This window comes from Mizuhopecten yessoensis, unplaced genomic scaffold, assembly GCF_002113885.1.
Source record: "Mizuhopecten yessoensis strain PY_sf001 unplaced genomic scaffold, ASM211388v2 scaffold3235, whole genome shotgun sequence".
Lineage (NCBI taxonomy): Eukaryota > Metazoa > Mollusca > Bivalvia > Pectinida > Pectinidae > Mizuhopecten > Mizuhopecten yessoensis.
The window spans coordinates 224,342-325,411 of NW_018404943.1; the positions used below are offsets into that span (position 1 = coordinate 224,342).

General features: G+C 35.5%; 1 protein-coding gene across 1 annotated transcript; it reads right to left on the reverse strand.

The window, feature by feature from the left end:
- Positions 1-28,047: 28,047 nt before the first annotated feature.
- On the reverse strand, positions 28,048-85,804 carry LOC110447236 (neuronal acetylcholine receptor subunit alpha-10-like). Its single transcript, XM_021492786.1, has 6 exons — positions 85,675-85,804; positions 62,401-62,648; positions 58,723-58,767; positions 53,088-53,197; positions 50,637-51,172; positions 28,048-32,019 (listed from the first exon to the last, which is right to left on the reverse strand). Exons 1-6 carry the CDS (start codon positions 85,742-85,744, stop codon positions 31,382-31,384), a joined length of 1,647 nt encoding a protein of 548 aa, XP_021348461.1. The 5' UTR covers positions 85,745-85,804; the 3' UTR covers positions 28,048-31,381.
- Between the last annotated feature and the right edge of the window lie 15,266 nt (positions 85,805-101,070).

Consider the following 101,070-nt stretch of genomic DNA (forward strand, 5'->3'; position numbering starts at 1 on the left):
AGACAGTACAGTTCTCAAAGTGTAACACGTGTACACAATTACTCGAGACTTTATACAAACTAAATCAACGACATACTAATTTGATAAACGTGTGAAAAGGGTATTGTATAAATGGGAAATTTACAATGCGAATTTTGTGAACACTTCGGGGAGCTTACGAGTAGTCAGGCGGTAATTAGCCACACTGCATTTCTTTTGCGACTTTGTCATCCAGTCTTTGGAACAGCAGGCTTTAATAGTTGACCATTTCTTGCTCCGAAAACAACTTCGTAATCCGAAATCCAGTTAAATTCGCCCAATATACTCTGTACTCTTCCTTTTCTCCATTTTGTTTTTATGTTTACCGACAACAACGTGGTTTCCCGCATTGAAGAGTTCCTATAAATACCGTAAATACGCAATTCGGCGTGCGTATGTGCTTGACAACGAATAATCTTTCTAATAGCGTAGCCTTTGTCACTGTATCTGATAATTGAGGTTCGTAATTCTGAAGATAAACGTGAGATATTCTGCAGTTCTATCATAATGAATTGATAAACTGCGTGCGCATCCTAACCCAAAAAGACGGAGTAAGTTAGACGATCGAACTAAACAGCCGGACGGAGTAGCCGAACTAAACGACCCAATGAAATAATTGGACGATAGGGACGGTCGAAATAACCGAACGGAACGATTTAGCTGATACGAACGAAACAGACGAAACATACGAACGGTGCTCGAAGGGTGAACGATCGCTTTCTAGACGCTAGACTACCGCTAACCGCACGCAAGCCGCACGCAGAACGAACTGAACCTAGGTGGATACTTGGGCGTAATTCTAACTGTATCAGTTTTGTAAATAAACAATGTATGCTGTGTTTGTGTGTTTGGATGACTAATTGCAAACAGATTAAGTTCTTTATGTGGAACCTGATAAATAAAAATTATAACAGTAATACAAACGGGGTTTCTAATGAAACATTTTTGGGAGACAAATTTGCATTTTGCAAAGATGAAACACACGTTAAAAAGCTAATTACCCATAGTTTGTCTGGTTCACCGATTCCTGGGGATAGACCATTTCTTGGTACGACCAACTTTGGGAGTATGCCTGAGTAATAGAAGGCAATCAACTTTGGGAGCATAATAGTTTTTCATAGTGAAGCGTCTCTAAAGATCCTCTCAACATGAAGCTGATTTGGATTTGTTCTCCGCACAACGAAATCAGTCCAAGGGTTTTTAGGATGTTCATTTCATTTTGTCATTGACATTGCTAATAAAACTTATGGTCCTTTTTCAGTCTCAAGCAGTTCAAATCAGAAGGTTTTTCCAAACAAAACGATTTCGTTTTAGTTGAAGCTTCCTGAAGTGTGAGCTGGTAGTTTTGTAAAAGGTTTTTCACCTCCAACAGTCCTTCAGACCCATCGGCACATGTCACTTTTCCATCTGTGCTTGCTGCTAGATGTTTATTTTCACTGTCTATCACTAGACACATAGGACTCACAAATACCCTAGTTGTATTTTTATTAGCCTGGTGTTGTATGTATTCTTTTAAGGTGGCAGATTCCTCTTTCAAACCATAAGATGTGAACTTGTTCCTTGAGAAACTGGAATACAACATTCTTTTAACAGACAGCTTAACAGGACGTGTGGTCGACTTCTTTATAATTTTTCCAAAATTTGATGATGTCAGTTTAATCCGCCTTTCCTCTTTCCATTTCTCAATCAAGCTTTGGTTTATTGTGTCTTCTTCACTCTTTTGGGTCTCGTTTGTGCACAACTCCACATGCTTGGTGTAAAACTCACTATATCTGGTCTGTAAGGGCAAAGGCGGGACATCTGGTACTGCATCCTCCACATCTTTCCCATATTCTTTTCTGGCACGTTTGGTGGTACCAGTTCTGCTGATTTGCATTTTCCCTTTCTTTGCGCGCCGTTTTACATCATCATTTTGCTGTCATCTCCGACCACACTGGTCCAAAGTTCTTCCTCAATGCACCCCCATAACACCGAGCATGCCATGATCCTCTGTTACAGCGGTTCACAACTGTTCCTCCATCAAATTTCATCCTTATGCCCATCCAACTCTCTGCCGGGTTTGATGTGAAATTTCCTATGAGTCTTCTGCTTTTATTTGCTAATCTGTCCAACAGTATACTAACATCTCGGGCTATGTCACGGTCTATTGTTGGATTGAGTGGGACTTGAAATCTTGATTTATCCAAGTCATTTTTCGAAGTGCCATCATGCCAAAAACTAACCTAGGCATCATAGAATGATGTGTCCCCTTCTTTATCAACTGCATACTTTCCATTCATGCTCTCCTGATTGGTGTTTGTTGAAGCTACATTACAAAAGTTGCTGCATCTGGACTGATTGCCACATTTATGGTAGATTGAATTGCGTATGTCATGATCCAGTTGTTTAATTGCTGCTTGTTTGTTAGTTTTAGCATCCTCCGATCTTATCTTAATTGCACATCTGGCAGCAGAAGCAAATCTTATCCGTACTAACTTGGTCAATTTTCCTTTACCTTTGTTATGTGGCTTATTAATCACCAATTTCTCCAAGTTGGACCGTAAGCATTTACATGCATGATTGCAACATTCCAGTTTAACAACATGTTTACCCCATATTGGTACATGTCTGAATCCTGGAAAAAACGTAGCTATCACCATCTATTTATGATACGCATATACCTCACTCCATGCTTTGATTCAGCTTCACAAAATCCTTCTAAAATTACATCAGCCTCCATTGCCTGACCACTTTCACTCCAATTTTTGAAACATTCTTGGACGGGTGGCTCTATCAGCTTAGTGTCAGCTTATGTGCATATGTAGCAATGTCAATTTCGTACTCCTTTGGGAAGTAGTTTGTTTGTTTCTGCTCCAAAAATGACTCCAACTCCACCCTGTGCATTATTTGTATGGCGATGGCTCCGTCTGGACCAGCCTCTGTCACAAACGAACGTTATGGCTGGCACTCACTGGTGAAAATCACCTTTATCCACTGCTTGTTGTCTTTTCTCATTACCAGCAGCAACTAAATCATCTTCCAGGCATTTGTTCCATATATGACCAATATGATTTTCAATTTTACTATAAACTCCTTGTGACATACCAGGTACACCCATAGTGGCAAATGATTGATTTAGTTTGGATAACCCACTGCCAGTCACCATGGATCCCCACACTGCCCTAACATTGACCACTTGAGAAGTTTTACCATCAGGCATAACAATATTGCCACTAGTTGGCAAGTTAAAATTTATGTCCACATGTGCAGCTTGAAACGACAACACTAGAAAATCCGTTTTTACTTGTCTCATGTTGTATCTTTACAGGTGGCGTGCCTGTTTCATTGTTTGCAATCAGCATATATTGTCAATAGCAGCCGCTTTGTTTAACTTGGCACGATAAACCGAATCTTCAACATCTTGACGTGATTTTGGTAAATTCAATACACTGCAGTCAATATCAAGTTTGGGTCCCAACAACTTATTAATGTCTTTTTTTCCCATCAGTAACGTCTGTCGTGTCAGAGCTTTGAGGGTTCTGGAAGGAGTCGTACCATACCTTTAGAGATTCACTAGAGATTTTCGTCATAGTCCCATTTTGCATCTCTCATTGTATTTGGTATGGTATTCAGTCTGTTTTATTTTGCATACCTAGCTGGCCTATCTTATTCCTGAAATCGTTAGGGGAATTATTACAAATGTCAAGCAGTTCGTCTTGTTTGATTTTTTGATATCGTCGTTTATCACGTCTCAGTATTTTGTTAAAAAGTGTACGGTTGTTTATGTATTGAGACCTTAGTGTTCGCTTTAAACTTACATGACCGTTAAACTTTAACCATAACCTTTCACTCTCATTACGCTTGTATACTAGATTCTGAAACTCATCATTCCAATACGGTTTACGTCGAAGTGTTGAATGTATACTCCCCGTAACAGTTCTAGCGTTTAATTGTGGTAGCTTAGCCTCCATTTCACTTTCGATTAACTTTGTAAAGCGACTGTATGCCTGTTTAACATCTGCGGAGACCTCTAAGTCATGTTCTATTTCGTCAAAAGTCGTTATTTTTTTTCTCATTGCTTCATCGTCTTTCTTAAAATTGTCTGGGACATTTTTTGGTATTGAATCGTTGAGGACCGTTACACATAGTCTCTGTGACGTCAATTTGAATTTCACCATTACATAATTGAATATTGAATTCTAGTAAGGAATGATCAGGAATACGGTCGATATGATTTAACGACAGATTTTCACTAATCTGCGACATGAGTTGAAAGTAAGATGAATGAACTGCTGTTTGGCTTCAGTTTGGTTTGCTTCCATACCAAATATTATCCCATCGACTGTTTTGATTTAGTCCTCAAATGATAGATATGTCCTTATTTCTTTAAGGTTCTTCAGATACGTATATGGCTTTAAACGTCTTTGATTTCACAGACATATTTCACTAATGAAAAAGTGCTTTGATTCTATATTGTGAGTTATGTTAATAATAATGTGAGACTATATGCATGTGGTATTGTATTTAAAACTGTTGTTTTACCACTTACACGTTAAATTTCCTAGCTGTTCAGCTTCAGATCATAAGTTCCTTTATTGCATGGGAGCACTGTCTTAATTTGATATAGAATGCACTCCGACCTTAACCGTCACTATGACGTAGTGGTCAAGTGTCTCTCGAAACACAAAAGGGAATGCTCGGTACAACAATTTACATTTCACCGTTTTCTGTGTACTCGAATGCTTAAACTTTTCCTCCCTGTGTGAGTAATATGAAGTAGAACAGGGCTCTAATTTATGTCTTTGAAAAATATACAAGGCACCGGCTGTAACGACCCTAAATACGGTCTGAACCGAAGAGGAAATACATCAATCTTCCGAAACGTATACTTCTGTGTACAGTTTGGAGATTGATCCGATAAATAATGTGAGTGTCATTTTCACCAAAGAAAAATGTGTCGATATATGGTCAGGAAAACCGTTGACTTTCTAAATGATTAATATCCGTCCTGAAGAATTTCCATTGAACCTTTGGGGGACGATACAAAGTGTAGTCTGGAAGCAATGCACGTGCCATTTGTTCTCTTTGAGATCCATTGACGAGGACGTCGATGTCGTCATCCCAAGTAATCTTAGTGTGGTGACGGTGAACTCCGACCAACGTCCCGCCGTACAACATAAACATCACGTTCGCCTTTTGAAGCGTGGGGGCAAAAGCTTCGAACATTTTTAGAATGGTATCAAATTCATGAGGAGTTATAATCGTTTTAAATATTTTTCTATAAGACCTACTCTCTCAGGCTTGATGTCAATGAGCCAGGACGTTTCATCCTTACGAAACAAACAAAAATCAAATTTTAAGCTGCATCTGTGACCTTTTCATTGGTCATCCGAGGTAATACATATCGTCGTTTTTGTGGTTGGGAATTTTATACTCGTTTCCGGTATCGCGTGACGTCATACTGTCTACTCAAATCGACTAATGAAGAGGCGATGGTCCATAGACATCTGGCCGTCAAAGAAAAATGAAACCACAACAATGCAACAATTTATCAGAGTTTGTAACCGACTTCGGTAAAACATTCTGTCGATGGGTTGTGCTTTAACATCAGTAATTCGTAAGCAACAGATTGTTTTCTGTTTTATATTCTATAATGTGTATTTGTTTCATACAAAATGTTTTTGTGATATGTGATTGTTAAATGCTTATTGTTTTTCACTGTGAAATATTTTGTAATATGTAATTTTTCATTTTTTTGTCTTTTTATTAACAAAAAAAAAGTCACATTTCTTTCCATTTGACAAGGAAACACTCACTGAAAATCATCCTTGCGGCAAGCTATTATAAGTATGTATTCTTCTTAAAAACAAAAGATACAGATGGGTCAGATACCGGGTTAGGAAGAGGACGAGGAATTTGAGGAAATCTTTGAAGAAAAATTGATCATCTTAAGACTTTGCAAAGCCTGAAAGGTATATGACGGTATATATGCTATACATTGCGATCAATAAAGCAGTTTGGGATGAGTTTGTGTTCATGTGGCTGTGTGATGTGATTTACGGTGAACTGATATGGAGTGTCTTATGTTCGGTAGATAATGTACATGTACTGATTGGCTGTTTTGTGTTAGATATATCATTTTGATAACTGTTTAATAAGACTTACTTATAATCTGTATTCTGTATATTACGCGTACTAGAATACCTTTCCTTGCCATTGCCATCTCCAAAAGTCACATTTTCATCTCTATAACTCTCTCCACAATTCATACAGTTACCACAGTTCGTAAACATTATGCGAGTTGCTTCCCTTTAACCCATTATAGCTACAGTCTTAGTGGCTTCCAACAGCAGCCCTTATTTTAATTACCATAAATGAAATGTGATAGAACCTAATTAAGGCTAACATGCTTAACATAACTCAAATGAACCAAACACACTGTTATCCGAGTTTATGTCCATTTTGGAACAATCTTTCTCATTGCCACCGACGTGATCTCATAAAATGTATTGCCTAAGGGGAATATTAAGTTTAATTCGGGCTGAAAAATCTATTTTGTAACTTGTATTTCATTCTAAATTAGATAAATAGAGGCGATAAAAGTAGGAGCAGGAACTGTATCCCTGTGCGTTTACACCGGGGTATATACTTTTTCTATTTACTTCCAGTACAGAGACATGATATGTTTTATTTTACCTAATACCAAAGTCTATTTAAATATCTTTTACATGGAACAGGACAACCGACGAATTCAATATTGTTTTTATACCACTTCCAAAATAATAATTACAATTAAAAAACATAGCTATTACTATCATTAGGTTAAAATAGTTTCTTTACATTCGTCAAGGTTTCAAGGACGCCATCTTAAAGTGCTGTGACGTCACATTTCAATGCAAACCATTAATAAAACACAACGTAAATGTCGTGTTTCTCCAGTTACAACACTGTGACTTTAAGTGTCGAGCAATGCAGGTTATTGAAGACTATGCTAGTTTTATTGCCGCCATCATGATTTCAAAAGGACATATTCCATCTCCTTGTGGACTATGATTATCGAGGTAATTGAACATGCTCATTTGTACCCTTTGTAGTGTCGTTGGCACCACACGATCTTGGTGCTATCTTTTTAGAATAATTATTACTCACATTCATTCTACTAGGCAGGTGACAATGAAGGAGAGACACTTACCATACTGGAACAGTTTGTCTTTTTCTTGAGTATTCATGTAAATACTTTTTATTCATATTTTGCCCTAGTTTCAATGATTGGGATTTCAAATTTACAGTTTTGCTTATACTCTTATGTTTTTTGTTTTGTTTTCTCTATATAAATAATTGATATAAAATGTATGCTGTTTTGTTATCAGCAATTGGTCTCAGTATTGCCATACATTGTTTTCACGTGCTTTTTATGTTAAGAGGCTATTGTTTAATCAAGGCTTGTTTTACGAAGAAGTACAATGCCAAATAAAAATAAATGTTACATTATTATATTGAGAAAATATAGAAAACTAAGTGTATATATATAGGTAATCATAGAATAACCCTTCTGTACGTAATCACATGTCTTAAAAGTCGACTTTTATCAGCATCACTTCCTTTCCATGTAATTTTTTAAACGAGCCGTTATCCCAAATGCGTTTTAGTTTTGACTGTAATTACATTAGGTGACCGCTAAATTATAGCACGCAAGTTAATACAATTCCCCCTTATTACCTGTAATAAAGGTATGTAATGCTTTCCTCATCAAATTAAGACTACCGAGGCATTTAAAGCATATCTAATAAACTGACAATGTGATATCCCTCGCGTTAGATGCGGGATTGTGATGCTGGTGTGTATAACTTCCTAAACACATATATCAACAGAATTACCTTCACCTTTTAAAATAACCTTTATGTGGTGAAGCGGCAGAGCGTTGATATGCACATTCAGGCTTTGGAAGTCAGTTTTACAGTCCCTACGCTGAACGGAAAAAGATTATAAATCCCTGTTCAACTTTGACTTTTCAAATAAGATTTAGAGAATGGAGGGTTTCTGATAATTTCAAATAAGATAAATGGAAAGGGAAGCCATGTTTACAGCTGCTGATAAGTGAATTGATTAATAAATTTCATGCGCAATACTGAATTAATTCTATATATACGGAACATTCGTCCGTGACCCGACTCTATCTTTATAATCCTTTTTCCACATCCGGACAGATTCTATCTATTATCAGACAGCCTCATACCTTCATGTTTAATTAAAACGTATATTTCCGGAGCCGATTTAAGTTTTCCAATTCACATGATTTTCCTCAAGCCTGCAGTATAAATATATATATATATATATATATATGTATCAGAGCTGTGATGGACTAGTCGGGAGATTTTTCCGAAGACCTTATAATAGAAAATGAAATTTGCAAGTAAGACTTGCGGCCCAATGCTTGTAGACAATAATTCCATCCCCTATGGTGAAATTGCTTTATAAAGTCACATAATACTTTTATCGAAATAAAATACTACAAGGCGAGATTTTATTACAGTAGGAATAAATATTTAAAAATATTTAATTTGATGTGCTAGATACTCGAGTTTTTTAACTTAATGAAATTAATACATTTCATTTAGGGAATAAACCAACATAATTTGATATCACTGATGACTTTAACCAACCAAGAATGGCTACTGTGCCCTCCGCGAAATAAAGACTGTTCAGTTTGAAAAGGAGCCAGACCAAATATTAAGGTTTTCATTTCTTTGACCTTATATTACGCGAAAAATACAACATTTTGAAAAAAAACTTTGTGGAGCTCAGCCGAGTATTAAAACTTCCAACGTTGCTGCAGCAAATTCCAAGAATTATGAATCTCACCACTTTGTGCAGGTACAGTATAAATATATTTATAAACTTAACAGAGTTTTAATTTGAAATTTACCTGTTTTCCGCTAAATTTTTATATACATAAATTAAGTGGTTTTACGCACATGCCCGTCTGTTTTAACAGTAGTTTAGAAAATTTAGATTTCCAACTGTTTGACCCCTGGCATCACGGAGTCCTAGAAGAACGAAACAACAGTATGATGGAGTGGGATTTATTTTTAACATACTGTATATGTTGTCTAATATTAAAGGTGCAATCAGTTGTGTGTGTTATTTATCTCTCCCCTAGGCATGGTTAAAGTGAGATACAAAACTATGACAGAAGTAAGAATGCTATTTTCAAGAGTGCTACCCTATCTCTTTCCTTTGCTTTTCAACAATCCATGCAAATCCAGGTCAAAAACAAGTACTTCTAGTTCCCCAGGAGTTTGGAAAGTGGCAAAAAACACACAAGGCATCATAACTAGCAAAACTAAAAGAAAGTCTAATTATACCGCCCAAGGAACTAATTTCCAGTTTAGAGAATGGATGCAACCATACAATTTGCCCATAATACGCATCAACCCCCACCTTCTCGAAGCCCTGGTATGCAAATGTCAGTTAGCATTTAACATCTGTAACGGGAATCGGTTTATGTATGGCTATTCCGTTGATATCGAATGAATGCCGATGTGAAAAACACCAGGAAATCGGGTGTACATGTAACTATCAAGAAAAGGAATGTTCACGAGTGATAAAATTTGAACTGTCACATTTATACAAACAGCTTAGTAATTGGCCGTTCCTTATGGTAATTTTCAATGTAAAGATCTACGCAAGTGTCTGATGTATCCGAACATGTAGTGGCCTTGATTTCAAGTTTATTAGTTAGGGTCCACATTTTTCTAACTAATCGGAGGCTACGTTTCATCTTTATTTATTTGACAGTTAAGTCGAGGAACTTGGCAAGGTTGTGTAGTGACAGTCTTGATAAGAAACATTCAGCCTCATATGGATACAAGTACGAGAAGGGACACAGTTGTTCCACGAATATGCCAGATCTGCTGTAAACCAATAATGATACTTTCAACAAGAAATCCAATCACTCTGACGAACACCTCCTCGTTATCATTTATCTTGGCCATTGCCGATGTCATAACATTTTATTTTCTCTCATTTCCCTGTGTGTAAGATTAATAGAATCTTACATGGGTCTGTTCCGTGGACAATAAAATGACGTCACGTTGACAATCCATTATTATGACTTCATAGCGCGTATCAACTGTCTTTCCCTACCTCGTGTAGGATTAATAGAATATTCCCCTACCTTGAGGGTGTGATAGACAAATCTCCTACCCGAGGGTGCTTATTTTGTTTGTCTAACCCTAGGCTCTGCCGAGGGTTAGACAACCAACAAAACTCCCCCCGAGGGTAGGAGATTTTTTTGTTACACCCTCAAGGTAGGGGATGATTATTTTTCTTCCAGCCTATCATTTCAGTTAATAATCTGCCGTTTTTGGTAAACAAAAACACATGTGGGGTATGAATATCGTTATTCACTTTTGATGACGTCACAATTACCGATGACGCATTTTAATGACGTCATGATTGAACACGTACCACTCGACACGAGGCTATCTCCCTCTAGATAGTGACAAGCTGATCTTTCCTGGCCAAAACAGGAGACAAACCTTTGAAGGGTGGGAGAAAGAGTTATCTTTTCCCTAGCAACAACGGGATCACCCTGTAAAGTATGTATGCAAGAGTTTTCTCTCATTTTCCTGTGTGTAAGATAGAGCTGTCCAGGGTAAGAAAGGTGTGTAGGAAATTTCTAACTTTCAAATTTGTTAAAACCTTCAAAGCCTCGGGTATTACCAAATTTGAAAACCCCTCGAGTGGAATTTCCTTATCCTATACCCCTGGGCATAAAAGAGTCTTATAATTCTAATATTGAAAAAGTGTAATTTTTGGTATTCTTATACAAAATACATTGATATTTAATAATAGTATTTTTCTATCAATAAATCAAATTCTTACCATAAAAGATAAAATATATGATAAGAAAATTCGTTTTTTTTTTACATGATTACTGATTTTTTTATTCATATCAAGAATCCGATTTCCTTATATACCGGATCGATAAAACTTGTTAAGCGGACCGATGAACGCTTTATTCACTTGTGGTATACATGATGATGCCTCGCGAATTGTATAAAGGAAATTATGTAGGTCACAGAACAAAGCGAGCAGGTCTTAAATTATGGTAGACCATGGAAGATAATGATGAACTAAAACCTCATGCCTTCTGTGCAAAATTCAAATCTAAGTAGTTTATTGGTCAGCAGGACGCATCAATACCAGGCTCATTTAAGAATATTTAGCTCTATCAATCAGATGGCGAGACATCTACCTAATACATAACAGAATCTACGTGTATAAACTACACAATGTATCAGAGGGTTGTCAGACGATAGGCTACAGCTCTAGTTTAAAAGATATTACACAACACACATGTGTTTTGTCATAATTTCCGCTTTGGGGTCTATATATTTCTGTTTAACATGCGGAAGGTTTGCGCATTAATGTAGCTTGGCTTCAAAATCGCGTGCGGTAATTACACACTGAGAATTTTCTATTATATTCATCTACCAGACAATGTTTCTGTCATGGGATTGTGATTTATTACACAATATCTTGTACATTGTAACCTTCCTCTAGACTGTAGGCCGGATTTTAAAAATGTATAGAGAAGAAACGTGATTGAATCTCTAGTTTACTTGTTTACTGTTGTACACTTCTTATTTGTGTATGTTCCAGAAGGACAAACAAGTGCTTTCATATCAGTTTTCATGCAGTACTTATAATTAGATATTCTTATGATGTGGTTACATGTTTGTTAAATAGACGGCGTTATAAAACGGAAATCCGTTCCCTTTCCGGTTATATATCCCATACGGGAGTCGAGTCTCATTGTTAATGGGGTGTCACTTCTAGTAATTAATGTACAATCACTTTTGTCTTTTGTTTCTCATTCTCATTGCTCTTCCGTCCCTATGTTATAACAAATGCTTCTTCCGTCTTATCTTATGATCTTAAATTCATAAGAATATAGATAAAGAGGTTTTTACCATACATGTACAATGCCCATGGTCGTTTCGAGTCTAGACAAGACTATGTTCACCGATGACATATCAGTAATAACAGTTTTATATATAAAACCTTACCCTGTTTAACATGATAGCATTTTATCATTTTGTTGTTGTTAAGAAATGTCACTATTTAAATATCCAATGTCCTCTAACGGAATGCAAGACTATTATTCACGACTTCTAACAATGTTATATGGCGGTAATACAAGTATTGCTAGGTGTTAGCCCAAACAACTGTCTCAGTCGGAGGCGTAATTGCCTTATAAAGCATTGATCAGGCGGTGAAGTAGTTCTCAAACAGTCTGCGACACATTCATTGCTGACAAGCATAGTGTGTAAATTGCTTTAATGGTGTGACAAGTACAACTGTCATATGGTAAAGAACAGGGTGACTTCCAAATCATAATGCCAATCCTAACATGCCTCTGGGTAATGAGTATCTCGTCCTTGTACTTGCCTTAGGATAATGAGGGCTTTATTGCATTACCATGAGGGTGGACGGGTGACGCAGTGGATAACGCACTCGTTTTACACCATGCCGATCGGGGTTCGATCGGCCGGGATTCGATCCCCGAGCGGACGAACAGTGGAAAAAAGTATGGGGTCGCGTTCCCGATTACGTTGGTTTTCTCCAGGTAATCCGGTTTCCCCCCACATAAAGTCCCCCAGCGCGCTAACATCTGGGTCAACCAGATTGTTTTATATAAGTAGAATAACTTGTGTAACAATTTTTGTCATTTTCTTGCATTTACTATACTAATGTACCTCAGAGTAATACGTGCTGCTTTCTTATACTTCCAAGTCTTATGTAACTAAGGTTAATGAAGGATGCTAAGTTTCATTTACAACCGTTATGTACGTCAGGATTATGAGTGCGACTTCAAATCAAATTGTACTTTATGATATTGATAAAAGCTTCATTGTATTTCCAATCTTAGCGTACTTAGGATAGTGATTAATGCTCCAATGTACTTCCGATCTTAGTGTACTTAGGATAGTGATTAATGCTTCATTGTACTTCCAATCAAAGAGTACTTAGGATAGTGATAAATGATTCATTGTACTTCCAATCCAAGTGAACTTAGGATAGTGATTAATGCTTCATCGTATTTCCAATCATAGTGTACTTAGGATAGTGAATAATGCTTGATTGTATTTCCAATCCAAGTGTACTTAGGATAGTGATTAAGGCTTCATCGTACTTCCAATCATAGTGTACTTAGGATATTGAGTAATGCTTCATTGTATTTCCAATCCAAGTGTACTTAGGATTGTGATTAATGCTTCAGTGTACTTCCAATCCAAGTGTACTTAGGATAGTGATTAATGCTTGATTGTATTTCCAATCCAAGTGTACTTAGGATAATGATTAATACTTCATTGTACTTCCATTCCAAGTGTACTTAGGATAGTGATTAATGCTTCATTGTACTTCCAATCCAAGTGTACTTAGGATAGTGATTAATGCTTCATTGTACTTCCAATCCAAGTGTACTTAGGATAGTGATTAATGTTTCATTGTACTTCCAATCAAAGAGTATTTAGGATAGTGATAAATGCTTCATTGTACTTCCAATCCAAGTGTACTTAGGATAGTGATTAATTCTTCTTCGTACTTCCAATCAAAGTGTACTTGGGATAGTGATTAATGCTTCATTGTACTTCCAATCAATGAGTACTTTTTGATATTGAATGATGCTTTTTAGGATATTGATTGATGCTTCATTGTATTTCCAATCAAAGAGCACTTTATGATATTGTGTGACGCTGCCTTGTATTTCCAATCAAAGAGTACTTCAAGATTTTGAGTGATGCTTCATTGTACTTCCAATCAAAGTGTACTATAGGATAGTGATAAATGCTTCATTGTATTTCCAATCAAAGAGTACTTTATAATTTTGAGTGATGTTTCATTGTATTTCCAATCAAAGTGTACTTTAAGATAGTGATTGATGCTTCATTGTACTTCCAATCAAAGAGTACTTTATGAAATTGAGTGATGCTGACTTGTATTTCCAATCAAAGTGTACTTTAGGATAGTGAACAATGCTTCATTGTATTTCTAATCAAAGAGTACTTTATGGTTTTGAGTGATGCTTCATTGTATTTTCAATCAAAGTGTACTTTAGGATAGTGACTGATGCTTCATTGTACTTCCAATCAAAGAGTACTTTATGATTTTGAGTGATGCTTCTTTGTCCTTCCAATCAAAGTGTACTTTAGGATAGTGGTTGATGCTTCATTGTACCTCCAATCAAAGTGTACTTTAGGATTGGGATTGAGGCTTCATTGTGCTTCCAATCAGAGTACTTTATGATATTGAGTGATGCTTCCTTGTACCTCCAATCAAAGTGTACTTTAGGATTGGGATTGATGCTTCCTTGTACCTCCAATCAAAGTGTACTTTAGGATTGGGATTGAGGCTTCATTGTGCTTCCAATCAAAGAGTACTTTAGGATAGTGAGTGATGCTGCATTGTACTTCCAATCCAAGAGTGAGTGATGCTTCATTGTACTTCCAATCAAAGAGTACTTTAGGATAGTGAGTGATGCTGCATTGTACTTCCAATCCAAGGGTTCTTTAGGATTGGGATTGATGCTTCATTGTACTTCCAATCAAAGTGTACTTTAGGATAGTGATTGATGCTTCATTGTACCTCTAATCAAAGAGTACTTTAGGATAGTGAGTGATGCTTCATTGTACTTCCAATCCAAGGGTACTTTAGGATAGTGATTGATGCTTCATTGTACCTCTAATCAAAGAGTACTTTAGGATAGTGAGGGATGCTGCATTGTACTTCCAATCCAAGGGGACTTTAGGATAGTGCTTGATGCTTCATTGTACCTCTAATAAAAGAGTACTTTAGGATAGCGAGTGATGCTGCATTGTACTTCCAATCCAAGGGTTCTTTAGGATTGGGATTGATGCTTCATTGTACTTCCAATCAAAGTGTACTTTAGGATAGTGATTGATGCTTCATTGTACCTCTAATCAAAGATTACTTTAGGATAGTGAGTGATGCTGCATTGTACTTCCAATCCAAGGGTACTTGTGGAATGTTGGTGATGCTTCCTTCTACGTGCAATCAGGGAAGCGTACGATTTTAAGGCACATTTTGTTCTGATATGATAATCATTGCAGTTTTCTTCATGAACTTTTACCTTTCGGATTATTTGATCTTTCAATCATTTAGTTTATTCAAGTCTCTACACCTGAAAGATGTATATACCTTGCACAGTAAAAGAGATTTACAATACTAAACTATGTCAGGACGCAAGATGTGTTTCCACTTTCATTGCAACTTCAATTAGAAAAAGCGTCTACATACCAGAAATTGATAGTAAATAAAATCGATAACAAATAAAAAAAATCACAGCCAGGAGATAACAAATCATGGCAAGAAATAATGAAACGCCACCAAATACATATGTAAAACTAGTCGCTCCAGAAGGCTAAGGGTAACACGAATAGCTTCTGCTCTCTCATATTAAAGGTTTAATGGTATTTAGTGATGGGTATATTGAGAAAGAGGTGATACCACAGAGCACAATCATAGTTCTTCTTTTGCCTCAACTTATGTACCTTGAAGTAGCAGTTTTAATTACGGCATGTGGGATGTGGCAACATTTCGTCGACAACAAACCCAAGATACATTGCATTAAAACAGTATCAACATAGCTGAATGAAACCTATCAGTAGGAAAACATGGTATACTCTTAATGACAGTATTTAGATGAGGTTAGAAGCGGAATATTACAAATAATATTTTATACTTATTTTGCTGCAATTACTGCTGTAAAAATCTAGTTGCCTTTTAGACATAAACGCCATTTCAATTGTAAGATATTGTCAAGTACAGTTTAGTATGAGAAGTTCTTTTTACACAAACAATAGAGTTGTTCTATGTGACGTTTCGATGACTTGTACGATATGTACACTGTCACCTTCATCAGACAAATGACCAGTGAAGCGTATGCACACAAAGGTGTAAAATGTGTACGAGTTGTCCACAAAAATCGATGTCGATTTCGGCTACGCTGGAAACGTATGTAAAATAGTTGTTATATATGTACCGAAATGACTCAATTCAGCTACGCTTTGTTAACAAAGTGTATATATCGTACTAGTCATCGCAACGTCACATAGAAAATTGTATTGGTTGTGTAAAAAGAACTTCTCATATTCCATACTTACCAACCTGAAGAAAATGCGTAGATGTACCAGTTTTTGGTTTTTATCTAGCTTTTGGGTGACGCTGATCGGTTACCGACAGCTAGCGCCCTCTGGTGGTGGGATGTACATGTCTACACAGGAAGACATGCTTTCAATGTAGACCTCTTAAATGCTCACAAATGTCACTGAGAAGCTTTAATATTAAAGCGTCCAAATAACCCTTGTTATTCATTTGTCTGGAGTTGGCCAGTTACGCCCAGACAAAACTACTTTCTTTTTATACAGAGATTAGTAAGAGCAATCTAAAGCATTTTATCGCAATACGGCTATCATAAGATAATTCCAAGTTATTGTGATTTAATACCCGTTGTCAGTAGATGCTTTCCCAGCCAATGTCCCCAGATAAGTAATATAAAGACACTGCGCTGGTGACATGTATAATCCTGTCAAACGAAACAAGCGGCTTCCGGGAAACCGAATTACCTTAACTGAGCATCATTTCGCCAACAAATGTGAAAATTATTCTAAAACTTTTATTATTTTTACTTGGACCAATTTCGTTTTATTATATGTTTAAGACTCTTAAGGTTTTCTCCAGTTTAAATGATGGGAAATAATATGTAACTGCTTTAAACTTTTAGAATTGTCCAGGAGTCAAGCTATTCCCCGAGGTCTTGGCAAGACCTGCCGGACTCCTCTGCTTATTAGTATATACTGTGATGGCGACGAACTGTGTTTACTTCAATTTATCTAAGCCTCAACTGGAAACAAAACAATGTGTTCATTACCAGATGTGATTTGTAGGGTTAAGCTGCCACTGACACGTTCGCCATGTAATCACAGGGAAACGAAAATGAATTGGTTCATCAACAAATATTTGCTACTGCAATATATTTTTATACTGGTTGATGGAAATAGTGTTCTTGCAGATCTAATTTAAATTCAATATTTAATGACCAATATCTGAATATCAGCAAAAGAATGTCTAGACGCAGTTATAGATTGTTATTTAGACCAATCAAAATGAACGTAAAAGTTTAATACGCAAATTATGTATCAAAATATATTTTTTGCAGATTCCTAAAGACGCATCAGTTCAGTGATGTTCCACACAGCCAAATTTAAAGGATGGTTAATAACTCGAAAAATGTATTTGCCAAGATGACATAAGAATTCATTTAGAAAAGGTGTAATAACCATCAGATGAAGATCTTTAAAAACACTGTCATGAATGCAGCAGAATTCGTTCTTGGTGGATTAAAGAGTGGTGACTCCACTTAAAATATGATAAACGGATATGTTAACGTCTTGAAATCACCCAAACTGAAAGTAGTACATGTATACCAAATATAAATAATTTGCGAAGTTAATAATAACTTGCTCGACCAAGCGTTATCTCGTTATTACTAACAAGCAGCGATGACCACAACTAAATACAGTCAGCTTCTCCAGTACGATGTCTGAGTTGCATGTACTTTAACTCTATACGTGAGGTGCATGGATCCGCTAACAGCAATGTTTTGAAGTCAATAATAAATAACATGACGTTTTAATATGCATTCACTTGTATTTTACGGGTTGTATCTTTTAACTGTTTTAATGAGCAATATTGACGAAAGAAAAATGTTATTTATAACAGAAACATATACAGTTGTTTATTACTGTCATCATGACGTATGTTTATATCTGTATATACAATACATATATTACATCCTACTAGCGAGATAAATAACTCTACCGATTTGATAAAAGTAATATATTTCAATTCATTATCTACAGTATCTATTTTGATCTGGTGTGTTAATTTTATGGTATTTTCCAATCTTATCTTCAATACTGTTAAAGAAAGGCGATGGTATAGTTAACATTGTAAATACTGTATCCAAGGTTTACTATCGGATAGTCTTCAATCTGCGATGACAGAATCTGATGATCGTTATCCTGACCCGATTTCAAACTAACATTTCAATTCGTTCTCTGTGAAGATATTTCTATGTGTATTTGGTTATTTATGACTGCTATACCTATCTTTGTTAGACAGAAAAGTTATGACAAGTTCAAGTGCCGGGGTAGCTTACACTTTTATTAAATTAATAATGTCTTGAACTTGTATTACTATCTCCTCGTTTCGTGTTGTCAAGCGTGGATATAATGGTATATACTTTCTATTGCGTTGATAGGCAACTGTGTTTCTGAGCATATCGTAAATATATGGACCTCTTGAAACATCTGATATCTTTAGAAACATAAGTTGTAAATTACCTATTAAAAATTAAGCCGGTGAATTAGTTTCATTTGAATTTAAATGGACAGGCACGCTCTTATGTTCGTACCCGATTCAGTCATTATTTTCCGTTACAAATCCGATGTAGCATTGGTAGCATGGATACTTTGTATAGTTAAGAAATAACACAATATAGGTCATACAGTCAATCGGTAAAGTGTACGTGGACAATTAGCAGAAGGAACTCTTATCTATGTTTTGTTTCAATAATGTTATTGTGATAATACATGTACAGAATATTAAACTAATACAATTTACAACAATATATTGTCATATCCGTCTTAATAAATCAATACTGCTGCGTTACCACAATGTCAACCTACGTGAAATATCGTCCTTCACCATTTTCATACACTTACACCATATCTCAGCATCAATACCGAAAGCATTCTTTCCTTTTACTCGAGTAATGTAACGATACTGCTAAGTAATTGCAAGTATCTGAAATCAATATGAATTATCATTGACACACAGCTCATGCAAGTGTAATACCTAATACTCGAGTAATTGTAAAACAATGCCCTGGTATCGTCCCGCCCGCTCACTGCTACAGGACCCTTGCACTCATGGGATAGCCTTGCTGTACTCGTAGGCACAATACGGAAACGGTTTACATCAGTTCTCACATACGAATCCCTTGTCATTAACAAATGGATTGTCAAAACGTGTTACAGGGGTTTAGTGACCTATTTGATATTTATAATCCAGTGGTGTATCGATATACTGCCGGATTACTTTACATACAATGCCAGTTTCCATCAGTCGCGCAACTTTCTTCTGGTCCTGTTTACAACATCTCTGAATGGGATTTGGTGTTACATTCGTGGTTAATTTAGACGCTTCATGAGTAAAAAAACAACAAAAAAACACTTGAAAGGTGATGAAATATATTGAGAATGAAATAATGAATGCGATTGAGTTCCTAGTTGACAATGCTTTCCCTATTTCGTGGTATATCTTTCCAGCAGAAGAAAACACATATAAGAACAAGCCTAGCCCCTCTTTAGACCGACGTGTTGTTGAAGAGCTAACAAAAACATTGTCAATTTCTTCCATTCCACTATCAGATATATTGACAATATTTTCTCGATAGTTAGATATTAATTGTCCTCCGCGGTCGTATGTTTACTAATGAATTTGAAATCAACGACATTACAATTTTTACTTTAAACATTACCATCTGAGACAGCTTAATACTTAACTGTACGATAAGCGGGATGATTGTAATTTTAAACAAATTTGTAACTTGAATTTTCCCTTTCGTGATACAGGTCGTAACACCGAATGTTATGTCGTCGATGAGTATGTAGAAGTTGGTCGGCTAATCAAGTGTTTGCTCTGAATATCGTCCCTGCAGGTATGACGTAAGAATTGTACCTGCTGCCCCCATTGCATAATCGTAAGAGGCGACTAAATTTGGGATAATATCTTTTCCCTTCTTTATAAACAATTTTCTTCTTCCTGATGTCTCCCTTGACAATGCCTCGCATTTGGCCTTTAATTGAGCGTTCGCCCCTGTGAGGAAGGCTTTGGGTTCTGTCCCCTGGCCGGGACATACCAGGGTCTGTAAAATAGGTAGTTTCTACTCCTGCTTAAGGCTCAGCAATTTAGGAGTGGGACGACTTGTTCGCCCGTTGTCAGTATAATGTGACCGGGTGGGGTGTCCTGATGGGTGTCTTCGGCAGTATGTTTCAGTGAGGTAGCACTATAAAGTCGGCATCAGCTCCGCGCTATCACAAGGAGACAAACACGAACATATCGCAGCCTCCCAAAACACACACGCATACACTACACGCATGCATCTTGCACACAGGGGAAGCCGTCCTTAAATTACCAAAGCTGTTGATAGGACGTTAAACAATACTAAACCAAACCAAACCTCTGAATATCACGATTTCCATGATAGATTGCAAGGACTGACGGACATAAGTACAACAATGTTTCGATAGATACAGTCCGATGAAGACTGGGCACTATCATGATCTCAATAAGGAATATACCTTTACCTTGTGTGATATAAAAGGCCACTATTTCCGTGTATGCTCATTACTGTGCCTTGTGGTGTCGTTCTCACTACCGCAGTTAACGCTATGAGGACATGACATTACGTGGGTTTGACCTTGATGTACAGCATGGGTGTTTCCGATCAAAGCAGAAGACGCTTTCCTTATGAAACACCTGGTCATTTGTCCTTGTTCTTTATAAAAGATGTCATGTTGATCTTTCTTTCGTTAATATTCTGCCTTAGTGTCAATGATTTGGAGTTTGAATAACAGTTTTGTTCACATTTTTGTTATCTTAGTATTTTTGTACTGCGTGTTGACTGGTATTATTTTGGTTGCAGTTGTGGGATCGCACAACGTTACACGATGTGCGGTGTGCGCACGATGTGTGCACGGTGAGCGAACAATGTGTGCACGATGTGCGAACGATATAAAGTTGGATGATCATTGCTTGCGCACATTTGTGCGCACGATGGACGAACGTTGTGCGATAACAATCGTTGTTGGTGTAAAATTGGAGGAAATAAAGGAAATAATAATAAACGTATCTTTCTGTTTATACTTTCTTAAATCTAGAAATTGTGTTTTCGGTGTTTATTTAATGACCTTAATCGACACACGTAAAATTACATCACAGTACCGTATACAGGTAAACATTGTACATGTACCTGGACCGTAGTTTTACCCCGCCCGGGGCAATTACGTAACTCGTCGGGTAGGTCTTGGGGTGTGAAAATCCAGGTGAAGGGGGAGCTATAGGCAAACCGAATGCAAATAACAAACGTCCAGTTGTGTTTTCATTACGGTCATACGGTATCGCATATCAGCTCTATGTGTCAGGCACATGCCAGGTAAAATCCGGTCCTTCAAATTGTTATTTACCTGTTCTGTTACCTTGGAGCCAAACCCATTCTTGACAGTCTTCCGGTCACTGCTGTGTAACACGCATTGTAAAATTACACAAAATCTCAATCATCATTTTGATGAGAAATTACAGTAATATATACAGTGTATAATATTGCATACGAGCTTTCCGTATTTTTTTCATTCCGTAATATTGATCTACAAATGGTACCAAATCGCACAGTTGTGCGGAGAGGAGCGTACAACGGGGCGAACGATTGTTAAATCGCACAGTTGTGCGCACCATGTGTGGACGATGTGCGGACGGTGTGTGAACGATGCATACACGGTGTGCGCACGCTATTTTTGGTGCGTTGTGCGGTCACACAACTGTTTATTGCATTAGCGTGATGTTTTTTAAAATTGAGAAACTATATTGTTCAAGAACATTTTTTTCTATCTGTTTCCGCATGTACATGAGGTGTGTAAATACAAATTTACGTTCCTGTCTATGTTCTATTATATTTTCTATTCTCTTTACCGTTTTGGTGCCTTCGCCTAGCCTTCTCATCTACAAACATTCTTGAGAAATTACAATGTAGCCTTATAACAAGCACAATGTCAATTCGTATATTAAACATTATATCTTTCTCTCTTTCTGTACATCTTTTTCCATTCCCCTTTATGCTGGTAGTACACAAACAGTATTTGTTATCTAAATATGTATCCTCATGCATGGGTGTGTCACTGCACTAGATTACATACGAACTTCATAACACGTTTACCAAGTGTTTTGTGGTATGAATTGCAACACGGTTTGTGTGTTTTCTATGTCATAAGTTTGATGATTGATTGTTTGATGAGATGCATTGCTATCTTTGTAAAGCATGTTAAAACTATTGTCTACTTTTGTATGTTTCGTAATATATAATACACAGAATAAAATGGTATTTTGCAAAATATTTTTACTTCATCCTACTCTTACAAAAAAACCACAAGGCTTCGGTGAATTTTATATGTGCCCCTTTCACTCTTAATATGTCATTGTTATCGATGAAGCATGAACATGGAATAAAAATGCAGATTGGATTTGAAATGCAGTACTTGCTGAATGTAAAACAATTGAGACTATGCAAAAGTAGAGATTGGTGATTTGTGAATTCCTTTTTTCTCTTGCACTGAACTTGTTTACCCTTTTCGGAGAGTAAAAACGATGTAACGGCATCAAAGTGAATTGCAAATGCAACGTCATAAAAAGTGAATTGCGAATGCAACCTCATAAAAAGTGAATTGCGAATGCAACTTCATAAAAAGTGAATGGCGAGATTCATGCGCCTGATTGGAAATTTCTTTGTCACACCCTCCAGGTAGGGGAAGGTTATAATAGTTATTCCGCAAAGGTACATGTTCTGTTTACATCTTTTCAGCTAATGATGTGAAATCAATACAGTCGGTAGAGTATCTAAAAGAACCCGAGGGATACTAAATCACAATGAAAGATGTTGTGAATTTACACATATATATTGTATCTAGCACTTTGGTAAACATTTTTGTGAACGGTAAACTCTTATATTTTTTTGTTCCGATGCAGATATAAAGATATCCATGTAAAAGGACCATGGAACCAAATCAGAAATAGATTGTGGGTTTTCCCCTTTTGGGCAGAAGATTTAATAGGAAGGTGAAAGCCTCGGGGCCTGCTGGTTGGATATCTAGTTGGTAGAAGTTTCAAAAGTTTTATGTGTGTTGAGCAATATATATAAATGTAATATGTATAAAAAATAATAATAATTCAGGTCTGCTTTTGTCTGAGGGAGTTTAAAACGTGTGTAATTTGTTGTAAATTGTGGTCAATGTTTGGTGCCGAATTCAATACAAAATGGCGGCCCCCATATAAAAAAAGTTCAAATAGGCAGAATTTTTAAAGATTTTATTTACAGTGGTGTGAGATGATATTCTTCAAAATGAGGGCAGTTAAACCAGTGTGGATAACCCCATTTAACTAGGACAGTGGTAAACGTTAACACTATCGTCTATGGAAAATCATTTGGTTCTGCGGTCCCTATATGATGAAGCATTCCCGAAAGAATACTACAATGTACGACTGCGAATGTTTGAATTTAATTTGATTCTTTTATCTATAAACATCTTGATATTTGATAGAAATCTTCAAAACTTGTAAAGAATGTTTGTAACAAATACAGGAAAATGCGATATCATCAGTAGTTTTCTAAATGCACTTGTTATGTCATTTCTGTGGGGTTTTGAGAAGGTATCGATTCAAAAGTATTTCTATAAAAGCTACCCACTTTCTTTCAAACAGATGGATGTTTGTAATTCTATTCGCTGGCTTTGACATATAATCATTGACGTTAAGTCGTAAATTCATTTCATTCGTAAGAAAATATGACCTTAAGATGGACTAAAATAGCTTCAAGGTGGCAGTTTTATATAGCAGTGTAGGTGATAAATGATAGCATTAGCCTCGCGTGCAGGCTGGCAGGTCGACTTACTAGTGGCATTCCCCTCGTTTATATGCAAACTATTCTCTAGAATCATTATTCAGTTCGATAAAGATGATTTTTGCCTACTTCGACCTAATTAATTACATCAGTTTAAATTACATTTTAAGTCTAAATGGGCTTTTCTATTTTTAGTTGTCATTTTTTTGCAGAACAACTTTGAACTTTAATCAATCGAATACTTAGGCCTATAATGATAGTTATTTTCAACTTGAAGTCTTTTAAAATTCCTGCAACGTGTAATCCATGGCTGAAGTGTAAAGAATAGAAGTTGAAATATGACCTAAAGTACGCTTTAATTGTACATAAGGTCAAGGTCGCGTTATCAAGGGCGAATCTGTAGCTTTTGGTGCTTCTGGGTCAGGTTTAAATGTAACAGTATTTGTACAATGTACAAAAACAGTCACCTAGCGCCTTGCTTTTTTCGCTTATGAAAACAGCTCACCTTTGGCTCGGTACATCATGTAACAGTCACTGTCATATACCCTCACAAGATCTTTATAGTTTTTTTGTGAGGTACATACAGTTTTCTTTTACTGTATCCGATCTGAAGCAGTTTTTTCTCCTGCCAATTATCAATTTGCAAATGTCAATATGTGTTTTTACGCTCATTTGAGTTATGTATCTAATTTTTGGAAGGTTTGGTTGTGGGTTGGGTTTTGGTTGGGTGTGGCGGTAGTGTGCCAGGTCATTAAGTAATTCTGCAGTGGCATTTCTTTTAAAAACATTGTTTTGATTTATTGAGCAACATTTCTTCACAACAAGACCCTAGGATCTGGGTTGAATTAAACGACAATTTGATGAATTACTTTCTGATTCATACCAAAAGATATAGATTTTGAAATATTATGTATTTGATATCTTTTTATCCACGGCAGTATCAATCACACTGCTGCATCAATCCCGGATTTGACCTAGAGATCAAGCTTTTATGCAATACAATCAATAACGTATTAGAAATGAGCTATCGCGCGATATGGTCATACAGTCATGTTGCTATCTAGAATACGGTTTCTCTTAAGGAAAAGGAAAAGTCCTTAAATTTCTTTTTGAACACATCAAGGTTTTATGTTGCGAAATCAATGTTTTATTTCGATGTATTGTAAAGCATTAGAAAGGTTTCATTGGGGATATTCAGATGGTGATTTTCTTAGTTTCAAAAAGTGAATGAATTAAAACATAATACATAATAAATTTTCAAAGATATTCTGATTTGCTTATTTTTTTCAGACGTTTTTCTCTAACAATTATACTTTAGGATTTTGTTTTTTTCTGAATATTTGGACAAGCTATCGTTAATCCTTTTATATGGGGTTTGCTTATGTATTGCACACTATCAAGCTACCAAACACCTTTATACAATTTATAAGTTTAAAACTTAACATATATACACCAGGAAATATCAAATTTATGCATGTTTTATTCCAGTAAATTCCAATTCCAAACATTTATTTCTCAAATTAAACTCGAAAATTGATTTTCCAGTTAAAGGACTATATTGACTAAAGGTTAAACCTTAATACTCAAGTAAAAAGAACCTCTCAAAAACTATAAAATAGATTTTAAATATTGATACTCCAGTTACCAATTTATTTTGAAACTGGTTAATATCAAACCTATAAACTCCAATAAACTTCTTTAATGTAGCATTGGAACTCACGGAAGTATCTAACCTGTGTTGCCCAATAACTGTCTTACCTGACTGACACCAGGAATTACCATTTTTTATATAGTGTTCAAGAAAATATTAAACCCATAGGACTCCTGGAAATGTCAAATCTCCGTTTACCAGGAAGTACTAAAGCTGTATAACTCCACTAAAAACCAACCATAAATAATCCAGTGTATACCAAGTGTAAAATATGTGCATTGATAAGGTTGCCTTACAAGCGTCAGCTGTAGGGAATTCCCCTTAATCTCAGCGGTACAGCAATGGGTTTGAGAGCCAATGGTCGCAGGTTGGAACCGCAGTGACGGCACTATCTTCATCACTATTCCTCGTCCTACTCCACCAAGTCCAAAGAAAAACAAAGTGCTTGATTAAACCCCTTAGAAAACCAACATTTAACAATAAAACAGTTGGGTTTGTCTGATTTTTTTTTAGTGAAACATATACAATATGCAACTGTGAAAGTGTTTGTTTAAGTTGCAGTCGCATTTTATTATCTACACTTTATTTATGCATATATATTCACTGCAAGACTTGTGTGATTGGCATTTATTTTTCCTCTTTTCCTTGTGCTGAACCGTGGAACATCGTCAGCTTGAATAGTGAGAAGAAGAACACGGTGTTTTTTACTTTGATATCTGAACGGTTGTGTCGTGTACAGGCAGTGCCGGATGACGTGTACTCTCCGTGATGACGGGCGTTCAGACGGGAAGAATCGACCAGGGGTAGTTAGACAGGACAGACCCGAACAACTGTCAACGGAACGTGATGTACATTATCTACAAATGGCTGCTCATCCGGGTTAAATGGAACTGTGACATCGAACCTGAATAATCCCAGTCATTCCAAGTCCACATAGTTTACGGTGAGCAGGCAGAATCGATGTAAAAACAAAGTCAGTGATTAGGCCAGCTTCTAATCCCGGAGGTATACATGGCGGTATAACCAGCCACTGGCATTCGATTATTGAGTTTTATTACATACTTACTAATCAGCTCCCGCCGTATCACATCCCAAAACCCGTATCAGCCCGCAAAACCCATATCACACCCATTTTGGAAACGCACGTGTAACATTTATATTTATCAACGACGAAACATTATTTTATTTTTTTAAATAGAATTTTGATATTCATCCGTTTCTACAAAACATATCACTATCATTCTCAGAATTCATTTGTATTCCCTTTTCTTTCTTTTGAAAAACAAGGATGATCTAGTTAATCAACACAATGTATGATTTACACTAGTTTGTTGATCCTGTACCAAGGTTTAGGATATGAACTACAATTGTACTGTAGATATCGTTACTGTATCTTGTCTATACAACTCATATCCGTGTTTGTTATTATTATCATATCTAGGGTACCGTGCTGTTGAAAATTGCGACATTACAACCTATAAGATGCCGCGGAGGTGCAAAATTCAAAGCCGCTAGTACGTGCATTTGTCGGCTAGTCGATTTGGTGCCGTATAATTCAAGGCATGACAGGACGCAATAAATAAAAATTTGCCTTCCTCGCAGTTTGTATTTAAATATTTTGCGTTCAAGACAATGTATCATGCACACTAGTGTATTTTGTTTCAACGGTTAAGGGCCAGAGCTATCTGTTATAGTTGTACTATATTCAATTAATGCATCCCTTCGGTTTTTAGGTTAAACTTTTGATATGTACTCAAAGGACTTTATTATAATATGTATAGCTAAGGGTCTGATCGTCAAGAGTACTACTTCCTTCTGCAGGTACAAATATACGCATTTCGTATAGTAAATTTGCTTTAACAGATCAACCCTTTTGCTGCGCGAGGAGTCCAGTTCCCTGTTTCAATTTTGCTATATTTTATATATATTTTACAATAATAATCGTTAACCTACTCTTTGATTTATATACATTTGAGATTTGCTGCTTGTAATCCGCCTTAATGTAAAATGCATATTTCCATTAACATTTCAAGGAAACATAGGATTTCACCTGCTACCGAACTTTTTCATCCTGGTTATTCAAAGTCTATACCTAAGAAGAGGTAGCCCTGCGGAATACTCTGCTCAGACCAAGTCACGCGCGTAATTCGTGATTTCCTATAACAGTGTACTTATGTCTCTTTACATTTGCACTTTTGGAGATCTTTACGGCGTAAATCTCTCACTAGACAATCCAATGGTAAATGTATGATGAAACGTTAGCGATAAATAACCTCCAAGATGGTTGATCTTTATAGATTTGTAAGATGATACGGGTAAACAAGGGACACATGCCGTCGTCGCATGATCATGTCACAGGTTGTTTTTCATCTTTACAAAAGTGAGTATGAATGTTGAGGACAGTTTTTGGTTTGGTTTGTTTGTGGTTTACGTCCTCTTAACAGCTATGATCATTTAAGAACGTGCCAGGTTTTGGTGGTGGAGGAAAGCCGGAGTTCCCGGAAACCCCCCACTAACCTACATGTACGGCAAATACCTGATTCTTTGCAATGAAAAAGTATACTGTATAATGTACGTATGAGTCGAAGTTCTTTCAATCAATTTGGCTGCATTCAGTAACGATAAAGCAACACACTTTCGCTATGACATTTATTCATGTGTACATATATAAAGGTATCGTACATTGTATTAATTGCGTTAGCCGCACGAAACAAGCTGCTGATGAGGGCCAACACGGTACTCCCAGTTACTAAAACACCAGGATCTCACTTAGCAGCGAATTTTTGTCACTTTTCAACACACGTCTGTCAATATGGCAACACAGATGTGATAATTATACCAAAGCTGTCAGTCAACATGCAATATAGTTTAGTCATCAAAGAAGATATAAGCACAAAACTTAATGTAGCTACAGTATGAAATTATTCATTTCAAATAAATGTTTTAGGTTTCAAATTAAACTAATACATATTTTATAAAGAGAGAGTAAGAATTATTTGAACAATGCATAAGCATATACTTTTCAGTCGTTGAAATGAGTGCTTCGCCTCCATTCATGTAACATTAATTGTAATATTTTGTTTTTCTTCGTGAGCAGTGGTTCACATCAACTGATACCAAGGTATAAATATCAATGCAAAAACACAGTTGGTATGTCGTCGAAGACACATATTTCATTCTAGAACTTAAACATTAAAACAAAACTTTCTACAAACTATGTTACAAATATTAATCCACAGAAGAAAAGCGTGTGACAGAAAGAGTTAAATCAAATGGTTATGAAAATAGTTGTATTTGAAGCTATAAAAAAGATCTTTAAAACACTGCTATACTGTTGATATTTCACATCCAGTATTGTATACTGTGATGTGGATTTTTACGAGTATTATAATTTGTTCACGTTAGGCGAAGACGTATTGATACTTGACATACACTGGACAAATCAGTACTTACATGATATAAGGGTCAAATCGAGAATATTGTATACTCTGTATCTGTTTCCTATCCGTCTCCTATCATCATTGGCACTGATCTAATTCTTATGTTCCTAAAGTATGTTCATTATGTAAATATTCATAGTTCATTATATTGCTATTGTTTGAGATGTACCTCCTGGGAGAGGGCTTGTAAAGGCTTTGCTTGTTGCCCAATTCCCATTAAATCTGATTGATTTAATAAAATATTTTGAAATGACAAATATTGTATACTCGCACACATCCACTTATGCAGAACATTTTTTTACCGGTATAATCAATTGACCAGCAAATACATTGTACATGAATCACAACTTAACACTGATTAAAAACCTTTAGTTGAGTGACAAACATCATTAAGCGAGTCTGTGCCTACATTTTTGCTTACTGGATCAATTAAACACAAACATTATAAAATGTTATGGAAAGTTAAACCAATTGTTGAGAAAGTAAAAAGAATTAAAAATATCTTGAAAATGCATTATGGACCCACATAAAAATCGGCAGGTACAACATATGCTCTGGGAAAAAAGCAATATGATACCTCCTGGTATGTACATATAGTAGTTCATAGTGAGAGATTATGTTATGATCACGAAGAAGCAACAATGAAGGGAAGTAGTCAGATTGTTTGGTAGCAAGGTAACCATTGTTTTCATACTGTAATGCCACTTTTGTTTGAAGCTAGAACTAATCTTTGGTATCTTGAGATGAACATTATTGTAGAAAATGATATGAATGTACCTTTTGATATTCTGTTTATCATGGAGAGTTTAAGGTATTTAGTAAGTATCTCATCTCCAAAATGATATGTCTGGTAATGAGTTTTAGATTAAAAAAAAAGTCTTACCATAATTAATACAAGCATAACGAGTGTCATAAAATACTAATATATTTTGGTCGTTTTATTCTCATTATTTTGGTTAAGAATGAAACGAATCGGTCGTAGTATATCTGTACTAATTGGAAAAAAACCCATAACTGGATAAAAACTTTCTTGCTGTTTGCTGAACTTCGTTCTAGAAAAAAGATATGTACTATAAACAATCGTTCTAGTGCAAATGTTCTTTGATTAAGGTATATTTGAGTTGGCTGATATGCAAATACAGAGTATAACACATTACAATATGTATAAGATTGATGGTTGTATGTCAAACAACGCTTCGACCAGCGCTACAACTGGTATGGTTAAGGTTATTTGTCATTGAGCGTATTTACCAATGGATTTCTGGTACGTGATAAAAACTTCCACGTTAGTACCCATTCCACATCTTTCTATGATGATACAATCATTTTGTGGTGTAGGACATGTATGTCATTACAAACTGCCCCATACAATAGCAAAACCACAAGACATACAACTCGTATGATTTATGTCTTTTATATCTTAAAAGCGTTATTGTTTTTCATTTCTCCATGAATTCATCAATACCAACAAAATATATAAAAACAACACATGATTTACAAAAGTACATTATTAGTTGTAAAGATACGTACGATATCTTTGTACCAACACATCATTAACTTCAAAATATTGACCTGCGTCTTCGCTGATAAGACATTTATTTACAAAAGCAAGTATAGTCAGTGCTATATATTCCCCATTACTTGTGTTATTTCTTGTCAGCATTTAGAAATATGCTGCTTGTACTTATTCAGCAAAATATATTTCGTACTAATTGATTTCGTTATTTGTTTGCTTTAGTTCAGCCTGTTAGACGATATGATATGTACGTAATAATTGGTTAGATATACCGTCAGCTGTAACAATCCAATATCATTATATGTTTCAAATGATTATCATTGCGTATGTATTAATGAAGAGAGTTTTTTGGCTATGCATGGTGTTTCATTTGTATCCAACAAGCTTTATATATATTGATAACAATAATACAAATGTGTTCAAATAAACTGAAAGTTTTAAGTGACTTTCATGTTCTGGGTTTCAAAATTATGACGAATAGATAAAAAAGGCAATATGTCAACATTTAAATTGTTTTACAGGAAAATAAAAATATCGCCTTAAACAAACAAAAGGTGAAGATATAATGAGAAATGGCATAACTGATTCCGACCGATTCCGATACAAAAACAGGGAGTAAGGTTGGGGGTATAGGCGGAGGGGTCGAGGGGGTAAGTTTCTTACATATTATACGAAAACGTATCTATAATATCACAAAGCGATCATTCTCACTTGAAACGATACTGATGATTACTTCAATTTTGACAATAATTTTCAAAGTAATAATAAAAAAAACATACTTCTCTTCAAGATTTTCTTAATATAGATTCTATTGATAGATATTTACCCAGTAAAATCTATGTTGTATGTGATTGTAACGTAAGTGGGTAACGTAGTCTAATCGACGAACCTTTTATATGTATGTCATGTCAGAATATAGCCAATGAAAATTATTTAAAAGCCGAAAAAAATAAAGAAAAATGCTTAACTTCACATTTTTGTTTTTGAACCTTTTGGCATGCACAAAGTTCGGTTCATTTTGAGGCAGGAGTAATAACAAGAATAATCAATGTTGATATAAAAGTTCCAAGGAAGAATATCCAGAACAGGATCCTGTCCACCACTTGAGCAACCCTCCGCCAATCCTGTACAATCTCATAATCTCGGTCCCCTTTCTCGTGCTTTTCGAGAATTCGTTTTAAAGCTTGTATTATTTCATCATGCGCTTTATTATTAGAATGTCCCCTTGTGAGGGGTGGGCGCATGTGGCGTCGTAACGAGTCGCTAGAACCCGCATTAAACCGTCCGTCACCATTAAAGCGCCCGTCACTTGTACGGTGATCGTGTATAGTGGTGCCCTCCCGTTCTGTAACAACAGTATCCGCCATGCCATTCTCCAACTGAATTTCGTTTTGAAGTTCTTGGGCAATGTTATCAAGTGTCACCTTTAGGGACATGGTTCGGATGAATTTAGACTCTCGTGGAGTAAGGTATGAGCTAAACGTTTTGTCGTCGTTTATACACAATAGGGACTGCATCCTTCCAAAACAAAGGGTGCGTATCCACGGTGGTACTTCAACTCTGTTAGGGCCCCGGTGGTGCAGATTCAGCACAAATACAGTCATCATGACGGATAGAGAGGTTAAAGTCATCACGATGGTCAGATATATACCTGAAAAGACAAGAAAACTATACAAATCATTTGTCTTCCTATCATAACTGTCAGATGTAATATAGACGATAACATACCTCGGGACTTAAATGAATTAAAATATTGACACACTCTATTCTATTTGAAAGAAATAATCTACAAGATTAAGCCGATACAAGATAATTACAAAATTGACGTCATTGTTAGACACGTGACCGAATGCATTGATACTTTATATATTTCATTGTTTTACATACTGACATAACTAACGTTTGCTACTTTGACTTCAAGAAATAATTTAACTTATTCCTTCTTCTTAAAGGTATGATGACAGTAGAAAATGTTAAAATAATTTCAGAGATGCAACAATGACCGTCTGCAAGCAAGGACAGAAAACAACCTGGTCAAATTAACCCACATCCTTCGGTTTTTGTTATTTGTGTTTCAGAACCAGATATAAAGCAAACATGGATAGTTATCCTGTTTTACCTGGAAAATCACACTTAGAAAACAGCATATACATGAACACATACATATACACTTACATATTTTGTCTCGGTTTGTTTTTAACACAAATAGAAAATGACAACTTATTTCGCTATTCATCCAATAAGGGGCGGACTGGGTAAACATGTCAACTGTCCCCCTTACTGCCTGCAGTATAAGAGTGCTTTTGGACGAAATGATTTGATTTGACAGCTGACTGAACTGATTCGGCAAACTGTTGCTTAGCTTAGTGAGTTGTTTTTAGCGGTTTAGAGTCGAGACACCGGTCATTTACACTCTTTGCTGGACAAAGGAAACAGGCGTGTTCAAAAGCTCGCAAAATAAGTTTTCTCTTTCCTGTTGGTGTTCAAAACAACCTTAGCCTTTATTATTCATACCAAACTGATGAATCTTATTCCGAATACATATATTGTCGTATTATTATAATTTGTAATGTCGTCGCTTCATTAAAACTGGCTCTAAGATGAGGTCCTTACAAGTACAAATACAAAAAAATCAATGTCGAGTTGTAATAAGCAGATGATGGATCCTGAAGGCATTGTGTAGACAAAATGGCGCTAGGGATTACATTGACTGCCTTAGGTATGTCTGGTCTGATCGACACGTCTTTTCAAACTGTACAAAATGTAATAACACATAAAAACATATCCACTTTATGATTACCAACGCCTCAATCATATATTTTAATGTTATATACCAAACAAAGGAAAGGATATTACATTCATCCATTTACTCCCTTGCAAATGAAGTTTCAAAATGGCAGAGCCGATCATGTATGGTTAAACGTATTTACGATAATTTTCTGAACATATTAAGAACAACCTCAATGTTGGTTAAATCAAGAGCGAAATGTAGGCTAACTTGTATGTATTGCACCGGCGATATATCTCAAGTTCAACTCATTTGTTTACTTCTTTGGCCTCTGTAGAAGCCGTCATGCTTTATCAAAATATATGATTATAAGACTATTTCATGCCCAGGGGTGTAGGATAGGGAAGTTCCACCCGAGGGTTTTTCAGATTTGGTAAAACCCGAGGCTTTGCCGAGGGTTTTGCCAAATTTGAAAACACCGAGGGTGGGATTTCTCTATCCTACACCCTTGGGCATGAAAGATTATTTTTTCTCTCATGTTCCTGTGTAATATAGAGCTGTCCAGGGTAAGAAAGGGGTGTAGGACATTTCTATATTACACCCCATTTCACGTGACGTGACGTCATAATGGCTCAACAATGACGTGACGTCACGAATTTGGATGACACAATGCAGAAAAGGCGACGTGATGAAATTAAAACCTTTTACGATATATTTACCGTACACGTTTGAAAGATGAGCTTCATTTTTATGCACACACTTGTTTGCAAATATTGGATATACTAAATCTGGCTGGCTAATTCGTTTTCGTCTAAAAAGTTTAGGAAGAAAAATGATATTTTCAAAATGGTGGCCAGTCCAAACGCATTTTCATGGTTTGTTAGCTTATTCTGGTGGTTGGAATGGGAGAATGATATATCCCATTAGTTACATTGACATATATAAAATAAAGAATTATAGTTGTGAAATACCCCAATCTGATTAAAATCATATGGTACATGGCTTCGTTAACTTCGTACTATGCCTGAACATCTGAGTGTGCCGCGGTCAGGGTCACGTTCAGGTGATCTTTATATTTATAAATTTTGACCAATCAGAGACCCTCTTTCAAAGGGGCGCTCGGAGTTGTAACAAATATGGCGGACATTGATGAGAATGATGCGAAAGTTCTGAAGTTATTTGAGATTGATCGTCTGAAACACGAACAGAAAAAGATATTCGAAGCTTTAAAGAAGAAAGACTGTATGGCGGTGTTGCCTACGCAATTATTACCCATTGGGTACGTTTTCCTTGGCGTCGTAGAAACGTCAGTTCCAGCGCCATATTTGTTTTGGAAAACTAATATGTTCGATACCCCTCGCTATATATCTATCAACCATGATATTCCGATTCGCTGGCAAACTTTTGCAAGCGCGCCTCTGATTGGTTTATCTAAAGGTCACTTGAACGTGACCCTGACCGCGGCACATTCAGATGTTCAGGCGGAGCCATGTAACAGATGATCAGATTGTAAATACCCATGCCCTTTACAATGTTGTATGCAGTATACTGCTTTGGGTGCTGATCACGAAAGTTTTAGTATGATATGCAAATTGGTAACAGCTCATTGATACGGTATAAACTTACATATCCACGCACATTCGATATTTTCTCAGTATACTTGTATCAGGATAACTAAATACGGTTATTTAACGCCAAATTATGTACCTATGATACATGCTTAATATATCATATTTTATTGAATACTTTAGCCTTAAACTTTATTGGTAGCACCTTGGTCATATGTTCGATCAAAATTGAAAAAAAAAGAAGTTAAATAACCCCTTTTTCATTGAAAGAAAAAGTATGACAATATCTGGTCAATATCTGTCCTATATTTTGTTCTTGTGATATCCTGTTCAATAACTTTTTTCTCAGAATTACCATATATATGGCCTTATAACTAGTATTTGGTCTCGGAAATATAGTTCATACACAAAATGTTTTATTGGGTCCAATTTAAATTCATCTTTTATTTTTGGAGGAAAAAGATCGGGACGAACTGGCAGACGGGCGGCCGTGAACAGAGTACAACGTATATGCCATAGCTTCAACACACCAATATAATATCTAACAATCGATACCGATATGAATAAACAACAACGAGAACTTTAGAGAGACAGTAATTCAACGGAACATCTTAAAAAGAAACAAAACCAGGGCATATTTTTAGCACCACATGTTGCACCCTTCAATATGTCTCTTGTCAAATGTTGAGAACATCAATCTTAATATACATTGAACAACTCTATAATCCTAGTAGGCGCTGCAACACCATAATAGAAATCAGGTCACTGTGATGATCGTAAAGAAAATCATAAACATTGATTAAAACATCTTAGGTTTGAAACCTTGGTTGATATTTTCATTGCTTTACACGACGCATCAAGACATTTTTGTTATAAAGATTATTCCATCTAGTAGCAAATCAATATCATCTGAACGCCCTTAACAAAAGAGACTATTGTATTATATGTTACTACTGGGGAAAGGTCATTCCTAGTATGAATTTAGCTTAATATAGATTTTACAGATCACGGAATAGCTGTGCACGTAAAGTGACTATTCGAATACCAATAGCTTTTTCAATATTTTGATAAAATATTTCAAAACTGGCATCATTCAAACTGAACAAAAAGCATGTGAACAATCAGATATTATCAATTTATTTATCAAGGGCCAGATCGTGGGGTGAAAACACTGAAATTCACATAAAAAGATTATTTGACAATAACATATTCATTGAGACAATTGTTTACAAACATTCTATAATCAACTTATCCGAGATAAAAACAATACTGACAGCAAAAACGTCTAGCATAAAATATTTACTTATAAATACGAAAATTCGTGGTGATTTATCGAAGAAGTATAAGATTTAGTTTTCTTGTCGGAAAATCAATACTTATTCACTGTTACAATCACTGAACATTGAGTTCTAGCATCCCAATCGAGTTTACTTCTTAAAAATAATATGTACTTAATATAAAAAGGTTTCATCTCCATATAGGACTAGATGACCTTTCACATGATTTACATGTATTAGTTGCTTAATGATAGGTAATAACAAAACGGATGAATTCAAACCAAACACATTTAACACTAGGTCATATCTTGAATATTAATTTTAGTTAAAAAGTATGATTTAGTTTGTTCCTTTCAATTTCGTTTGTAACAGAAATCGATGATTTCACGAACATTTTGAATAAAGAAACCGTCATTGTTGGAATATAAAGAACTAGACGGTCGCTTATATCAATAGCGGTTAAATGACTACCGGGCACGGTACCGCTGTCTTACTGGTGTACGAGAGCTCTGCTGTTCAGTTTATGTTCAGTCACGACTTAGAGAAATGAAACAAACTTTGCAATTTGTGGACCTAAAGGGTAAACAATCCCCATGAGACTACCAGCGTAAATTGGCCGGTGATGAAGGCGTTTCCGTGAGGCTCCTTCGGAGAACGAAAACAAATTTGAACGCGCTGGATTAAATGGGATAATAGGAAAAACTCTAATGGAAACATATTTGTTTAATGGAGATGTCAAAATAAGAGTAAAACTGAAAAAGGAGACTATCTTCTCCAAGGACAAGCTAAATCCTGTTTTATACAACTTTGGTAATGTAACGTAAATGAAAGATATAGTTAAAGTGAAATATTTTGAGAAATATTCCATTAGATAAAACCAAAAATAGATAAAAGGAGATCTTGATATACTCCTTTCATTCCTAGCATCCCCAGATTTTCCAAATTTAATACAGCACTAGGGGCTTTGAGGTATAATAACAATGCTTATTTCTAACTATATATTCTACGACGTGGCACGCCTAATGAATATCGAATAACTCATTTTAACATACTTGTTTTCTTCTTACTATATTTGTAATCCGGAAGTAATTGTTTCTGCTTATTTGTTAGTATGTTCAGGACTAAAACTATGTCCATTGAGACCCCCGTGAGTATCGGAACTCAGAATATGCCACTTGTCCCCTCAGTATTCGCCTCACAGAGGTACCTGCGCCCCGACGCTACTAACGTGCCAGATCTGGTAATTCATAACCACTGGAGACCTTGTTTGCGTATGTATAACATCTATTCAAAGAGGCAGTGCTATAATAGTATCTCAGCTGATTCACATATTTTTTTTAATTTTAGGAAAGGCTATATATTTTATTTTCCTCTATGCTTTTTGTTCTATTTGAAATTTATGATTGGGTTGGTGGGTTCTGAGTGCTCCATAATTTCAATGGTGTCATATGTGGATACCAACGACGTGACACAAAGGAGATCACTTATGGTTTATTAAGGTGTTGTTTAAATCTTACTGATTTTCAATTAAACATACTGCAAATAAATGTGCTTCTGTTTAAAAGTCTTATCATATGATGGACTATATCATCAATGATAACTGTTTTGTTTTGAATACTCAAGTTAATTATGTCATGAAGTTTAACATTTGCTTGCAGAGAAAAAAAGACTAGCATCGCTGCACGGTGTGGAGATATCGCTTACACAATCCATCATTTATTTAGAGCTATATGTTACATCGTTATTACATTACAAACTAATTCTCCTTTATAGACAAGATTCTGATTACATCAAAGACCGATCCCTTGTCTAGATGTCTGGATGACAGCAAGGGCAAATGTCATGTGTGTATTACTCACGAGGGACGCATAGGATATCTGGGTCAATGCCAAGTTATAATAAATATGTTGTGAAATGCTTTTACATTGGATGATATAATCGTTAATATCGTTATGGAAACCTTTTATCGCCTTTACATATGATATTACAGTCTTAAGTAAAAATAGAAATATTTATACAATACTAGCCGCCGTGACCTTGCTTGAATCTACTTAGTAGTGTAAAATAACTTAATATTCAGTCTTACGCTATCCTCAAGCAATCATTTTTCTTTCTTTGGATGTCTATAGATCCTTGTAATCATACCAAGCACAGATGGCATTGACAATGGGGATTCCAGTATTTGAAAATTTGGAATAAATGATATAGCATAACAAACGTGTACTGTCATGCTCTCCTTTACAATGTTTTCTTTGTTAACACATGCACAGTACAATACAACAACAAGAGCATCCCAAAGTGTGAAACGAGTCCATCTTTCCAAAGATAATGCGATGAAATTCAATAATACAACGTAACATCACTATTATACTTACATTTTTTGAATTGATATGTTTTGAGTGCAAGGCTTTTCTCAATGGCTAGTACATTTTCCTACTACTGAAAGGTTATATGCTTCTCCAATCTTTCGCTGGTTTATTCAGCAAGATATAACAGAATATATTAATATTCTCGACATATCAGTCCTCACGAAAGAATAATAATATTATATTGTTTTCTATAACCATGGCAGCTCTAGAACGTTCATAAGACGACTTATTATGAAATAAACAAATAATCACAATTAAGCTACATATACATATTATTCATATCAAAACTCTTTAAAGTTATCTTTGAAGGCAAAATAATTTATTGTTTAGAAAAAAATATAAGAAAAAATAAAAATACTCTTCAAAATTCTATCTGAAAGAATAATGGTTACATTTGAATTTAAGAATACGATTACACATATCGAAATACTCTTTAAAGTTCTCCAAAAAAAGGAAAATGAAGGTTATTATCATCTTCCAAGTTCTGTAAACATAATGACAATTTAAGAATAAGACAAACATGTCAAAATACTGTTTAAAGCCATCTGAAGGTTAACATAATGTACTGTGATAATACCCTACATGTTTCTATCTGAACGGGTAATTAATGTTGCATTTGAAGTCGTAAACTTAGTATTCTTTTGAGGACGAATGTTTGTTAAGCACGTATTGTGCTCTCACTGTGACATATTTTCACAGTTATATAATAAAATTTGCAGTAATAACATAAATAGAGGAATGTCAATGAAAAGAGTAAAAATAGGTTACGAATTCAACAGCACAGTAATATATTAAGGGGCTAAGAAAACTGTTATGTTTTTTTTCATGAAATGTTGGCATTTTACATTTTTGTTTCCAGCAAATTGTATGCTGAAATACTTCCATAGAAATATTCTATTTCTATCTTTAAGTATAAGTTTCTGTAATGTTTAACAGACTCGAAGAAATTTTGCTGTACATGTTACAAAAATGCTCTAGATTGTACGAAATAATTTTGAAGCAACTGAATACAAAAGCTTGGTAAACTTTTACCTTTAGACCCTGAAACTTTGGTATTCAAAACAAATCATAGTGCCCATTCGTCCCTGTGCCACTGTGAGAAACACATTTGATCTTAAATTGTAGCGAGTATTAAATGTATTTGGTAATGAGTTAGTTAGTTTTAATAAACATGTATGACATGAAGATTGCAGAAAATAATACACGATTAGTTTAAACGATCTTTAAATCTGAAGCACTTGAGCAAAAGTTTAGAGGAAAATACAACATTTTTTGAGATAACTATAATGATTTGAGCTTCACGAAATCCTTATCCAGACTGTGCTTGAAAACAAAGAGATCGAACAGGTTTTGTTGAAATCAGATCTTGGATTATGGACTGCGCTTGCATGATGTGTATGGCTCATGCGTCTTTAAATGAACAAAAAAACTGCAAACAGAAGTAATTGAAAATGTAATAGGAGGATTGTGGGAAGAATACACCATAAAATTGCCTGGTACCTAATATAATAAAAAAAATAACTTTTCCCATTAAAACGGATGACACATGCCATATATTTTACCCATGAGTTTTCAAGCTCTTTTCTGATTTTCACCGAACTTGTATCAGTTATTAGACCTGCGGCCCTTCTCCTCAGATGATTGATCTTACTGGCATCACCTTATGCTTTGTAGATCAAGTAATCTCAATCTGTAATTACTACCAATATCAGTCTTTAAATACCGGTCTACCTAATTTCCTACCTGACAATTTACCGTTATTAGAAACACCTTATTTGATAAAGATTTGTCCCGTCATGTTTTTGTATTGATCAGGTGGCTATATTTAGTTAATGATCATAAAGTCAGACATAATAACAACAGTCAATACATAACGCATCAAAGCAAAAACTATCAACTTTCCTCTAAGGAAAAAAATTGGAGGGCGAATCATGTAGTCTGGCAGCGGGAAGAACGTTCTGTACATCTAATGGAATAAATCCAGTAATCCAATCGAATTCAAGTAAATATGTAGGTCTCTACCGATTTCAGACAGAATGAAAGAGTCATTGTAGACAGCTATTTAAAACACCTAGTTGAAAATAATGTCGTGCTAGCAACAGCGTATTTCCACTGAGTATATAGACTCTTTTCAGATTGGAAACCCTGGTTGACTACTGTGCCGGTTAAGACGACGCATCTGTCATGATACATAACACAGGCTGTGTAATAGTGTTAATAGTGTTAAAATTTTAATTGCATGTATCTATATCGCATTTATCGGGTAATTTGACGTAATGCATTTTATGAATGGGATATTGCATACTATATTGTATTTTTAGCTTCTTCTTACATCTAGTGAAGAATACCCTGTCAGTCTAGGTCCAGCTGTTCAGGGGCTGGTTAGCTAAACGACTTATTTACGAAAACAGTTAAACTTCAATCTTTTGAGTAATATCTTAACTCATTCAAAATTGCCAAACCATAAATAGTTCTTTGTCATGAAAAGTTACCTCTATTTAGTGCAGTAAATAGATATATAGATATATTGCAGGAAAACAGGAGAAATACTGACAAACGGTTGCAAAAAAGGGAGTCAGACACTGTTATCGACATATGACGTCAATGGAATACATATTTCAGTTATCAATAAAGTATTAAATAGAAGACGGATAATTTTGTATTCTTATATTTTCACAGAAACCAACCAATACATATCCTCGTATGTTTATCATGCAGGTTTTACAATGAATATCGGTCAAAGACCTCACACAATTTACTATCTGTACAATATGTTATATCCATTTAAATATGAGGCAATAATATCAACAGAGTAGCAGTATGTGTAAAGTATATACTGATACTATCCCACAGCTATATCATTAGAGAGACAGTGACAATATGTGATAAATATACTGATACTATCATATAGCTATAACATTGGGGAGAGTAACACTATGTGATAAACCATACTGCCTTGGTTTACAAGCTTGGATATTGTCTTTAATTCCGTCAGGTCTGAAATTGCAGTAGTCATAAGGGATCAAAACTGAGCCGTTTCTATAAGGATTTAAATAATTTAAATATCCATCAATATGCCTTTAATGATACATAGCCTTCCCTGTCGTTCCCCTGGCGTGCTTAAAACCCATTTTGACTACGGAAATGGGCAGAGATGGTTTTCGATTTCTAGATAGTAATTACACACTTGCAATTCGTCTACTACATGTAGCATACAAAAGGATTGGATTAGAGAAATGGAATTTATATATTTCCTAGAAACAGGTGTCATATATAGCACTCGCATTGACGCCACCTGTCGGAAAGATTTTGGCAAATTGTATTGCCTTGTGTAAATGTTGCATTACTACCAATGCACTATGAATTTATGCATTTACCAATAAATGGCAAAACAATTTACAGTGGACATACCTGTATATGTATGTAAAAGCTTGATTTCCCATGCGTTGACCATACAGGATCTAAACATGATACTTTATATTGTATGACTACTGACATACTGGCCATACGTGTTTATGCTGTAACATAAAGTGTTTCTTTATTTAAACATCATCATTAAAGGAGTCACGGTAGTCTAGTGGTATGACGCCGGGCTCCTGACCGAAGGGTTGCGAGTTCGAGTCACGGCACGGTATTGTGTTGTATCTTTGGGCAAAATACTTTACTCCGCTTGTTCCAGTCTACTCAGCTGTAAATGAGTACGTGATTAAGCACTGCTAGAATTGTCAAAGCTAGCCATGAGCGCCGAAATGGCAGCACCGGCTGTATGCTCCCCAGGGAATTCGGAGAGGTGTTGGCTGGTTACAAAGCCCCTATAATTACCACAGATAATAATTTGTGAACTGCTTTGAAACGACCTACAAACTAGGTTGTGATAAAGCGGTATACAATAACCTCGAATTGTTATCCTTATTACTGCTTGGCCCTATTAAGTTACAATACTAACATGATGTGGTCCATTTAAGTAAAATGGCTACAATGACTTAAAAGTATACTTACAGGTATATGTAAGTCAATGATACACCTAATTGCAACAGTGTGCTTGCATCAACTGATCTGATTGAAAGTTCGCGACTTTCACTACCAGTCTGTAATATCATTCTCCGCTAATGTTCATGAAATATAAGAACGTGTACATTAAACTCTGCTTATTTTGAAATACCTGAATCTATTGCAAAGGTTTAACGCATACATGCACCATTGTCTCACAACAATAATAAGAATACACTGTCAGTTTCGTGTCGAATAGATAATTTTGAGTAAGAATTTTTTAATCTGCTTTCATGTTAACCGGTTTCTTTTGTATTAAGAACGTTATTATTTTTAAATAAATCCAGATAGATATAAACAAAATAACACATCTGTTTAACGCTTATCCACTGCAATTTTCATTTCAAAGTTTATTACCAGGAAAGATGAATGATAGAGGTCTGGGTTTTTTTAACATATTTTATCTAGTTGGTTACAATTATTGCACTATTATTTCTTGTATCTGTTTCCTTACGTGGCTCGCCGAAGGCAATCTTCTATTATGGTTGCGTTAATTCATTTATATTTTCTGATATTTGTCGTCAATGTTCGTTAATATGAAGAACTAACAGAACTTAATTATTATGACATTTATTACTGAATCCCTAAAACTAAAACCGATTTCGTAAATGATGCAAATGGAAGTCACAGAAGAGTCCACAGTGCCATAATACAATTACTACCAAGTTTGGGCGAAATCGAGCAATACATTAATTTAAAAAAATTCAGAGACAACACCGGCCATGTTTAAAGTCCGATGGGCAAATGCGGTGCTAAATTGACTTCCGTGCATGCCCATCAATACTCCTGTCGATTGTCTTTAGTAGCGTCCAAAATATTGATCGAACAAAATGGCGACGGAAGCGGAAGTGGCGGGGAATACAAATTTTAATAAGAAGAAACGGAATAAAAACAATAAACTCCCCAAACTTTGTTCAGGGGGCTTTATAAACAAACTTATCATACTTCTCTTTAAGAATATTCGATTAATCGTTAAGTGAACCACGCGGACGAGACAATAACGAAAGTCTATAGGGCGACTAATGTGATAAGACAGAAACGGTATTGTTATTGTCATGTATCTTCCTTGCCGTTTTGCAGATTCATTTCTGCTTCGGTATCTTATTATATTTAGCACTGTAGCATACGTCAAGAGTCGATAAGCACGCGTGTTTTTGCAGAAGGGTTGTGAAATGTCATTATTTCATTCTCTAATGCAATACTCCCGTGCAAGGAATACGGACACAATAACATTTTTGTCTGATCAACAGATTTCAGTGGGTCGCAGTCTGCTGTATGTTGACTCGCGTAAAATGCCTTTAATATTTCCTATATTGTTGATAAGGTCATTGTATTAAATGACAATTGAGCTCGCGCTCACGCACAATTCCTGAATTGACAATTATTGCACCAAGCTTTTAAGTGATAAGTGAAAAACAACGCATATACAAAAATGTAAAATGTGAACAGATAACAGGAGCAAAGCAGAAGCAGATATCATCCACATTATCTATATACATTGAACAACAAAAAGATATAAAGGTTTCTTAATTTGCTTAATAAATATATTTTGTATCTATTTATTTTGTTTGGTATTTTTTTTTAATCCCCCCTCCCCCTAATCGCCGAGAGATAAAAGTCATATCCGTGATTTAACAGAAACGCATTTTATGATTATATGTAGTTTAAACTGTTAAATTTCTTATAACGCATCACTGTAGGTTTTTTGTACTATGTACATGAACCAAGATGATATTGGATTGTTCTCTATATAAGGATTGATGTTAAATGACCATTACCACCAATACTATCACCAGGCTTTATACATTCTCTAGAGAACTGTACTGTTACAGGACCTAATTCATAGATATTACTCCAGGAAGCCATCAGCCAATGACATCATAATTCCAGGAGTACCAAACTACATATGTTGCAGTGTTTCCAGAGCAGAAAGACACGAGGCCCATGGGACTTAGCGGTCACCTGAGTTCTGATATGTTTATACAAACAGTTGATTTTTGTTTTTAAAACATTAACAGAAATTGTTCAAAGACACAAAAAAACACCCACCTTTTTCAATATCTAGCATGCAGATTTAAGACTGAAAAGTATTTGAAACTAGCTCGTCTAATTCTAAACAAGGAAAATGCCCTGGGCTTACTCAACATTTTCAAAGTATCAAACTGTCAACTCAGGGTTATAATTCCAATCAAGTTATCAAAATGTAACATCCAAAGTATCATTTGCCAATATAAACCATAATAAATGTCCCCCCCCCCCTCATAGGGTAATACAATTCACAATTTTGGTAAAGCACCTTAAACCCTTCCATCTATGAAAAGTATTTGATTCTACTATATCTGGGTCTTGAGAAGAAGATTTTGAAATTTCAGTCAATTCGACCCTTTTTGGCCCCACCCATCAGCCCCGGGGGTCAGTCAGGGCTGATATGTGCATACCATCAAACTGCTTTCCAATACTGATAATGCTAACCCAAATTGAATTACTTCTAATGGAAATTAAACCAAATGTTGATCAAAAATGTGATTTCCCTATATAAACTATGGTAAAGTTTACCCCCTCCCCAGGAGGAAACATGAGACCCCAGGGTCATGAAAATCATAATTTTGGTAAAGCACCTTAAAACCCTTCCATCTATGAAGAGTATTTGATTCTACCGTATCTCGGTCTTGAGTAGAAGATTTTTGAAATTTCAGTCAATTTGACCCTGTTTGGCCCCACCCATCAGCCCCTTGGGATCAGTCAGGGCTGATATGTGCATACCATCAAACTGCTATCCAATACTGATAATGCTGACCAAAATTGAATTACTTTCAATGGAAATTAAACAAATGCTGGTCCAAAATGTGATTTCCCTATCTAAACTATAGTTAAGTTTACCCCCTTCCTCAGGGGGAAACGTGAGACCCCAGGGTCATGAAATTCACAATTTTGGTAAAGCATCTTAAGACCCTTCCATCTATGAAGAGTATCTGATTCTACCCTATCTGGATCTTGAGAAGAATATTTTTGATTTTTTTACCCTTTTTGGCCCCGCCCATCAGGCCTCTTGGGGTTGGGGACCATATAATTCATAATTTTGGTTGACCTTTGGCCATGGAAGGTGTCTGCATAATTTCATTGAAATTAGTTTATGGGTTTTGGAGAAGAAGTCGAAAATGTAAATTGTTTACGGACGCACGACGCACGACGCCGTACAAAAGGCGATCGCAATACATATATATAGGTCACTTGAGACTTTGTCTCAGGTGACCTAAAAGTATCCAAAAAAATATCCCAGATTATTGATTTTAAAATATATCTATTACTGATTGAAACATACTCTTTGTAAAAACAATGTTCGTTTCAAGAATATCACAGACTTTTAATTTGGAATATATTGATGTTATACGTAGATCCTTTTGCATAGTATTTACTTTAATATTTTAGTAGATTAAATATTTCTACTTCCCGATATAGATCACATAAATACATTTAGTTGCTAGGTAGTTGACATATACTGCTAATTTTTAATCATGTTTTGTTCTGAATCATGACACGCCAAAGGCGAACTAACTGTGATGTATTGTGTAGTAAAAATAATATGACGCAGACCGGAGGTCGTATTAACATTTTTACACAGTTAATTATGGTCCTTTTTAATCAACGTGGGCTCTCCTGTCCTGATTCATAATGCCATTGGGCTTAACACTGTCTATCGCGCAGTTCCCGACAACAGCATCAATGCCTTTTGGACAATGACGTAGGAACCTCGTAGGAATGGATCTTCAATTTCACATCATAACGTGTATGATATAGATTGAGAGAATAATCTTATTTGTAAGCGTTGCCAGAAAATCAAAATTATCAACGAAAAAATGTTCGTGTTTGTAAATGGAATGTTGGTGTGCGTCATTATTTATCGCAGAGAAAATCTGATAGCTAAAGCCATATATTCGAATAATAAATATTAATCAACGAAAACTTCATACAAACGCCAAGTTTACCGCGTAGATTTTTTTTTTTTTTGCATCAATTAAAAAACAACATTTTTTAAAATTTAAATAATTCATTCTGTTGGCATAAATGTGCAGCAGGTCTTGTAGAAATAAACCGAAGCACCCGGAAAAAAACCCACGTGACTGGGCAGGTGACCACATTCCTTTTTATGTCCGATCGGGGAATCTGACCATGGCCGTCTTTGTGGAAGGTGAATGCGCTATCACATGCCCGCCAACAAAGCTTAAAAAGTATGTCTCATTTTCTAATACAATTCAAATAACAAAAACATGATATGATATACACTGAAAAAAAGGAGAGGTTTACGTCGTTTCTGTAACATTTATGTCACGGAATAATTGTTGAAAGCGTTAATTCTTTTTCGAATTTTCTGTTGTTTAATATAAAGTTTAGCGTTGTATTTTGAGTTGTGCATAGTAAATATGACATTTTAAACACGGGGGTGGGGTGGGGTGGTGTTATTTATAAAGTATTTATGAAGTATGTTCCATGTTCAAATCAAAATGACAACTTACAGACTTACAGATTGAATTCAGCTTCTTTACGAACGTCAGTAAATTTATGTCGTTTTGAAAAAAAAACCAAAAAAAACCCCCATTTTATTCGAAGGTTTTTTGTTAATGTTTTTGAGGAAGAAAGCAATATGTGTAGATATTTATGGTTTAATCAATACTTTATACCGGGAAATATTTGTCGCAGTTTAACCTTCGCCTTTCGCCTTCACATTGAGGGACAATTTGTCATGACAGCAAAACTTAAATAACAAAAAACAATATTTGGTACATGTAAGTACATGTGAAAGGCGAACTTGACAGTAGGCGAATACGGATTTTCAAAGTCAAGGGCGAAAGATTATGGTATATAGTATCACTCTATTCCTTTGTAAATCAAATTGGGAAACCTTTTGCGAAAAAAAGGCGTGACTTCATATACTGAAACAAGATATCAAAGTACAGTATTGTATATAGTTTAAGAGGACAACACAACGTGTTTATGATCTTATTTTCTGAAGTAAAATAGCACTCAGTACCTATGGCGAGTATCGCATGGTGTATTACGCTACACATACTCCAATTAAAATCGTTTGCCTTACATTTTTCACAAAGTTAGATTTCTGGTCTTTGTAGCGTGATACACTTGTAATATCTTATGATCATTGTAAACTTCACTAAATTGCACACATGCAGTTAATTCATTCGGAAGAAAACACGACCGACTTTAGTAATTTTACATAGTAGTATATTACGTTGACGCAACATTCATGACGTTACATGTATCACCCTATCATGTAACATTGATAAGGATATTTAGTTTAAACTTTATTTTATTGATGTTAAATTACAATAATACATGGTTATAAATACAGAAAAGGATCCAGAAACAAGTACATAGTACTTATGTAAATCCGTCTCCTTATAGACATAACAACGGCTATGGATCAGTACTGACAATATTATAATTCATATAAATAAATAGAAATAGAAAATGGGGGATGACGTTTGATGGGGAAGCGATGGGCATCAAAACTGCATTGAGAGAACAAACGCTGATTGCATGAATACAAACGATATTTGACGAAAGAGCACTGTGTCTGTACATGTTATGGAAAGTTTATGTAGTATGTTATGAAAACAAATTAAAACTATAAATGCAATTCTTAACTGGCACTAATGATCTGTAACACTCTACGGAGACCAATGCGATATTCAAGTAATTGCAAGTATCACCACATTAAACATGATTACTGATATGAATGAAGTTAAAGTTTCTTTAAAAACGTCTAGACTGAATGATGACGTTTTGAACACAGTCAAAACTAATTTCATTTAAGTGAATTGGTAGTTCGGGTCAACCATAACGTAAAAAGCTTACATTATAGTTAGGAGGTAGGCGACTAAAACATTGGATTCTCATGATCAGCTGCTGGTAGTTAGGGCATTGGAGGAGGAAATGTTCTGTAGTTTCAGTAGACAAATTACATGAGCACATGGGACTATCAACTAAGTTTCGTGCAAACAGGTGAGTATTTAAGGAGCTGCAGTTCATCCTAAGTCGTGCATGATGGATCTGACCTTGTCTGCTTCTGCAGTAGTAATGGTAGAGTGTCGGCATTCAGAATTGTTTTGAGGTTAGTAATTGAGTGATTGTATTTTACGTTATCTGGTAGTGCATTCCATATATCAACAGAAGAGGGGAGGAAAGAGTCTTTATGTAGATTAGTTCGACAGTTGACTTGACATAAGTTGTTAGCCCTTCTTGTATTGTAAGTATGTATATTTGAATGGCGAGCAGGTAGAACGTTAGCAAGATAAGAAGGGCACTGACCATGAACAATCTTATGAAATTGGATTAATTTTTGTTTTCTCCTTCGGACAATAAGGGGGTCCCAACCAGATTCTGCATATACTCTGTCGTGACTTGTGAGTTTGGTTGCCCCAGTCACGATTCTGGCTGCTTCTAATTGTATGTTTTCAATCAACGGGCTTTGGCCTAAAGTTATGTTCTCCCATACAATATCCGATATTCTAATAAGGGTCTTATAAAAGTATAATATACCGTTTGAAGAGACTTTCTATCAATGATACATTTTAGATTCCTAATTATGCTAAGTTTTTTTAGAGGCTTTACTAATAATGTTTTGAATATGGTCACTCCAACTTCCATTGGCTAAGATAGAGATACCAGGATACCGAGATGTTTATGGCAAGTGACTTCAGTTAAAGAAATGTTGTTCATATACAGAGAGGGATGGATCGGTTTTTCGAGTTTCTTACTAACAGTCATTGTTACAGTTTTGTTAGGATTAAAATTTACAAGCCAAGTTTTAGAACAATCATGAATTTTCATTATATTATTATTTAACAGGTTTGCGGTCGGACCCGGTGACTCCACTTTGACATATAGAGACGTATCGTCAGCAAATAGCTTTATAGTACAATCGATGTCTTTGACAATATCATTTATAAAGATTAAAAAGAGCAGTGGACCTAAAATTGATCCCTGTGGAACTCCTGCTGTGATATATGATAAAAAAGATTGTTTTCCATTTATAACAATACGTTGACAGCGATTATGTAAGTAATCTGAGAACCAAGTAAAAACATTTCCTGTGATGCTGAAAGATTTTAGTTTAGAAAGAAGGCCTCGATGCCATACTCGGTCAAACGCTTTGCTGATATCACAGAAGACCATTCGGACTTCTTTACTTTTATCAAGAGCAGAGAAGATATCATTAGAAATAGACAGAAGTTGATTTATAGTGGAATCACCGGATCTGAAACCAGACTGGAAGGGTGTTAATAAAGATTTGTCAATAAGATAGTTGTAAACATATTTATATACACAGCGTTCCAACATTTTCCCAACAGTTGATAATAGAGAGATAGGACGATACTTACTTAAAGTAGATGGATCGTCTTTTTTAAATACTGGTGTCACATGAGCAGTTTTCCAAGATGACGGAAAAATACATTCAGTGAGCGAAAGGTTAAATAGGATTTGTAGTGGATAGCTAAGAATATCGGCAGCTTCCTTAATCAAACGAGGACTTATAAGGTCGGGACCTGAGGCTTTCTTAATGTCAAGGAAATGTATTGCATCAAGAACGTCTTGACGAGATATTACAATGTCGGAAAGTATGTGAGTATGAGAATAGTTTAGAACAGGGGGATCAATAATAGAGTCATTATTAGTAGATTGTGAGGAGAAAAAAATGTTAAAGGCGTTTGCTTTATCGAGATCGTCATAGAAAATGTCGTTAGTGTCAGAAATAGGAGGAATGCCGCCTTTTCTTTTAGAGTTAGACATAAAACTATTTATAATTTTCCACCATTCCTTGGCACAAGTGTTAGTATTATAGTTGAGTTTATCACAGAGTTTGTTAAAATAGTCACGATTGGGATTAGAAGGATATTTAACGACAAAGCGTTTTCAAAATACTTTATAAAAGAAAAAAAGTTTAAGCACTGCTCTTCTATTAGCTGCTATTCGTTCCATTTTCTGTAGCAGATAGTTGCTGATATTCTTAACACAACCTCAAACAAAATCATCAAACTGAAAACTTACAAAACGTTTATTTGAAAGAACCTTTCATACATACCAAGGCAAATTAGATGTTGAGTTTTTGGTCTGTTAAAGACGTGTGTGATGTTGTAACACTTCTTTTCAAATGCACAACTTTTGCTTTAAATTATTTCAGCTTAATATTATGCTATAATTGCCCTTGGAAATCTCAACGATGATCAATAGACTTGCACATTGTGATAACAAATACTTACTTATGAGTGGTACAAATTCTGATGTTTCCGGTAGATTTTCCGCTACCGCCAGCATAAATACTGAAAAGGCCAGGAGAACTGTGATTCCCAAAGCAATCTTCTCCCCCGAGTCCGGTGGCAGGCAAAAAACGAGTAGTGTCAACGCCGACATCATTATACACGGAAACACAACATTGTACATATAGTACAAGGTTCGACGTCGGATGTGGACATAAAACGTCACATCCGGAAAGGGTTCAGGGCAGCATGGGTAAATAACAACGTTTCTCACAACTCTAACCTGAAGTAACTCCCATTCGCCGTTTACTACATAGTTGGAGAGGTCTACCTCTTCTGATCTGTTTGTTATGTCCACTTGATACCCATCATATGTCCAAGATCCAAATTTTAATCTACAACTTTGGTCATCAAATGGGAAATAAGTCACATCCACTTTACATGAACTTTGTAATTTCGTTGGAACAGGCCAAAACACGTCGCCATTATTTTTCACCATAGCGTTTGCAGGCATAACCCCATCTGTATATTCCGCTGCACTACAACATAAAATAATACTGTAAGTATTTAGAGTGTTAGTAATATAGTAATATAGACATTTCAAGAACACTATCATAAGAAACATGATTTAGCAAAATAAAATAAAAAGGGGAGCCTTGAGGTCAATGAATTGATTTATCAATCCGCAGAAAATTATCTTTCCGTTCTCATTTTAATTGCCCGTTCAAATAAACTCATGTCACTCAAGGTCAGACTTGTGTTGATTTGATATTTTGCCAGGCAATATCACATTGTAATGACCAACATTGGACGGGTATTGATTTAGCTTTGTCGAATTGTGTGAACTCTCTTGATTCGAACAGGTAACTTGTTAGCTCAGATGCTACGACCATAATTGTTTATATAATTATTTGATAATCTCATTCTTATTACGGACAAGCTTTTGTTGTTTAGAACGACATCATATTTACTGTAAATTCCGATATTTTCATCCCGTTTCGCGAATTCAGAACAGGACGAAAATGTGTGTTAAACCGTGAGTTATGACATATCTATGTGTGTCTATTACAGTTGCTGGTACACTGTTGTCAAGACAACGTAACAATTGTATACTTCGGTAACTACATCTGTAATTTTATAATCAAGTCACTAAGAGTGCCCTACAGTTACTAAGTGTATACTACAATAACTAACTGTTTACTACAGTTACTTAGTGGAAAATATAGTAACTACATGTAAGTGTGTATCCTAGTACCTCCTAGTATAATTCACTTAGTGTATAAATCTAGTTATTAAAAGCGCACTACGGCTACTAAGTATATAATTCAAGGACTAACTGTGCACTACAGTTACTTAGTGGAAAATATAATAACTACATGTAAGTGTGTAACCTAGTACCTCCTAGTATAATTCACTTAGTGTATAAATTTAGTAACTAAAAGTGCACTACGGCTACTAAGTGTATAATCCAATAACTAACTGTGCACTACAGTTACTTAGTGTGTAATCCAGTTAAAAAGTGGAAAACATAGTAACTTCATGTACATGTAAGTGTGTAATACACTACAAAAGTGTATAAACGAAGTAACTAAGTGTGCCGACCACAGTAACTAAGTGCATAATCCAATAAATTATCAATATTTCACTATACAGTAACTAAGCGTTTTCTACAGAAATGAGGGCAGTAACTAAGAGTATACCCACTGAGAGTTCTAAAGATGATTAAACGATATTAAACAATACCCTAAAATATGATTATATATTTCACAACACGATTATATCACGCACGAAACCTATGCGCGGTTATCTACGCCGTTTTATGCTCTTTTGGTCACTTGTGTGCCATCATACACAGATTTCCAATCTAGGGATGCATCACATCACATTTGTCTGAACCTACTATCAAATTGCCCATCAGCTACCAGCAGTGGCTAATAGTTGATTACACAGGTCGGGCGAGCGGAAAACAATTGAATATAAAAAGTATTTGGAAACATGGAGATATTTCCACAGAACTGCTGTACGGTCCTCCGGGGGGGATTTCACACATGTGTCAATCGCTGTACACAATGCATTGGCTATCAAAGCCGTAGGTCTTCCAGCAGATGCATATTACTTTAGACATTATCTAGCAAGGGGACCACGACTTTCCTATAACCTTTACTGTAATCGCCGCCTGTGTGCAATTCATATACATTTCTTTATACCATTGAATGTCTCATATATTCTTTAATAATTCAGACCTATTTCCTTTAACGATCTAGATGATTTGATGTTTATTGCGCCAAACAGATGTAAATATTGGGACTTCAAGTTAAAACATGTGGTCATATGATATTTCTAGCATGGATATCTCTGTTAGGTTAAACGCTAAATCTATTATCTATCTTCAGCTGGGACATTGGAATGCAAAACTCAGTATTAGATAAATATCAAATAACTTTAACTACCCACTTGTTATATAAGACGATATCAGGCAACCACAGTTTATCGCAAGGAATTCTTAATGTTGTGATGTTGTTGAAGTCTTTAGGTTCCCATATAAGGAACTCGTCGTGCCATCCCTGCAAAATATAAAAATAAACATTGAAAATAATTATTAACTATCGGGCTATATAATATATGAGCCCAAAACTGTAGTTGATTGTTTAATATATATCCAAGAATTGGTTGGCTTCATGCCATAAAGATGTAAGCAATTTGCGTTCATACCGACAAGATTTTTTTTTTAAATAAACAACTTAATTGTAAACGTATCTTACTATTTGAAGCCATTCCGATGTTAAATAGCAACGTACATGCTTAAAACACACCTGCATATTATACAACAGTGAAACACGTTGACGAAGAAACAGTTGATAGAATAAGTTCGTTAAAGACATAATTCATTATAAATTTGAGTAAATTAGGATTTCTTCATCTGAAGAAATAGTAAAACATTTACAATAGGCAAAACTTCGAAATAATCGCATTCTTATTAAGCTTGTTTGTATGCCATTGTTTAGTATTCTCTCTAGGGATGGCGGTGCACGTGCATGTGACAGTCAAGGTCATCTATAGAAGGAGCTCACTGATGATGGGGGCAATCTAAAGACGACTTTAATGTAATGGTATCTCAATGAACTGCTTGTATCTGAACACGGGAGAATAGGACGCTACCGCGCACATTCTTCACACAACAGCCGAAACAGATATAAATAAGTAGACACTGTATTAATACTTATTATTATACTATAAGTGCATGTAACCTTGACGTATTCATTACTATGCATTACTGAACCGTTTTAATACACACACAAACATCTATTGCAATATCTGTATGATACTATGAATGTCTATAAATCTGTCTTATTTTCAGTTTATGTGTTTGTTTTGTTTCACAATCACTGTCTGACGACATCGGAGCAGCGGCGACACATCCATTCTTTTTCTATATTTTAAACTTTGTTAAAAAGTTAATATTTTCAATTAAATATTAACACAAACTTTTGTTCTTCTTATCAAACATGACGTAAAACATCATATACAGTGTTTACAATGTTTGCTATACTGGCTTTTAAGCTTTTATGTGTTACATGTTTTTATCTGTATCTTTCTTTAGAGAGTCAATTATGTAGCCAAGTTTACCTTAATCTGCTCAGTTATACATTTAGGTAGTGGAGATGCCTTGCAGAGACCTGTTCGTGCCTTTTCTGATTAAACATTTCTCCGAGAGACTAGGGACGCCGACGTATGACAGATAATATCTTTCGTCTGGTCAAACTCTCGCGAGATTTAAAATTGACTGACAATGTTCTAAATCTTTGTTAAGATTTCCATGGAGAATGCATGAAACGTTGGCAGATTTCTACAGAAGAATTAACTTTTCTTTTGCGAATAGCACTCGACGATAATACGTACTGGTCATGGCCATTTTGAATAGATCTTTTTCCTTTTCTCAAGGGAAACAGATGTCAGTTTGAATTTGAAAACTACTCAAACACACGGTAGTGTTTATATGTAAATGGCGTAACGTTCTCGCCAAAACAGTGCCATATTGTACTCTAATCCAAAACACGACCAGATGTAGACATTGTTTCAATACAATTCACACGAGCACCAATAGCTAGTGCCACTCAGTGCTATCTGAAACATTCTTGTATCAGGTAAGACAGCTGTATTTAACTAGCTACGAATGCTTCGCTCTCCATCCATACTGATGGGTGATTATAACGTGTTTATTACAAAACATAAATTAAAAAAATATATAAAATGTCTTTTTAATAGTTAACTAAATATTTGTATTGTTGATTTGACATGAAATGATTTGTAATTGAATTTTCAGGTAATCATAATATATATTTCCGTGTACGACACCCTTTGTAGTATAGTTGGAAATGTCAACCGATTTCGATCGATAAAGTCATATTTCATAGAATGTAATCTTTTATACTTGAAGCCTTATCAGAAAGCATCCTAACCAGACTTCAATGATTCACAAAATAGGATACTGTTTGGGCGTTATTGGAATATGATCGTGAACTGGTATTAATTATTTAGTAAAGTACAAACCGCTAAATATCATCTTTGATGGCAATATAAGATAAAATTTCAATCAGGGTTTGCTTAATAAATTACACTGACCATCATGGGATATGAAAACAGCTTCCGCCGTATTCATGTTGATGTTAATACAATATTGTATACAAGTAAAGCTTAATGGCTGTAGCGGTATATCATTATGTTCGAACAGGTCACCATACTGGCTGTGCTTGTCTCTGTAATGACTGTAGAGGTCAATAAACTGTCATATATTGAACGTAGGCTGCTTAAGTTCAGCATGACTAAAACTCTCCAGTGAGTTTATTGTTTTCTTAATTAATCGTTTCATCTACAATGTAACAAATAATGACCTTCACTAATACATATTGATTAAATCACAGCTCTAAATTTTGCTATATTCACGGTTGCTAAAGATAGTGCAAAAAATAAATACCAGGCGAATACCATTACCATGACTACGGTCCAGGTACATGTACAGAGTGGCTATGTTTACCTGTATACGGGATTGTGTTGTAATTGTACATGTGTCGATTAAGTTTGTTTAAAAAACACCGAAAACACAATTCTAAATATAAGAATGTATAGACAGAAAAATAAGTTTAAAGAGGTAGCTAGAATATAGAAACATACGTAAAGATCAAGTTTATATGATTAAAGACGAAACCGTATAAATTGTTTAGGCATTCCTCAAATTACACAAACCCCGATTGTTATTGCACATCGTTCGTCCATCGTGCGCACAAATGTGCGCAAGCAATGATCGTCCAGCTTTTTATCGTTCGCCCATCGTGCACACACCTTTCAAGCACCGTGCACACTTCGTGCGCACACAGCGCATCGTGTAACGTTGTGCGATTCCACAACTGTAATATCGCATTTTATTTTATTTTTGCAAAACGCTCGTAAAATAAAACCAAATACCTTAATACAAAAGAACCCTCGCACGCTATAGTTTTACCTAGCGATGTATCGCAAAAATTTAATTCCCGTGAACTAGTTCTTATCAAGACAACTGTAAAATCAAAGCCCCGCGAAATAAAATAAGAATACAGCACCTTATTTACTTCTCGGCATGTTAGATATTATGACAGCTCTTCTAAATGGTATGAACCTCTATTACCCTTGGACAGCTGTGTCACGCTATTGGGGATTCGCACACAGTTATATTCAATAAAGCACGCAGACAAAACCTGATCAGATCGCGTCTGTCTTAATACGCACGGGCAACTGCTTGCATGTCAGTATTCACTTGTATATCAAGGTCAGGTCCAAGGATCATGAATATATATATATGTAAGCTTCATTTATGATAAAAAAAAAGGTATTCAATGACAAGTCAGTATAACATATCAAAATATTATTTTACTTACATTTAACTTATGTGAATATTGCAAATAATACCAATTTCATTAAAGTTGGACGAATTTACAAAAGAACTATTCTCAGCATATTTTTCAATTGATAGTATAGCAATAACGAATTTTTGAACTTAAGCTAACACGATAGTTTATCTGTATCAACAATTTGAATCGTCATTTTAGGTCGAATGCCACACGTGTTTAATGTGTTGGATTTTTTACTATACATAGGTATTAAAACAAGATTAACTGTCATATCGTAACAATTGTATATAATACTCGATAGGATCGTAAATGACATACATACAACCCCCGTATGTAGTCCAGGATGAGATCATGATTGGAATTGAATTTTACAATAGTACACCATGTTTTTGCGATCGTCAATATGGTGTTCCCCCTGTATCATGTACCCATACATTGCAGGATCGTTTGTTACTTAATGAAATAATAAAGCATGACCGAACCCTGTTACATCACACGATAATATGGATTAAAGCTGAGGTTATCCTTAACCCCATCGTGACGTCGTAATGTATACAATGAGGCACTTTTTGTGGCGTCAATAGCTATAGAACACAACAATTAAGGTCAATTTATATATCCCCTTGGTAATTACAACCCCGATGTAGGGTGCCGTATATTTGATCAATGGAAAACACTGAAATGATGACGTCATCATGCTAAGACAAAATCAGGACATGTAATTCGGCATTTTCGTGAAATATTGTTACATGTACACTAAATGGCGTAATGTAAAAGCATCTTCACACTTTATTTGAAAACAAATATGCAGGCAATGGTAACTTTCTATAATTTAGCGGGTAAAAATAAAATACTTTTTTCCGATGGCGACATGTCGTCCAGATAGTCGAAATTATATTTTTTTTCTCCATCTAAAGCACAAAATATGCTTTATATCTTCAAAGGACAAATTTGTTACCGAATGACAGAAGTTATTGATATTTGCATTTTAATGCGACGTAAACTAACAGGAATATTGTTCACATTTGATTATGCTTTCTTTCTTATCTGATTACTCTAAAAGTATATCATGCTTCATATTTAAAAAGTGCATTGTATCATTTTTGTTTTTGCGCTAAAATAATTCATATGCCGCTGGTACAATTGTGATAAATTATGCCGTTTTTCATGTATCACTGGGTTGAGACACCATTGCGAGATATTTTCCCACTCGCAATATATTTATTATACGACATCATATTAAAAACAAAGTTTTTTTTTGGCCAATCAGAGCAGTGCAAGGCGTATCGAAATCACGTGATAAATTCAAACGATAGAATGTTACGGTATTCATAATGCACGTGGCAGTATAAACCATGGAAAGTGTGTTAAATACAGATGACCATCATTAAATATGATCGAATCAATTTGTAGATGGAAACTTAAAGACAAAGCAGACTTTGGAATATAGATATTACAATAGTATTACAAAACAATCGACCCCAGTCACCTCTGTCTATTGTGTACGTATACTTCCGGTCGAAGAGAAAACAATGCCAGTTTATTTGTAATCTTTATTTGTTTAGAGAGTGGCTACTAATGGATTTGTTCATTTGACTGTCATTCCCATGATGTCCCACACACTTCTAAAAGCCTTTTTTAATCAACCCTTAAAATCTCACTATTGTAGTAATATTTTAATCCCAATCGTTTGCTTTAAAGGAGATATTGCCTTCTCAGTATATCATTTTTCATTGATATTCGCTTGTGTTTTATATTTCATAAAGATTATTCAGAAACAGAGGTTCCACAACGAGTGACGGTTATCTTGTAATGTTTATCTAACTTGACTTAGTAAATGATTATCAACAATCACGATTTAGGGGGCCTGTTTATCTCCCACAACGTTCAGATATCATATCTAGAAAACAATACGTTTTTCTTGGGAATGCCTTTTTCCTTTTTTTCCGATCGGGGGAACAATTGCCATGAACTATGATATCGCCAATGATTGACCAATGAAGCTACGGCAAGGGTGTTACTCTAACACCGGATGGTGGGTAACCAACAATGTTTACGAAATCCTAGCAGATTTATCACACGAGTCGGAATCATGGAAACCTAAAGTGGTTGTGGGATAATTCAATTTGTGTAGCTATTAGTAGCGTTCATATTGAAATAAAAGACACTTCCTTAAGAATAGATATGATTATACAATAACTTACCTGATCCAGCCAGGCGTTGGTAACAAGAACTTGATTCTTTTCATCCTGTATTAAAACAATGAAAGACAAGTTTGCAGTGAATGACAAAGAGAGGCCTAACACAGAGAGCAAAGGGTGTTAAACGCATATATAACCATATTTATTGTAAGTAGATAATGTCAATCACCTAAGCAGATAACACGTTGGAATGATATAATTCATCGTGTTTAAAAGATGAATAGAGCAAAATGTCATATCAAGTGTTTGTCACTTAGGTAAGATATTAGGCCTTTGGAAACAAAGTATAACACAATGAATTCATGCTGACAAGTGTTATGCTGTTCTGTAAGTCTGCTATCAAATAGGAAAACCGCCCAGTGCATGGCTTCCAATGAAGAAATGACAACTAAACATTTGATGTGCCTAAAGTCTAGCACTAAAAGAAATGTAAAGGAACGCGCTGTCTTTGTTATCTTTAGTACAAAATGGTGATTAAACATAACAGATTCTCCTGAATCTATTGTAACACGGTATGATAATCTCATAGTGACAAACCATCGTCAGGGGTACTGACATTTGTAAAGCTAGACTAGATCTTTGACAAATTATACTTAATATGAAATAGAAACATATGTCGCTAATACAGCAAATATGTTATTCCGATTATGGACTGATGTGTTTATGAGTATTGACCCCCTGTGAGGAGATGTCGTCCTGAAGTGTGATCTATCGGTCTCGGGTGCAACACTTAACCCAAGACGTATAGACGTGTCATCAGTTCGTAGACAAAACTGTTTTTTATTATCTACAGTGTGAATCAGAAGATAATCGGACAGATACCCTTTCACTGTAAGATGTATCCTGTGTTGTCACCGCCTGGTCGTAACGTATAGTGTTAATGACTACTTATGCGCTTCTGGTCGGATCCCTGTTGAATCAGTGTAAATTAATCACTATTAAGCGTATTGTGATTTATAGAAGAAAAATGTATTGTATAAATCTATCCTGTACGTAGAGAATCAACTGTGATTATCTTGATACAATGAAGTGATAACAAGGCCTTTTGTGCTTCTGGTTCAAAATTTATAAAATCGGTTTTAAAGTAAGAATCAGAGTTGAGGTAGAGTGGTGAATAAATAGTACATAAACCTTGATAGATGTGGGGAGGGGGTATTTGTCTAGACACGTGATGAAAGAGGACTCTTTTGGCCAGACAAAAAGAATGGAACAATATTTTATTCTGACGTCTGATGAAAGGGGAACTATTGTGCATTTGATGATTTTAACTGCTGAATCGGACACTATTTTCCTTACATCTGATTACCTTTTGCTAATTTGGGGACTATCTACCATGCATTCTATAAATGAGACGCCATTTTTGCAGAAATTGTATAATTTACTTCTGAGTGGGGCATTGTTTTCAATTCACCTCATGAATTGGACACTTTTTCAGACATTTGACAATATGATCATGTAATATTAACGGCATGTTTCAGTTGCCTGTATATATAATCATGGTTACTATGGTAATGCATATGAATCTCTAACGAAAAGCACCGCCAAATAGATGTGTTTAGATTGTATTAAATCTTACTTTGTTATTGAAGAATTCTTATGTCGTATTTATTTTATTTTATTACGGATATAGACTACTGCATTTTAAAAGGATAATACAACAAGAATTTAGACAATGGATATAGTTAATATTACGATGTCCATTTATTCATGTAATTATATGTTATTGTGAGCCTAGCCAGACAAACAAATGTGTTTACAGGTCGGAAGCCAACTACCGGGCTTGTATTTGGTGATAACGTTAAGATGGCTGATGTATCGACGTAATGTCCTGACCACACGTACCCTAACCTTAACAGGCACGCCAAAAGTGTATACAGACACATTTAGTGTTTCCTTCCACCTGGCAGCTATACGTCATGGACTTAACACAGTTTTATACGGAGAATACTTTTTTGGAAATCCCGTTTACTTACTTGTACCTTTATATCTATGATAACGGTAGTGAAAACACACGTGTTAAAACGCAGACCTGATATAGACAAATTTAAGCGATACCTTGAATAATTCAATACTCTTACGGCAACAGGTTTTAATGAAATGGTTTAATATTTAAAGAAAAAATCTCGATGTTGTCGAAAAAGAGTTTAAAAAGGTTTGTTTGCCAACTCAACTAGCACAGACTGCGAATAAAAATCTGATTATTCGACAAAAAGACACAAACCAAGGCACACACACAAAAAGTCAAACACACTGACGCTACATGTTATCAGTATTACAATGTAATTTTAATATTGCAATCCTGACGATGCAACTGATACAAGTAAACATCAAACGGAAGTTTAAAACTTCCTCTACTACGTGCTGGAAAGCTCTACCAAACTTTCACTCCGGTAGAATTGCATGATAATATTTATTAAAAGGGTACGTCGTCTATCGTTAAGAGCGGACTAATCACATCGTCTGTATTATGTTCAAAGTTGTATTAACAGTATTTTATATTTTCGATTGCTTTAATTACAAGCTGATAGCAATAGGTTGGTCAAACTACACCAGCACATGGAACCATTGTTTATACCGTTGTGCACGTTAACAAAGATTCAAGGTCATTTAAAACAGTGTTTGGTGGTGAGTGGTACATTAAGCAAGCCTACATCCTTGTCCCCTGACAGTACGGTTCCTTCCAGCAAAAGTTAAAAGAACCTAAGTATTTATCATACAAAATGGCGAGCTTGTCAATGTGTTCAATGCGTGGTTCAAGTTGCACTTCAATGCTAGTTATTAAAGATGAGTTCATGTAAAGTCGCATTTTGCAATAATTATCTTTTCGCATTATTAAGCATAAGACATTAAACTTTGTATATAGCCTCGCTGTTGTTTGTTTGTTTGTCTGTTTAAGTGTTTGTGTCAACAGAACATATTAGGTCACATAAAGAGTGCGTCTGTAGATGATGGTTATTCCTACATACCACTTTTAAGTTTTATCTTATTGATATGTCAGAGGTTGGACACGGTGGCAAGACACTCTACCATTATTGCGATACTGTAACAGATTAATATTTCAATGGGAATATCGCCGAAAAAGGATTAGGTATTGTGTAAGAAAAATAGCTTAAGACAGTAGACCTAAACATAACGTCAGGGGTAGCAAACCTTTTTCTTTAGTTTCAGAGGAAGAGCACAATAAACCCTCTCTCGATTTTACAAGCATCTCTAAACCTGGTGGTGAAAACTTTGTTAGCAAATGTAAACAAAGAGTAAATGCCCCTCGGATAAAGTTTATGTTATAATTGGATCAGTGATTATTTTTAGTCTTTTTTTCCCGCATCCCTCTTAACAGACTTGGCGTTTTATTAGACGTACTTAAATATTGTCCTTGGCAATGTATTATTCTGTATAAATACAGATGTCAAGTTGTTTTATAACTACGTCACATATTTCCCATCAATATAAACAAACTGGAACTGTTGAATCATTGCAGAGTAGATTTCTCAGGACATTGTTCTTACAAATGTAGTATTGTTCAATTTCATACAATAATGAACTATTCAATTCTTTCTTGTATCAATACATCTATTAAATTTTGTATCTTCTCTAAGTAGTATATAGTTGTTAAATATATTCAACGATGATGGTACGTCATTAAAATTAATTCTTTAAGATATGACAACAAAATATACTTACCATGTCAAATATCTGAGTCATAGTTAGGCCCATTCCCACTACAACTGGTTTGCTAGCGTTTCGAACAGGCCGGACAGACTTTTCATATCCCATTAGGAGGTAATACATAAGTCGCTGTTCGTCCGGTACTGACTGATTCCGTATATTGTGATTCATTTTCTGTCTATCATCCGAAGAATGAACTACGTAAGTGACATTGTAGAAAGCACTCTCGGGAATTCCCTGTAGGTCCGGTAGCACGTCATATCCTGTTAAGAGGAAACAATATGTGTTATCGTTGAATACAGTTTAAAGTTATTTATGCAAAAAAAAAGGGGGAAAAAAATGCAAATATTTGCAAATCCTTGAATTCAAATATTTTGTAATATCAATACCCCGTTATTTATGAATACATGAAAACATGCAAATCAAATTCCCCCTAAAGCTCTAGTTATGAACGTGCAACGCTCAATGTGTGCACAAGCGGGTTTAGAAGATTGCTAAAACCTAAATGTTTTGGGTGTTGGAATGTCTACATTCTACATTACTACAACAATTAGTTTGCGTGTCATGAGATAGTATTGGTTTCTCGATGCAACAATGGTGACCTTTCAACATTTTCACTATACGTGGGAATTGTAAGTAACGCCTCTCTCAAAGTACTATATAGATTGATATATTGTCAATCCAATCTTACGCTCTCCTTCATAACCTATATATTGCAGACATTTAAACTCTATCAGCAACACAGTTTAGCGTGTCCATTATCCCTGTTATGACGAAGCCCCTATTGCACTCTGTATATCGTAACTCAATTACTTCTGAATTGGTCTACTTTGATCAATTTATGATAATATGAATTTTGATTTGTTGCATGATCTTTCAATTGTTTGCGTCTTTAGACAAACTATCCCGTATTTTAAACACTAAAAATTCACGATATATTTTTATATATGTACAATGTAGATATATAACGATATTGAATAACAATAAAATATATTGACACTATCATTATTATTGCTGTATGGGGATATGCTGATTTTATTTGTATATATACGCTATCGAGATGTAATAAAGAGCAGCCCCAGACGCTATACACAGGGGAACATAACGGGGGTGTCATCGCTATCGGTAGATCAGGAACATGTCTATTAGAGCTAGTGTAATCCAGCATTCATCAATATGTCAAGTACAGCATTTATAGACTGATATTAAGGTCTGAACCATGTATTACACTTCAGAAATAAATGGATGTGGCTGCTACCGAAATACTAGTGCCATGCTGGTACGGGCTTGATACTTTGTATGACAACAGCCGACATCCCATGCCGACAACCACGGCTTAGCGGAAATACGTGCAAAGGTAATTTAGAAGGGAAATTCCATTCTCAATACAAAATACCAAGTGCATTTCCTACATGGAAATTGACTGTGCTGATTTAGATTTTGCGAAATTCATTAAAAAGTTCTGCATGTCCTACATAAAAGCTTTGAGTGGTTATTTTTCAATTACAGCTATTAGATAGGGATGCACTTTCTTTTTCCTGTACTTAATGTGCTGTAACAATACCGCATCATCTCAGTTGATTGATATCAACTGTCGAGCATTTCGCTATAAAATATGTGTTCATATCATGAAGCGTTCTTAAAATATCCCTGCACGATAGGCCGGGCCGTTCCTCTACTAACCTACTGCAGTAACAGGCCTCAATTCAGGTGACGTGTCAGAAACAGAAAGTGCACTGTTTGACGTTTTTGGCAGTCCTGTACCATTTCTTGGTATATTAGCTAACTATACATCAACCGAACTTCATAACATATCATTCAATGTAAAGGAGATGTAAATCTATTCCTTCAAACGGATTTCGACATTTAAATCTTATCAGGTCACGGTCTAAGCTCCCAAAAGCAAACAATATTATAGTGTCAGCAAAACCAGAACTCGAACTCCTATTCGATACAACTAGGGGACAATTTGAGAAACCATTTACATGGATATCTTTGAAAGAGTACAAGCAGAATAAGACCATCTGTTCCGCAAACGTACGCGTCTTATACTTAATCGGCGACAACCGCCATATAAACCTAGGTCAAACGCAAGTATTGTCACGTCATCACACCGCAACTAGGGTAGTGACAACAAGACCACAAGATACACTAACAAAAATATCAACCCTTATATAACCCAAAGAAATAGCATATAAGATCATGACGACGACCATAAAACGTGTACATAGTCTTAATCAACCTGAATCTTTGAAAACCCTATGTTGTCAATGTGTCCGTCAGCAGTCGATACACGTATCTATACCGGAGGTCATGCTATAAAGAGCGAACTCTTGAATACCGAATAAACAAATACATATAAACATAGGTTGGGCAAACGGTGTGTTCACGATCGGAAAGAAGAAATCGTCTTGCTTATGAAGATAATTCGAGAGTACCAATTCAAAATTAATATAGCTATTGGATGTAATACTCCACAATACGTTTCGCGTTGATTAATAAAATGTTGTATTGACCAGTTAGTACATGTACTTAATGCGTGTCGACACATAATGATTGATCACGGTATTATCACTAATTTCGAAATGGAGATGCTCAAATCTTATAATGATATGATGGCGTGAAATAGTTCTGTACGTCGGTGTTGTGTTGTTGTTCTTTGGGTAGATATATAATATTTTATTTGGTTTGACAAGCAGTATGCTTGTTTGATATGAAATGAGGTGTTCTGTTACTTGTGATGGATTTTGTTATGTTTGTGTGAATCATAGCGTTTTGTTTGTGTGATTATTTGTGTTTGAGTCATTGTGTTTCGTTCGAGAATCATTGTGCTTTGTTTAACTATCACTGTCGACTAGGCATAGTGTATGTATGTAACGCCAACACATAACGTATATAATCTAACTGGTGAATATAGTCTGGCAAGATTGACTAATGAATCATCAAGCAACACGGGGAATGTATATCAATCAATGTATAAAATACTCACTTCTTTTTTTAAGAATAAGAACAGTTAAGTATAGTATACATGTGGCAAGTCCTGAAAAATTATATCGAAAATGAAAATAATACAATCTATCATATTACGGTGCATATTCAAATATCATGTTAAACCAGATAGTCAAACTAACTCCTGATATGTTAGTCATATATTTCTTCTAAACTTCCCCTTCTAAAACAATATTCCTTCTTGTCATACAACACACCGCGTTGTAAAACAACATCCCTCCTTATTATAACATTTCTGCTTGTTTAACAACTTTATTCCTTGTTAAACAACATTCCTCTTTCTTAAACAAATAACCTTCCTGCTCGTTAAAAAACACTCTCGCGTATAATCTACATTTCTTCTGCTTAAACATCAATCCTGTTTGTTTGAATACATTCCTTCTTATTAAATAAAATTCAGTTTTGCTAAACTACATTCCTCTCTCTCTTAAACAACATTCCTCCTTGTTTAACGACACCCTCCTTATAAAAATATACCCCTTCCTTGGTAAACAACATTCATTCTTGTTCAGCATTCCTTTCTCTAAAGCACTTAAGCACCTTATCTCCTCGTTAAGAAACATTCCTGTTTATCAAATAACATTCCTCCTTTTTAAACCATATCAACACTATTTTTCCTACTAAATAGCATGTAAGGTTTGAAATACATCTTTTTGTGCATTAATAAGAGTATGCAACACAGTTTTCTTCAAACGTATTCCATGATGCGCGCTATCGCCTCTCGGAAAATGTGTTTGAACAGAACTGTGTTGCATACCTTCATTTGAATATTTAAAAGTGTATAACTTAAATTTTGTTAAATTTCTTTGCAATACTGGAATCAACAACACCAATGATGCAACAATTCAAGGATATTAGATTATTAAATCATATTGTCGCTTTATAAATTATGGCTTTGTTTGAGTATTTGACAAATACGACGTTCTTGAAAGTGTGTTTCCTAATTAAATGTTTAATCGATCAGTTCAATTTATATTCGAAGTGGTTTTGATGAAAAATTACTGGGATCATTTCTAAATACCATGGCTGAATACAATGGCTAAAAACCGTATAGTCGAGATACGAAGACACGAATCATACCGGTAGTAAATGTTCCTTATCTGATCAGGTGTTCAAAATCAAGCTGTTACCTTTCTTTACAGTCTGCCTGACTAATTACGGTAACCCTGACAGGCAGTTGGCAGTGAGTTTGCGTTGTGGTATCATTGAATGCTTTGCAAAACCCTATCACGTATCTAACGTCTGTGCATTCTGAGCAGAGACAAGCCATGGCATGTACATGTAATGGTGTAAGAACGAAAAATGAAAAATGAAAATCGAAATCGAAATTTTCAAATCTTTACAAATCACAGAAGATTGATGTCAGTTGACAGTTTCATCTCGGTATGCGAGAGTAACATGGAACCGTTATTGTAAATACATGCGCTTCTGTGGGTGTCAGTGAATCTCATTAGCGGAGCAATATACAGCGCTTACAAGGACACTTGTCTGGCTTCATGTTCAGTATTGCTTTTCTCACCGGCGGGTTTCTCTCGTCACCCTTTAATCACAGACATTACAGTGTAACGGAATATTCCGTATACCTAACAAGTGGTGGCTGAAGCCATCCTTAAGACTATCACGCCCGGCACCAGCTGTGGTATAGGTATAACAGGAGAAATCTAAACCATTTTCAACAAAAGTGCTATTGACGATCATTTATCATTTTTTGAAAGGTTAAGTGCTCTCATGGAGTTTTTAAGACTTCAGATTTAGCCGAGAATCCCATACTTTGATTGAGTATTAAGTAGGTTACCAACCGAGCTTAACGTGTTTTTTTACAGAAAAAAGTAATTCACAAAAGTTCGAAAATGTAGATTTCAATTTGTATACATTGATAATATTTATGATAAAATCAAGATATTTCAATGCATTCTGGAAAAAAAAACAGTTCTATATCGGCATAAACTATTCTACTTCAACAATGCATTCCGCACAAATCAGTTCCAGTAGGTAAGGCACATTTAGGCGCCACGATGCACTCCCTGCAATTCTGTTCTTTTTCATGGGGATGTGCCTATTATCGCCTATTATCGCGATTTCTCGCGATGATAATCAACCATTAATTTGAATTTATACAAGCACATTCAAGCAGTATTTGTTCATTTTGCGACTTAAAATACAAACAAATACTCCTACTACATTGTAAAAAGCTTCAGTTTAAAGAGATACAATTAATTGTACAGTAGTTAACGCCTCCAATTTTACTGTACACAAAGGACACATTGCTGATTATATAACAAAGGTTTCTGCCAAAGCAAAATTGTCGGAATACGATGAACTTGGGGATCACTAGAAATGTCGATGATACGCAAGCGTCCAATATGTATTCACTTTACCTTTATGTGCTCACTTAACCACTTTTTAATAATGTACTTCGATACAGACATACAAATGTCAAAGATACACGGAATTGTCAGATATGCTATGTAGGAAATNCCCCCCTTCCCCCGTCCCTTCTTCAACCCTTTGGAAATACAAACACAATGTCACTTTGTAGAAGACAGGGCGGACATTGAATCCTTGCAGATATCAATGTGTAGATTATGCAGTGAAGTTAAAACGAAACTTTTCATTTTAGTAAATTAACGTTTGGATACGTTTCTTTTTTTCCCTGTAATTGACTTTTACTGTGATTTAATTCTGAAAGATATTTGAGTGAAAATAAAGTAATTCTATTAGATAGGGATGCACTTTCTTTTTCCTGTAATAAATGTGCTGTAACAATACCGCATCATCTCAGTTGTCAAGAATTATACCTGGTTCGATATTATCTATGATTGAGGATTTCAATGGATTAAGTATACTGTTAAACGGACAAAAAGGATGGCATTGCCTGATTCATATGGCATTGCATAACAATGTTCATAAACTTCATTTATTTTACAAAACATTATATAAACAAGTTATTACAATTTATATAAATCACTCCTGCTGGCCCGGATGTTAACGCGATGGGGTCTTAATGTGAGAGGAATTTGAGAATCGAACCCCGGCCGCCTTGGTGACAAACGAATGTGATATCCATTGCGCCACCCATATACATGTACATGTAGATATGATATAAAATCACCAAGAATATCTTCCAAAAGGCAATGTTTTCTCCATATAGTATAAGAAAGGAAACAGAAGAAATGGATTTCTTCGTGAAGTCCAACACTGGAAGGAATTGCGAAAATAGGAGGAAAATCAGACGAAGAAGCATTAAAAATACAAATGAAGTTCTTCCTCAAAGTATATCAGTTAACCGTTATGTTGTAATAAGAAATATAACCATACATGTATATGTGACATTTCAAATTTCGTATATATGATCGTTATATGATAGTTTCGCGTTGGCCCTATCACCACCGTGGCTAATGTAGTTATGTTTACGAATTATACCCTAGGGACTATTTAGTCCGTAGATATATCTGGTGATTGTAGGTTGTAAAAAACCGATTTGGGGATTCGTTAATGCTTTGTATAGTCGAGATTCCTACACACATTGGTGCTAATGGTCCATCAATATAATTGCCTTGTAAAATACACAGCAACTGGAACAGTTATAAGAAATTGGTCATTTTAACGTTGAAGGCTCTGTCTGGCGTAAATATGTTTTTGTGCCTCGGCGATTTTATTATGCATGGTTAATGAGTATTAATTTTGGGGTATCCAGTTTCATCGAAATGCAAATACACATTCAGCACCGAGAGTAATAGCTTTATACATTGGCTCCCGAGTCGGACATTTAAGAATATCGCCATCGTAAAATGTGTGGCGAACTCAATGGAAACAACTGGCATCACAAATGTAGACAAAGGTTAAGCGATAACTGATTAGATGAACTACATATTGACACAAACGATCGTGTTACATATCATATACCACAAACCTATGCATAGCAAGATTTTTATTTATACGGATATACAATATGTGTTTTGAGGAAAAAAACATATAAATTGTTACAAAAAAAAAGTTCAAATTTGTAAATTTCAGTTTAAATGAAGCTAACAAAGCGTTTGGGACGGAGTCAGGCTTGTTATTAGATATAAATAGATTCGTCATGTCGATCAATGGCTGCACCTAATGTCTAATAAACTAGGATAAGAAGATATATGGAGACGTCCTACCATTTGTCACTCGGTATTAAAAGCATCACCATGTTTGGTTAAATATTGAAGAGACAGCTTATTTAATCTTAAATGCACCGTACCATTTCTGTAGATGTTATCAGCGTAAAGAAAACAGATGTTTCACCATTATTTCTCATTTGCCCAAAAATATCGACCAAACACTGCTTGTTATTGAAATATCCGGTAAGGATAATGTATATTTGCAGGCATACGGCTACAAAATGTACATGTCTCATTTATCAATGGCAAACTGCAATTTTGTGTATTTTTTTTTTGTGTAATGTTGAAGAATTGATATTGCTATCTGCTCTGAAGAAAAACGCAACATGAACCAAGAAACGAAACGACTTGGCCTTCAATACACATTAAGGTTGCTACTGACTGTCAACATAAAATATGGTCACTCCTTACATTCAGCATCAAGTGAGTCTACTACTGACCACAAACGTGAAAAAAAAGATACCACTGACCATCAACAGAAGGTAATGCTGCTACGGACAATCGACAGAAAGCAAGACTTCTAGTGAACGCCAACAGAAAGGAAGCCTACTGCTGATAGCCAATATAACTTTAAAATGCTATTACCCGCCATCATGTGTGAAGTGTGAAGACACGACTGAAAGTCAGCAGAACACAGGGCTATTACACACTATTATTTTTAAATGTGTTATCATAATGAATAAAACATTTGGCACTCTAGTTTTGACTAATAGATTCTTCTAATACCTTTTGGGTAAGGTATAACAATCTCAACGCAAGACGTAAGGATACTTAATGTTTAGCTAGAGGCTCTGAAAATGGCAAGACATTTAAATTGTTCTGTTGTTACTTCCAAAGATAATTTTTCTTCCATACCAAATAAAGGTGTTTATTGTCAGAAACAAAAGCGTTGATTGGATTTTTTTTCCAATAAAACCAATTAATCATCTTCCGTAATAAACTAATGCGGACGTGACGTCATAAAATTGTTTTCACATGGAAATCCATTCGTCTTTATCCTAGGGTAAGATAGACAAATAATTTTCTGATCAGATGTGAAGAGTTATTTTTCTCCCATCCTTCACAGGCGTGTCTCCCGTTTTAGCCGGGAAAGATCAGCTTATCATCCCTAGGGGGAGATAGACTCGTTCCGATTCATACCCCACATGTGTCTGCAGAGCCTCGGGTTAGACAACCAACTAAAATCCCCATCGGCTTGAAGATTTCTCTGTCACATCCTCAAGGTAGGGGAAGATTCTATTAGTCTTATATGGGACAGGTGCAGCATCCATAAAAGTAGGGGCAAGCGTCAATTCAAGTATAAAACTTTAAAATTATGGTGGCAATCGGAAGACAAATTATACTTTTTGAATCATTTTAGGAATTCAGCAATTACTGTGTATGTTTCGTGTGCTTTTCATATGCCCAGCAGTCCACGGGTATATACTATATTTTACAGTGATAAAATACTATTAAATTATATCTGGTTCACATACTTTAAAAGCACCACCAACTTCCCATTTCAGTCACACCTCATCATGCATTTCCGCTCAGTAAATGAATTGCTTACGCATTAGTTGAAAGTTTGATAAAAAATGGTTCATGGTTTAGGTAATTTCTCTTTTCTTTTTTCTTGAATATCATTATTTAATATTAGTGACAGACAATGACAGTGAAAGTGTGTTCGCAAGACAGTTTCTCTTTATATATTTATACATTGTGTGTCGTACAAACCAGACCAGAGGTCTGCTACACAGAGTTTCTGTCGAGGAAGTAAACTGACTGTAATTCTATATAATAGCTAGTTTAGGTGAAAATAGCCGACATAATTGCAGGAATTAGTGACTACTTTTACTTTTAAGGGAAGGTCATTGGACACACACTGTGGGGCTCCTGAACCAGTTTAATTTTTTTTTTATACGAATTTGATTATACATAGTTCATGTAGGGAGAGAGTGATGCATAATGCTGTGTGTAAATGTCTTTATTTACATTGTATATAAGAATATAGATATAACTGAAGGTTTTAGGACGTATATCATCTGTAACTTTTTCCTCTATTAAGTCATTCAGATTTTAAAAGAGATACGACTGTGATAGCAACGCTTCCCTTCTATGACCTCACGATATATTGAAGCGAGTTGGAGCCTCTTTTAAGAAACACCAAGGCCATATCCAATGGAGGTTGCTCTCAGTAGGTATATAAAGAACCTGGAACAATGTGCCCTCATTATAGAACTCCATTAACGCTTTTTACACGAGTAAAACTGACAAATAGCAAGTCATTAAGGCCTTCAGCGGCACAAAGATCCAGGCTCTATGATTACCAACTAGGTCACCACTTCCGGTATATTAAACATAAAAGATCTATGATTGAATGTGGAGATTAAAATGTCACTTTCTGCACTTTCATGAATATGATCAATGTAGATCGTAAGCACAAATACTGGCGTAGTTTTGGGTCATTCCTAGAATATTTGTTATTTGAAGGACGCTGACTGGCGAGAATGTTTATATTTGCTGACAGCATTGCCCATATGAAAAGTAAAAGAAACCGATTTTATCGCAACGAAACTATTAGGTATCAAAGAGCTTTATTCACGGTTTAACTCTATTCGATGACATACAGACAGGCGCCGTCTGTCTATGATTACCGGCATGTGACGGCTACTGACCCGTGAGGTGTAAAAAGTACAGATAACAACATCAGGATGACATCATTAGTTTATTCTAGCAGAATAAGAGGATGCCATCAATCTCGATGTGATGTGAACCACTGTGTAAGTGTGTATTTAGTCTATCCTCTGGTGTTAAAATGCAGTAGTGATGAACATGTAGCACGCATCACACTGTCGATAACGTGTATATTTTGTACTAATCGATCATATTATTAAAGAAACCATTTGATTATATCAAACGCTGTAATTATCGATTTTGATTCACAGTACGTTTTGCACGTATATGATCAGCAGCTTGTTTATCTCTCCTAAATATTTCAAATGCAAATAATTAAGATTTCTTGAAAACATCTCAACATGTATTGTACTTGTATACTACACATGCGTGTACATTTATACATTGTGTTCCTCGATTAATTGTAAAATGACGTTGCATTTTAATCGAAAAAGCATTTTTCGTACTTTCCCGTATTAAAAAAAAACAAGTGTCTGTTCAAAATCGGACTTGTTCCCTACATCTAGCTGCTTCTTCTTTAAACATCATAATCAATTAATCTACTGATATTAATATAAACATCTGAAAATTTGCAATCAGATGATGCTGCAAACATTTTGCGAATAACATTGGCTCTTCTTTTGTCGATTGCATTTTACAATAGTTTTTTAATAATTCTTCAGGAACAAATCATGTGACCCTTGGCATGACAAGGCAACAACAGAAACGGAGGAAACATTAACAGACATCATGTGTTGTGCACATAAATATCACGATAAGGAATCTGTATCTGCATGCTGACTGCTGGAGAAAGACAGGTGCTCTTTGAAGATGAATTGCTGATATGAACAACGAAGTTTGTTCAACATTTAAATTAGCGTTTTATAGACAGTTAGTATGAATACGTAGCAATGGACAAGTTTAAACTACAGACAACTGGTAGCTAGAGACTAATGGCGTAAGTATACAGGTGTACGATAGGCAGACGATATGATTAAACAAAATATAGTTATACACATTTGGTACAAACTATAGGCCAGGTGGTAGTTACCATATTTATACTTGTGGTATTCGTGTCCAAAAGATGTCTGTTGCCAGGTGGCAGACAGGTGTTATTTTAAGGCATGTAGTAGCTATAACATTATAAACAGAAGGTTGATGAACGCACGTACCTGTTAAAGCTGTACACATATTAACAAGTTTTGTATAAAATGAACAGTGAAAGATAGAAACAGTCACATATGAAGTCGCTTTCATGCATAAGGACAAGTACAAGTAACTTAAAGCTGTAAATACAGACAAGATGGAAACAATAGCCAAGTTGGAGTGCGAGATCAGTTCTCAAAAAATTGTATACAGATGACTTTGATGACACATTCTGACCGAACCGCGGATTCGAAAAGGTCAAAGTTGCGGTTTGCTAACTGCCACAGCACATTATCGTTCTCGTCAGGTAGACAGTGGTGCCATTCCATGTAAAAGCATCAAACGTAGCTGTTCTAGTGATGTAATATGTTTAAGACATGTGGAAATGGCCAGAGCAACTTTACCATTATGATCTAAATTGATTACTTAGATATCAGGCGGCTTATATGTTTTAACATAAGAGTCATGCTATTGTTATTTGCTTAAACTCAACCCAGCGTCAATATACTGAATACTGATTAATATTATATGGTTTTGTCTCATAATAATTCTCTACTCAGTATGAATATATATGAATATATTTATACACACGACGTTGGTTTAAAAAATATAAACCAACGCACATTATAATGTATGTATACACAAGATGTAGAAATCTAAAAAAAATAACGACATCGACGGGTGAACGAAATGGAATTCGAACACGAAGTCGATGAATATAGAGCAGAATATGCTCATGGAAAAAGAACAAGGAAAATGAAAAGTTTTTTCATCGACGACATCTGCCAAAAATGTTTATTTCTAATCAAATTAATGTGACGTCTTTATATTGAGAACCGGGAAAAGGAAACAAAACAACCAGGTACACGTATGACCATTATCAACAACAACGACCTTCATATCTCACATAGTGAGAGCATATGATTATTTCCGATATGATTATGATGGCGACCGTAAAACTAGTCTGTACTCTTCTTTAACCTGCATCTTTTGAAACACTGTTTTATGAATTTTTCCTGTCAGCATTTGGCATCTATCGAGGATGGCATGATATTTGGGACAAGCTCTTGAATATGGCTAGGGTTTGATAGATATGGAAATATTATATATTGTACGTGTATTGCTCTCGTATGGAGAAAGCGTGGACCCGGGAAGTGTTATGTTTGGGAAGAACAATCTTCGACAAATTAAACTCCCTCTGCTAATTTGCATATATCACAACCTGTATTTTAACTATAGAGAAGACAACATTAAACTATAAAACAAAAGCAAGATGACTGATTTGATGTCGGGCATACGTTTTGCTGGTAGTGAAACTCCAAGCACATTGTACCAAAAACGTCGATACCAAAATATCATCGATACGGATTGTTTTCAAGGTTTCTATGCCACACGATATAAAATATCAAAGTGGAAGACTCCATGTAATATTTACCGGCATGCAATGTTAAATAAATAGCAGGAGCTTGGTCTGAATTCAAAGGATTTTTTCGGTGGGAATTGCTGGCATCGGCAACTTTTGCCGCTTCGATTTCATACAATAAAGTCTGAATTATCAAACATGTAGAGATTTATGCAAGAAGTGGCAAGTCATTTTAACACTGCGAATTAAAGTGATTAAAAGTCGGGTTACTTGATTGATTGATTTAAAATATTATATATTCGTTTAATCTAACAAATTGAGTATGTTTAAATCAATCAATCAAGTAACCCGGCTTTTTATCATTTTAATTCTCAGTGAAAACAGATTGAATGTCGACAACAAACGATTTAACGACATCTTCTCCGGTAATGTCGACATTATTTTAAAAATATGCCGCCAAACGTACCTGTACTCCGTGAGTCGATGGCAGAAATATGCCACCATAGCTGAAACCATTAGAAATTATGTGATATTAAAACATCATCGATACGCAAAACGTATCTGTGAACGAAGTAAAGCTTACATGTAATTGGGGTAGTCATGCTACAGTATAAATGCGTCATTCATCCTGCATTATTTTCTGTGTCGTTTAGCTAACATTAAAAATACATTTCATCCATAATTGATATAATAGTGCTGTACTTTTTACTGATGTGTCATTTTTTTTTTTACACTTTCGCAGTATTAGAACGTCAGAACTGTTTTGTCCTGATTTGTCATTTTTTGATTACTGGAATCTGCAAAAAACGTCGATTTCAAAAGCGCAACTGATTTCCGCTAGCGGCGATGCGCCCCGACGACAAAACATAGCGAAAGGTATCCACGACATTTTCACACGCACATTACGAACAATACGTTTCTATAAAAAGCTGTGAGCACAGATTGACTTGATCTGTTAAAGCTTATTAACGTTACAACATCATGTGCGTAATTTGTCCACGACATGGCAATATTTTAGAAAGTACGGTCTCGGAAATATTTTCTTTAGTTCAAACACGGAAGCAGTCCTCTATTGCCTAATCCGTTTTCCTTTCCAGGAATTCTAATTATTTTGAAGTTTTGTCACATGCTGTAGAGTCGAACATAGTGTTAAAATTGGTCCCACCTACAATGAAATCTCCGATTACCATTTTGGTATTATTATTGTCCCAAATAAGGAAAATTTGGAGCCGTTTTAAAGTCTTAATTTACACTAGTTAGATTCAAATCTGTAGGGTACCATCAAATAACGCTAGCTGGTAATAATTGGTCCTCAATTATGTCCACTTAAGGCAGTGTTAATCCTGTAAATACCAAAGTGTTAAAGGACTGTAAAGGCCACACAATTCTACAATATCAATCAGTGACTCTAATATAGAACTAGAGTTAGAGCGAATCTCCATGCTTTATACCATTGCGTGACGATTGCTAAAGAAAGGAAGTTGGAAAATATTAATATACAAATATAATGTTAGCTGAGCTTTGCTGTGAATTAATACATGTCTGGGAATATAAATAGCAGAATCAATATCGTCAGTCTTACACCTGTTTCTGTATGTCAGGCATCTAGGTCACGTAAAGTCTGGGATATTTTAGCATTCAACACGAACTCGAATATCCTTCTTACTAATAGAATTTAACCCAACGAACAGGGTTTTGATAGCGTTTACCTAATGGGGCAAATTCATTTTTGCTATCAGAGGGATGTATATACATAGACTTGAAGAAAAAGAAAGATGAGTTTATTCTTATACGTAACAGAAATAATGTATAAAAAATCATCAGAAATCAGATGGATATACATACGGCTATCACAAAATGTATTATATATACGTACATTGTAATACTTACTATCACAACATGTGGGTGCACAGGTGTAAAAATTAATTATATATCTGTAGATCACAATGAATCAAATAGAACTTTGTTCTTAAAACGGTATATATAGATTGAGGAATACAATCGTCTAAGTATTCATAATTAAGTTTGCTTCTGAATTATGCATCTTCTCCTTAGCGCGAATATATCAAACTTAACATGATCGTGAATATCTAAATACATCGACCATTGTTCTTACACCTCCCGAACACCTGGCCTTTTTGTCTTTGGGCTTTTATTTCCTTTTGGTCTCCGACCGAATTGTTCCGTTCCTTTGTTAATATTACGCACAGTTTGATCGATTCTGAGTCTCAATTTCGGTTTTGTTGGCAATTCGGTATTCTCTAACTGCCTTTTTTTCATTATGTCCTAAAACATTCAACATCATTCGGAACGCATTCGGATCGCATTCGGAACACGTTCGGAACAAAGCTGCTTCTGTTTTTTTTATATTCCCATAAGACATGCTTCTATGCATTACAGCCTTAAGACGTAGACAAGGGCATTTCAAACTAAGCATGAAATTGACAGAGATGATTAATGCCGCATCACATACGCCACCTAGTGTTGATTTTATCAGATGATTGCATTCAACGACTCTATGTACACATACCACCGGCAGTCGTGAACAAACATCGCCATTTGTGCAACCACTCTGCATATACGATTATGGATGATTAAATATAGCGAGACATCCGGACAACTTCAGCGCCACAAATATTGTCAAGTGACGGCCGATATGTAATACTCTATAGGAGTCAGGAATAACGAAAAAAAACTCCAAAATATGACTAAAACATCAGCAACTGGAATAAAATGTACCCAAATCAGATCAGCCATTTCAGATATTTGATTTAATTTTTTCATATGTTTTTTTATTATATGATTTGTTTGAAGTGACCCTCTTTGGGGAAATTATTGAAAAAAAATGGTCAATCGGAAACAGATTGTACTTGAAAAATTGTGTTTTATGTTTTTTTATCAAAGTATAAACGAGGAGAGGTAGAATGTGGTGAAGTGATAAGGCTGGTATGAGTTGGTAAAATGAATCCGCCTCAGACTTGTGTGACAGTCTACACATGGTGTGACATGTCTTTAGGTAATGGGCGACAGTCTCGGGAAGTTTGATCGACTTATGTCTGATTCCTTGATGGCGTCGGAAGGTATTCCCTCCACGACTAAAGAGCACAAATGATACATTTGGACAGTTTATGTGAGTGTTTATCTAAAACCATTATTCTTTTTAAATCTCTCATTATTTGTACGACCGCAACCAACAAAACGTCCATGCAGGGTCCATTTGGATACGAACAGCCATTTGTGTAAGGTCATGTGCCCTTTTGAATAGTGACTTTGGTGATATATCACACAAAATAAAGTTGTTTTTGACAGACTTGAATGTCTGTATAGGCTTACCATTGTACATTATTCCTGTTGTTGATAGATATAGGGTTCAATCTCATTTATACCATTTCAACATGGAAGAAAATAAACACTGAAGTCATATTGATCGTGTGTGTTGTCAACATTCTGCATTATATTGTATCACTCACTGATGAAGCACTGCTTGACTCAGAGAATAATAAATATGACATGAGAGTGAACGCTGTAGCAGTCATAATATGCTTTACATGTATACGACAGTTACCACATGCAGTGTCGAACCTTGAACTAAAATTGTTTATAAACCGTCGTTTGCATATTACAAATACACGTACTTCAGGCCTGATAGAACAACTTTATAGAAATTACTAGTCAACGGCCATTGGTACTTCTGTAGAAGCTGTGCTGGTCTGGATAGCGACTACAGTGTCACTATGACAGAATTATGGCTTGTGTATTTCATGCCTCGGATATACAATTTGGCCTTACTGGTTCTGATATATGAACGTCACAAGCAGCATTTGATGGGGGCCATGAACCCTGTATATGACGTGGTATTTATCTGCAGTCATCTTGCTAGATGGTCGCCCGCACAAAAGGCAGAGTCATCGGACGACTTCAATAGGCTCCATATCGACAAAGCAATAAAACTCTATGTTTATGATCCCGACTAAATCCTTTACCATAATATCAGAAGAAGTCCACAATTGTTCAGCGTCAAATAGAGGAGAACAACAACTTTGAAAAAAACACTGTTCATTTTTTGTCATGAAAGTTCCCTTTCCTCCTCCATCACCACCTTCTCCCCTCTCCCCCTACCTTGCAACCTCCCCTTACTCCCTCTATCGCTATCTCTCCTTACTCCATTTGCCCGCCTTCTCGCCACCTCCCCTTATCCGCTCGATTTATATCTCCCTTGACCCCTCCCTTCCTTACCTACAACAAAATAGTCATTAGCAAAACAATATACATGTGGACAAAATTACTATTGCACACGTTAACTGGTAAAAAAATTAACTTGAAATGATGGAGTCTCTTGACACGTGATCATAAACTTGAATGACACAAAAACGCATTGTTCCATTAAATGCCGTTTAAAGTGTGATTCACATGTGTTTGACATAAAACGCTTTAATGAAAGTTGTATAGGGGCTCTTAAATAGGTTCATTTAACAAGCGTTTGTCTGTATTAAACATATTGATTTTAAAAGCATGTAAGCCCGGCATGGCACAGTAGGATAAGTACATGTCTATCATGAAAGTGGAGGATTATATGTTGAAAATTTAAATATTAATCTTAATATAAGTTTCCTATTGTTTTCATTTAGAATTATAGCTGTTATCTTAATGACTCTGTACTTATTATGATGAAGATTTAACCGAGGAATTGTCTTCGACAAAGATGTACGATATATAATCTCGACGAGGGATTTCTAAACAAGACGTCCTAAACATTGTTTGCGAATAAATGATATATATGAATGCTTATGTTATGTCATATCAATCAATATCAAGAATATAAATGGCATTCTTCTTCATCAGTTTATCATCGTCACAATTTTTATTAAGATTAATATCATCTAAGACATCTTACCCTATTTTGAGCGTAGGACAAAGAGACGTTCTCCCGAGGGGGGCATTGTAGACTTATTAACAGTTAATGCTATAAGTGGTGGAGAATTTATATTAAATCGTTTTCCTAAGATGGTAAAATGTTTACATGAAAATGAATACTGTAAAATTATAAATTTTCGCTGGACATTAAATTTCGTTTATTTCGTGGATTTTAACAAAAATCCATGAAATTAAATCCCCACGAAAACATAAATTTGGTATGATATAGATAGGGGAAAAACAGGAATCAGCGAAATATAATGTCCTTGAAACAGGCTAGTATATGAAAACCACATGTTTTAAACCCACGAAAATAAATGATTCTACAGTAATTTATTTTACTTCACGTTCTACTCTCCTCGAAAACTAAATGAAAACATTTATTAGCCAAACGGAATTATCCAAAGTAGGCTATGTTTAAAGCAATGGTGCGTTTGGATTTAAAACCTAATAAAAGTAAAGGAGTATATAAGCACATGAAACATGCTTTGACTAATGAGTCAACGAACTATTATAAATGTACAACTACTTCTACGATAAAATCATACGAGTTGTACGCCCTAGCTTATTATAGGGATCCATATTGTATTTTAACATCATTTGAATAAGTAGAATTTATTTAGATCATATCTTAGAAATACTTGTAAGAATAGGTTTTCATACTCGTAAACACATTAATCTTTTGAGTTTTAAAAGAAATGTGTTGGCAAGCGTTTTTTATGTGATATACATTCTGAATTCAGTTTTGCAATGTAGTTAATTCGCCTAAATGACGATTTAAATTGTGAAAATGTCATTTAACTAACCGAACAGCAGATTGGTGCAGCAAAAACTATCACCTATCAGAATTTGCTTTAATATTAGCACAAAAAATATCATTTTCTAAAGAATTTGGAAAAAAAGTCTAAATAACAATGTACATATCTCATTTAGTCATGTTCGCTCCACATTGTATATTTATAAAATATATAAACAGAAATACCGTAAAACATGGATGCAGTGATAAAGCTAAAAATTTAAGAGTATCATCTCGACGTTTATGAGTTCTTCTGGTGAACGTAGCCTCCTTATAATCCCCCCTGCTATGAGCACTTCACATGTAAATTAAAAACAATAAAAAGGCGATTGCATGATCTCGTAGTACTGTGTGGCATGTAGTATCTAGTCATTATATGGCACTAGGCACTTCAAAGCTTTACTATCTTATCACATGGTAGACGAATGTTTTATTAGTTTCTTATCAGCCTGCATTATTGTAAAAACGATGAATGTTTCTTGAAGATAGCTTTGGGAGCATAGAACACTTAGTACGATTGGCCAATAGCAAGCTGAGTTACAAATTGTTGAGATATCTTTTATGGTTAATACATAGAATATTAATAAGTATTTGAAAGATAATTATTTGTGTTCTACTCATTTAACCATTATCATTGAGTGTACACGTTTGCGCTTTATGTATTGTCGTTTATGACTGCCCGGGCACCAAATATAAAATAAGATGATATGATGATATATGAAGATTTAATAGAACTCAAATATGAAGTTACACCTAGATTATGATTTTTTTTTTGATTTTTTTGATTTTTTTTGTGTGCTATACGTCCTATTAACAGCACTGATTATTTAAGGACTTGACAAGTTTTGGTGGTGGAGGAAAGCCGGAATGACCGGAAAAAATTAACCGACCTGCGCCGACTGGCCCACGTAGGCATCGAACCTGCGACCAAGTGATGGACTAGTGTTCGTAGACTGTCAGACTACGATCAACAGCCTCCTACACCACTGATTCTAAGAATATTACAGAAATTGAAAGAGAAAAAAATATGGGCGTTTCTAGACCCAGTGTAAATTAACAGATGATATAGACGAGACATTAACTGAATGTATACCATCATTAGTCTAACGTTTCATTCACAATACATTTAATATGCAGCTTGGTTTATTTGGGATGTTTAACATATCTAGTATCCATGTTTGAATTCAAATAGTTAATGCCATATAATGCATATTTATTCAGTTATTATTACAATTGTATGACTACAGGTCTCAATCGTGCATAATGTTCATAAATGCAAGAAAGTGACATTGTTCATCTGAAAATAACCCGTAAGAGGAACATAGTCAGGTATTAGTCCTAATTGATGTGATGTGACATTGATATCATTCCTCATAATGTTGAATAGTAAAAAAAACCGAATGCTACATCATTATGTTATTGAATCAAAAACACTCATATTAGATATAAAATGGACACAACAAAAAATGTGAAGATATCCTTCAAAAAAAGACAACACGTCATCCGAAACGTCTCTCTAAACACCTCTACAACGTAATGTGAACCAAGTGTATAGAAACAGGCAGTGGGTCCGGCATCACATTTGGCGCCTGTTTTGATGTCTACCATCAGATTCGGTAAAGTTTTTAGTGTAACACTTTAGACTTAATGATCTGAGACGAAATGACTAAAGTTTATGAAGCAGTTTAACACCAAGCAAATTATCAAACGTGTTAATAGCCATTCTCTACTCAAACTAAACGGCGAGAAATTAATGACACGCTGAGGTAGCCTAACCGAATGCATCACTATTTAAATATAGGATTAACATTTAATATAGGAATCAATTAACCGAAATGATATCAATTTCATTGTGACTCAAGCGTGCTGTAAATTGTAGTAATTGCCATAGAAAGATTAACCACTGCTCTTGTGTGTGGCATCATCAAAGCGGTAAATGATATTGCAGTTTTCATTTCTAAATCGACAGCTCATTTTCACAAACAACCGCAGTGGAAACATAAATAGATGAAAAAATCAGAATATTTTAGGTTGTATTCACGCCCCAATACTCTTTATGCTCTCTGTGGTCTCATACAGAGTGCAGACGTGTTCACGGAGCTCTTCGCCTCTTATCTTTTCTCCTTATTTCAGATGATAAAATGAAAATAGATGAAATTGAAGATGACATCCCGACGGTGTCTCTCCTACTGCTCATTCATTTCAAAAAGTCAAATTTCATATACACCTTTATAACACAGATCGAGATTAGAACAGGCGATCATTTATCAAAGTCTTCCCCATGATAAACACAATTTACATAATCATTTTAAAACTTTCAGAAGTCCGATGCTGTTGAACACACATCTGCAAGCACATCGAGGTTCAAAAGCTGACTAGTGCTCTAGACCCCACGGCCATACTTTTTGTATATATTGAAAAATATGAAATATTGCAGCAAGTATATATTCCGTCTTTGCGTATTGCAGAGTTATCTTCTCGGAGCAGGTATTGATTGTTACGTCATTGATGACGTTACTCTCACAAACAAATGACGTAACAATCAATACCTGCTAACAAGAGAGGATAACTCTGCAATACGCAAAGACGGAATACTGTATATTATATTGTTGCCTAGAAAATACGATACAAAATAAATCAGTATTTTGTATATTAGCAGTTAACAATTTTGCGCTTTGCATCTTTAAACCATTTTTGACGTTGAGATGTCTGCGTTGACAATATTGTTATGATTTATAGTTCAATATGTGTTACTATTTCCGCCTGCAATCAAATCATCATGTTGTTCGAGTAAAGGGAAAACAGAAATTCTCTCACCGCCAATTTTTTTTTCTATATTATGAGTTAGTTAAAAATACATTTACGTTGTATGAGCTTTGTAAGACATCATATAGGTCTAGTTTTGTTTTAAGTATGCATGGACGCACGAGATGTATTCATAGATGTCATCTTGGTAAAGTACGTATCGAATTGTCTGATCACCTCACAAGCGTTAAGTATATTTGGGACAAAGCACCGACGCGAGCATGACATGATAATTGAAAGGTTCGTAAAGAGCCCAAGAAGGCAGAGCGATATCACTGATATCTTACCAGTAAGCAGGTGATACCTGATCACACCGGGTGTCACGATCCATATTAAAGGCGTAAAATGTACTCAAGTAAAAATCAATCATTTCCAAGAGGGAGAGCTGCCAAATTATTGGTATCGTTTCGGTCCAATGTGGAGGTAATGTGTGATATGTAAATGCACATGCTTGTTATACATTCGAATATCAAAAACGCCATGGTTTGCTGTAACTTTATCTTAAAAACCTTACAACAAAGGAAAGTGCGTGCATCTCTGTTATATATTTTACTTTCACAACAGGAATGATAATTCACATTTGTCATGAATTCTTTCTAAAAGCCAAACAAATTCCAAATGAGGTAACCGTGAAATGAAAACAATATTATAACGTCAACATTCTTGAACAAAACGAAACCCCAAGTTCAACTAAAAACAAATATTGAGGACCTAAACAAGTAAATGTAACGACATCATGAACTCTTTCAAAATAGCAAACAAACAAAATCCCATAGAAATGATGTCATGGTAGCGAGCATAACAATTATCCAGCGTATCGTTAAATTTCTCATACGAAAACCCTGGCTGTTGGATGTATCGATCAACAAGACCAGTATACATTATTCCAGAGGAAAAACATGATGGGATGGAACACGCTGTATAGTAGCAAATCAATTATTAACTGTACAATTTATAGGCATAAGAGACCGGTATTTTACCACTGAAGAAAGAACATTTATTATAAATTATGATAGTAGAATTAAGGAAACAATATAAATTGTTACCTTACCAAGAAACCTGCTACATATAGATGCCCGGATTTTAATTTTAACTTATAGTTAAAATTCAATTGATCCTAATGACGTTGTCTCCAGATACGTGCCCCTTTCTATCATCTTCAAAGCGATTTTTTGAAACATGGTAATGTCGCGTGTATAGTGATTTATCTATCTTGGTTTTTGTCAATAAGATGTTGTATGTTAATAAATAGTACATTTAATAATCAAGGACGGTACATGTGTTGCTGAGAAAGCACATCACGTGGCCAGGGTTAATTTCAGAACAAAACTAACAAGGCGACCAATGGGATTTTCTTCGCCAGATACCTTTACTCTTATACATTGTATGAAGTGGAACGTAACACACGTGAAATGTATTGTAAATACTGGTGACATCTGGTATATAACAACAACGTATGACTTCAATTTTAAATACAAAATTGACAACATGAAAAACCATAAATGATTCGACGAATCTATATAAAATATTCCCAGACATAAACATTAACAAACATTACATAAAAAGCAAGGCAATACAATAAAATGTTACTTGCAATCACCTTGATATGATCTTTGTATGTTGTCTTTCATATTCTGTTCAAGAATATTTGATCATTCAAAATGTATGTGTTTTCTTATAATATATTCTACCAGTACGATCACGGCAAGTGTTACTGTAGCGGAACAGTGTTGAAAAACCGCGGACATTGCCCACTTTGCATTACATCAGAAATAGAAATAATCTTTATTCCAGATGTTGGAATGAAAACCATATCGGCTTGCTGAGTAAATTATTAAACAAACGCTGAACAGAGAGAGACTTTGTACAGCAGAATGAAAGCTGTTTATACATAGAACCCCACAGAGAGACAATATTTTACCAATTTCAAAGATACTAATCATAAAATTAATGCATTTCTCTTATCGAGTTAAATGTCCTGTCAATGAACTTGCGTATTTCTGTTCAATTATCTATAATAGTAAGAGCAGGTTTAGCTAGTACACGTGCTTTCTCGCGAACCCTGTGTAACACACGTGTACAAGACCACTGCAGGTCCCTCATTAAATTAGGTCTTATAACAACGATGGAGTATCATCATTTATATCATACGATAACGAATATGTTTTCAATCACTGAACAATAGATATGCGGGCACTTCCTCCATGCCACATTTTTTTTTGCCGACTATTTTTTTTTTTTTTTTCACAATCGATAACTTCGCTAGTAATTACTGAAAACCCTAGCTGTTTTATTGATTTAAACTTCACTTTAAAGTAACATTAACTTGTCTTGTACGAGTGAGTATAAATAATAACAAAAACAATTTTAACCACAATAAATGTAAGTTCACTGAAATGGTAATACCAAGGAAATACATATTTAAAGCAGACATAATTTAATGAACTTACCAGCTAAAGAATATTCCGCGAAATAGGTGAGAATCGCCAGTAGAATCAATGTGATTGAAACTTCGCCCATAGTAGAAATTGTAGAGACATGTCACCGGGAATTCGTAGCGGACATCTCCTTCACTTTAGAGCCTAGGCCGGACGTTTGCTTCATACCTACAAATCAATCAGCCTATGGAATAATCGTAGACATATATGAACATATAAATACCGCTCAGTGCCTCTTGGTAGGCTGGAGCTTGCACGGATGTATGGTGTTAGCACTATACAGTCAGCGACACTGTATACCCCTTCCGTTCGACAGTGCTGTTCATTTGTACATGTCCTCCTTCAGGGAGACACACTTGGCCGCAACAATCACTCCCAGTAATAATCTGTTAAATAAAACTGGGGTAATCACTATAATATGTCTTGTTATACACAGTTTATATGTCCGCTGTGCTATCAAGTGGCGATGGTTATAAGCAAATTAGATCGTGGTACATGGTACTAGCCGGGAATCGATCGGTAAAAATCCCACTCATTGGAAACACTGATCCCATTCACAAGTAACACTACAGCTAGCCCATGATTGAATATGAAAAACCTTATGGACTTAAAATCCATTTGTACTCGTTTTAATTAGCGCACGGGCGAAGACCGATCAAGAACAATAGATCCTCAACCATTGTGTTTCCTGCGGTGAGATTCATTTGCCATGTTTCCTGAACATACAACGTTGTTCCATTCATACATAATGTACAGTTTCTAATCTGACCTGTGCAGATAGAAAATAGGACGAAGGTGCAAATCCATTATACAGTGTTAACATATATCTATATAGTTCGAAGTAAAGCCGAAACATTCCAAATTCAATGTTCATCGGGAAAGTTCTCAACTATCCGCGGGGCAAGTACCAATAGCATTAAACATGCACTTCATCTCCTGGCGAATGTGTGCAAAACGTGAAAAGTGCCCATTGTTAAGTTTAGTCACATTCTAGAGTCCGGCGTTAGATTTCCCTAGACATCAGACGTCGTTAGGGTCCGTTAACGAAACGGGTTGTTTTTGTTCCCTAGGTTCACTGACTATATCACCCTATGGTATAGCACACCAGTCGACGAACGGAAGGAGTCATTGGCGTGTCAAGACACCATCTATTATTCTCAAGGTCAACCGAACTTTGTTAAATCCTTTAAAAGACGAATCCAATCCTAGAAACTGTATCGAATTTCCCAATCTTGTAGTCATGTAGTGTTCAATAATCTGGTAATTTCACGTTGATGTCATCGTCGCTCTTGGTTGAATTGCAAAGTCTCTCAAATAATACTTCATTTTAAGCTGAAAATAGAACATCTACATTCAATAATTTTAACATCGCCACAATGTTTCAGCTTAATTTAGAGCAATCATGTGTAATACCTTGTTGTTGAAGAGTATGTCAGTCACAATAAGACGTTAGATTCCCTGAAACAGTCAATGTATTATAACTTCGCTTCCAAGCGATACATCAAACCATCTTAAGAAAGCATCTTCATTCAACAACAACGATTATTTGAATGAAACATGTCTCATATCGTTGTGCATGCGTTATATTGTGCTATGGAGATATTTGAATTATGCAATTACCCATTTAAAGGTGGACTATACATACCAAGTAAGTTGCAATGGCAAACTATTCGCCAGCACATCTCGACAGACACACGCTGGACAGACACGTGGACAAAACAGTGCATGGTCGTAAATCACAAAGCTTATAAAAGGATGACATTTACCATCACCGTTCATAATATTGGGGGTAGTTCGTCCTAACTAACGCTGTAACGTGTGGACCGGCCGTTGACTGGGAGGTAATCAGTGCGTGTTGACACCACTAGGCGTAGGTGTCGCGTGTTTATCCACGTAAACAGAGGATTTAACTGCAGGACATGTTTACCCTCGGGATGTTACAGTAAAATACACACAATGGAACTAAGACTGGATTTCCAAATCACCACAACTCGCTTAGGACGGTTGCGTATAGACAGACAGGAGACGAAAACGTATGTGTACAAACGTACTGCCGATAGCTAAATGACAAGAATTACAAATGATTACCTCGCAAATGACATTAGTGTTGTGTAAAACGGAGATAGTGGGGAACATTGATCCTGTGTAACCCACCTAGGGCATGGTCACAGTAGGAATAGTCTTGCATCAAGGTTTCCACTTCACCCCGGCATCACCGCCTGTACATGTTAACAAAGTAGAGGACTAAATGCCACCACCGTATCTTCACACTCGTCACAGATAACGGACGTATTTCTAGACTAATTCATCGAATGTTTGAAATGAAGGGCAAACAACCTCTTGCAATGAAATGTATACTATAAAAACCTTTACAACAAGGTAACACTTTTTGATAATGCAGAATATTCCTAGAGTTCTTGCCGATGATATGATGATAACATCATAGTGCATGAATTAGATTACTGAAAATCGATTTAATATTGTATTCCTAGAACTACATTGATTCAAAGGGGGTTTGATGATATAAGGACATGGCCTTCATCGTGAAGCTGTTCAGAACACAGTCGTAAAAAAAGATATTTGTTCATCCCTAGTATGATGTCCATTGATTGGCTATCCCTCTCTAAATGACTGGCTACTTCATAGTCGTTAGACCGAACAGAAAACAATGCTGGATAAGCAAGGGCTGATAGAACACGTGCAGATAATTCAGTTGTTTTGCCTGAGCTGTATAGACCAAAACGGCCATCTGGAACCAAATGTACTATACGCCTAAGCGTTATAAATCATTGACATGATCCCATGCCAAGTGTCGGTCGATTAATATTGGTCACGTGATTTGTTATGTTTATTTAGCGAACAGTAGATACTTTTCTGTTATCATCCTGGTGTCCGTATTTATTTTAATCAATGAGATGATTTTATGGAATTTGTGGAATTTTACAAATAAAACTTAATTACGTAATATTTCGCTATCCGATTAAAGATTATACATGTTACCCTTCGATGAAAATTGTACCATGCAACACTTCCTTGTTCGTTTGATGTCTTTTAAAGAATAGTTATTTGACTTGGACAGAGATAAAAAGTGTAAAGACACACTGAAAAATCCTAACCAGAAATTAAAATAAATAGATAAAGGAGATAATGCTTGAAGCAATGCACATATTGATAACGTGACAATGATAACGGACAAACATCATGTAACAAGGGCAGACCAACGGAACACCTTCTGAAACCAGAAAAAACGAGATTAAAATATGCTATAGAAAAACTTTAAAAGTGTTCAGAAGATTATAACAAAGAGGTTGTACATGTAGCAATATGATGTTTTGTCTGAGAATGGTGCTGGGGAGTTGTACAGAACTGTGTGGACAGGCAATTAACTATACATGGCATTCGATATAAAAAGGATGTGGAAACACCATAGAGCAAAATAATATGTAACAGGGGGAGACAATTTATAATCTAAAATGGCGAGCATAACACAATAGTACATGTGCATGCCCCTATGGTCAGTTCTTCATTTATGTCCAGGACAGTATGCTGAGGTTACCAATGAACTTGGCTTTAGGACAAAGATACCACTACACCCTTAAAGTAGAAAATCAAAAACGGGCTTAAATATATTAATGCATATGTCTGAGACTACTAGAGATTACTTTTTCTAAATAGATTCATGTGGGTGTATCTATGTTTGTGTGGGCTCTACATATGGAAGTTTCTGCATCTACACGAGTCCTAAGGACTTGGATGTTTTAAATGGGTACTTTCTGACACATCTAGGTTTGTGTGGGTTTTATGTATTTTTAACCGACATTACTCACTCATTACTATAGCAGAGTATCTGCATTGGATAACGATAACATAAATGGAATTTCAAGACACGAAGCTTTCCCCTCATGCACAATAAAATTATCTCACACGATCGAATTTCGGGTAGCGATATACAATCTGTTTATATTTTGTTTTATTGTGAGTTTTCTCAGGGAAATATACATGAATTTTCCTCTTACAATGTACAATGTAAACCTTGTGTAGTGTCGTGTTGGTAATGCAATAATGTATTTAATAGAGACATATAAACTATTCAGTGTTTCTTAATATGATATGTTTGACTTGCAGTTAGAACTGTAACTGTAATATGTGGGTAAAAAAAAAAAATCTGCTGCTTTGGTTATTTGATATGTGCAATTGATACTTCTAATATATCTTAGCCAGTTCCACAATCAAATCAATACTTCACTCGGATCAATTGTTGGTGTCAATAGACCCTACGTTACTTTTTAGTGCAGGACGCACCTTAACTGTGCCGCTGACCCCTAAGGCCTAATACGTGATATATTTAATACTATAAAAATACACCTGTGATATAAAAAGTGTTTATGCAGGAATTATACAGGTAATGATAAGTTTAGCATACCTTAAGTGTCAGCTGTGCATACGTCAGCGTTCAATATACTGGGAATAAAATGAAAACACCTGATCAATGATCGTGAAAATTAATACTGTTGAAGAGTTTGTTCCGGATCTGTAAAACACACAGCAGTAAGCATAAGGCTTTTCTTGTGGTCCTCTAACTTAAAAGGCATACAATTCGAATATGTTCTGTGTCATTTGACATCAAAGCGCATTCTCTATGTCAGCAATGCACACATTCGTAATTGCAACTACATGTATGAAACATATGTTATGTTCACCTGTTCATGATGATTAGGACGAACGGGTCCATTAGTGCCTTTTACAGATACTGTTAGTCGAACTATTGTGTGAAGCTTTGAACGAGTCAGATAAATTCTCTCCCCCCATTCAATTTTTTTTACCTTTTGAGCATTGACGTCGTCAGGTGTATACAATCCTGTTTTAAAACATAACAGATACTGTTTTGATGATGCAATGACACCATACACGTTATGTAAAAAAGTTAGAATTTAAAGATAATAAAAACTACATAAAAATATATAAAAAAAAAATGACTTAAAACTTCACATAAAAGAAGTTCAATTCCTATTGAGACCAACATGATTTTTTCAGTTAATATTACAGAATTGTCACGACATTGACAGCCCTTATTCGTATTAAAGTTGTATCGGTAACGTAACATGGTCATGAAACATCATTTACAATGTATAGTCGCATGAATAATACAGCGTAGACAAATGGTCGTCGTTTGCTTTCATGTTGCCAAATTACATCATTATCTTTCACTTATCATCCAAATCGCTGCAACAATCTCCAGAATCTCAAACATGCTGTGTCGAATTAGACCCAATTTTAAGGGTGCCCGACTTCGTAATCTGTGCGCCTGTGTTATTGTGTGCCAATGGTATGTGTGGCTCTTCATCCCCGGTATCATCGTGGGAGATAGACCAGCATAACGAAATACACACACACCTCTGTCACAACGCGTGTACCATGTCGCAACTGTCCGGAAACACATACTCGTCCGTTTTTAAATTCTAATGTCTGACGGCCATATTGATTTTAGCAGACCTGGGCCCATATAGAAAAAACGCCAGTATATGATAGAACGAGTTACCTTATAAGACTTTGATGTTTAGTAATGACACTATTAATTTATTGTACATTGTATCTCAGACATATCAGGGGAAAATATTGACCTTCCTCCTCCCGTTTTCAATTCAGTAGTACATGTACTTTCATACAGTACCTTGTATGTAAACACTTTACACAGCAAATAAAAAGGATAAACATTGTAAACCCATGTACCGCATTTTCAACACACATAAACAAAATCAGAACTCAATATTGGTATGAAGAGGAAAAGTAGGCGCTTATTTGTGGGACGTTTGATAAAAAGAAAAAAAGGATCTAAAATACCCACAAAAGACAAGACAAATCTATGTGTTCCTGAAGGGGAAAAGTGTCTTGTACTTCATATTTCATTCGCCATGATGTGTTCCATTCTATCAAAATCAAACGACGTAAGCTAGGACTGCATGAACATGCCAGAAAAATATCTTTATTAAAACTTGCTAGTTTTATCAATATTTTAATTGATTGAAGAACTCTTCAATGAAAATAATTATATGACTGATATTTGCAACAATAAAACCGAATAGAAACCTTATTTTCAAATGGCATACCTTTGCTGGCCTGTTATTTTTATTAAATTCTGATGAAAACTAGTATTGGTTACAGTAAACTAGAGAATGTAAGAATTCGTAATAATAAAGTGACGGTTGGTTCAGTGCCTTTATGCATCGCATTATGTCTCTGTTTCTCATGCACAGGTACTCGTCTGTCTCAATGAGTGATAATGGAATTCTTTCCGGATGAAGTCGAAATCGTACCACAGCATTCAGAGTGACGTACAACGCCAACTGCCAGAACCTCGTTTGATTACTCTGTTGTAAACGGGAGCAAGTGTTCAGGCTTCAGACCGGTAACCAGGTTCTCCGATTTTTTTTGTGATCGATTGGGGATTGAGTTCTCCTGACGGCACTAGTGGAGGTATTTTCGTCACATCTGTCAAATGCTATGACTTTTGATTTTTACTTTTTACTTTTTCTCACGTCTTCCCGGTGCAAAGCTTTCTATCAAGCATGGATGTCTTTCGGAATAGGAAGTTTTAAATTATAGAAGATATCAGTTATTTTTCATAATGATTTACAAATATAACTTTGAAGGAAGCAATTATATAGCCTTATTTAAGGTTCTCATTGGGCTAAACAAAAACATCATAGAATATACTTCAACAAACTTTGTTTTGTACCCTATGCAAACTCTATGTTTAATTTTAATAAATGTCAGCATTTCAATGTTCGTAAGCTGTTAATGACAACAAAACACTTGTTGTCTGTCTTCTGCTGTCGGATACTGTTCTGGGAAAAGGTTTTGAAGAAGGGACATTTTAGATATATTGATAATTTCAAGGGCTCGAAACATTGAAAACAAATGTTGCTGAGACGTGATTTGCCGTTGTCACCTTCACACTGAGTATTATTGTCGTCTGACATTTTATCTTCAAATTGTTGAAGTTGGTCAGTACCATTTAGAAGTAGAAGAAGTAGTGTTCATAAATGCCGGCTTTTCCCGGAAGTATAGTGTTGATTTTACGCCACACTGTATGAGATATCGTGACATTTCCAAACAAATTGTGGCTCTTCATCCCCGGTATCATCGTGGGTTGTTACAAAAAAAGATTCACATAATTAAACATTTCTATTGCGTTTTCTGCCAAAGGGTCATTTTATTACTATGCTATCTTGATGACTTGATAGGATTGCTTTCACATGTATCATATGGTGTGTCGCTACTGGTGATAATACCGATTCTCTGACTGATATAGTTATGCATTCAAAGTGCATTATATTCAAACACAGAACTTGCCAAACATATTCTGTGTCGAGTTAAGACCGACAGAAATCATTTGTTTCACTGGTTAAAAATCAGTGAAACAACATTCAAACCTCGATGGAACGCAGTAACTATGGGCACCTGGAATCAAATATGCCTAGACACACGGTGCAACTCCCGTCAGATACAGAAAACAATAAATAAAGTTTGACAGAAATCTTAATAAACGGAATCCTTCTTATTCTGTAGAAAGGCTACTCTCTTCATAGATAAGCCTTTGTTTGCAATGCTAATAGGTGTGTATAAGCGAACTGCTGAATAACAAGTTTTCGTTTTTGAAAAATATCAATACTGTACTACATATTGTATTACTTCTAAAGCTATTACGCGCCTGTAGGAACAGAATTTTACACAGATTTGCAAATATATACATCTCTCGGTAACTGGTCTACCCAAGATTACAAAGCTGGTAGCCGTTTTTAGCTCTGGCTACAGAATCACCTGTTTATATACATAGTTATACCTCGCAGAAAGGATTCTTCTAATGTCTGTGTTACATATATTGTTCTGGCATTCGTGTGATTATACAAAGTATGGTGTTATGATAGGTACGTTACCAGAGAGAGAATCATAAGAAAAAATATACATGAATAAATTATCATTTCTCAAAACAAAAATGTCTCTTAACCTAACCATGTAAAATTAAGATACCACTAATATGTTATAGGGATATCATGGATTGAATATCAGGACAGTAATACGTTGAATCAACGCCAACATCAACACGTTGAGGATAACACAGTAATATCGAAGATGACATTGTTAAAAAGAAGCGTAATCGATAAATCTCGGGCTAACAACTTAAACAGAGAAAAGATTTATACGAAAACAAACAAACAAAAGATATAAGAAAGGTAAGCGTCTTCTGTTTCATTGACAACACTTACAATGTAAATCACGGTGAAATTCCAGTAATGCAACGTCCTCATAGCGAGAATCGAAGTAGTGACTACAATATCATGAAAAACAATAACGAACATATTAAAAAAACATGTCCATGTACCTTCATATCACACAAACAATAGCATTTTTCCCAATAAATCTGTTCAATTCTCAATCGTTAAAACTAGAGACAATTTATGCGTATTTGCATTACAAAACATCTTAAAGGAATTTATTAAAACTAAAGTACAGCATATTAATAAATACGAGAGTCCTGTTTATTGACTTGCATGTCACTTTGGATACGTTACACAAAGAACCTCGTTCTAAGTGTCACTTTGTATTCGTTACTAAGGACCTCGTTCTAAGTGTCACTGTGTATTCGTTACTAAGGACCTCTTTCTAAGTGTCACTGTGTATTCGTTACTAAGGACCTCGTTCTAAGTGTCACTGTTTATTCGTTACTAAGGACCTCGTTCTGAGTGTCACTATGGATTCGTTACTAAGGACCTCGTTCTAAGTGTCACTATGGATTCGTTACTAAGGACCTCGTTCTAAGTGTCACTGTGGATTCGTTACTAAGGACCTCGTTCTAAGTGTCACTATGGATTCGTTACAAAGGACATCATTTTAAGTGTCACTGTGGATTAGTTACTAAGAACCTCGTTCTAAGTGTGACTGTCACTAGATTCGTTAATGCGGACCTCATTCTTAGTATCATTGTGGATTCGTTACTAATGACCTCGTCCTTAGTGTCACTGTGGATTTGTTACTAAGGACTTCGTTCATAGTATCAAGGTTTTAAGGAAAGATGTGATATTTAAACCAGTTGATCCCAGAAAGGTTCCATTATTCACTCACTGAATTGTGAATACTAAGACTTTCTGAAGGAAACTACTGTTTTTAATTAACGACATGCCTTATCGTGATTCATAAGTTAACGATTTACTGTCCATAACTTGTCAGGGGAAATCTTAATGGTTTACAGATGTGGTACAGGAAGTAATTTTTGGAAGCACCTGGTTCCGTATTCAGATTTATGTTTGTAAAAGATTTTGTTTTCAATGTCCTTTGTTTGTTATTGAAATGTTTTCATTTGTTATTTTTTGGAATAAAGATGTATTTCGTTATTTTATTTTTTTAATTTATACAACATGTGAATACTCAGATGGACTATATTTTTCTGTTACGTTATGATTCATAGAGAAAGTGTATGTTTCCATTATTAAAGCCATAAAATCGGGATACAGGATTGTAATAAAGTTTTTCCACTTCGAGGCTAAATGCAGCAAAATATTCCATCAATATCTGTTTGAAACCGAATTTAAAACATATTGACATATCACTTTAATAGCTCTTTGACTTCATTCACATGTCGGCATATCTGTAAATATTCGTATATTTTTGGGTAAGGCTTATTGCTCAATAGAAGTTAATAGATATTGACGATAGTATTTAAACATCTAAAGCAGCCTACATAGCGTGTCATTATGTTTATAGATGCTTTTTTTAATAATCTATAATCGATATGTGCAATTAACTTACAGGAAAATTCATTGAAAGAAGCGTTGCAAACTGTGGTCTATCAAATCCCGTCTGATCACCTTTGAATACTGTACAGAATACGATTAGGAGTGTGGTCATATTAGCTTAAGTTGGCAACTGATATATAAGGGCCCTATTGGTGATCGATAGCTGAAGGCATCTGTTCGTATCTGATAATAGCAACAGTCCACTTTTAAATGAATCGGAACGATGTTTCCTTTACTGCAAAAGAATTAGGCATAAACGCGACATCTTCATGAATTTGAAAATGTAATTTGAAAGAGTATCGCCATGTTTAATAAAAAGTTGATGTAAAATTGACTAGCACTTCTACAATGAATCCTTCACACTTTGGAATTGATCGAAATCATTATTCAAAGTGTTCAAGAGTTGCTGTACGATTTTTTGAAAAATGAACGCTGGTGTCCAAAAACATGTAGCAAGTCATATACATGATGTTTACCAAATAGTACATTCTCGAATCGATCCACGCACTATATAAATGATACTTCTTATATGAAATACATGATAACATTATTTCAAAAACACACTGAAGGTAGTCTCACCAGAAATATGATGATGGAGACGACTAAACCCATAATCTTGAAACCATTCTCTTGCGCAAATATCAATACTTCTTTGCTCAAACCAACTTTCTTGTAAGGCGTACACATCATATCAAACAAGGATAAACGTAGGATACACACATGGGATTGCACCTATAAAATACGGTAATAAATACAATTTGCAAAAAATAATTATTTACATTGCAGCATGCAGCTGTTTCTTCCTTCTAGGACACATCAGTGACAATAAGGGCTAAAAACGTTAGACCCCAACTTGGTTTAACCTACCATTAAAAACCAACAACAACAATATAATAACGACGTTTCAACAAAACACAATTCGAACTTAAAATAGATAAAAATATGGCAAAATATGAAAAAGGAAAGATTTACACGGAGACCCTCGATAAAGCACAAGGATAATAAGAACATGTGTTCCGGAAGGGTAAACGTCTTCTGCTTCATCGATGACACCTCCAATGTAGATCTAAGTCGATTTTAAGCAATGGCACATCCTTGGATTGCGAAATCGGGTAGTGGCATCAAAACCACAAGGCTTTTAGTGAGGACAAATAGCAAATTTCCCTGCAATATCCTAATGACGACCAAAAACAACTTGACCATAGGCTTCACAAACCAGTAAACCCAGTGTTGTAACTTTGTCTGTTGAAACAGAAAAACGGACAAGCCGCCCCCGTTGGTCACGTTATATGTAAGAGTCAAGGAAAACAGAACGTTTAGAAGAGCATGTAGTTACTTTGAGTTTCACCTTCAGGAGGGTATATGCAATCGGCGTGGTCAATACATTTCTTGTTAAAGACAGCAAATAGTTAAAATGTCTGCAAATAAAAATGAAGGACTCGTAAAAGATTTCGTTGTCAATCCTGACACACTATTAAATAATTACATGTTCATATTTCGAAAATATGAAGTAAGGTCGCAGATATTTAAAAGAAAACAAAGCTTAAAAATAAAAAAGACTATTGCAAAAAATTATCGCAAGAAATGCAGTACAATAGAAAAGTGTCTATAAACCATTTAAAACGTTCCAAAAACTGGGTTTGGTTCAACAGATATTTTTTAGCTATATAGTACAATGTATTTTATGTTAACCGTGCCAGTTTACAAAAAAAAAGGCATTGTCTGATGCAGTTGTCCTTATTGCACGTACTGCCGTATATTCAACATTGTCAAAGCCAACCGTATTTTTATGAAAAGACACCGACCTACTTGTGCTGCTTCTCTTTAATCTAGATTTGACATAATTTCAGCAGCTGTACTTCAGATCAGATCATGATTCCAGACGGAAAATCAAGGCGTGGGACGTACGAAAGACTAACACTGTTATTGGACACGATATTTGTGGCGTTCTACCAGTTATTTACGCAATAAGCGGCCGTGATGCCACTCATAGGATGTTCGGAATCAGTAAAGCTGCAACGCTAAAGTAGTTTAGAGATGTTGAATTCTTGAAGTCACAATCACGTGTCTTTTTCAAGCAAAGTACGAAAGCACAGGTGATTAAGTCTGGGGGACATTTGGTTACTGCTGTACACGGCGGAGTGATTCATGAAGGTCTGGTGAAAAATCTTAACATAATTACATAATATTGCATCAAAGTGTCATAATACATTTTGCTGGGTTACCGAATATTTGGGAATACCAGGTAATGAAAAGGCAGATCGTGTCGCGAAGGCAGCACTACAACTAACACCTGAAGATTTTAAACTTCATTTTACTGATTTTAAACCACTTAATAAAAACATCATTTATACGATCACAGGGCAAAATAATTGGAATCAATGCGTAGATAACAAATTACATTATATTAAACCTGAAATCGGCGAATGGCATCCTAGCTACAGAGAGAGGCGCCGAGACGAGGTTGTCAATACATTACCCATTGTTATTTACTGAAACGTGAAGTCCAACCTCAGAGCATAGTGTGTCAGGAACCATTTACAGTATAACACTTGCTTTTAGAATTTGTCGACCTTCAGTCAACACGAACACATTTCTATAATAACATTACATGTCTCTTTTCGAAAACATAACTGTCTTTTCAATTTTAGGCTATCTGAAAGCTGCTGGTCTTTTTAATAAAATTAGAGTCACCATAGCCACTTTCAATATTCAAATTGACGTGTTTTTTCCCCCTTTAAGTCTGTTTGATGTTTTTATTTTGCATTTGTTTTTGTCCATTGGTGGCCCTGATGACCTATCCTGTGTTGATGGGCCGATGAACAATTAATACTAATAAGATCTGGACCTGCTAAGATATCGGAAGTTTTGACAAACAAAACATGTGTTCAGATACACATGATAGTCACTTTGGCTGTCGCTAGTTTCCATGCATGAGGACATCGTTTTTTGTCTACATATGATTAGTTTTCGAGTTCAAATAGCATCAGAAAACGTATTTCAGACTCAAAGTTGAACTGTTTGGTTACTTTGTTAAAATATGGCGCGTGCGAGGACTATGCATTCAGTTTCGGAATGTAGGAATAAATCAAGCCTATAGAAATACTTATATTCATTGAAATTTTAAAACCCATTGAAAATGCTAAAATGGTGACACTCATGTTCATTTCAAGTACAAGATATTGTAAAATTCAAGTTAGTGATACGTTTTTGGTACTGACATTTGCAAAAACCAGAAACGCTAATTGGTGACGTCAGAGTGTTCTATAAATATCTCACGTGAGCCCCGGGTGTTAATTTAGGTGGAAAGAACAGCTACAACCATACATGCATATATATCTTTCTCTGAATCTACAATGAATGCATAAAATGACGGTTTGGTGATCCATTTTGGAAACTGTCATCCTGAAACCTTGATCTCTTGGAATCGACATAAGTCATCTTATCCATACCAGTTAGACGATATATTGTCTGAAAACTAGTGATACTATTCGACTTCGAAATACATTTAACACGTTTTAAAAAGGTTTTACGAGTGTTCCATAATTACTATATAGAACCTTAGTTAATAAAGGACTCTGATCTAACAAAGCTGATTTAATGTCATAATTATAAGTCAATTCGTCCCAAATATTACTATTTTAAACAAGATAAAGTGTTTTATTTGTTTATTTTGCTTTCATGCATGTATATTGCTCAAAAAGTATTAATTAATGTATTCATTGCTTTGGATAAATTGTAAAACGGGTCAATATAGTATCTGTTTCATCATATTGTCAATGGATATGTGTATGGAATATAACAAATAGCTAGTGTGACCTTTGACCACAAAAAACTAACCTTTCTCATTTTTTCTGTGTTTTCGAATTTGTATGTGTGTTTAACCACACAATATGGATTATGAAAGTGAATAAAAAGTTTCCTTTGCAATTAGTTTGAGGTTCGGCTTAATTTGGCGTAGAATGGTTAGACTAATATTCCAGCAACATGGCTCTGGCCAACATCAGGGTCTCATAGGACAACAGCGGAGTCAACCACCCTGTCGCGTAAAACAATCACCAGAAATACAAACCAATCAACGCCTGTCACTGCCATAAAACTCATTCAATTATTCACTTCCCACTCGGTGCTAATCAGTGCAATTTCGCGGACCTAACGCGTAGAAAACAGTTTACAACATGCACATCACATGTTTTTCCTGATATGTAATAATTAATGAGATATGTTGTCGTCAACAGTTTAATAGACTCAATAACTAAATAATATTCACTAAAGTAATCTCCCCTTGAATTACGTTCACGCACATTTTAAACGTCTAGTAATGCGATACTGAAAATATCTTTGTCGTATTCGGTTACGTATTTCAGAGGTAGAATGGTATACGGCGGGTGACATTGATCTAAACTGTTTCAAACATTTTAAGACGGATCAGCTGTTTGTCCCAGATTTCCGAGAATTTTTATTGGAACGATTATTCTAATTCAGCTTGTAAATCCTTCAAGTTATACGAACTTATGTACTTTTTGACTGTCATACTAAGGTTTCTTACAATAAATATAATGGAAGCCTCACAACAATACGTAAAGTATGTACTTAACAAAGCGTCAGCCATGTAACAAATCAATTACTGAAGAGAGGTCAGTTATAAGCGGGCAGTCGCACCCTTGTATTATTAAACAATTACGGACTTTTTGAATTGTTAATATTATCTGATCATTCTCAAATTTCAGGGGTTACGCAAACTTTCGTGTCGGGCATCCGGAGGAAATATCGTTGAAAGAGTCAATGGTTCTATAATCGGCACATTATGGATGCTACAAGTAGGCTTGTTTGATCCGTTGATATACAGAACAATAATCGCGCAGCAGCATAACGGTTAAAACTGACTGGTTGTGCTGTCGGATGTGGCTCTTCTATAATCTTTAAAATGCAGGTAACATCTTTTGATTGGTCTTTTGTAATAACCTGACACTGTTCCACTAATCAAGTAGCCAGCCAGTGCCTTCGAGATTGCATTGCCATAGTCCAGCGATACAGAGCTGGCCTGCGTAACCCCTTGCATTTCAAGGACGATCATAATTACCATCACAAAAGTTCATAATTGTTTTATTATAAGTTTTAACATTAAAATATTTACATTCATCCCTTATTCGGCTTAGTAAACTCTGACTGCGTATAAATTAGCGTATACGCAATGAAAAAGGCTCGACGGATTGATACCTGTTTCAAATATGGCGCCCATCTTGCTTCAGCGAGATAACTGTTTGATGACAGCTGTTGTTTGGTTCCGTCAACATTTAGAAACGTGAAACACTTTCGGGATCCATTATGTTTGATTATACAACAAAGGAATGCTGGCAAACTTCTTAGTCCATGGATGCACATTCAAAATTCTTTGACGGCGAAGTAAAAATGGCGGCTTCTGTTTGCGACGTTCGACCGCGTCACTACCAGAGAAGTGTGTCAATGCGTGTACATGACGTAGCAACCCGCTTGACTGTTTTCTTTTTTGTATAGCATCTTTACATTATTGATGATGTAAATATAAGGGTTGACCTTCATTTTGACAGCGTATACGGTAGTATGAACGCAGTTGGCAACGAACATTTTTTAT

Coding starts and splice junctions, on each gene's coding strand:
- LOC110447236 (XM_021492786.1), bottom strand. CDS start 85,744: ATGGGCGAAGTTTCAATCACATTGATTCTACTGGCGATTCTCACCTAT. Junction 62,649..85,674: donor CGCGGAATATTCTTTAGCTG/GTAAGTTCATTA, acceptor TCCTCTTAACAG/GATATGACGTGCTACCGGAC. Junction 58,768..62,400: donor TGACTCAGATATTTGACATG/GTAAGTATATTT, acceptor GTTTTAATACAG/GATGAAAAGAATCAAGTTCT.